The 142169-nt window shown below is 40.4% G+C and overlaps 37 non-coding genes across 37 annotated transcripts; all 37 read left to right on the top strand.

Moving 5' to 3' along the window:
• The first annotated feature begins 36881 nt into the window (after positions 1–36881).
• On the top strand, positions 36882–36967 carry TRNAR-UCU (transfer RNA arginine (anticodon UCU)). The gene is given in 2 exon segments: positions 36882–36918; positions 36932–36967. It is a non-coding gene; the product is annotated as a tRNA-Arg (tRNA).
• A 3424-nt stretch (positions 36968–40391) lies between these two features.
• On the top strand, positions 40392–40477 carry TRNAR-UCU (transfer RNA arginine (anticodon UCU)). The gene is given in 2 exon segments: positions 40392–40428; positions 40442–40477. It is a non-coding gene; the product is annotated as a tRNA-Arg (tRNA).
• Positions 40478–42342: 1865 nt separating this feature from the next.
• TRNAR-UCU (transfer RNA arginine (anticodon UCU)) lies at positions 42343–42428 on the top strand. The gene is given in 2 exon segments: positions 42343–42379; positions 42393–42428. It is a non-coding gene; the product is annotated as a tRNA-Arg (tRNA).
• Positions 42429–44097: 1669 nt separating this feature from the next.
• TRNAR-UCU (transfer RNA arginine (anticodon UCU)) lies at positions 44098–44183 on the top strand. Its single transcript is given in 2 exon segments — positions 44098–44134; positions 44148–44183. It is a non-coding gene; the product is annotated as a tRNA-Arg (tRNA).
• A 1668-nt stretch (positions 44184–45851) lies between these two features.
• TRNAR-UCU (transfer RNA arginine (anticodon UCU)) lies at positions 45852–45937 on the top strand. Its single transcript is given in 2 exon segments — positions 45852–45888; positions 45902–45937. It is a non-coding gene; the product is annotated as a tRNA-Arg (tRNA).
• Positions 45938–47802: 1865 nt separating this feature from the next.
• TRNAR-UCU (transfer RNA arginine (anticodon UCU)) lies at positions 47803–47888 on the top strand. Its single transcript is given in 2 exon segments — positions 47803–47839; positions 47853–47888. It is a non-coding gene; the product is annotated as a tRNA-Arg (tRNA).
• A 1669-nt stretch (positions 47889–49557) lies between these two features.
• TRNAR-UCU (transfer RNA arginine (anticodon UCU)) lies at positions 49558–49643 on the top strand. The gene is given in 2 exon segments: positions 49558–49594; positions 49608–49643. It is a non-coding gene; the product is annotated as a tRNA-Arg (tRNA).
• Positions 49644–51314: 1671 nt separating this feature from the next.
• On the top strand, positions 51315–51400 carry TRNAR-UCU (transfer RNA arginine (anticodon UCU)). Its single transcript is given in 2 exon segments — positions 51315–51351; positions 51365–51400. It is a non-coding gene; the product is annotated as a tRNA-Arg (tRNA).
• A 3425-nt stretch (positions 51401–54825) lies between these two features.
• Positions 54826–54911, top strand: TRNAR-UCU (transfer RNA arginine (anticodon UCU)). The gene is given in 2 exon segments: positions 54826–54862; positions 54876–54911. It is a non-coding gene; the product is annotated as a tRNA-Arg (tRNA).
• A 1670-nt stretch (positions 54912–56581) lies between these two features.
• TRNAR-UCU (transfer RNA arginine (anticodon UCU)) lies at positions 56582–56667 on the top strand. The gene is given in 2 exon segments: positions 56582–56618; positions 56632–56667. It is a non-coding gene; the product is annotated as a tRNA-Arg (tRNA).
• A 1671-nt stretch (positions 56668–58338) lies between these two features.
• On the top strand, positions 58339–58424 carry TRNAR-UCU (transfer RNA arginine (anticodon UCU)). The gene is given in 2 exon segments: positions 58339–58375; positions 58389–58424. It is a non-coding gene; the product is annotated as a tRNA-Arg (tRNA).
• Positions 58425–60092: 1668 nt separating this feature from the next.
• Positions 60093–60178, top strand: TRNAR-UCU (transfer RNA arginine (anticodon UCU)). Its single transcript is given in 2 exon segments — positions 60093–60129; positions 60143–60178. It is a non-coding gene; the product is annotated as a tRNA-Arg (tRNA).
• A 1670-nt stretch (positions 60179–61848) lies between these two features.
• On the top strand, positions 61849–61934 carry TRNAR-UCU (transfer RNA arginine (anticodon UCU)). Its single transcript is given in 2 exon segments — positions 61849–61885; positions 61899–61934. It is a non-coding gene; the product is annotated as a tRNA-Arg (tRNA).
• A 3419-nt stretch (positions 61935–65353) lies between these two features.
• Positions 65354–65440, top strand: TRNAR-UCU (transfer RNA arginine (anticodon UCU)). Its single transcript is given in 2 exon segments — positions 65354–65390; positions 65405–65440. It is a non-coding gene; the product is annotated as a tRNA-Arg (tRNA).
• A 3813-nt stretch (positions 65441–69253) lies between these two features.
• Positions 69254–69339, top strand: TRNAR-UCU (transfer RNA arginine (anticodon UCU)). The gene is given in 2 exon segments: positions 69254–69290; positions 69304–69339. It is a non-coding gene; the product is annotated as a tRNA-Arg (tRNA).
• Positions 69340–71010: 1671 nt separating this feature from the next.
• Positions 71011–71096, top strand: TRNAR-UCU (transfer RNA arginine (anticodon UCU)). Its single transcript is given in 2 exon segments — positions 71011–71047; positions 71061–71096. It is a non-coding gene; the product is annotated as a tRNA-Arg (tRNA).
• Positions 71097–78372: 7276 nt separating this feature from the next.
• TRNAR-UCU (transfer RNA arginine (anticodon UCU)) lies at positions 78373–78458 on the top strand. Its single transcript is given in 2 exon segments — positions 78373–78409; positions 78423–78458. It is a non-coding gene; the product is annotated as a tRNA-Arg (tRNA).
• Positions 78459–80126: 1668 nt separating this feature from the next.
• TRNAR-UCU (transfer RNA arginine (anticodon UCU)) lies at positions 80127–80212 on the top strand. The gene is given in 2 exon segments: positions 80127–80163; positions 80177–80212. It is a non-coding gene; the product is annotated as a tRNA-Arg (tRNA).
• A 1669-nt stretch (positions 80213–81881) lies between these two features.
• Positions 81882–81967, top strand: TRNAR-UCU (transfer RNA arginine (anticodon UCU)). Its single transcript is given in 2 exon segments — positions 81882–81918; positions 81932–81967. It is a non-coding gene; the product is annotated as a tRNA-Arg (tRNA).
• Positions 81968–83638: 1671 nt separating this feature from the next.
• Positions 83639–83724, top strand: TRNAR-UCU (transfer RNA arginine (anticodon UCU)). Its single transcript is given in 2 exon segments — positions 83639–83675; positions 83689–83724. It is a non-coding gene; the product is annotated as a tRNA-Arg (tRNA).
• Positions 83725–85394: 1670 nt separating this feature from the next.
• Positions 85395–85480, top strand: TRNAR-UCU (transfer RNA arginine (anticodon UCU)). Its single transcript is given in 2 exon segments — positions 85395–85431; positions 85445–85480. It is a non-coding gene; the product is annotated as a tRNA-Arg (tRNA).
• Positions 85481–87144: 1664 nt separating this feature from the next.
• On the top strand, positions 87145–87230 carry TRNAR-UCU (transfer RNA arginine (anticodon UCU)). The gene is given in 2 exon segments: positions 87145–87181; positions 87195–87230. It is a non-coding gene; the product is annotated as a tRNA-Arg (tRNA).
• Positions 87231–88901: 1671 nt separating this feature from the next.
• Positions 88902–88987, top strand: TRNAR-UCU (transfer RNA arginine (anticodon UCU)). The gene is given in 2 exon segments: positions 88902–88938; positions 88952–88987. It is a non-coding gene; the product is annotated as a tRNA-Arg (tRNA).
• A 1668-nt stretch (positions 88988–90655) lies between these two features.
• TRNAR-UCU (transfer RNA arginine (anticodon UCU)) lies at positions 90656–90741 on the top strand. Its single transcript is given in 2 exon segments — positions 90656–90692; positions 90706–90741. It is a non-coding gene; the product is annotated as a tRNA-Arg (tRNA).
• Positions 90742–92411: 1670 nt separating this feature from the next.
• On the top strand, positions 92412–92497 carry TRNAR-UCU (transfer RNA arginine (anticodon UCU)). The gene is given in 2 exon segments: positions 92412–92448; positions 92462–92497. It is a non-coding gene; the product is annotated as a tRNA-Arg (tRNA).
• Positions 92498–95916: 3419 nt separating this feature from the next.
• TRNAR-UCU (transfer RNA arginine (anticodon UCU)) lies at positions 95917–96002 on the top strand. Its single transcript is given in 2 exon segments — positions 95917–95953; positions 95967–96002. It is a non-coding gene; the product is annotated as a tRNA-Arg (tRNA).
• A 3816-nt stretch (positions 96003–99818) lies between these two features.
• TRNAR-UCU (transfer RNA arginine (anticodon UCU)) lies at positions 99819–99904 on the top strand. The gene is given in 2 exon segments: positions 99819–99855; positions 99869–99904. It is a non-coding gene; the product is annotated as a tRNA-Arg (tRNA).
• A 1671-nt stretch (positions 99905–101575) lies between these two features.
• TRNAR-UCU (transfer RNA arginine (anticodon UCU)) lies at positions 101576–101661 on the top strand. Its single transcript is given in 2 exon segments — positions 101576–101612; positions 101626–101661. It is a non-coding gene; the product is annotated as a tRNA-Arg (tRNA).
• A 7017-nt stretch (positions 101662–108678) lies between these two features.
• Positions 108679–108764, top strand: TRNAR-UCU (transfer RNA arginine (anticodon UCU)). Its single transcript is given in 2 exon segments — positions 108679–108715; positions 108729–108764. It is a non-coding gene; the product is annotated as a tRNA-Arg (tRNA).
• Positions 108765–110433: 1669 nt separating this feature from the next.
• TRNAR-UCU (transfer RNA arginine (anticodon UCU)) lies at positions 110434–110519 on the top strand. Its single transcript is given in 2 exon segments — positions 110434–110470; positions 110484–110519. It is a non-coding gene; the product is annotated as a tRNA-Arg (tRNA).
• Positions 110520–112188: 1669 nt separating this feature from the next.
• TRNAR-UCU (transfer RNA arginine (anticodon UCU)) lies at positions 112189–112274 on the top strand. Its single transcript is given in 2 exon segments — positions 112189–112225; positions 112239–112274. It is a non-coding gene; the product is annotated as a tRNA-Arg (tRNA).
• Positions 112275–115704: 3430 nt separating this feature from the next.
• TRNAR-UCU (transfer RNA arginine (anticodon UCU)) lies at positions 115705–115790 on the top strand. The gene is given in 2 exon segments: positions 115705–115741; positions 115755–115790. It is a non-coding gene; the product is annotated as a tRNA-Arg (tRNA).
• Positions 115791–117850: 2060 nt separating this feature from the next.
• On the top strand, positions 117851–117936 carry TRNAR-UCU (transfer RNA arginine (anticodon UCU)). Its single transcript is given in 2 exon segments — positions 117851–117887; positions 117901–117936. It is a non-coding gene; the product is annotated as a tRNA-Arg (tRNA).
• A 1672-nt stretch (positions 117937–119608) lies between these two features.
• Positions 119609–119694, top strand: TRNAR-UCU (transfer RNA arginine (anticodon UCU)). The gene is given in 2 exon segments: positions 119609–119645; positions 119659–119694. It is a non-coding gene; the product is annotated as a tRNA-Arg (tRNA).
• Positions 119695–121366: 1672 nt separating this feature from the next.
• Positions 121367–121452, top strand: TRNAR-UCU (transfer RNA arginine (anticodon UCU)). Its single transcript is given in 2 exon segments — positions 121367–121403; positions 121417–121452. It is a non-coding gene; the product is annotated as a tRNA-Arg (tRNA).
• A 1668-nt stretch (positions 121453–123120) lies between these two features.
• On the top strand, positions 123121–123206 carry TRNAG-UCC (transfer RNA glycine (anticodon UCC)). Its single transcript is given in 2 exon segments — positions 123121–123157; positions 123171–123206. It is a non-coding gene; the product is annotated as a tRNA-Gly (tRNA).
• A 15282-nt stretch (positions 123207–138488) lies between these two features.
• TRNAR-UCU (transfer RNA arginine (anticodon UCU)) lies at positions 138489–138574 on the top strand. The gene is given in 2 exon segments: positions 138489–138525; positions 138539–138574. It is a non-coding gene; the product is annotated as a tRNA-Arg (tRNA).
• The last annotated feature ends 3595 nt before the right edge of the window (positions 138575–142169 follow it).

The following is a 142169-nucleotide window of genomic DNA, read 5'->3' on the forward strand; positions in this document are numbered from 1 at the left end:
TTATCTGCATCTAGCTCTGAAAAAATATTTGGCCTTCTAGCAGTGTGTGGGACTTTCTCTATTAGTCCATCTATACTGACCTCCATCAGGTTGCAAATTGAATATAATTTTTATCTGCATCTAGCTCTGAAAAGATATTTGGCCTTCTAGCAGTGTGTGAGACTTTCTCTATTAGTCCATCTATACTGACCTCCATCAGGTTGCAAATTAAAAATAATTTTTATCTGCTTCTACCTCTGAAAAAATATTTGGGCTTCTAGCTGTGTGTGGGACTTGTTCTATTACTCCATCTATACTGACCTCCATCAGGTTGCAAACTGAATATATTTTTTTCTGCATCTACCTCTGAAAAAAATATGTGGCCTTCGAGCTGTGTGTGGGACTTGTTGTATTAGTCCATCTATACTGACCTCCATCAGGTTGCAAATTAAAAATAATTTTTATCTGCATCTACAGTACCTCTGAAAAAATATTTGGGCTTCTAGCTGTGTGTGGGACTTGTTCTATTAGTCCATCTATACTGACCTCCATCAGGTTGCAAATTGAATATAATTTTTATCTGCATCTAGCTCTGAAAAAATATTTGGCCTTCTAGCAGTGTGTGGGACTTTCTCTATTAGTCCATCTATACTGACCTCCATCAGGTTGCAAATTGAATATAATTTTTATCTGCATCTAGCTCTGAAAAGATATTTGGCCTTCTAGCAGTGTGTGGGACTTTCTCTATTAGTCCATCTATACTGACCTCCATCAGGTTGCAAATTAAAAATAATTTTTATCTGCATCTACAGTACCTCTGAAAAAATATTTGGGCTTCTAGCTGTGTGTGGGACTTGTTCTATTAGTCCATCTATACTGACCTCCATCAGGTTGCAAATTGAATATAATTGTTATCTGCATCTAGCTCTGAAAAAATATTTGGCCTTCTAGAAGTGTGTGGGACTTTCTCTATTAGTCCATCTATACTGACCTCCATCAGGTTGCAAATTAAAAATAATTTTTATCTGCATCTAGCTCTGAAAAAATATTTGGCCTTCTAGCAGTGTGTGAGACTTTCTCTATTAGTCCATCTATACTGACCTCCATCAGGTTGCAAATTAAAAATAATTTTTATCTGCATCTACAGTACCTTTGAAAAAATATTTGGGCTTCTAGCTGTGTGTGGGACTTGTTCTATTAGTCCATCTATACTGACCTCCATCAGGTTGCAAATTGAATATAATTTTTATCTGCATCTAGCTCTGAAAAATATTTGGCCGTCTAACAGTGTGTGGGACTTTATCTATTAGTCCATCTATACTGACCTCCATCAGGTTGCAAATTGAATATAATTTTTATCTGCATCTAGTTCTGAAAAAATATTTGGCCTTCTAGCACTGTGTGGGAATTTATCTATTAGTCCATCTATACTGACCTCCATCAGGTTGCAAATTAAAAATAATTTTTATCTGCATCTACCTCGGAAAAAATATTTGGGCTTCTAGCTGTGTGTGGGACTTGTTCTATTACTCCATCTATACTGACCTCCATCAGGTTGCAATCTGAATATATTTTTTTCTGCATCTACCTCTGAAAAAATATTGGGCTTGTAGCTGGCTGTGTGTGGGACTTGTTCTATTAATCCATCTATACAGACCTCCATCAGGTTGCAAACTGAATAAAATTTTTTTCTGCATCTACCTCTGAAAAAATATTTGGGCTTCTAGCTGTGTGTGGGACTTGTTCTATTATTCCATCTATACTGACCTCCATCAGGTTGCAAATTGAATATAATTTTTTTCTGCATCTAACCCAGCCAATAGTTTTGGCCTATTACCACAGTTTGGCAACTCAGCTCTGCTCGGTTCCCATCCATTGTTTTTTTGTGCAAACAACTCCAGAGTTGTGAATTATTTAACCACCAAAATGAGTGGAAAAAGGCCTGCTGCTGGTGGAAAGGGGAATAGGCGTGTTGGGAAGGGGAAAAAAGGTTGTGTCCGTGGGGTAGGTGTTAAAGCAACAGTAACATCTGCAGAAGAAAGACCATCTTCCAGCCAAACTAAAATGTCTACTTCTTTTAGCGGACAATGTGATAAGATCCCTTTCTTACGGCCACGCCAATCGCTACAAATTCCAGATGAGGCACAAAAACAGCAGGTGCTTCAACGGATATCAAGTGCTCCTTTAAGTGGGCTCTCCTCCACATCAACTTCAACATCACAAATACTCCAGTCCTCAAAGGTGTCACCCCAATCGCACTTGCTTCCTCACAGCTCCCAAATCTCCAGCTGCCCGTCTGAGTATGAGGTAGAACAGATGGTTGAGTCTGCAGAGCTGTTTACTCATACTATAGCCTGGGAATCAGAGGTCGACTCCAGCGCTTCTGTGAATCCAGACGAGGAAATGATCTGCACTGATGCCCAGAATCTTTATGAGTCGGATCCAGGACCAGACGCAGAAGGTTCTGACCATAATGTAGACCCTCATTCCCAATCTGTAACTCCTGTTGGTGGAGACAATGAGGAAGACGATGATAAGACTCAAATACCTGATTGGAGCGACAACTTTAGTTTTTTGTCAGGGCAGGAACAGGTTGGCTCTGAGGACGACGGGTGTGATAACGCACAGGGTGATGATGATGAGGTTGGAGATCCCACTTACTGTCAACCCACAGTCAGCCAAGAGATGAGGTCAGCAGAGGAGGTGGAGGAAGATGCTAGTGACGACGAGGTCAGGTTGCGCCTTCCTGGACAGAGACGTAGTACTGGAAGCACGTCAACAACTGCATCCTCAAACACAACTCTGCCTCTCACCACAAGTCGTGGTGTCTCTTCAGGTCGCATGGGTACTAAGCCTTGCATAGCCTGGGCATTTTTTCAGATCGATAAAGATGACCCAACTCGTGTTATCTGTAACATTTGTCAGCAAAAGCTAAGTAGAGGCCAAAAAATACATAGTTTGAGTACTTCATGCATGAACCGGCACATGGACATGAAGCATAAGTTGCAGTGGGAAGCTCAGTGTGTTACAATGCGGCCTAGCCGGCCGGGCCAACCACCTTCTGCCATATCTTGTGCATCCGCGGCCTCTTCATCCTCTGTGACTGGGGGGACAGCAGTCACACCTGTTTTGGGGCGCAGACCTGCCACCTCTTTACCCGCAACAGCCAGCATGATTGGCAGGTCATCATTTTCTTTGGAGGTGGTAACACCAGCTGGTGTTGAGCGCTGTCCGACATCGATAGCACCACCTTTGGATCAAGGCAACCTAACATGTCCGCCTGCATCTTCCTCACAGACCGGCAGTTTGCCGGGGACACCCTTATCAACCCCGTCTAAGCACAATAGCCAGCCCTCGGTCCCTCAGATGTGGACAAGTAAAAGACTATTTCCTCCTAGCCATGAGAAAGCTAAGAGGTTGAATTTCACCATCTGCAAGCTCTTGGCTACAGAAATGCTGCCTTTCTGCCTGGTGGACACAGAGGATTTTCGAGACCTTATGTCCGTCGCAGTGCCCCAGTACCAGATGCCCAGTCGGCACTATTTCTCAAAGAAAGGTGTGCCTGTGCTCCACCAGCATGTCGCACACAACATCACCGCTTCTTTGAGAAACTCTGTGTGTGACAGGGTGCATTTCACCACAGACACTTGGACGAGTAGGCATGGACAGGGGCGTTACATGTCGCTGACTGGGCACTGGGTAACTATGGTGACAGCAGGACAAGGGGCTGCTGTCCAAGTCTTGCCGTCCCCACGAGTTGTGCGTCAATCCTCTTTATGTCAAAGTTCCTCCACTGCTTCTGCCTGCTCAACCTCCTCTCGGTCTTCCACCTGCACCCAAAGCCTGTCTGGTCATGCCACAAGCTTTCTAACTGCGCAGAAGGGATCCTGCACACCTCCTTACTATGCTGGCTGTAGAGCTCAACGTCATCAGGCGGTTTTTACATTGAAATGTCTGGGAAATGTGAGTCACACAGCTGAGGAGTTGTGGTCAGCTCTGGAGAACCAATTTCATGAATGGTTGTCTCCACTGGACCTGAAACCAGGGAAGGCCGTGTGCGACAATGCTGCAAACCTGGGTGCGGCCCTTCGCCGGGGCAATGTCACACACGTGCCTTGTATGGCTCACGTGTTGAACCTGGTTGTCCAGCAATTTTTAGCCCACTATGCCAGACTAGATGGCCTTCTGCAGAGGGCACGGTCGCTGTGTGCTCACTTCCGCCGTTCGCATCCTGCAGCTCAGCGACTTACATCTCTACAGACGTCGTTGGGCCTGCCACTTCACCGGCTAAAATGCGATGTGCCTACCCGGTGGAATTCAACTCTGCACATGTTGCAGCGACTGTGGCAGCACCGACAAGCCCTGGTGCAATACGTTCTGACGTATAGCCTGGGCCAACGAGATCCAGAGGTGGGGCAAATCACGCTGCAGGAGTGGTCTCAGATCAGGGACCTATGAAGTTGATGCGCCCCTTGGGCTGTGGGGTACCCGGAGCCGGGCCGGTAGACGCTGTGGGTTGTAGTCACTGTGGCGGCGACCCGGTCCGCGACCCAGGGCGGTCAATCCAAGGGTAATTTGTATATATGGGTTTTATAATGTCCGACTACGCCACCTGTGGAGTGCGGCCAAAGGGGCCGCCACTGCGGAACAGTCCTCTGAAGCTGGTGGTTTTGCAGCAATGATATTATTACTCCCCACAGGAAGAGTGTAGCTTCAGGGCAGTGTGGGTGGATGATGGTGTTTGTAGTGCAGGGAGTCAGTAATGAACACAGAGTCACAGAGTGTGATGCAGTCCCAAGATCTTTACTCACAGCTGCTGCAGTCCAGATTACAGGTACCAGAGCAATCTCCCCCGTTGTGCTGTGCATACTCAGTGAGGGGCTCAGTCCACCCCCAGATAGCTCCGGAGTACTTAGCAGGACCCCCTTCTGTGTGTCCTTTCTCTGGCCTTCTCCCTGCACCTCACACCCAGTGACACTTCTATCCGGTATCCTCGGGCCTTGGCGGGCGACGTGCGTTCCGTCCCCTGGGTCCTATGTGGCTACTTTCTTAGTGAGACTGGTGTGGACTTTGGCCTGCAGTACATGAAATGCTGCAGCCTCCGGTTTCTAGTTGAGCCTTGCTGTTTCTCCGCTAGTTGAAGGACCGGTTCCCCTTATCTGGCCTAACCCCTCTACCTCCTGGTAGCAGCTGGCATACGGGTGGCCTTCTGCACGGCCCATACCCCTAGGGTCCCTTTGGTTCCTGGAGCCTTCCTGCTCCCACTCCTCTCTTCTCTCCTTCAGTCCTGGGCCTCCCAGGCTAGGCCCGCCTCCGGAGCAGAGCTCATGCAGAGCCTCTGCTCCTGTCACTTCTCCTCCTCTGACTGGCTTGCTCTTTCTAAGATGGCTTCCTATTTATACTCTCCCTGTCATGTGCTCCCCTAAGCTGCTTTCTCCACCCACACTCACTACATAGGACCCTCCCACCAGCTAGGGACCTGGGACTGTGCTCTCCCTTAGGAGCAATCTCGCCCTACTCCCACTGCGGGTATGTGTTGGATGCAGGTGTTAGGGTCCCGAGCCATACTCCTTCCTTACCTGAGGGTGAGATACCACACCTCTGGGTGAGTTGCAGTACCTCTGTGGCGACTGAACCCTCAGGGGCGCTACACACCCTTCTGCATAGTTTTGAAATGGCGACGAAGATGTTTAGTGCTGACAACAATGCCATTATCAGCATGACTATTCTGGTTATTTACATGCTGGAGCAAACGTTCAACAGAATTCAGAGTCAGGTGGTGGGACAAGAGGAGGTGGAGGAAGTAGAGGAGGAGTCGTATGGGGAAGGGATAACAACTCCAAGGTCCAGACGGTTGGCAGCACCAAGGTGGCAGCCATTGGGAGGGAGGCGGAGAGGGATTAACCTGGGCACTTGGTAGCAGCCAAACTGTTGAGGAAGGTGCAGGAGCCGAGGAAGAAGTGGAGGACGAACTGGCGATGTTCATGTAAGACTCATCAGATGAGGGAGACCTTGATCACATTTCTGTTGTGCGAGGTTGGGGGGTGAGGGCAGAGGAAGGAAGCATGATTCTTACCTCGCTACCAACACAACAAGGACTTGGTCCTCCTGGATGCGCAAGACACATGAGTGCCTTTTTGCTGCACTACCTGCAACATGACCCTTGGATTGTCAGAATTCGAAGTAATCCCGACTACTGGGTTGCCACACTCTTAGATCCCGATACAAAAGTAAATTTGCCGAAATAATTCCTGCCATAGAAAGGGATTTACGCATGCAGGAGTATCAGCAGAGGCTGTTGCAGAATCTTACATGTGCTTTTCCACAAAACACCAGTGGTGCACATAGTGAATCTCACAGTTCTAACTTGCAAACGGTGGGACTATCGAGTCTTCATCATTCAAACCGTAACAGTAACACAGTATCTGCTGGTAACAGCAATTTTGTGGAATCTTTTCACCACTTTTTAGACCACCCTTTGCAAGGCCACAGGAGACAAGAAGTCTGAGACATAGTCAACGCCTAGAGAGGATGGTACAGGAGTATCTCCAAGTGAACATCGAAGCCATGACTGTGTCACTGGACCCTTGCTCATTTTGGGCTTCCAATCTGGAAAAATGGCCGGAGCTTGCCACTCATGCCTTGGAGGTCTTGTCATGCCCTGCAGCCAGCATTCTCTCTGAACGTGTGTTCAGCGCTGCTGGTGGTGTGCTGACAGATAAGCGCACGCGGCTGTCCACTGAGAATGTAGACAGACTCACGATCATAAAGATGAACAAATCATGGATCCGCAAGGACTTTTCTACCCCTGTGTCATCCTGGGGAGACTAAAAGCTTGAGGATTTGGAAAAATCACCTCACCAACCGTTTTAAGCAACTCTGGGGCAATTGATGCCACTTAAGTGGTGTCTGTGCCACAATTTTTGGAAAAAATGGAGACTCTGTTTGGAGTCCCCTTGCTGTGTTTTACGTGATGTTGGCATCGTCAATTCCAGGTGGGTTGAGTCGCTCCCCCCCCTTTTAACTGTAAGAAACTACATACACAATGGCTTGGGGTAACACAGATGGTTGAGTCTGAAGAGCTGTTTACTCAGAAGTCTGCTCCAAAGCTTCAGTGTCTGCTAGTCAGCGTAGAAATTTTAAATGCATCTAGCCTAGTTAATACTTTGGGCGTAGTAGCCCAGCTGCGAAGCAAGCAGCACTGCCTGTGTATCTAATAAGAATTTTTAAATTCATCTAGCCTAGGCAGACTGTGGGGACCCCCAACCAAACCCAGACGCTCAGTGCACTTACCGCCCCCTTTTCCTTGACAATACAATAATGTAACTCTTACAACTGGATGGGTGAGGATCGGTCACAGCTTTATTAACTCTTTATACTCATTCAATTAGAAAGGCATTTCATTTCTAAAATAATTCAGCTTGTTGCAGCATGCCCTGGGTCTCCACACCGGCAAGTTGGCCAACAAGTGTAACTCTCCAACATGTCCTTTCTATTTCCAGGCCACGGAGGATCCTGCGTACTCGTATGCAGGACTCTGACCCCCATCCATCACTCTTAACGCTTCTTCCACTCCATCCTGGAGTACTGACAGGAATATGTCCAGTCCAATTTCCATTAAGTGAACACCGTCGGGCCATATGAGGCCTGCTTTATCTCCTTCCAGTTGTCGGTGTTGTATCACTACACCGCCTCTGTCTCTTCTAAATTTTGCCATCCGAATATTTATTACCCGCCTTGTCCGTTCGATGGCGGTGATGTCTCGCGCACCTTGCCATACCGCTATCGGCACAATCTCTGACCATACTATAGTTAGTTTAGTGAAAAATTCTCTGAAGCGCTCAGTGTCTAGTTTCATTATTGTCATTAGTTATGCGCTCTTGTGATGAACTAAGTCGTTTCCCCCGGCCTGTATAACTAAGATGACCGGACCTCTTGCCGCTCTCCCTACCTTGATTACCTCCATTAGTACCTGTGGCCATAGCAGGCCTCTAATACCTCTCCAGTTGAAATATGTGTTATGAAACTCTAATTTCCTCACACCTGGGCGGACTTTCGCCCTTTTTTTCTGCCCAATATATATATATGAGCGGCCTATCTCCCACACTGTTGGCTTAGCGTCACCTGTAAAAGAAACAAACCACGTTAGAATAACAAGTCCGGTCTTACGTATCTTTCCAAACACGTGGATCGCCATCTCCCTATCCTCTGAACTTCCGTTTCTGACAGTCCTGCTCTTGCTGCTTCCGTGGCCGCGCCTATGCGGAATGAGTGTGTCCCGTAATCTTTGGGGTGGTTCCCTGCCGATGTTATGCATTTATTAAATATAGCTTGGAACTGGTATCTTGATAATGGCGTTCCATCAATGTGTGATAGGAAGAAATTACTTTGTGATCTGATGGTTATATATGTTTTTACTATTGTTACCCGACTCAGTCTACCGTTTGTGGGTTGTAGAAGTACCCAAGTGCCCCTGCCCGCTGGAACCATTTTAAATTGGCGTATGCATAGACGGATTGCATTATTGGCTATGACTACATCCTGGTGTAATAAGCCTCCACTGGTGGTAATTTTGGATTGAGGGACTAATTCGCTTATGCATAGCGCCCCGAAGAAGTCAAATTTTGTTTGAATGCAGATTGCACATTTTCTGTTAGTACAATAAACCTCATTTCAAGGCAGAAACATTACTGTGTCCAACAGTCATTACATATATCAAACTAAAATAGCTGTTGCAAAAACACCAATTTTTATAAAACATTAAGCTTAAGAAATAGGGGTGCCCAAACTTTATCATATAACTGTAAGAACAGAGTGATATTAGCTGGATTGTCCTCATGAAAACTTTCTCCTGAGCTAACAAGATCACTGAAATCATGTAATTAGGTCATTTTTTTGAGAGCTTAAATTCAGTGGAAATGAGGTTTTTGTGAATAAGTTAATTTTCATGGCAAGAAATGAGTTTGCAAATGTTGGCAGTTCGTTTGATCTCTATTTATAATAAACTAGAGTTAACACAAATTACCACTGTTAATACTGAAGCAGTAAACTTTGTGGAAACCAAATTTTATATCAGGCTGAACACTTTTGGCCATTATTGTTGAGTCCTAGTTATTCTTTGTAAAACTTCAATAGGAAAAAATGAGGAAAGGAAAAACGTCTAATTAATGGTAGAGGAGCCTGCTGAAATCAGGATATATAGCAGGAGCACTACAGAAAATTTCCCAGCAATTATTTGGACTAAAACACATGTTCTCTGATAGTCTTCTCACATGGCTAAAATATTTTCTTTTGCATTGACTCCTATCCTTCCCAATCCAGTGGTCCATTAGCGTACAACGACACTTATGTTCTAAACAATTTTTCTTGCCATTAGTTCCAGAGGGCCAGTGGCTGCTGCATTGAAGCAATAGAAATTAATAAAGCTGATCGCTTGAGAGATAGAAACCAAAAAAAGCTACCCCTTTCTTGGTCTTGCATACATTTCAATGCCACTCTTTAGCAACACGAAACTAGCATTAATATGAAGAGATCTTTTTTTTTTAAAAATTGCATTTTCTTGTTGACAAGTTTAACTTTTACATATAAGAAGACTAAAGCAAAGTTTCAAAGAGAACAGGAATTTTACTGTTGTCAAGTCATCATCAGGAAAATGGATTATCTAGACTAGAAAGAACACCCACCTCAATAAGGAGACTTGTGGCTGTGTGGCGCAATGGATAGCATGTTGTACTTCTAGGAACTTGATGTGTTGCAAAGGTTGTGGGTTTGAGTCCCACCAGAGTCATGTTTGTAGCTTGCATGACATTAATACTTTGTCTCTGTTGATGTTAGAAGGATGAAAAAGAAAAAATTATCAAATCTGGGCTACATACTAACATTTAGAGCATTGTTCCAGGACTAAAACTTCACTGGGGTCTACTTGCTACAGAAGACTAATAGGACATCTCAATATCATTGATTTTAAAAATGACTTACTTTGCATCCAGTTTAGAAATTCTTGACTTATGTATGTTATCAGTACCTAAAAGAGAAATGACAAAAACTCTTTAATGCTGAGTTTTTTTTCTGATGTCTCTATCAGAGTGAACTAACTGAGGCTATGGTTTAGTATTCCTGAATAGAGATGAGCGTTGTTCTACTCAAACTGTTCGCCAATCTCAAATTCGAGCTGTTTTGGGCGGTGTTCGAGCCGTTCGGCGAACACGAACAATTTGAGAAAAATTCGGCTGTTCGAGGTTATGTTCGATAACTGTTCGTGCACCAAAATCATAACTGGACTTTTTCTCAGTAATGATGAAAATTAATGTTAATACGCAGTTTGAGTGTACAGCGGGGTGGGGGGAGGGGCAGGGGATGGATCTCTGCAGGAACAATGAAGATCTCCATTTTTTTTTTCTCTTTCCCGCATTTACAGTGGGGAGGTGCAATCTGTCAGCCTATCAGCAGCGCACACACGGAGCGAAGTGCTTTTTTTCACACAAGCAAGGGCATGTGTCATTGGCAGTGTATGTCACATGTCCTTGCCCTATAAGACCAAGTCATTTTCCCCGTCGCCACCATTTTCTCACTGCTGCAGCTGCGTGTTAGACGGCACCGCTGTTGCTCTGTGCGCTATACCTTGTTAATTTCAAGCCAATTTTCGCACAAATCTACAGATAGCTTGGGAGTAGGGAATAGTTGTCATTGCAGTCCTTTTAAGGACTAGGTTACAGCATTTCCTACGACTTTTATCAGGCAGGTCTGTGCTCTTAAATAGATAGATTGTGGGAGTAAAGACTAATTGTAATTGGAGTCCTTTTCAGGACTAGGTTACATCAGTTCCTATCAGTTTTTGCCAGGCAGGTCTGTGCCAGTGCTGTGCAAGTTTTTTTCACAGCATTTGGCTGAATCTAGCAAAGCTAATCCTTTTTGGCCTATTGCAGAGTGTGTTAGTCAGTGGAGTAGCCTATCTGTGTTGCAAGATATACCACCTGTGTATAGAATACCAATTTTTTTACTGCACCCAGTGAAGTAAACTCTTTTGGGCATAGCATCATTCTATTAGTCCATCTATACTGACCTCCATCAGGTTGCAAATTGAATATAATTTTTTTCTGCATCTAGCTCTGAAAAAATATTGGGCTTCTAGCTGTGTGTGGGACTTGTTGTATTAGTCCATCTATACTGACCTCCATCAGGTTGCAAACTGAATATATTTTTTTCTGCATCTACCTCTGAAAAATTATTGGGCTTCTAGCTGTGTGTGGGACTTGTTCTATTAATCCATCTATGCAGACCTCCATCAGGTTGCAAACTGAATATATTTTTTTCTGCATCTACCTCTGAAAAAATATTGGGCTTCTAGCTGTGTGTGGGACTTGTTGTATTAGTCCATCTATACTGACCTCCATCAGGTTGCAAACTGAATATATTTTTTTCTGCATCTACCTCTGAAAAAATATTGGGCTTCTAGCTGTGTGTGGGACTTGTTCTATTAATCCATCTATACAGACCTCCATCAGGTTGCAAACTGAATATATTTTTTTCTGCATCTACCTCTGAAAAAAATATGTGGCCTTCTAGCAGTGTGTGGGACTTTCTCTATTAGTCCATATATACTGACCTCCATCAGGTTGCAAATTAAAAATAATTTTTATCTGCATCTACAGTACCTCTGAAAAAATATTTGGGCTTCTAGCTGTGTGTGGGATTTGTTCTATTAGTCCATCTATACTGACCTCCATCAGGTTGCAAATTGAATATAATTTTTATCTGCATCTAGCTCTGAAAAAATATTTGGCCTTCTAGCAGTGTGTGGGACTTTCTCTATTAGTCCATCTATACTGACCTCCATCAGGTTGCAAATTGAATATAATTTTTATCTGCATCTAGCTCTGAAAAGATATTTGGCCTTCTAGCAGTGTTTGGGACTTTCTCTATTAGTCCATCTATACTGACCTCCATCAGGTTGCAAATTAAAAATAATTTTTATCTGCTTCTACCTCTGAAAAAATATTTGGGCTTCTATCTGTGTGTGGGACTTGTTCTATTACTCCATCTATACTGACCTCCATCAGGTTGCAAACTGAATATATTTTTTTCTGCATCTACCTCTGAAAAAATATTGGGCTTCTAGCTGTGTGTGGGACTTGTTGTATTAGTCCATCTATACTGACCTCCATCAGGTTGCAAATTAAAAATAATTTTTATCTGCATCTACAGTACCTCTGAAAAAATATTTGGGCTTCTAGCTGTGTGTGGGACTTGTTCTATTAGTCCATCTATACTGACCTCCATCAGGTTGCAAATTGAATATAATTGTTATCTGCATCTAGCTCTGAAAAAATATTTGGCCTTCTAGAAGTGTGTGGGACTTTCTCTATTAGTCCATCTATACTGACCTCCATCAGGTTGCAAATTAAAAATAATTTTTATCTGCATCTAGCTCTGAAAAAATATTTGGCCTTCTAGCAGTGTGTGGGACTTTCTCTATTAGTCCATCTATACTGACCTCCATCAGGTTGCAAATTAAAAATAATTTTTATCTGCATCTACAGTACCTTTGAAAAAATATTTGGGCTTCTAGCTGTGTGTGGGACTTGTTCTATTAGTCCATCTATACTGACCTCCATCAGGTTGCAAATTGAATATAATTTTTATCTGCATCTAGCTCTGAAAAAATATTTGGCCGTCTAGCAGTGTGTGGGACTTTATCTATTAGTCCATCTATACTGACCTCCATCAGGTTGCAAATTGAATATAATTTTAATCTGCATCTAGTTCTGAAAAAATATTTGGCCTTCTAGCAGTGTGTGGGACTTTATCTATTAGTCCATCTATACTGACCTCCATCAGGTTGCAAATTAAAAATAATTTTTATCTGCATCTACCTCTGAAAAAATATTTGGGCTTCTAGCTGTGTGTGGGACTTGTTCTATTACTCCATCTATACTGACCTCCATCAGGTTGCAATCTGAATATATTTTTTTCTGCATCTACCTCTGAAAAAATATTGGGCTTGTAGCTGGCTGTGTGTGGGACTTGTTCTATTAATCCATCTATACAGACCTCCATCAGGTTGCAAACTGAATATATTTTTTTCTGCATCTACCTCTGAAAAAATATTTGGGCTTCTAGCTGTGTGTGGGACTTGTTCTATTAGTCCATCTATACTGACCTCCATCAGGTTGCAAATTGAATATAATTTTTTTCTGCATCTATCCCAGCCAATAGTTTTGGCCTATTACCACAGTTTGGCAACTCAGCTCTGCTCGGTTCCCATCCATTGTTTTTTTGTGCAAACAACTCCAGAGTTGTGAATTATTTAACCACCAAAATGAGTGGAAAAAGGCCTGCTGCTGGTGGAAAGGGGAATAGGCGTGTTGGGAAGGGGAAAAAAGGTTGTGTCCGTGGGGTAGGTGTTAAAGCAACAGTAACATCTGCAGAAGAAAGACCATCTTCCAGCCAAACTAAAATGTCTACTTCTTTTAGCGGACAATGTGATAAGATCCCTTTCTTACGGCCACGCCAATCGCTACAAATTCCAGATGAGGCACAAAAACAGCAGGTGCTTCAACGGATATCAAGTGCTCCTTTAAGTGGGCTCTCCTCCACATCAACTTCAACATCACAAATACTCCAGTCCTCAAAGGTGTCACCCCAATCGCACTTGCTTCCTCACAGCTCCCAAATCTCCAGCTGCCCGTCTGAGTATGAGGTAGAACAGATGGTTGAGTCTGCAGAGCTGTTTACTCATACTATAGCCTGGGAATCAGAGGTCGACTCCAGCGCTTCTGTGAATCCAGACGAGGAAATGATCTGCACTGATGCCCAGAATCTTTATGAGTCGGATCCAGGACCAGACGCAGAAGGTTCTGACCATAATGTAGACCCTCATTCCCAAACTGTAACTCCTGTTGGTGGAGACAATGAGGAAGACGATGATAAGACTCAAATACCTGATTGGAGCGACAACTTTAGTTTTTTGTCAGGGCAGGAACAGGTTGGCTCTGAGGACGACGGGTGTGATAACGCACAGGGTGATGATGATGAGGTTGGAGATCCCACTTACTGTCAACCCACAGTCAGCCAAGAGATGAGGTCAGCAGAGGAGGTGGAGGAAGATGCTAGTGACGACGAGGTCAGGTTGCGCCTTCCTGGACAGAGACGTAGTACTGGAAGCACGTCAACAACTGCATCCTCAAACACAACTCTGCCTCTCACCACAAGTCGTGGTGGCTCTTCAGGTCGCATGGGTGCTAAGCCTTGCATAGCCTGGGCATTTTTTCAGATCGATAAAGATGACCAAACTCGTGTTATCTGTAACATTTGTCAGCAAAAGCTAAGTAGAGGCCAAAAAATACATAGTTTGAGTACTTCATGCATGAACCGGCACATGGACATGAAGCATAAGTTGCAGTGGGAAGCTCAGTGTGTTACAATGCGGCCTAGCCGGCCGGGCCAACCACCTTCTGCCATATCTTGTGCATCCGCGGCCTCTTCATCCTCTGTGACTGGGGGGACAGCAGTCACACCTGTTTTGGGGCGCAGACCTGCCACCTCTTTACCCGCAACAGCCAGCGTGATTGGCAGGTCATCATTTTCTTTGGAGGTGGTAACACCAGCTGGTGTTGAGCGCTGTCCGACATCGATAGCACCACCTTTGGATCAAGGCAACCTAACATGTCCGCCTGCATCTTCCTCACAGACCGGCAGTTTGCCGGGGACACCCTTATCAACCCCGTCTAAGCACAATAGCCAGCCCTCGGTCCCTCAGATGTGGACAAGTAAAAGACTATTTCCTCCTAGCCATGAGAAAGCTAAGAGGTTGAATTTCACCATCTGCAAGCTCTTGGCTACAGAAATGCTGCCTTTCTGCCTGGTGGACACAGAGGATTTTCGAGACCTTATGTCCGTCGCAGTGCCCCAGTACCAGATGCCCAGTCGGCACTATTTCTCAAAGAAAGGTGTGCCTGTGCTCCACCAGCATGTCGCACACAACATCACCGCTTCTTTGAGAAACTCTGTGTGTGACAGGGTGCATTTCACCACAGACACTTGGACGAGTAGGCATGGACAGGGGCGTTACATGTCGCTGACTGGGCACTGGGTAACTATGGTGACAGCAGGACAAGGGGCTGCTGTCCAAGTCTTGCCGTCCCCACGAGTTGTGCGTCAATCCTCTTTATGTCAAAGTTCCTCCACTGCTTCTGCCTGCTCAACCTCCTCTCGGTCTTCCACCTGCACCCAAAGCCTGTCTGGTCATGCCACAAGCTTTCTAACTGCGCAGAAGGGATCCTGCACACCTCCTTACTATGCTGGCTGTAGAGCTCAACGTCATCAGGCGGTTTTTACATTGAAATGTCTGGGAAATGTGAGTCACACAGCTGAGGAGTTGTGGTCAGCTCTGGAGAACCAATTTCTTGAATGGTTGTCTCCACTGGACCTGAAACCAGGGAAGGCCGTGTGCGACAATGCTGCAAACCTGGGTGCGGCCCTTCGCCGGGGCAATGTCACACACGTGCCTTGTATGGCTCACGTGTTGAACCTGGTTGTCCAGCAATTTTTAGCCCACTATCCCAGACTAGATGGCCTTCTGCAGAGGGCACGGTCGCTGTGTGCTCACTTCCGCCGTTCGCATCCCGCAGCTCAGCGACTTACATCTCTACAGACGTCTTTGGGCCTGCCACTTCACCGGCTAAAATGCGATGTGCCTACCCGGTGGAATTCAACTCTGCACATGTTGCAGCGACTGTGGCAGCACCGACAAGCCCTGGTGCAATACGTTCTGACGTATAGCCTGGGCCAACGAGATCCAGAGGTGGGGCAAATCACGCTGGAGGAGTGGTCTCAGATCAGGGACCTATGCACCCTTCTGCACAGTTTTGAAATGGCGACGAAGATGTTTAGTGCTGACGATGCCATTATCAGCATGACTATTCCGGTGATTTACATGCTGGAGCATATGTTAAACAGAATTCGGAGTCAGGTGGTGGCACAAGAGGAGGTGGAGGAAGTAGAGGAGGAGGATTTGTATGCGGAAGGGCTAACATCTGCAAGGTCCAGACGGTCGGCAGCACCAAGGCGGCAGGCATGTGAGGGTGGGGGAGATGGTTTTACCAGGGCGCATGGTAGCAGCCAAACTAGTGAGGAAGGTGCAGGAGCCCAGGAAGAAGTGGAGGACGAACTGATGGAAGACTCATCAGATGAGGGAGACCTTGATCACATTTCTGTTGTGCGAGGTTGGGGGGAGAGGACAGAGGAAGGAAGCATGATTGTTACCTCGCCACCAACACAACAGGGACTTGGTGCTCCTGGATGCGCAACACACATGAGTGCCTTCTTGCTGCACTACCTGCAACATGACCCTCGAATTGTGAGAATTAGAAATAATCCTGACTACTGGGTTGCCACACTGTTAGATCCCCGGTACAAAAGTAAATTTGCAGAAATTATTCCTGCCATAGAAAGGGATGCACGCATGCAGGAGTATCAGCAGAGACTGTTGCAGAATCTTACATGTGCTTTTCCACAAAATACCAGTGGTGCACGTAGTGAATCTCACAGTTCCAACTTGCCAACCGTGGGACCGTCAAGTGTTCAGCACTCAAACCGTAACAGAACCACAGTATCTGCTGGTAACATCAATTTTGCGGAATCATTTCACCACTTTTTTAGCCCATCCTTTGCAAGGCCACAGGAGACAAGAAGTCTGACACATAGTCAACGCCTAGAGACGATGGTACAGGAGTATCTCCAAGTAAACATTGAAGCCATGACTGTGTCACTGGACCCTTGCTCTTTTTGGGCTTCCAATCTGGATAAATGGCCGGAGCTAGCCACTTACGCCTTGGAGATCTTGTCATGCCCCGCAGCCAGCGTTCTGTCTGAACGTGTGTTCAGCGCTGCTGGTGGTGTGCTGACAGATAAGCGCACGCGGCTCTCCACTGATAATGTAGACAGACTCACGTTCATAAAGATGAACAAATCATGGATCCGAAACGACTTTTCTACCCCTGTGTCATCCTGGGGAGAATAAAAGCTTGATGATTGGTTAAAATCACCCTACCAACCGTTTTAAGCTTTCAAATTACTAATCATGTTTATCTGTATCTTGGCTGGAAAATAATTTGGGCTTTGTAGCAGTGTGCAGCACTGATTCTATTAGGCCATCTATAATAAGCTCCACCAGATTTAAAATTACTAATCATGTTTATCTGTATCTTGACTGGAAAATAATTTGGGCTTTGTAGCAGTGTGCAGCACTGATCCTATTAGGCCATCTATACTAAAGCTTCACCAGATTTAAAATTAATAATAATTTTTAGCTGCATCTAGCCCGGAAAATAATTTTGGGGCTCCGAGATGCGCAAGACACATAAGTGCCTTCTTGCTGCACTACCTGCAGCATGACCCTCATATGGTCAGAATTCGAAGTAATCATGACTACTGGGTTGCCACACTCTTAGATCCCCCAAACTTTTCGATCAACCTTTTCATTTTAATAAAGACCAAAAAAATGGTCATTTTTGAAATTATAAGCATTAGCAGGTTGTTAGAAACTGAAATCAAACAGTTTTCAACTCAAAACTTTATTCTAGGTGATGTTACATTTTCACATAGGACCCCTTGTTCGAAAGGAGCTTCTGAACTCTCTCGTCCATTGAATTTGTCAGGTTTTGGATGGTTTCTGCTTCAATTGTTTTGCATGAGGACAGAATACCCTCCCACAGCTGTTGCTTAGATGTGAACTGCCTCCCGCCATCATAGACACTCCTTTTAATGATGCTCCAAAGGTTCTGAATGGGGTAGTGGTCAGGGGAGCATGGGGGTCACACCATAAGTTTGTCCCCTTTTATGCCCATATCAGCCAGAGATGCAGATGTTTTATGTGCAGCATGAGATGGTGCATTATCATGCAAAAAAATGATCTTGCTGTGAAATACACGGTTCTTCTTCTTGAACCAGGGCAGGAAGTGCTGTTTGAGAAAATCCACATACATTATGGAGTTCATCTTTAGCGCCTTCAGGGATCCTAAAGGGGCCGACAATCTCTCTCCCCATTATTCCAGCCCAAAACATTACTCCACCTCCTCCTTGTTGGCGCTGTAGCCGTGTTTGCGTGGGGTGTCCATCAACCAGCCATCCTCCACTCCATCCATCTGGACCATCGAGCGCTGCACGGCACTCATCCGTGAAGAAAACAGTTTTGAAATCAGTCTTCATGTAATGTTTGGCCCACTGGAGCCGTTTCTGCTTGTGTGAAGTGGATAGAGGAGATCGACAGGATGGCGTATGCACAGCTGCAAACCTCTGAAGGACCCTGCATCTTGTTGTTCGGGGGACGTTGGAGGCACCAGCAGCTTCAAAAACTTGTCTGCTGCTATGACAAGGCTTTTTTGCCGCTGCTCTTTCAACCTGACGTAATTGCCTGTAGGAAAGAGTCCTCAATTTGCCCTTATCAGCACGCACACGTGTGTACTGTGAATCAGCTACATACTTCTTGATTGCCAAGACACTTCATCCTGATCATCGCACAATGTTGATTGTAGTCATGCCTTGACCTAAACACTCCACAATTTGTTGCTTCTCAGCAGCCGACACATCCTTTTTCTTTCCCATTTTGGCAGAAAATGTAGGCTGCTTAATAATGTGAGACAGCCTTCTTAAGTAGTCTTGCCTTTCATTGGACACACCTGCCAAACTAATTAGCACAGGTGTCTGCAATTGCTTACAGTGATATAAAGAGCCCTGACACACATCACCATCAATGAGTTTAACTGACAAACAAACAAATTCTTCCCTTATCACTCCTAAACACTTTTTGCATAATAATTTGGAACACAGTGTACATGTGCTTTTCCACAAAACACCAGTGGTTCACGTATTGAATCTTACAGTTCTAACTTGCCAACCGTGGTCTGTATGGAGTTGTTCAATAAAGGGCCCAAAATTAAGATAACATAGATGGGAGAGGTCTCTATGAATAGGAATTCCTAAGTATTTGATACCCTGTGAGGGCCAGGCAAAGGGAAAGTTGGACTGGATGGAATCCTATATGGATTTGGGGAGGGAGACATCGAGGGCCTCAGACTTCGCTGCATTGATTTTAAAATTTGACCATGTAACAAAGTGATCTATTTCAGCCATAACAGCATGGATGGATATATTTGATTGAGTGATATATACTAGGACATCATCAGCAAATAGAGAGCACTTGTACTCGGTGCCTCCCACCTCAATCCACCTAATATTGGGGTTATGGCGAATTGATGAGAGCAGGTGCTCCGTCACTAGGATGTATAAGAGAGGGGACAGAGAACATCCCTGCCTTGTCCCATTGGTGATTGTGAAAGGTGATGAAAATGTTCTGACGCACCCCCTGGGCCTTGGGACACCCGGAGCCGGACCCTTTTTGGTGGATGCTGGTGGTTGTAGTCTCCGTGGCGGCGACCCGGTTCCGTGGCTCAGGGCGGTCAAACCAGTGGCGGAACTATTTATGTGGTTTTGATGTTTAAATGTCCGACTACGCCACCCGTGGATTGCGGTCAGAGTGAACCGCCGCTCCAGGGCAGACCGCTGAGGCTGGTGTTGTGGGTGCAGCTGAGCGTAGCATAACTCCCCACGGGAGGAGTATAGCCTCAGGGCAGTGTATGCGGAGGATGGGGGTGATGGTGCAGGGCAGCAGCAGTAACGACACGGAGTCAGTGATACAGTCCAGGGCCTTTACTCACAGTTCTTATTATCCAGACCACGTCTGCAGGTAACGGCTGCCCACGTCGTACTGTGCTCACCAGGTGAGGGGCTCAGACAACTCCCAGATAACTTTGGAGCGCTTCACAGGACCCCCTTTGTGTGTCCTTTGTCTGGCCTTTCTTACCAACCCTTCTGTCCGGCTGCCTCGGGCCTCCTCTTGGTAAACTTGGCGCCAGTTTCCCTGACCCTATGTGGTGCCTTCCTAGCGGGTGTAGCGAGGGGCTGCGCCACATAAAATGTCACAGCCTCCTGTTTCTAGCTGAGGGTCGTTTCCTGCCTCCACTAGATTCGGGGACCGGTCTCCCCCTTTGGCCTGACCCCTCCACGCAGGTGGATTCGGGCGTGCGGTGGCGACTCGCCCGTCCGCACCCCTGGGATCCCTTCGTTCCTCGTTCCTGGAGCCTTCTCCGCTCCTCTTCCTTCCTTCTCCCTCTTCCAGGCCTGGGCCTCTGTTACTAGGCCCGCCTCCGGAGCAGAGGTCATGCAGAGCCCCTGCTCCCTGTCACTTCTGCTCAGACTTCTCTGCACTGAACTAAGATGGTGCCCACCTTTTATACTCCCTTCTCAATGCACCCAGGAACTGCTTCCTCCCTGCTCCTGCACTACAGGGTTCCCCTTCCTCAGTGTTCCCTCCCCCCACTCCAGCCAGGGACAGGGACTGTCGTGCCCATCTCAGGGGCATATTGGTCACCCTGCCCCACGGCAATGTGGTGTAATGCATGCAGGTGTCGGGTCCTGATCCACACTACATCCTTACCTGAGAGTGAGATATCACACCTCTGGGTGAGGTGCAATACCTCTGTAGCAACCGAGCCCTCAGGGTGCTACAGTTCCATTTATCTTCAGCCTAGGTGACGTATTGCGATACAGGGCCGTGATTTTGGCTATAAAAGGGTCCCCTAGACCCCTACCCCAAGCTTTTTAAGAGAATCATATATGGAGTGCCAGGAGACTCTATGTAATGCTTTCTCAGCATCCAACGAGAGTATCTAATTACAAATTTTTAACTGCATCTAGCCCAGGAAATACTTTGTGCCTAGTAGCAGTGTCTGCTAGTCAGCAGATTATCCCGGCTGTTAAGCAAGCTACACCACCTGTAGTTTGGACACTTAATTTTTTCAAAGGAAATGCTTCGGGACCATGGGATACTCAGTGAAGAGCATCAGGAGGCACCCCAAGGCATAGGGGCTGGGACTGGCAGTAGGATGCCTTGCGGTGGACAGCCGAGCTCGATCCTTATAAAAGCTTTTTAACTGCAGCAGCCTTAGTGGACGCTACTGGAGCTGGAATTACGCGGCTGCTGGCATGAGACTTGCCCTCCAATAGATCCTTGTAAATGGATTTAAAGTGTATTCATTCAAATTAGAGAGACAATTTAAATTAAAAAGCTTAGAGCTGCCTCCACCACAGGGGGGCTCGCTCGACCCACCAGCGGACAGGCACCAGCATTGGGAGAGGGGGGCTGGCCGTCAGGGTTCACCGCGGCTCTGGCACAAACCCGGCGACGCGGAGGTGGCACGGGCAGGAGCGGACTGAACGTGTCGGCTTCTCACTTTTTGGATTTTAGAAGGGCATGACATGCCTATATCTGTGTCTCCCCCTCCTTTTACTCCTCCACCTCTTTTCTTTTCGCATGACTATATGTACTTGTCACTTTTCCATGTGTTAGTTGTGTCTTCTGAGCAGTTTGTCAGCTTTTGGACACCTTTGAAGGTGTTTTCTATGTGTTTCTATGTGTTTTTGTTTGCCTGCCATTGGTTTTAACGGTGTTCGAAGGTGTTCGACGAACAGTTCGACGAACAGTTCGGCGAACACACGGGTGTTCGACAAACAGAACCGAACTCGAACACTACGGGGGTGGCTCAACACTATTCCTGAACTTGCAAATTGGAAGTCACATTTAGATTTGAGCTCAGCAAAGAACGTAGAGGGAGCAGCTACTAACGGCTCCATGTCCCAAAGGATAGCAGATAGGGCACAATTTGTTATTGCCTATTTTTGGTCTAGTGTTTGATGTTCTGTTACCTGTTTTCACTAGTCCCAGATTCTTTTTTTAATTTGAGCCTTTTTAAAAGTCTTTTTTGTATGTATTTGCCTGATATTTCTTTATGATCTCTATTGTGTGTTGGATTTGGGGTTTCTACATATTTTTGGCTGATTTATCAACTATAGCTTAAAAAAATGCATAATTTGGTGCAAGCATACTCCAGTCCATCCATGAGTGATTATATGTATGCATGACTTCTGGTATAAATTTTGCACCATTATGCGAAACGTGGACATTTTTTTGCTAAAAAGTCAACAAAAAGGTCAAAGATAAGAACAGAGTGATGTCAGCTTGCTTGTCCTCATGAACACTTTCTCCTGAGCTAACGAGATCAATGAAATCATGTAATCAGGTCATTTTTTGGAGAGCTTAAATTCAGTGGAAATGAGGTTTTTGTGAATAAGTTATTTTCCATGGCAAGAAATGAGTTTGCAAATGTTGGCAGTTCGTTTGATCTCTATTCATAATAAACTAGAGTTAACACAAAATTACCACTGTTAATACTGAAGCAGTAAACTTTGTGGAAACCAAATTTTATATCAGTCTGAACACTTTTGGCCATTATTGTTGAGTCCTAGTTATTCTTTGAAAAACTGCAAAAGGAAAAAATGAGGAAAGGAAAAACGTCTAATTAATGGTATAGGTGCCTGCTGAAATCAGAATATTTAGCAGGAGCACTACAGAAAATTTCCCAGCAATTATTTGGACTAAAACACATGTTCTCTGATAGTCTTCTCACATGTCTAAAATAATTTCTTTTGTATGGACTCTTATCTAGAGATGAGCGGTGTTCGAATCGAACTGTTCGCCAATCTCAAATTCGAGCTGTTTTGGGCGGTGTTCGAGCCGTTCAACGAACCCGAACGATTTGAAAAAAGTCCGGCTGTTCGAGGTTATGTTCGATAACTGTTCATGCACCCAAATCGTAACTCGATTTTTTCACAGTAATGCTGATAATCAATGTTAATACACAGTTTGAGTGTACAGTGGGGCGGGGGGAGGGGCATTGGATGGATCTCTGCAGAAATAATGAAGATCTTCATTTTTTTTTTCTCTTTCCCGCATTTACAGTGGGGAGTTGCAGTGTGTCAGCCTACCAGCAGCGCACACACGGAGCGAAGTGCTTTTTTTCACACAAGCAAGGGCATGTGTCATTGGCTGTGTATGTCACATGTCCTTGCCCAATAAGACCGAGCCATTTTCCCTGTCGACACCATTTTCTCACTGCTGCAGCTGAGTGTTAGACAGCACTGCTGCTGCTGTTTGCGCTATATTGTGTAACTGAATTGCAAGCGAATTTTCTCTTAAATAGACAGAAAGGTTTAGGAAGTAGGGACTAGTTTGTAATTGCAGCCATTTTGAGGGCTAGGTTACAGCAGTTCCTAGCACTTTTAGCAGGCAGGTCTGTGCTCTTAAATCGACATATATGTTGGGAGTAGTGACTAGTTGTAATTCCAGCCCTTTTGAGGGCTAGGTTACATCAGTTCCTATCACTTTTTGCCAGGCAGGTCTGTTTTAGTGCTGTGCAAGTGTTTTTCACAGCGTTTCGCTAAATCTAGCTAAGCAAATCCTTTTGGGCCTCATGCAGTGTGAGTTAGTCAGTGGAGTAGCCTATCTGTGTTGCAAGCTACACCACCTGTGTATGTAATAAAAAATTTTTACTGCACCTAGCCAAGTAAAACCTTTTGGGCCTGTAGCAGTGTGTGGTACTCAATCTATTAGGCCATCTATACCAAGCTCCACCAGCTATGAAATTAATAATAATTTTTAGCAGCATCTTGCCTGTAAAATAATTTTGGGCATATTAGCAGTGTGTGGTACTCATTCTATTAGGCCATCTATACTAAGCTCCACCAGCTTTCAAATTACTCATAATTTTAGCTGCATCTTGCCTGGAAAATAATTTTGGGCATAGTAGCAGTGTGTGGTACTCATTGTATTAGGCCATCTATACCAAGCTCCACCAGTTTTGAAATTAATAATAATTTTTAGCTGCATCTTGCCTGTAAAATAATTTTGGGCATAGTAGCAGTGTGTGGTACTCATTGTATTAGGCCATCTATACCAAGCTCCACCAGTTTTGAAATTAATAATAATTTTTAGCTGCATCTTGCCTGGAAAATAATTTTGGGCACAGTAGTAGTGTGTGGTACTCATTGTATTAGGCCATTTATACCAAGCTCCACCAGCTTTGAAATTAATAATAATTTTTAGCTGCATCTTGCCTGGAAATTAATTTTAGGCATAGTAGTAGTGTGTGGTACTCATTGTATTAGGCCATCTATACCAAGCTCCATCAGCTTTGAAATTAATAATAATTTTAGCTGCATCTTGCCTGTAAAATAATTTTGGGCATATTAGCAGTGTGTGGTACTCATTCTATTAGGCCATCTATACTAGGCTCCACCAGCTTTCAAATTACTAATAATTTTTAGCTGCATCTTGCCTGGAAAATAATTTTGGTCATAGTAGCAGTGTGTGGTACTCATTGTATTAGGCCATCTATACCAAACTCCACCAGTTTTGAAATTAAAAATAATTTTTAGCTGCATCTTGCCTGTAAAATAATTTGGGCATATTAGCAGTGTGTGGTACTAATTCTATTAGGCCATCTATACTAAGCTCCACCATCTTTCAAATTACTAATAGTTTTTAGCTGCATCTTGCCTGGAAAATAATTTTGGGCATAGTAGCAATGTGTGGTACTCATTGTATTAGGCCATCTATACCAAGCTCCACGAGTTTTGAAATAATAATAATTTTTAGCTGCATCTTGCCTGGAAAATAATTTTGGGCATAGTAGTAGTGTGTGGTACTCATTGTATTAGGCCATCTATACTAAGCTCCACCAGCTATGAAATGAATAATAATTTTTAGCTGCATTTTGCCTGTAAAATAATTTTGGGCATAGTAGCAGTTTGTGGTACTCAATGTATTAGGCCATCTATACCAAGCTCCACGAGTTTTGAAATTAATAATAATTTTTAGCTGCATCTTGCCTGGAAAATAATTTTGGGCATAGTAGCAGTGTGCGGTACTCATTGTACTAGGCCATCTATACCAAGCACCACCAACTTTGAAATTAATAATTTTTAGCTGCATCTTGCCTGTAAAATAATTTTGGGCATATTAGCAGTGTGTGGTACTCATTCTATTAGGCCATCTATACTAAGCTCCGCCAGCTTTCAAATTACTAATAATTTTTAGCTGCATCTTGCCTGGAAAATAATTTTGGGCATATTAGCTGTGTGTGGTACTCATTCTATTAGGCCATCTATACTAAGCTCCACCAGCTTTCAAATTACTAATAATTTTTAGCTGCATCTTGCCTGGAAAATTATTTTGGGCGTAATAGCAGTGTGTGGGACTCATTGTATTAGGCCATCTATGCCAAGCTCCACCAGCTTTGAAATTAATAATAATTTTTAGCTGCATCTTGCCTGTAAAATAATTTTGGGCATATTAGCAGTGTGTGGTACTCATTCTATTAGGTCATCTATACTAAGCTCCACGAGCTTTCAAATTAATAATAATTTTTAGCTGCATCTTGCCTGGAAAATAATTTTGGGCATAGTAGCAGTGTTTGGTACTCATTGTATTAGGCCATCTATACCAAGCTCCACCAGCTTTGAAATTAATAATTTTTAGCTGCATTTTGCCTGTAAAATAATTTTGGGCATATTAGCAATGTGTGGTACTCATTCTATTACGCTATCTATACTAAGCTCCACCAGCTTTCAAATTACTAATAATTTTTAGCTGCATCTTGCCTGGAAAATAATTTTGGGCATAGTAGCAGTGTGTGGTACTCATTGTATTAGGCCATCTATACCAAGCTCCACCAGCTTTAAAATTAATAATAATTTTTAGCTGCATCTAGCCCGGAAAATAATTTTTCTTCCCAATAGTGGTAGCAATAGAAATATGGGGTGCGCGCCTGGCTAACAAAAATATACGCTTCATAACAAAAAACACCAGCCTAGCGCACTTCATTAATAAGATGGCATCATCGTCTCTCCCAATGCTAAGCCTACTACCCCGGGTAGCATTCGTGTATCTAAAACATAATGTATGGGTCCACGCTAGCCACGATGCTGAGGGGTCTAAAGCTGCTGCTAACGCTTTATCACAATTCAATTGGCAGATTTTCACAGAGCTCCTCCCCAACGCCCACCCATCGGGCAACAGTTGCCCACCCTCCCTATGGGATCTAGTGGCGAATAGTTGATGCCATTAATCAGAGCGTCAGTTGCCCCGTCGACGTGGTAAGCATATGTTAAGTCATGGGAAGAGTGGACACGTATAGTAGCAGACAGACGGGTTGACCAATGTGAACAGGCCAGATTACAAGTCACCATAGAATTTCTCCACCAGCTAATGATGAGGGGCATTTCAGAGGCGTCAGCGCAGCGGTGTCTGACCGGAGTAGCATTTAACTTCCAACTACTGAATTGGGGAGATGTGACAAAGAGATTCATCATCAGACAATCCATAAAAGGGTGGAAAAGGGGTCAGCCAAGTCAGGAGTGTAGACTTCCCGTCCCGTGTCACTAAAACTGATTTCTCACATCATATCCCTAACACCATTAACATGACACTCACAATTTGAAGCAATAGTACTGTCTAGTGCATTTGCGATCGCCTTCTTCGGGGCGCTATGCATAAGCGAATTAGTCCCTCAATCCAAAATTACCACCAGTGGAGGCTTATTACACCAGGACGTAGTCATAGCCAACAATGCAATACGTCTACGCATACGCCAATCGAAAACGGTTCCAGCGGGCAGGGGCACTTGGGTACTTCTACAACCCACAAACAGTACACTAAGTCGGGTAACAATAGTAAAAACATAAATAACCATCAGAATACAAAGTAATTTCTTCCTATCACACAATGATGGAATTCCATTATCAAGATACCAGTTCCAAGCTATATTTAATAAATGCATAACATCGGCAGGGAACCACCCCAAAGATTATGGGACACACTCATTCCGCATAGGCGTGGCCATGGAAGCAGCAAGAGCAGGACTGTCAGAAACGGAAGTTCAGAGGATAGGGAGATGGAGATCCACGTGTTTGGTGAGATACATAAGACCGGACTTGTTATCCTAACGTGGTTTATTTCTTTTACAGGTGACGCTAAGCCAACAGTGTGGGTGATAGGCCACTCGTATATATATTGGGCAGAAAAAAGGGTGAAAGTCCACCCAGGTGTGAGGAAATTAGAGATTCATAACACATATTTCAACTGGAGAGGTATTAGAGGCCTGCTATGGCAACAGGTACTAATGTAGGTAATCAAGGTAGGGAGAGAGGCAAGAGGTCCGGTCATCTTAGTTGTACAGGCCAGGGGAAACGACCTAGGTCATCAGAAGAGCGCATAACCAATGGCAATAATGAAACTAGACACTGAGCACTTCAGAGAATTTTTTACAAAACTAACTATAGTATGGTCAGAGATTGTGCCGATAGCGGTATGGCAAGGTGCGCGAGACATCACGGCCATCGAGCGGACAAGGTAATAAATATTCGGATGGCAAAATTTAGAAGAGACAGGGGCGGTGTAGTGATACAACACCGACAACTTCAAGGAGATAACGTAGGCCTCATACGGCCCGACGGTGTTCACTTAATGGATATTGGACTGGACATATTCCTGTCAGGACTCCAGGACGGAGTGGAACAAGTGTTAAGAATGATGGATGGGGGTCAGAGTCCTGCATACGAGTATGCAGGATCCTCCGTGGCCTGGAAATAGAAAGGACATGTTGTAGAGTTACCCTTGTTGGCCAACTTGCCGGTGTGGAGACCCAGGGCATGCTGCCTAGGCTAGATGCATTTAAAAATTCTTATTAGATACACAGGCGGTGCAGCTTGCTTCGCAGCTGGGCTATGACACTCAAAGTATAGCCTAGGCTAGATGCAGTTTAAAATTCTACGCTGACTAGCAGACACTGAAGCTTTGGAGCAGATCTCTGAGTAAACAGCTCTTCAGACTCAACGATCTGTGTTACCCCAAGCCATAGTGTATGTAGTTTCTTACAGTTAAAAGGGGGGGAGCGACCCAACCCACCTGGAATTGACGATACCAACGTCACGTAAAACACAGCAAGGGGACTCCAAAAAGAGTCTCCATTTTTTCCAAAAATTGTGACACAGACACCACTTAAGTGGCATCAATTGCCCCAGAGTTGCTTAAATCGGTTGGTGAGGTGATTTTACCAAATCCTCAAGCTTTTAGTCTCCCCAGGATGACACAGGGGTAGAAAAGTCTTTGCGGATCCATGATTTGTTCATCTTTATGATCTTGAGTCTGTCTACATTCTCAGTGGACAGCCGCGTGCGCTTATCTGTCAGCACACCACGAGCAGCGCTGAACACACATTCAGAGAAAACGCTGGCTGCAGGGCATGACAAGATCTCCAAGGCGTGAGTGGCGAGCTCCGGACATTTTTCCAGATTGGAATCCCAAAATGAGCAAGGGTCCAGTGACACAGTCATGGCTTCGATGTTCACTTGGAGATACTCCTGTACCATCCTCTCTAGGCATTGACTATGTGTAAGACTTCTTGTCTCCTGTGGCCTTGCAAAGGATGGTCTAAAAAAGTGGTGAAACGATTCCACAAAACTACTGTTACCAGCAGATACTGTGTTTATGTTACGGTTTGAGTGATGAAGACTCGACAGTCCCACGGTTTGCAAGTTAGAACTGTGAGATTCACTGCGTACACCACTGGTGTTTTGTGGAAAAGCACATGTAAGATTCTGCAACAGCCTCTGCTGATATTCGTGCATGCATGTATCCCTTTCTATGGCAGGAATTATTTCGGCAAATTTACTTTTGTACCGGGGATCTAAGAGTGTGGCAACCCAGTAGTCGGGATTACTTCGAATTCTGACAATCCAAGGGTCATGTTGCAGGTAGTGCAGCAAGAAGGCACTCATGTGTCTTGCGCATCCAGGAGGACCAAGTCCTTGTTGTGTTGGTAGTGAGGTAAGAATCATGCTTCCTTCCTCTGCCCTCTCCCCCCAACCTCACACAACAAAAATGTGATCAAGGTCTCCCTCATCTGATAAGTCTTACATGCCCATCGCCAGTTCGTCCTCTACTTCTTCCTCGGCTCCTGCACCTTCCTCAACAGTTTGGCTGCTACCATGCGCCCTGGTTAATCCCTCTCCCCCACCCTCCCATGTCTGCCGCCTTGGTGCTGCCAACCGTCTGGACCTTGGAGATGTTATCCCTTCCGCATACGACTCCTCCTCTACTTCCTCCACCTCCTCTTGTCCCACCACCTGACTCTGAATTCTGTTTAACGTGTGCTCCAGCATGTAAATCACCAGAATAGTCATGCTGATAATGGCATCATCAGCACTAAACATCTTCGTCGCCGTTTCAAAACTGTGCAGAAGGGTGTGTGGCACCCCTGAGGGTTCAGTCGCCACAGAGGTACTGCATCTCACCCAGAGGTGTGGTATATCACCCTCAGGTAAGGAAGGAGTATGGCTTGGGACCCTAACACCTGCATCCAACACATACCCACAGTGGGGGTAGGGCGAGATTGCTCCTAAGGTAGAGCACAGTCCCAGGTCCCTAGCTGGCGGAAGTGTCCTATGTAGTGGGTGTGGGTGGAGAAAGCAGCTTAGGGGAGCACTTGACAGGGAGAGTATAAATAGGAAGCCATCTTAGAAAGAGCAAGCCAGTCAGAGGAGGAGAAGTGACAGGAGCAGAGGCTCTGCATGAGCTCTGCTCCGGAGGCGGGCCTAGCCTGGGAGGCCCAGGACTGAAGGAGAGAAGAGAGGAGTGGGAGCAGGAAGGCTCCAGGAACCGAAGGGACCCTAGGGGTACTGGCCGTGCAGAAGGCCACCCGTACACCTGATGCTAACAGGAGGTAGAGGGGTCAGCCAAGATAAGTGAAACCGGTCCCTCAACTAACGGAGAAACAGCAAGGCTCAACTAGAAACCGGAGGCTGCAGCATTTCATGTACTGCAGTCCAAAGTCCACACCAGTCTCACTAAGAAGGTAGCCACATATGACCCAGGGGACGGAACACACGTCGCCCGCCAAGGCCGAGGATACCGGATAGAAGTGTCACTGGGTGTGAGGTGCAGGGAGAAGGCCAGAGAAAGGACACACAGAAAGGGGTCCTGTTAAGTACTCCGGAGCTATCTGGGGGTGGACTGAGCTCCTCACTGAGTACGCACAGCACGACAGGAGAGATTGCTCTGGTACCTGTAATCTGGACTGCAACAACTGTGAGTAAAGATCTTGGGACTGCATCACATGGACCCTGTGTTCATTACTGACTCCTTGCACTACAACCACCATCATTCACCCACACTGCCCTGAAGCTACACTCTTCCTCTGGGGAGTAATAATACCATTGCTACAAAGCCACCAGCTTCAGAGGACTGTTCCGCAGCGGCGGCCCCTTTGGCCGCACTCCACAGGTGGTGTAGTCGGACATTATAAAACCCATATATACAAATTACTCTTGAATTGACCGCCCTGGGTCAGGGACCGGGTCACCGCCACAGTGACTACAACCCCCAGCGTCTACCGGCCCGGCTCCGGGTACCCCACGGCCCAGGGGGCGCGTCAACTTCATAGGTCCCTGATCTGAGACCACTCCTGCAGCATGATTTGCCTTACCTCTGGATCTCGTTGGCCCAGGCTATACGTCAGAACGTATTGCACCAGGGCTTGTCGGTGCTGCCACAGTCGCTGCAACATATGCAGAGTTGAATTCCACCATGTCGGCACATCGCATTTCAGCCAGTGAACTGGCAGGCCCAACGACTTCTGTAGTGATGTAAGTCTTTGAGCTGCGGGATGCGAACGGCGAAAGTGAGCAAACAGCGAACGTGCCCTATGCAGAAGGCCATCTAGTCTGGGATAGTGGGCTAAAAATTGGATTGATGTACAACTTGTGGGGACGGCAAGACTTGGAGAGCAGCCCCTTGTCCTGCTGTCACCATAGTTAGCCAGTGCCCAGTCAGCGACATGTAACGCCCCTGTCCATGCCTCCTCGTCCAAGTGTCTGTGGTGAAATGCACCCTGTCACACACAGAGTTTCTCAAAGAAGCGGTGATGTTGTGTGCGACATGCTGGTGTAGCGCAGGCACACCTTTCTTTGAGAAGTAGTGCCGACAGGGCATCTGGTACTGGGGCACTGCGATGGACATAAGGTCTCGAAAATTCTCTGTGTCCACCAGGCGGAAAAGCAGCATTTCTGTAGCCAACAGCTTGCAGATGGTGAAATTCAACCTCTTTGCTTTCTCATGGCTAGGAAGAAATGGTCTTTTACTTGTCCACATCTGAGGAACAGAGGGCTGGCTTTTGTGCTTAGACGGGGTTGAGTAGGGTGTCCCCAGCAAACTGCCGGTCTGTGAGGAAGATGCAGGTGGAAAAGTTAGGTTGTCTTGATCCAAAGGCGGTGCTCTCGATGTCGGAGAATGCTCAACACCAGCTGGTGTTTCCACTTCCAAATGAAATGATGACCTGCCAATCACACTGGCTGTTGCGGGTAAAGAGGTGGCAGGTCTGCGTCCAAAAACATGTGTGACTGCTGTCCCCCCAGTCACAGAGGATGAAGAGGCCGCGGATGCACAAGATGGGGCAGACGGTGGTTGGCCCGGCTGGCTAGGCCGCATTGTATCACAGGGAGCTTCCCACTGCAACTTATGCTTCATATCCATGTGACGGTTCATGCATGAAGTACTCAAACTATGGATTTTTTGGCCTCTACTTAGCTTTTGGTGACAAATATTACAGATAACATGAGTTGGGTCATCCTTATCGATCTGAAAAAATGCCCAGGCTATGCAAAGCTTAGAGCCCATGCGACCTGAAGAGCCACTACGATTTGTGGTCAGAGGCAGAGTTGTGTTTGAGGATCCAGTTGTTGACATGCTTCCAGTACTCCATCTCTGTCCAGGAAGGCGCAACCTAACCTCGTCGTCAATAGCATCTGTGACACACCAGCTGCGCTTGGTATCACAGATCCTAGAAGAGTGCATTGATGGAATTCTCCACAAGAGGCCCCCATAAACATTCACACATCTCCACCTTCCACCTCAGACCAGCAGAGGGAGCCCGTTAGGAATATAAATAGGGAAGGTGGAGCTAGGCAGTTCAGTTCCTCTGAAGAGTTCCTGCAGTATAGAAGCCTAAGAGAGGTCAGTCTACAGTGGAGCTCAGTCTAGTCTAGAAAACTCAGTTAATAGTTCAACAGTGGAGCACGAGGCTCCTGCTAGCTAGATTCAGGGAGCCCAGTTAGAGCTTAAGGTGTGCCCGCACCATAAGATCGGTGAAGCGCGGCAAGCTGCCGTTAGTGTGTATAGCCTAGTGAGGGCTCGAGTAGGTCGAAGGCGAGTGGAGAGTTAGTACATAGGGGGCAGAGGAGCTTAACCAGCTCACCCCGAAGCATTTACTGGACACAGGATCCGAGATTACCGGGATCTCTATGACCCAGTAAGGCATGACCGGAATCCCTGGAGAACTACAAGTCCCATGATCTCTAATGTGCTGATACATAACAGAGCCAGGAAATGCTTAGGCCCCACATACTGGGAGCGTGAACTCCAAGACAAGGCCCTACCACAAGGTTAGCCAGCGCAGGACTGAGACAAAGTTAGGCCTAGCTCCAGGCAGGTCAGAAACATACTACGCAGAGGCAAGAAACAGGAGGCCATACACCTGCTCATTGGGGAGGATCCTGATATGCACCCTTCACCGTACAGGGCTCCAGGATGTGCCTGAATTTCCACCAGTAAAAGGTACTGAATTGACTACTGTGTCCATTCCCGTTCTTGCTCTGACCCAGGTGGGTCTCGCCTGTCCTGCATTCCCCCTGCATACTCTTTTCTGAGGCGTAGCTCCACCTGTCGGGAGCTATACCATCGAGCTGCCTTATCACCGGCCTCAGTGGACTGCTGCAGCGCTGGTGCTTATCACAAGATACCACAGGTGGCATCACTAACTCTTATAAAATTAACAATTATCCACCCTTTTAAAGAGTGACCCCAGGGTACAGGCCCGGGAGCCGACCACCGCAACATCCCCAAGGCCAGGCAAAGGCCCGGGTACTGAGTCATCCCCATCCCCTGGGCTGCTGACCTCATCGACTGGCTGACTATGGGTTGACAGTAAGTGGGATCTCCAACCTCATCATCATCACCCTGTGTGTTCTCACACCCATCGTCCTCAGAGCCAACCTCTTCCTGCCCTGACCGAAAAGTCAAGTTGTCGCTCCAATCAGGTATTTGAGTCTCATCATCGTCTTCATCATTGTCTCCACCAACAGGATTTACAGTTTGGGATCAAGGGTCAACATTATGCTCAGAACCTTCTTCATCTGGTCTTGGATCTGACTCATAAAGATTCTGGGCATCAGTGCCGATCATTTCCTCATCTGGATTAACAGAAGCTCTGGAGCAGACCTCCGTTTCCCAGGCTATAGTATGAGTAAACAGTTGTGCAGACTCAACCATCTGTGTTACCCCATACACAGACGGGCAGCTGGAGACTTGGGAGCTGTGAGGAAGCAAGTGCGATTGGGGTGACACCTCTGAGGACTGGAGTATTTGTGATGTTGAAGTTGAGGTGGAGGAGAGCCCACTTGAAGGAGCACTTGATATCCGTTGAAGCACCTGCTGTTTTTGTGCCTCATCTGGAATTTATAGCGATGGGCGTGTCCGTAGGAAAGGGATCGTATCACATTGTCCACGAAAAGAAGTAGACATCTTAGTTTGGCTGGAAGATGGTCTTTCTTCTGCAGATGTTACTCCCCCCCCCCCCGTGGCTGGGCTCGACCCACCAGCGGACAGGCACCAGTATTGGGAGAGGGGGGCTGGCCGTCAGGGTCCACCGCAGCTCTGGCACAAACCCGATGACACGGAGGTCGCACAAGCAGGAACGAACTGGCCGTGTCAGCTTCGCACTCCAGCGTAGTCCCTCTGCCCGCTCGCGCCCGTAAACTCAAAGGGATGCGCAAGCAGCTTTTCTTCCCAAGGCTGTTCCCCGCCCAGCAGGAACGTGGAGGAGCTCAGGTCGGCCTTCCACTGTACTCCCTTACCTCCCTCGCCCTCTTTCCTTCTTCCGTTCTCCATCTAACCCCTTAGCTCTGTGGTGTCCGCTCTCCCTCCAGCTCTCTCTTTCTCACAGGTGGACTACCGCGTGTATTCACACTGTGGCAAATCTTTTGGGCCCAGGCAGAAGAAGTTCTCGAGGTAATGGATAATATGTGCCCCCTTAGAAACGTCCATTACAACCCATTTGAGGAAGCAACTAAACGCCTCAAATAGTGAGCAGGATCTGGAGCACCCTATGGGCAAACAACGGTCTATATAGTATGCTCCTTCCCAGAAGCAGCCCAATAGGTGGACATTATTCAGAGGCACAGGTAGTAAGTAACCGGAACACCACATCAAGGTCTGTTTTGGCAATTAAGGTGACCCTTCCCAACTTCTTGATCCGCCTGATTGCCTTGTCAAAGGATGTACAGTATATACTACTGTACTTGGTTCCACGTCGATGTTGTCGTTTACGGACCTGCCCCTTTGATATGACAAATGGTGAATTAGTCCAAATGTATTCGGTTCCGTTTTTGGCACAACTCACAAAGGGGATACCACTACGTCTTGTTAGTGTTCTGAATGGAACCGCCATTCTACCTAAAGATATTTCTTTTTTTAATTTTCTTGTCACAACGTCTGGGTGTTGGTAGGCTGATTTTAGATTTTTACTCCAGCCTTTCTTGATTTTAGAAGGGCATGACATGCAAAAATATGTGTCTCCCCCTCCTTTTACTCCTCCACCTCTTTTCTTTTCACATGACTATATGTACTTGTCACTTTTCCATGTGTTAGTTGTGTCTTCTGAGCAGTTTGTCAGCTTTTGGACACCATTGGTTTCAACGGTGTTTGAAGGTGTTCGACAAACATATGGGTGTTTGATGAACCAAACAGTACTTGAACACTATGGGGATGGCTCAACACTACTCCTATCCTACCCAATCCAGTGGTCCATTAGCATAAGTTCCAGAGTGCCAGGGTCTACTGCATTGAAGCAATAGAAATTAATAAAGCTGATCGCTTGAGAGATAGAAACCAAAAAAAGCTACCCCTTTCTTGGTCTTGCATACATTTCAATGCCACACTTTAGCCACACAGAACTAGCATTAATATGAATAGATCTTTTTTTTAAAACATTTGCATTTTCTTGTTGACAAGTTTAACATTTACATATAAGAAGACTAAAGCAAAGTTTCAAAGAGAACAGGAATCTTACTGTTGTCAAGTCATCATCAGGAAAATGGTTTGTCTAGACTAGAAGGAACACCCACCTCATTAGGGATACTTGTGGCGCTGTGGCGCAATGGATGGTGCTTTGGACAACTAGGGTACTGATGTGATTTAGAGATTGTGGGTTCAAGTCCCACCAGAGTCATAGTTTGTAGCTTGTGTGACATTAAAAATTTGTCTCAGTTGATGTAAGTAAGATGAAAAAGAAAAAATTATTTAACCTGGGCTTCATACTAACATTTAGAGCATTGTTACAGGACTAAAACTTCACTGGGGTCTACTTGCTACAGAAGACTATTAGGATGACTCAATTTTGTTGACTTTTAAAATAACTTATTTTGCATCCAGTTTAGAAATTCTTGATTTATGTATGTTATCAGTACATAAAAGAGAAATGACACAAACTCTTTAATGCTGAGTTTTTTTCTGATGTCTCTATCAGAGTGAACTAATTGAGGCTATGGTTTAGGATTCCTGAACATACAAATTGGAAGTCACATTTAGATTTGAGCTCAGCAAAGAATGTAGAGGGAGCAGCTACTAAAGGCTCCATGTCCCAAAGGATAGCAGATAGAGCACAATTTGTTATTGCCTATTTTTGGTCTAGTGTTTGATGTTCTGTTACTTGTTTTCACTAGTCCCAGATTCTTTTTTTAATTTGAGCATTTTTAAAAGTCTTTTTTGTATGTATTTGCCTGATATTTCTTTATGATCTCTATTGTGGGTTGGATTTGGGGTTTCTAGATATTTTTGGCTGATTTATCAACTATAGCTTTAAAAAATGCAGAATTTGGGGCAAGCATACTCCAGTCCATCCGTAGAGTGATTATATGTATGCATGACTTCTGGTACAAATTTTGCACCATTATGAGAAAAGTGGACATTTTTTGCTAAAAAGTCACCAAAAAGGTCAAAGATAAGATCAGAGTGATATCAGCTGACTTTTCCTCATGAACACTTTCACCTGAGCTAACGAGATCACTGCAATCATGTAATCAGGTCATTTTTTGGAGAGCTTAAATTCAGTGGAAATGAGGTTTTGTGAATAAGTTAATTTTCATGGCAAGAAATGAGTTTGCAAATGTTGGCAGTTCGTTTGATCTCTATTCATAATAAACTAGAGTTAACACAAATTACCACTGTTAATACTGAAGCAGTAAACTTTGTGGAAACCAAATTTTATATCAGTCTGAACACTTTTGGCCATTCTTGTTGAGTCCTAGTTATTCTTTGAAAAACTGCAAAAGGAAAAAATGAGGAAAGGAAAAACGTCTAATTAATGGTATAGGTGCCTGCTGAAATCAGGATATATAGCTGGAGCACAACAGAAAATTTCCCAGCAATTATTTGGACTAAAACACATGTTCTCTGATAGTCTTCTCACATGGCTGTAATAATTTCTTTTGTATTGAATCCTATCCTTCCCAATCCAGTGGTCCATTAGCGTACAACCACACTTATGTTCTAAACAATTTTTCTTGCCATAAGTTCCAGAGGGCCAGTGGCTACTGTATTGAAGCAATAGAAATTAATAAAGCTGATCGCTTGAGAGATAGAAATCAAGAAAAGCTACCCCTTTCTTGGTCTTGCATACATTTCAATGCCACACTTTAGCAACACGGAACTAACATTAATATGAATAGATCTTTTTTTTAAAACATTTGCATTTTCTTGTTGACAAGTTTTACTTTTATATATAAGAAGACTAAAGCAAAGTTTCAAAGAGAACAGGAATCTTACTGTTGTCAAGTCATCATCAGGAAAATGGTTTGTCTAGGCTAGACAGAACACCCACCTCATTCACAAGACTTGAGGCTCTGTGGCGCAATGGATAGCGTGTTGGACTTCTAGGGAGCTAATGTGATTCAAAGGTTGTGGGTTTGAGTCCCACAAGAGTCATGTTTTGTAGCTTGCGTGACATTAATACTTTGTCTCAGTTGATGTTAGAAAGATGAAAAAGAAAAAATTAGCAAATCTGGGCTTCATACTAACGTTTAGAGCATTGTTCCAGGACTAAAACTTCACTGGGGTCTACTTCCTACAGAAGACTAATAGGATGACTCAATTTTGTTGACTTTTAAAATAACTTATTTTGCATCCAGTTTAGAAATTCTTGATTTATGTATGTTATAAGTACAGAAAAGAGAAATGACACAAACTCTTTAATGCTGAGTTTTTTTTCTGATGTCTCTATCAGAGTGAACTAACTGAGGCTATGATTTAGGATTCCTGAACTTACAAATTGGAAGTCACATTTAGATTTGAGCTCAGCAAAGAACATAGTGGGAGCAGCTACTAACAGCTCCATGTCCCAAAGGATAGCACATAGGGCACAATTTGTTATTGCCTATTTTTGGTCTAGTGTTTGATGTTCTGTTACTTGTTTTCACTAGTCCAAGATTCTTTTTTTAATTTGAGCAATTTTAAAAGTCTTTTTTGTATGTATTTGCCTGATATTTCTTTATGATCTCTATTGTGGGTTGGATTTGGGGTTTCTAGATATTTTTGGCTGATTTATCAACTATCGCTTAAAAAAATGCAGAATTTGGTGCAAGCATACTCCAGTCCATCCATAGAGTGATTATATGTATGCATGACTTCTGGTATAAATTTTGAACCATTATGCGAAACGTGGACATTTTTTTTGCTAAAAAGTCACCAAAAAGGTCAAAGATAAGAACAGAGTGATACCAGCTGGCTTGTCCTCATGAACACTTTCTCCTGAGCTAACGAGATCAATGAAATCATGTAATCAGGTCATTTTTTGGAGAGCTTAAATTCAGTGAAAATGAGGTTTTTCTGAATAAGTTAATTTTCATGGCAAGAAATGAGTTTGCAAATGTTGGCAGTTCGTTTGATCTCTATTCATAATAAACTAGAGTTAACACAAATTACCACTGTTAATACTGAAGCAGTAAACTTTGTGGAAACCAAATTTTATATCAGTCTGAACATTTTGGGCCATTATTGTTGAGTCCTAGTTATTCTTTGAAAAACTGCAAAAGGAAAAAATGAGCAAAGGAAAAACATCTAATTAATGGTATAGGTGCCTGCTGAAATCAGGATATATAGCAGGAGCACTACAGAAAATTTCCCAGCAATTATTTGGACTAAAACACATGTTCTCTGATTGTCTTTTCACATGGCTAAAATAATTTCTTTTGTATTGACTCCTATCCTTCCCAATCCATTGGTCCATTAGCGTACAACGACACTTATGTTCTAAACAATTTTTCTTCGCATAAGTTCCAGACGGCCAGTGGCTACTGCATTGAAGCAATAGAAATTAATAAAGCTGATCGCTTGAGAGATAGAAACCAAAAAAAGCTTCCCCTTTCCTGGTCTTGCATACATTTCAATGCCACACTTTAGCAACACGGAACTAACATTAATAAGAATAGATCTTTTTTTTAAAACATTGGCATTTTCTTGTTGACAAGTTTTACTTTTACATATAAGAAGACTAAAGCAAAGTTTCAAAGAGAACAGGAATCTTACTGTGTCAAGTCATCATCAGGAAAATGGTTTGTCTATACTAGACAGAACACCCACCTCATTCAGTAGACTTGTGGCTCTGTGGCGCAATGGGTAGCTCATTGGACTTGTAGGGAACTGATGTGATTCAAAAGTTGTGGGTTCGAGTCCCACCAGAGTCGTATTTTGTAGCTTGCGTGACATTAATACTTTGTCTCAGTTGATGTTAGAAAGATGAAAAAGAAAAAATTATAAAAATCTGGGCTTCATACTAACGTTTAGAGCATTGTTCCAGGACTAAAACTTCACTGGAGTCTACTTCCTACAGAAGACTAATAGGATGACTCAATTTTGTTGACTTTTAAAATAACTTATTTTGCATCCAGTTTAGAAATTCTTGATTTATGTATGTTATCAGTACATAAAAGAGAAATGACAAAAACTCTTTAATGCTGAGTTTTTTTTCTGATGTCTCTATCAGAGTGAACTAACTGAGGCTATGGTTTAGGATTCCTGAACTTACAAATTGGAAGTCACATTTAGATTTGAGCTCAGCAAAAAACATAGAGGGAGCAGCTACTAACAGCTCTATGTCCCAAAGGATAGCAGACAGGGCATAATTTGTTATTGCCTATTTTTGGTCTAGTGTTTGATGTTCTGTTACTTGTTTTCACTAGTCCAAGATTCTTTTTTTAATTTGAGCAATTTTAAAAATCTTTTTGTATGTATTTGCCTGATATTTCTTTATGATCTCTATTGTGGGTTGGATTTGGGGTTTCTAGATATTTTTGGCTGATTTATCAACTATTGCTTAAAAAAAATGCAGAATTTGGTGCAAGCATACTCCAGTCCATCCGTAGAGTGATTATATGTATGCATGACTTCTGGTATAAATTTTGCACCATTATGTGAAACGTGGACATTTTCTTTGCTAAAAAGTCACCAAAAAGGTCAAAGATAAGAACAGAGTGATATTAGCTGGCTTGTCCTCATGAACACTTTCTCCTGAGCTAACGAGATCACTGAAATCATGTAATCAGGTCAATTTTGGAGAGCTTAAATTCAGTGGAAATGAGGTTTTTGTGAATAAGTTAATTTTCATGGCAAGAAATGAGTTTGCAAATGTTGGCAGTTCGTTTGATCTCTATTCATAATAAACTAGAGTTACACAAATCACCACTGTTAATACTGAAGCAGTAAACTTTGTGGAAACTAAATTTTATATCAGTCTGAACACTTTGGGCCATTATTGTTGAGTCCTAGTTATTCTTTGAAAAACTGCAAAAGGAAAAAATGAGCAAAGGAAAAACATCTAATTAATGGTATAGGTGCCTGCTGAAATCAGGATATATAGCAGGAGCACTACAGAAAATTTCCCAGCAATTATTTGGACTAAAACACATGTTCTCTGATTGTCTTTTCACATGGCTAAAATAATTTCTTTTGTATTGACTCCTATCCTTCCCAATCCATTGGTCCATTAGCGTACGACACTTATGTTCTAAACAATTTTTCTTCCCATAAGTTCCAGATGGCCAGTGGCTACTGCATTGAAGCAATAGAAATTAATAAAGCTGATCGCTTGAGAGATAGAAACCAAAAAAAGCTTCCCCTTTCCTGGTCTTGCATACATTTCAATGCCACACTTTAGCAACACGGAACTAACATTAATAAGAATAGATCTTTTTTTTAAAACATTGGCATTTTCTTGTTGACAAGTTTTACTTTTACATATAAGAAGACTAAAGCAAAGTTTCAAAGAGAACAGGAATCTTACTGTGTCAAGTCATCATCAGGAAAATGGTTTGTCTAGACTAGACAGAACACCCACCTCATTCAGGAGACTTGTGGCTCTGTGGCGCAATGGATAGCGCATTGGACTTCTAGGGAACTGATGTGATTCAAAGGTTGTGGGTTCGAGTCCCACCAGAGTTGTATTTTGTAGCTTGCGTGACATAAATACTTTGTCTCAGTTGATGTTAGAAAGACGAAAAAGAAAAAATTATAAAAATCTGGGCTTCATACTAACGTTTAGAGCAGGGTTCCCCAACTCCAGTCCTCAAGGCCCACCAACAGGTCATGTTTTCAGGATTTCCTTAGTATTACACAGGTGATAATTCCATCACCTGCACAGGCAATAATTCCATCACCTGTGCAATACTAAGGAAATCCTGAAAACATGACCTGTTGGTGGGCCTTGAGGACTGGAGTTGGGGAACCCTGGTTTAGAGCATTGTTCCAGGACTAAAACTTCACTGGGGTCTACTTGCTACAGAAGACTAATAGGACGACTCAATTTTGTTGACTTTTAAAATAACTTATTTTGCATCCAGTTTAGAAATTCTTGATTTATGTATGTTATCAGTACATAAAAGATAAATGACAAAAACTCTTTAATGCTGAGTTTTTTTTCTGATGTCTCTATCAGAGTGAACTAACTGAAGCTATGGTTTAGGATTCCTGAACTTACAAATTGGAAGTCACATTTAGATTTGAGCTCAGCAAAGAACATAGAGGGAGCAGCTACTAATGGCTCGATGTACCAAAAGATAGCAGATAGGGCACAATTTGTTATTGCCTATTTTTGGTCTAGTGTTTGATGTTCTGTTACTTGTTTTCACTAGTCCAAGATTCTTTTTTAAATTTGAGCATTTTTAAAAGTCTTTTTTGTATGTATTTGCCTGATATTTCTTTATGATCTCTATTGTGGGTTGGATTTGGGGTTTCTAGATATTTTTGGCTGATTTATCAACTATTGCTTAAAAAAATGCCGAATTTGGTGCAGGCATACTCCAGTCCATCCGTAGAGTGATTATATGTATGCATGACTTCTGGTATAAATTTTGCACCATTATGCGAAACGTGGACATTTTTTTTGCTATAAAGTCACCAAAAAGGTCAAAGATAAGAACAGAGTGATATCAGCTAGCTTGTCCTCATGAACACTTTCTCCTGAGCTAACGAGATCAATGAAATCATGTAATCAGGTCATTTTTTGGAGAGCTTAAATTCAGTGGAAATAAGGATTTTCTGAATAAGTTAATTTTCATGGCAAGAAATGAGTTTGCAAATGTTGGCAGTTCATTTGATCTCTATTCATAATAAACTAGAGTTAAACTAATTACCACTGTTAAAACTGAGGCAGTAAACTTTGTGGAAACCAAATTTTATATCAGTTTGAACACTTTTGGCCATTATTGTTGAGTCCTAGCTATTCTTTGAAAAACTGCAAAAGGAAAAAATGATGAAAGGAAAAACGTCTAATTAATGGTATAGGTTCCTGCTGAAATCAGGATATATAGCAGGAGCACAACAGAAAATTTCCCAGCAATTATTTGGACTAAAACACATGTTCTCTGATAGTCTTTTCACATGGCTAAAATAATTTCTTTTGTATTGACTCCTATCCTTCCCAATCCAGTGGTCCATTAGCGTACAACCACACTTATGTTCTAAACAATTTTTCTTGCCATAAGTTCCAGAGGGCCAGTGGCTACTGCATTGAAGCAATAGAAATTAATAAAGCTGATCGCTTGAGAGATAGAAACCAAAAAAAGCTACCCCTTTCTTGGTCTTGCATACATTTCAATGCCACACTTTAGCAACACGGAACTAGCATTAATATGAATAGATCTTTTTTTTAAAACATTTGCATTTTCTTGTTGACAAGTTTTACTTTTACATATAAGAAGACTAAAGTAAAGTTTCAAAGAGAACAGGAATCTTACTGTGTCAAGTCATCATCAGGAAAATGGTTTGTCTAGACAAGACAGAACACCCACCTTATTCAGGAGATTTGTGGCTCTGTGGCACAATGGATAGTGCATTGGACTTCTAGGGAACTGATGTGATTCAAAGGTTGTGGGTTTGAGTCCCACCAGAGTTGTATTTTGTAGCTTGCGTGACATTAATACTTTGTCTCAGTTGATGTTAGAAAGATGAAAAAGAAAGAATTATAAAAATCTGGGCTTCATACTAACGTTTAGAGCATTGTTCCAGGACTAAAACTTCACTGGGGTCTACTTGCTACAGAAGACTAATAGGACGACTCAATTTTGTTGACTTTTAAAATAACTTATTTTGCATCCAGTTTAGAAATTCTTGATTTATGTATGTTATCAGTACATAAAAGAGAAATGACAAAAACTCTTTAATGCTGAGTTTTTTTTCTGATGACTCTATCAGAGTGAACTAACTGAGGCTATGGTTTAGGATTCCTGAACTTACAAATTGAAAGTCACATTTAGATTTGAGCTCAGCAAAGAATATAGAGGGAGCAGCTACTAATGGCTCGATGTACCAAAAGATAGCAGATAGGGCACAATTTGTTATTGCCTATTTTTGGTCTAGTGTTTGATGTTCTGTTACTTGTTTTCACTAGTCCAAGATTCTTTTTTTAATTTGAGCATTTTTAAAAGTCTTTTTTGTATGTATTTGCCTGATATTTCTTTATGATCTCTATTGTGGGTTGGATTTGGGGTTTCTAGATATTTTTGGCTGATTTATCAACTATTGCTTAAAAAAATGCAGAATTTGGTGGAGGCATACTCCAGTCCATCCGTAGAGTGATTATATGTATGCATGACTTCTGGTATAAATTTTGCACCATTATGCGAAACGTGGACATTTTTTTGCTATAAAGTCACCAAAAAGGTCAAAGATAAGAACAGAGTGATATCAGCTGGCTTGTCCTCATGAACACTTTCTCCTGAGCTAACGAGATCACTGAAATCATGTAATCAGGTCAATTTTGGAGAGCTTAAATTCAGTGGAAATGAGGTTTTTGTGAATAAGTTAATTTTCATGGCAAGAAATGAGTTTGCAAATGTTGGCAGTTCGTTTGATCTCTATTCATAATAAACTAGAGTTACACAAATCACCACTGTTAATACTGAAGCAGTAAACTTTGTGGAAACTAAATTTTATATCAGTCTGAACACTTTGGGCCATTATTGTTGAGTCCTAGTTATTCTTTGAAAAACTGCAAAAGGAAAAAATGAGCAAAGGAAAAACATCTAATTAATGGTATAGGTGCCTGCTGAAATCAGGATATATAGCAGGAGCACTACAGAAAATTTCCCAGCAATTATTTGGACTAAAACACATGTTCTCTGATTGTCTTTTCACATGGCTAAAATAATTTCTTTTGTATTGACTCCTATCCTTCCCAATCCATTGGTCCATTAGCGTACAACGACACTTATGTTCTAAACAATTTTTCTTCCCATAAGTTCCAGATGGCCAGTGGCTACTGCATTGAAGCAATAGAAATTAATAAAGCTGATCGCTTGAGAGATAGAAACCAAAAAAAGCTTCCCCTTTCCTGGTCTTGCATACATTTCAATGCCACACTTTAGCAACACGGAACTAACATTAATAAGAAAAGATCTTTTTTTTAAAACATTGGCATTTTCTTGTTGACAAGTTTTACTTTTACATATAAGAAGACTAAAGCAAAGTTTCACAGAGAACAGGAATCTTACTGTGTCAAGTCATCATCAGGAAAATGGTTTGTCTAGACTAGACAGAACACCCACCTCATTCAGGAGACTTGTGGCTCTGTGGCGCAATGGATAGCGCATTGGACTTCTAGGGAACTGATGTGATTCAAAGGTTGTGGGTTCAAGTCCCACCAGAGTTGTGTTTTGTAGCTTGCGTGACATTAATACTTTGTCTCAGTTGATGTTAGAAAGATGAAAAAGAAAAAATTATAAAAATCTGGGCTTCATACTAACGTTTAGAGCATTGTTCCAGGACTAAAACTTCACTGGGGTCTACTTGCTACAGAAGACTAATAGGACGACTCAATTTTGTTGACTTTTAAAATAACTTATTTTGCATCCAGTTTAGAAATTCTTGATTTATGTATGTTATCAGTACATAAAAGATAAATGACAAAAACTCTTTAATGCTGAGTTTTTTTTCTGATGTCTCTATCAGAGTGAACTAACTGAAGCTATGGTTTAGGATTCCTGAACTTACAAATTGGAAGTCACATTTAGATTTGAGCTCAGCAAAGAACATAGAGGGAGCAGCTACTAATGGCTCGATGTACCAAAAGATAGCAGATAGGGCACAATTTGTTATTGCCTATTTTTGGTCTAGTGTTTGATGTTCTGTTACTTGTTTTCACTAGTTCAAGATTCTTTTTTTAATTTGAGCATTTTTAAAAGTCTTTTTTGTATGTATTTGCCTGATATTTCTTTATGATCTCTATTGTGGGTTGGATTTGGGGTTTCTAGATATTTTTGGCTGATTTATCAACTATTGCTTAAAAAAATGCCGAATTTGGTGCAGGCATACTCCAGTCCATCCGTAGAGTGATTATATGTATGCATGACTTCTGGTATAACTTTTGCACCATTATGTGAAACGTGGACATTTTTTTTGCTATGAAGTCACCAAAAAGGTCAAAGATAAGAACAGAGTGATATCAGCTAGCTTGTCCTCATGAACACTTTCTCCTGAGCTAACGAGATCAATGAAATCATGTAATCAGGTCATTTTTTGGAGAGCTTAAATTCAGTGGAAATAAGGATTTTCTGAATAAGTTAATTTTCATGGCAAGAAATGAGTTTGCAAATGTTGGCAGTTCGTTTGATCTCTATTCATAATAAACTAGAGTTACACAAATCACCACTGTTAATACTGAAGCAGTAAACTTTGTGGAAACTAAATTTTATATCAGTCTGAACACTTTGGGCCATTATTGTTGAGTCCTAGTTATTCTTTGAAAAACTGCAAAAGGAAAAAATGAGCAAAGGAAAAACATCTAATTAATGGTATAGGTGCCTGCTGAAATCAGGATATATAGCAGGAGCACTACAGAAAATTTCCCAGCAATTATTTGGACTAAAACACATGTTCTCTGATTGTCTTTTCACATGGCTAAAATAATTTCTTTTGTATTGACTCCTATCCTTCCCAATCCATTGGTCCATTAGCGTACGACACTTATGTTCTAAACAATTTTTCTTCCCATAAGTTCCAGATGGCCAGTGGCTACTGCATTGAAGCAATAGAAATTAATAAAGCTGATCGCTTGAGAGATAGAAACCAAAAAAAGCTTCCCCTTTCCTGGTCTTGCATACATTTCAATGCCACACTTTAGCAACACGGAACTAACATTAATAAGAATAGATCTTTTTTTTAAAACATTGGCATTTTCTTGTTGACAAGTTTTACTTTTACATATAAGAAGACTAAAGCAAAGTTTCAAAGAGAACAGGAATCTTACTGTGTCAAGTCATCATCAGGAAAATGGTTTGTCTAGACTAGACAGAACACCCACCTCATTCAGGAGACTTGTGGCTCTGTGGCGCAATGGATAGCGCATTGGACTTCTAGGGAACTGATGTGATTCAAAGGTTGTGGGTTCGAGTCCCACCAGAGTTGTATTTTGTAGCTTGCGTGACATAAATACTTTGTCTCAGTTGATGTTAGAAAGATGAAAAAGAAAAAATTATAAAAATCTGGGCTTCATACTAACGTTTAGAGCAGGGTTCCACAACTCCAGTCCTCAAGGCCCACCAACAGGTCATGTTTTCAGGATTTCCTTAGTATTACACAGGTGATAATTCCATCACCTGCACAGGCAATAATTCCATCACCTGTGCAATACTAAGGAAATCCTGAAAACATGACCTGTTGGTGGGCCTTGAGGACTGGAGTTGGGGAACCCTGGTTTAGAGCATTGTTCCAGGACTAAAACTTCACTGGGGTCTACTTGCTACAGAAGACTAATAGGACGACTCAATTTTGTTGACTTTTAAAATAACTTATTTTGCATCCAGTTTAGAAATTCTTGATTTATGTATGTTATCAGTACATAAAAGATAAATGACAAAAACTCTTTAATGCTGAGTTTTTTTTCTGATGTCTCTATCAGAGTGAACTAACTGAAGCTATGGTTTAGGATTCCTGAACTTACAAATTGGAAGTCACATTTAGATTTGAGCTCAGCAAAGAACATAGAGGGAGCAGCTACTAATGGCTCGATGTACCAAAAGATAGCAGATAGGGCACAATTTGTTATTGCCTATTTTTGGTCTAGTGTTTGATGTTCTGTTACTTGTTTTCACTAGTCCAAGATTCTTTTTTAAATTTGAGCATTTTTAAAAGTCTTTTTTGTATGTATTTGCCTGATATTTCTTTATGATCTCTATTGTGGGTTGGATTTGGGGTTTCTAGATATTTTTGGCTGATTTATCAACTATTGCTTAAAAAAATGCCGAATTTGGTGCAGGCATACTCCAGTCCATCCGTAGAGTGATTATATGTATGCATGACTTCTGGTATAAATTTTGCACCATTATGCGAAACGTGGACATTTTTTTTGCTATAAAGTCACCAAAAAGGTCAAAGATAAGAACAGAGTGATATCAGCTAGCTTGTCCTCATGAACACTTTCTCCTGAGCTAACGAGATCAATGAAATCATGTAATCAGGTCATTTTTTGGAGAGCTTAAATTCAGTGGAAATAAGGATTTTCTGAATAAGTTAATTTTCATGGCAAGAAATGAGTTTGCAAATGTTGGCAGTTCATTTGATCTCTATTCATAATAAACTAGAGTTAAACTAATTACCACTGTTAAAACTGAGGCAGTAAACTTTGTGGAAACCAAATTTTATATCAGTTTGAACACTTTTGGCCATTATTGTTGAGTCCTAGCTATTCTTTGAAAAACTGCAAAAGGAAAAAATGATGAAAGGAAAAACGTCTAATTAATGGTATAGGTTCCTGCTGAAATCAGGATATATAGCAGGAGCACAACAGAAAATTTCCCAGCAATTATTTGGACTAAAACACATGTTCTCTGATAGTCTTTTCACATGGCTAAAATAATTTCTTTTGTATTGACTCCTATCCTTCCCAATCCAGTGGTCCATTAGCGTACAACCACACTTATGTTCTAAACAATTTTTCTTGCCATAAGTTCCAGAGGGCCAGTGGCTACTGCATTGAAGCAATAGAAATTAATAAAGCTGATCGCTTGAGAGATAGAAACCAAAAAAAGCTACCCCTTTCTTGGTCTTGCATACATTTCAATGCCACACTTTAGCAACACGGAACTAGCATTAATATGAATAGATCTTTTTTTTAAAACATTTGCATTTTCTTGTTGACAAGTTTTACTTTTACATATAAGAAGACTAAAGTAAAGTTTCAAAGAGAACAGGAATCTTACTGTGTCAAGTCATCATCAGGAAAATGGTTTGTCTAGACAAGACAGAACACCCACCTTATTCAGGAGATTTGTGGCTCTGTGGCACAATGGATAGTGCATTGGACTTCTAGGGAACTGATGTGATTCAAAGGTTGTGGGTTTGAGTCCCACCAGAGTTGTATTTTGTAGCTTGCGTGACATTAATACTTTGTCTCAGTTGATGTTAGAAAGATGAGAAAGAAAAAATTATAAAAATATGGGCTTCATACTAACGTTTAGAGCATTGTTCCAGGACTAAAACTTCACTGGGGTCTACTTGCTACAGAAGACTAATAGGACGACTCAATTTTGTTGACTTTTAAAATAACTTATTTTGCATCCAGTTTAGAAATTCTTGATTTATGTATGTTATCAGTACATAAAAGAGAAATGACAAAAACTCTTTAATGCTGAGTTTTTTTTCTGATGTCTCTATCAGAGTGAACTAACTGAGGCTATGGTTTAGGATTCCTGAACTTACAAATTGGAAGTCACATTTAGATTTGAGCTCAGCAAAGAATATAGAGGGAGCAGCTACTAATGGCTCGATGTACCAAAAGATAGCAGATAGGGCACAATTTGTTATTGCCTATTTTTGGTCTAGTGTTTGATGTTCTGTTACTTGTTTTCACTAGTCCAAGATTCTTTTTTTAATTTGAGCATTTTTAAAAGTCTTTTTTGTATGTATTTGCCTGATATTTCTTTATGATCTCTATTGTGGGTTGGATTTGGGGTTTCTAGATATTTTTGGCTGATTTATCAACTATTGCTTAAAAAAATGCAGAATTTGGTGCAGGCATACTCCAGTCCATCCGTAGAGTGATTATATGTATGCATGACTTCTGGTATAAATTTTGCACCATTATGCGAAACGTGGACATTTTTTTGCTATAAAGTCACCAAAAAGGTCAAAGATAAGAACAGAGTGATATCAGCTGGCTTGTCCTCATGAACACTTTCTCCTGAGCTAACGAGATCACTGAAATCATGTAATCAGGTCAATTTTGGAGAGCTTAAATTCAGTGGAAATGAGGTTTTTGTGAATAAGTTAATTTTCATGGCAAGAAATGAGTTTGCAAATGTTGGCAGTTCGTTTGATCTCTATTCATAATAAACTAGAGTTACACAAATCACCACTGTTAATACTGAAGCAGTAAACTTTGTGGAAACTAAATTTTATATCAGTCTGAACACTTTGGGCCATTATTGTTGAGTCCTAGTTATTCTTTGAAAAACTGCAAAAGGAAAAAATGAGCAAAGGAAAAACATCTAATTAATGGTATAGGTGCCTGCTGAAATCAGGATATATAGCAGGAGCACTACAGAAAATTTCCCAGCAATTATTTGGACTAAAACACATGTTCTCTGATTGTCTTTTCACATGGCTAAAATAATTTCTTTTGTATTGACTCCTATCCTTCCCAATCCATTGGTCCATTAGCGTACAACGACACTTATGTTCTAAACAATTTTTCTTCCCATAAGTTCCAGATGGCCAGTGGCTACTGCATTGAAGCAATAGAAATTAATAAAGCTGATCGCTTGAGAGATAGAAACCAAAAACAGCTTCCCCTTTCCTGGTCTTGCATACATTTCAATGCCACACTTTAGCAACACGGAACTAACATTAATAAGAAAAGATCTTTTTTTTAAAACATTGGCATTTTCTTGTTGAGAAGTTTTACTTTTACATATAAGAAGACTAAAGCAAAGTTTCAAAGAGAACAGGAATCTTACTGTGTCAAGTCATCATCAGGAAAATGGTTTGTCTAGACTAGACAGAACACCCACCTCATTCAGGAGACTTGTGGCTCTGTGGCGCAATGGATAGCGCATTGGACTTCTAGGGAACTGATGTGATTCAAAGGTTGTGGGTTCAAGTCCCACCAGAGTTGTATTTTGTAGCTTGCGTGACATTAATACTTTGTCTCAGTTGATGTTAGAAAGATGAAAAAGAAAAAATTATAAAAATCTGGGCTTCATACTAACGTTTAGAGCATTGTTCCAGGACTAAAACTTCACTGGGGTCTACTTGCTACAGAAGACTAATAGGACGACTCAATTTTGTTGACTTTTAAAATAACTTATTTTGCATCCAGTTTAGAAATTCTTGATTTATGTATGTTATCAGTACATAAAAGATAAATGACAAAAACTCTTTAATGCTGAGTTTTTTTTCTGATGTCTCTATCAGAGTGAACTAACTGAAGCTATGGTTTAGGATTCCTGAACTTACAAATTGGAAGTCACATTTAGATTTGAGCTCAGCAAAGAACATAGAGGGAGCAGCTACTAATGGCTCGATGTACCAAAAGATAGCAGATAGGGCACAATTTGTTATTGCCTATTTTTGGTCTAGTGTTTGATGTTCTGTTACTTGTTTTCACTAGTCCAAGATTCTTTTTTTAATTTGAGCATTTTTAAAAGTCTTTTTTGTATGTATTTGCCTGATATTTCTTTATGATCTCTATTGTGGGTTGGATTTGGGGTTTCTAGATATTTTTGGCTGATTTATCAACTATTGCTTAAAAAAATGCCGAATTTGGTGCAGGCATACTCCAGTCCATCCGTAGAGTGATTATATGTATGCATGACTTCTGGTATAAATTTTGCACCATTATGCGAAACGTGGACATTTTTTTTGCTATAAAGTCACCAAAAAGGTCAAAGATAAGAACAGAGTGATATCAGCTAGCTTGTCCTCATGAACACTTTCTCCTGAGCTAACGAGATCAATGAAATCATGTAATCAGGTCATTTTTTGGAGAGCTTAAATTCAGTGGAAATAAGGATTTTCTGAATAAGTTAATTTTCATGGCAAGAAATGAGTTTGCAAATGTTGGCAGTTCATTTGATCTCTATTCATAATAAACTAGAGTTACACAAATCACCACTGTTAATACTGAAGCAGTAAGCTTTGTGGAAACTAAATTTTATATCAGTCTGAACACTTTGGGCCATTATTGTTGAGTCCTAGTTATTCTTTGAAAAACTGCAAAAGGAAAAAATGAGCAAAGGAAAACCATCTAATTAATGGTATAGGTGCCTGCTGAAATCAGGATATATAGCAGGAGCACTACAGAAAATTTCCCAGCAATTATTTGGACTAAAACACATGTTCTCTGATAGTATTTTCACATTGATAAAATAATTTCTTTTGTATTGACTCCTATCCTTCCCAATCCAGTGGTCCATTAGCATACAACCACACTTATGTTCTAAACAATTTTTCTTGCCATAAGTTCCAGAGGGCCAGTGGCTACTGCATTGAAGCAATAGAAATTAATACAGCTGATCGCTTGAGAGATAGAAACCAAAAAAAGCTACCCCTTTCTTGGTCTTGCATACATTTCAATGCCACACTTTAGCAACACGGAACTAACATTAATATGAATAGATCTTTTTTTTAAAACATTGGCATTTTCTTGTTGACAAGTTTTACTTTTACATATAAGAAGACTAAAGTAAAGTTTCAAAGAGAACAGGAATCTTACTGTGTCAAGTCATGATCAGGAAAATGGTTTGTCTAGACTAGACAGAACACCCACCTCATTCAGGAGACTTGTGCCTCTGTGGCGCAATGGATAGCTCATTGGACTTCTAGGGTACTGATGTGATTCAAAGGTTGTGGGTTCGAGTCCCACCAGAGTCATATTTTGTAGCTTGCGTGACATTAATACTTTGTCTCAGTTGATGTTAGAAAGATGAAAAAGAAAAAATTATAAAAATCTGGGCTTCATACTAACGTTTAGAGCATTGTTCCAGGACTAAAACTTCACTTGGGTCTACTTGCTACAGAAGACTAATAGGACGACTCAATTTTGTTGACTTTTAAAATAACTTATTTTGCATCCAGTTTAGAAATTCTTGATTTATGTATGTTATCAGTACATAAAAGAGAAATGACAAAAACTCTTTAATGCTGAGTTTTTTTTCTGATGTCTCTATCAGAGTGAACTAACTGAGGCTATGGTTTAGGATTCCTGAACTTACAAATTGGAAGTCACATTTAGATTTGAGCTCAGCAAAGAATATAGAGGGAGCAGCTACTAATGGCTCGATGTACCAAAAGATAGCAGATAGGGCACAATTTGTTATTGCCTATTTTTGGTCTAGTGTTTGATGTTCTGTTACTTGTTTTCACTAGTCCAAGATTCTTTTTTTAATTTGAGCATTTTTAAAAGTCTTTTTTGTATGTATTTGCCTGATATTTCTTTATGATCTCTATTGTGGGTTGGATTTGGGGTTTCTAGATATTTTTGGCTGATTTATCAACTATTGCTTAAAAAAATGCAGAATTTGGTGCAGGCATACTCCAGTCCATCCGTAGAGTGATTATATGTATGCATGACTTCTGGTATAAATTTTGCACCATTATGCGAAACGTGGACATTTTTTTGCTATAAAGTCACCAAAAAGGTCAAAGATAAGAACAGAGTGATATCAGCTGGCTTGTCCTCATGAACACTTTCTCCTGAGCTAACGAGATCACTGAAATCATGTAATCAGGTCAATTTTGGAGAGCTTAAATTCAGTGGAAATGAGGTTTTTGTGAATAAGTTAATTTTCATGGCAAGAAATGAGTTTGCAAATGTTGGCAGTTCGTTTGATCTCTATTCATAATAAACTAGAGTTACACAAATCACCACTGTTAATACTGAAGCAGTAAACTTTGTGGAAACTAAATTTTATATCAGTCTGAACACTTTGGGCCATTATTGTTGAGTCCTAGTTATTCTTTGAAAAACTGCAAAAGGAAAAAATGAGCAAAGGAAAAACATCTAATTAATGGTATAGGTGCCTGCTGAAATCAGGATATATAGCAGGAGCACTACAGAAAATTTCCCAGCAATTATTTGGACTAAAACACATGTTCTCTGATTGTCTTTTCACATGGCTAAAATAATTTCTTTTGTATTGACTCCTATCCTTCCCAATCCATTGGTCCATTAGCGTACAACGACACTTATGTTCTAAACAATTTTTCTTCCCATAAGTTCCAGATGGCCAGTGGCTACTGCATTGAAGCAATAGAAATTAATAAAGCTGATCGCTTGAGAGATAGAAACCAAAAAAAGCTTCCCCTTTCCTGGTCTTGCATACATTTCAATGCCACACTTTAGCAACACGGAACTAACATTAATAAGAAAAGATCTTTTTTTTAAAACATTGGCATTTTCTTGTTGACAAGTTTTACTTTTACATATAAGAAGACTAAAGCAAAGTTTCAAAGAGAACAGGAATCTTACTGTGTCAAGTCATCATCAGGAAAATGGTTTGTCTAGACTAGACAGAACACCCACCTCATTCAGGAGACTTGTGCCTCTGTGGCGCAATGGATAGCTCATTGGACTTCTAGGGTACTGATGTGATTCAAAGGTTGTGGGTTCAAGTCCCACCAGAGTCATATTTTGTAGCTTTCGTGACATTAATACTTTGTCTCAGTTGATGTTAGAAAGATGAAAAAGAAAAAATTATAAAAATCTGGGCTTCATACTAACGTTTAGAGCATTGTTCCAGGACTAAAACTTCACTTGGGTCTACTTGCTACAGAAGACTAATAGGACGACTCAATTTTGTTGACTTTTAAAATAACTTATTTTGCATCCAGTTTAGAAATTCTTGATTTATGTATGTTATCAGTACATAAAAGAGAAATGACAAAAACTCTTTAATGCTGAGTTTTTTTTCTGATGTCTCTATCAGAGTGAACTAACTGAGGCTATGGTTTAGGATTCCTGAACTTACAAATTGGAAGTCACATTTAGATTTGAGCTCAGCAAAGAACATAGAGGGAGCAGCTACTAATGGCTCGATGTACCAAAAGATATCAGATAGGGACAATTTGTTATTGCCTATTTTTGGTCTAGTGTTTGATGTTCTGTTACTTGTTTTCACTAGTCCAAGATTCTTTTTTCAATTTGAGCATTTTTAAAAGTCTTTTTTGTATGTATTTGCCTGATATTTCTTTATGATCTCTATTGTGGGTTGGATTTGGGGTTTCTAGATATTTTTGGCTGATTTATCAACTATTGCTTAAAAAAATGCAGAATTTGGTGCAAGCATACTCCAGTCCATCCGTAGAGTGATTATATGTATGCATGACTTCTGGTATAACTTTTGCACCATTATGCGAAACGTGGACATTTTTTTTGCTAAAAAGTCACCAAAAAGGTCAAAGATAAGAACAGAGTGATATCAGCTGGCTTGTCCTCATGAACACTTTCTCCTGAGCTAACGAGATCAATGAAATCATGTAATCAGGTCATTTTTTGGAGAGCTTAAATTCAGTGGAAATGAGGTTTTTCTGAAAAAGTTAATTTTCATGGCAAGAAATGGGTTTGCAAATGTTGGCAGTTCATTTGATCTCTATTCATAATAAACTAGAGTTACTCTAATTTCCACTGTTAAAACTGAAGCAGTAAACTTTGTGGAAACCAAATTTTATATCAGTTTGAACACTTTGGGCCATTATTGTTGAGTCCTAGTTATTCTTTGAAAAACTGCAAAAGGAAAAAATAAGCAAAGGAAAAACATCTAATTAATGGTATAGGTGCCTGCTGAAATCAGGATATATAGCAGGAGCACTACAGAAAATTTCCCAGCAATTATTTGGAGTAAAACACATGTTCTCTGATAGTATTTTCACATGGATAAAATAAATTCTTTTGTATTGACTCCTATCCTTCCCAATCCAGTGGTCCATTAGCATACAACCACACTTATGTTCTAAACAATTTTTCTTGCCATAAGTTCCAGAGGGCCAGTGGCTACTGCATTGAAGCAATAGAAATTAATACAGCTGATCGCTTGAGAGATAGAAACCAAAAAAAGCTACCCCTTTCTTGGTCTTGCATACATTTCAATGCCACACTTTAGCAACACGGAACTAACATTAATATGAATAGATCTTTTTTTTAAAACATTGGCATTTTCTTGTTGACAAGTTTTACTTTTACATATAAGAAGACTAAAGTAAAGTTTCAAAGAGAACAGGAATCTTACTGTGTCAAGTCATGATCAGGAAAATGGTTTGTCTAGACTAGACAGAACACCCACCTCATTCAGGACACTTGTGGCTCTGTGGTGCAATGGATAGCTCATTGGACTTCTAGGGAACTGATGTGATTCAAAGGTTGTGGGTTCGAGTCCCACCAGAGTCATATTTTGTAGCTTGCGTGACATTAATACTTTGTCTCAGTTGATGTTAGAAAGATGAAAAAGAAAAAATTATAAAAATCTGGGCTTCATACTAACGTTTAGAGCATTGTTCCAGGACTAAAACTTCACTTGGGTCTACTTGCTACAGAAGACTAATAGGACGACTCAATTTTGTTGACTTTTAAAATAACTTATTTTGCATCCAGTTTAGAAATTCTTGATTTATGTATGTTATCAGTACATAAAAGAGAAATGACAAAAACTCTTTAATGCTGAGTTTTTTTTCTGATGTCTCTATCAGAGTGAACTAACTGAGGCTATGGTTTAGGATTCCTGAACTTACAAATTGGAAGTCACATTTAGATTTGAGCTCAGCAAAGAACATAGAGGGAGCAGCTACTAATGGCTCGATGTACCAAAAGATATCAGATAGGGACAATTTGTTTTTGCCTATTTTTGGTCTAGTGTTTGATGTTCTGTTACTTGTTTTCACTAGTCCAAGATTCTTTTTTCAATTTGAGCATTTTTAAAAGTCTTTTTTGTATGTATTTGCCTGATATTTCTTTATGATCTCTATTGTGGGTTGGATTTGGGGTTTCTAGATATTTTTGGCTGATTTATCAACTATTGCTTAAAAAAATGCAGAATTTGGTGCAAGCATACTCCAGTCCATCCGTAGAGTGATTATATGTATGCATGACTTCTGGTATAACTTTTGCACCATTATGCGAAACGTGGACATTTTTTTTGCTAAAAAGTCACCAAAAAGGTCAAAGATAAGAACAGAGTGATATCAGCTGGCTTGTCCTCATGAACACTTTCTCCTGAGCTAACGAGATCAATGAAATCATGTAATCAGGTCATTTTTTGGAGAGCTTAAATTCAGTGGAAATGAGGTTTTTCTGAAAAAGTTAATTTTCATGGCAAGAAATGAGTTTGCAAATGTTGGCAGTTCATTTGATCTCTATTCATAATAAACTAGAGTTACTCTTATTACCACTGTTAAAACTGAAGCAGTAAACTTTGTGGAAACCAAATTTTATATCAGTTTGAACACTTTGGGCCATTATTGTTGAGTCCTAGTTATTCTTTGAAAAACTGCAAAAGGAAAAAATAAGCAAAGGAAAAACATCTAATTAATGGTATAGGTGCCTGCTGAAATCAGGATATATAGCAGGAGCACTACAGAAAATTTCCCAGCAATTATTTGGACTAAAACACATGTTCTCTGATAGTATTTTCACATGGATAAAATAAATTCTTTTGTATTGACTCCTATCCTTCCCAATCCAGTCGTCCATTAGCATACAACCACACTTATGTTCTAAACAATTTTTCTTGCCATAAGTTCCAGAGGGCCAGTGGCTACTGCATTGAAGCAATAGAAATTAATACAGCTGATCGCTTGAGAGATAGAAACCAAAAAAAGCTACCCCTTTCTTGGTCTTGCATACATTTCAATGCCACACTTTAGCAACATGGAACTAACATTAATATGAATAGATCTTTTTTTTAAAACATTGGCATTTTCTTGTTGACAAGTTTTACATTTACATATAAGAAGACTAAAGTAAAGTTTCAAAGAGAACAGGAATCTTACTGTGTCAAGTCATCATCAAATAAATGGTTTGTCTAGACTAGACAGAACACCCACCTTATTCAGGAGACTTGTGGCTCTGTGGCGCAATGGATAGCGCATTGGACTTCTAGGGAACTGATGTGATTCAAAGGTTGTGGGTTTGAGTCCCACCAGAGTCATATTTTGTAGCTTGCGTGACATTAATACTTTGTCTCAGTTGATGTTAGAAAGATGAAAAAGAAAAAATTATAAAAATCTGGGCTTCATACTAACATTTAGAGCATTGTTCCAGGACTAAAACTTCACTGGGGTCTACTTGCTACAGAAGACTAATAGGACGACTCAATTTTGTTGACTTTTAAAATAACTTATTTTGCATCCAGTTTAGAAATTCTTGATTTATGTATGTTATCAGTACATAAAAGAGAAATGACAAAAACTCTTTAATGCTGAGTTTTTTTTCTGATGTCTCTATCAGAGTGAACTAACTGAGGCTATGGTTTAGGATTCCTGAACTTACAAATTGGAAGTCACATTTAGATTTGAGCTCAGCAAAGAACATAGAGGGAGCAGCTACTAATGGCTCGATGTACCAAAAGATAGCAGATAGGGCACAATTTGTTATTGCCTATTTTTGGTCTAGTGTTTGATGTTCTGTTACTTGTTTTCACTAGTCCAAGATTCTTTTTTTAATTTCAGCATTTTTAAAAGTCTTTTTTGTATGTATTTGCCTGATATTTCTTTATGATCTCTATTGTGGGTTGGATTTGGGGTTTCTAGATATTTTTGGCTGATTTATCAACTATTGCTTAAAAAAATGCAGAATTTGGTGCAAGCATACTCCAGTCCATCCGTAGAGTGATTATATGTATGCATGACTTCTGGTATAAATTTTGCACCATTATGCGAAACATGGACATTTTTTTTGCTAAAAAGTCACCAAAAAGGTCAAAGATAAGAACAGAGTGATATCAGCTGGCTTGTCCTCATGAACACTTTCTCCTGAGCTAACGAGATCAATGAAATCATGTAATCAGGTCATTTTTTGGAGAGCTTAAATTCAGTGGAAATGAGGTTTTTCTAAAAAAGTTAATTTTCATGGCAAGAAATGAGTTTGCAAATGTTGGCAGTTCATTTGATCTCTATTCATAATAAAATAGAGTTACTATAATTACCACTGTTAAAACTGAAGCAGTAAACTTTGTGGAAACCAAATTTTATATCAGTTTGAACACTTTTGGCCATTATTGTTGAGTCCTAGCTATTCTTTGAAAAACTGCAAAAGGAAAAAATGATGAAAGGAAAAACGTCTAATTAATGGTATAGGTTCCTGCTGAAATCAGGATATATAGCAGGAGCACAACAGAAAATTTCCCAGCAATTATTTGGACTAAAACACATGTTCTCTGATAGTCTTTTCACATGGCTTAAATAATTTCTTTTGTTTTGGCTCCTATCCTTCCCAATCCAGTGGTCCATTAGCATACAACCACACTTATGTTCTAAACAATTTTTCTTGCCATAAGTTCCAGAGGGTCAGTGGCTACTGCATTGAAGCAATAGAAATTAATAAAGCTGATCGCTTGAGAGATAGAAACCAAAAAAAGCTACCCCTTTCTTGGTTTTGCATACATTTCAATGCCACACTTTAGCAACACAGAACTAACATTAATATGAATAGATCTTTTTTTTAAAACATTGGCATTTTCTTGTTGACAAGTTTTACTTTTACATATAAGAAGACTAAAGTAAAGTCTCAAAGAGAACAGGAATCTTACTGTGTCAAGTCATCATCAGGAAAATGGTTTCTCTAGACTAGACAGAACACCGACCTCATTCAGGAGACTTGTGGCTCTGTGGCGCAATGGATAGCGTATTGGACTTCTAGGGAACTGATGTGATTCAAAGGTTGTGGGTTCGAGTCCCACCAGAGTCGCATTTTGTATCTTGCGTTACATTAATACTTTGTCTCAGTTGATGTTAGAAAGATGAAAAAGAAAAAATTATAAAAATCTGGGCTTCATACTAACGTTTAGAACATTGTTCCAGGACTAAAACTTAACTGGGGTCTGCTTGCTACAGAAGACTAATAGGAAAACTCAATTTTGTTGACTTTTAAAATAACTTATTTTGCATCCAGTTTAGAAATTCTTGATTTATGTATGTTATCAGTACATAAAAGAGAAATGACAGAAGCTCTTTAATGCTGAGTTTTTTTTCTGATGTCTCTATCAGAGTGAACTAACTGAGGCTATGGTTTAGGATTCCTGAACTTACAAATTGGAAGTCACATTTAGATTTGAGCTCAGCAAAGAACATAGAGGGAGCAGCTACTAACAGCTCCATGTCCCAAAGGATAACAGATAGGGCACAATTTGTTATTGCCTATTTTTGGTCTAGTGTTTGATGTTCTGTTACTTGTTTTCACTAGTCCAAGATTCTTTTTTTAATTTGAGCAATTTTAAAAATCTTTTTGTATGTATTTGCCTGATATTTCTTTACGATCTCTATTGTAGGTTGGATTTGGGGTTTCTAGATATTTTTGGCTGATTTATCAACTATTGCTTAAAAAAATGCAGAATTTGGTGCAAGCATACTCCAGTCCATCCGTAGAGTGATTATATGTATGCATGACTTCTGGTATAAATTTTGCACCATTATGTGAAACGTGGACATTTTTTTTGCTAAAAAGTCACCAAAAAGGTCAAAGATAAGAACAGAGTGATATCAGCTGGCTTGTCCTCATGAACACTTTCTCCTGAGCTAATGAGATCACTGAAATCATGTAATCAGGTCAATTTTTGGAGAGCTTAAATTCAGTGGAAATGAGGTTTTTGTGAACAAGTTAATTTTTATGGCAAGAAATGCGTTTGCAAATGTTGGCAGTTCGTTTGATCTCTATTCATAATAAACTAGAGTTACACAAATCACCACTGTTAATACTGAAGCAGTAAACTTTATGGAAACTAAATTTTATATCAGTCTGAACAATTTTGGGCCATTATTGTTGAGTCCTAGTTATTCTTTGAAAAACTACAAAAGGAAAAAATGAGCAAAGGAAAAACATCTAATTAATGGTATAGGTGCCTGCTGAAATCAGGATATATAGCAGGAGCACTACAGAAAATTTCCCAGCAATTATTTGGACTAAAACCCATGTTTTCTGATAGTCTTTTCACATGGCTAAAATAATTTCATTTGTATTGACTCCTATCCTTCCCAATCCAGTGGTCCATTAGCGTACAACGACACTTATGTTCTAAACAATTTTTCTTCCCATAAGATCCAGAGGGCCAGTGGCTACTGCATTGAAGCAATAGAAATTAATAAAGCTGATCGCTTGAGAGATAGAAACCAAAAAATGCTACCCCTTCCTTGGTCTTGCATACATTTCAATGCCACACTTTAGCAACACGGAACTAGCATTAATATGAATAGATCTTTTTTTAAAACATTTGCATTTTCTTGTTGACAAGTTTTACTTTTACATATAAGAAGACTAAAGCAAAGTTTCAAAGAGAACAGGAATCTTACTGTTGTCAAGTCATCAGGAAAATGGTTTGTCTAGACTAGACAGAATACACACCTCATTCAGGAGACTTGTGTCTCTGTGGCGCAATGGATAGCGCATTGGACTTCTAAGGAACTGATGTGATTCAAAGGTTGTGGGTTCGAGTCCCACCAGAGTCATATTTTGTAGCTTGCGTGACATTAATACTTTGCCTCAGTTGATGTTAGAAAAATGAAAAAGAAAAAATTATAAAAATCTGGGCTTCATACTAACGTTTAGAGCATTGTTCCAGGACTAAAACTTAACTGGGGTCTACCTGCTACAGAAGACTAATAGGACGACTCAATTTTGTTGACTTTTAAAATAACTTATTTTGCATCCAGTTTAGAAATTCTTGATTTATGTATGTTATCAGTACATAAAAGAGAAATGACAAAAACTCTTTAATGCTGAGTTTTTTTTCTGATGTCTCTATCAGAGTGAACTAACTGAGGCTATGGTTTAGGATTCCTAAACTTACAAATTGGAAGTCACATTTAGATTTGAGCTCAGCAAAGAACATAGAGGGAGCAGATACTAATGGCTCGATGTACCAAAAGATAGCAGATAGGGCACAATTTGTTATTGCCTATTTTTGGTCTAGTGTTTGATGTTCTGTTACTTGTTTTCACTAGTCCAAGATTCTTTTTTTAATTTGAGCATTTTTAAAAGTCTTTTTTGTATGTATTTGCCTGATATTTCTTTATGATCTCTATTGTGGGTTGGATTTGGGGTTTCTAGATATTTTTGGCTGATTTATCAACTATTGCTTAAAAAAATGCAGAATTTGGTGCAAGCATACTCCAGTCCATCCGTAGCGTGATTATATGTATGCATGACTTCTGGTATAAATTTTGCACCATTATGCGAAACGTGGACATTTTTTTTGCTAAAAAGTCACCAAAAGGTCAAAGATAAGAACAGATTGATATCAGCTGGCTTGTCCTCATGAACACTTTCTCCTGAGCTAACGAGATCAATGAAATCATGTAATCAGGTCATTTTTTGGAGAGCTAAAATTCAGTGGAAATGAGGTTTTTCTGAATAAGTTAATTTTCATGGCAAGAAATGAGTTTGCAAATGTTGGCAGTTCATTTGATCTCTATTCATAATAAACTAGAGTTACACTAATTACCACTGTTAAACTGAAGCAGTAAATTTTGTGGAAACCAAATTTTATATCAGTTTGAACACTTTTGGCCATTATTGTTGAGTCCTAGTTATTTTTTGAAAAACTGCAAAAGGAAAAAATGAGGAAAGGAAAAACGTCTAATTAATGGTATAGGTTCCTGCTGAAATCAGGATATATAGCAGGAGCACAACAGAAAATTTCCCAGCAATTATTTGGACTAAAACACATGTTCTCTAATAGTCTTCTCACATGGCTAAAATAATTTCTTTTGTATTGACTCCTATCCTTCCCAATCCTGTGGTCCATTAGCGTACAACGACACTTATGTTCTAAACAATTTTTCTTCCCATAAGATCCAGAGGGCCAGTGGCTACTGCATTGAAGCAATAGAAATTAATAAAGCTGATCGCTTGAGAGATAGAAACCAAAAAAAGCTACCCCTTCCTTGGTCTTGCATACATTTCAATGCCACACTTTCGCAACACGGAACTAGCATTAATATGAATAGATCTTTTTTTTAAAACATTTGCATTTTCTTGTTGACAAGTTTTACTTTTACATATAAGAAGACTAAAGCAAAGTTTCAAAGAGAACAGGAATCTTACTGTTGTCAAGTCATCATCAGGAAAATGGTTTGTCTAGACTAGACAGAACACCCACCTCATTCAGGAGACTTGTGGCTCTGTGGCGCAATGGATAGCGCATTGGAATTCTAGGGAACTGATGTGATTCAAAGGTTGTGGGTTCAAGTCCCGCCAGAGTCATGTTTTGTAGCTTGTGGGACATTAATACTTTGCCTCAGTTGATGTTAGAAAGATGAAAAAGTAAAAATTATAAAAATCTGGGCTTCATACTAACGTTTAGAGCATTGTTCCAGGACTAAAACTTCACTGGGGTCTACTTGCTACAGAAGACTAATAGGACGACTCAATTTTGTTGACTTTTAAAATAACTTATTTTGCATCCAGTTTAGAAATTCTTGATTTATGTATGTTATCAGTACATAAAAGAGAAATGACAAAAACTCTTTAATGCTGAGTTTTTTTTCTGATGTCTCTATCAGAGTGAACTAACTGAGGCTATGGTTTAGGATTCCTGAACTTACAAATTGGAAGTCACATTTAGATTTGAGCTCAGCAAAGAACATAGAGGGAGCAGATACTAATGGCTCGATGTACCAAAAGATAGCAGATAGGGCACAATTTGTTATTGCCTATTTTTGGTCTAGTGTTTGATGTTCTGTTACTTGTTTCACTAGTCCAAGATTCTTTTTTTAATTTGAGCATTTTTAAAAGTCTTTTTTGTATGTATTTGCCTGATATTTCTTTATGATCTCTATTGTGGGTTGGATTTGGGGTTTCTAGATATTTTTGGCTGATTTATCAACTATTGCTTAAAAAAATGCAGAATTTGGTGCAAGCATACTCCAGTCCATCCGTAGCGTGATTATATGTATGCATGACTTCTGGTATAAATTTTGCACCATTATGTGAAACGTGGACATTTTTTTTGCTAAAAAGTCACCAAAAAGGTCAAAGATAAGAACAGAGTGATATCAGCTGGCTTGTCCTCATGAACACTTTCTCCTGAGCTAATGAGATCACTGAAATCATGTAATCAGGTCAATTTTTGGAGAGCTTAAATTCAGTGGAAATGAGGTTTTTGTGAATAAGTTAATTTTTATGGCAAGAAATGAGTTTGCAAATGTTGGCAGTTTGTTTGATCTCTATTCATAATAAACTAGAGTTACACTAACTACCACTGTTAAACTGAAGCAGTAAACTTTGTGGAAACCAAATTTTATATCAGTTTGAACACTTTTGGCCATTATTGTTTAGTCCTAGTTATTCTTTGAAAAACTACAGAAGGAAAAAATAAGCAAAGGAAAAACATCTAATTAACGGTATAGGTGCCTGCTGAAATCAGGATATATAGAAGGAGCACTACAGAAAATTTCCCAGCAATTATTTGGACTAAATCACATGTTTTCTGATAGTCTTTTCACATGGCTAAAATAATTTCTTTTGAATTGACTTCTATCCTTCCCAATCCAGTGGTCCATTAGCGTACAACGACACTTATGTTCTAAACAATTTTTCTTCCCATAAGTTCCAGAGGGCCAGTGGTTACTGCATTGAAGCAATAGAAATTAATAAAGCTGATCGCTTGAGAGATAGAAACCAAAAAAAGCTACCCCTTTCTTGGTCTTCCATACATTTCAATGCCACACTTTAGCAACACGGAACTAACATTAATATGAATAGATCTTTTTTTTAAAACATTGGCATTTTCTTGTTGACAAGTTTTACTTTTACATATAAGAAGACAAAAGCAAAGTTTCAAAGAGAACAGGAATCTTACTGTGTCAAGTCATCAGGAAAATGGTTTGTCTAGACTAGACAGAACACCCACCTCATTCAGGAGACTTCTGGTCTGTGGCGCAATGGATAGCACATTGGACTTCTAGTGGAACTTATGTGATTCAAAGGTTGTGGGTTTGAGTCCCACCAGAGTCATATTTTGTAGCTTGCGTGACATTAATACTTTGTCTCAGTTGATGTTATAAAGATGGAAAAGAAAAAATTAGCAAATCTGGGCTTCATACTAACGTTTAGAGCATTGTTCAAGGACAAAAACTTCACTGGGGTCTACTTCCTACAGAAGACTAATAGGATGACTCAATTTTGTTGACTTTTAAAATAACTTATTTTGCATCCAGTTTAGAAATTCTTGATTTATGTATGTTATCAGTACATAAAAGAGAAATGACAAAAACTCTTTAATGCTGAGTTTTTTTTCTGATGTCTCTATCAGAGTGAACTAACTGAGGCTATGGTTTAGGATTCCTGAACTTACAAATTGGTAGTCACATTTAGATTTGAGCTCAGCAAAGAACGTAGAGGGAGCAGCTACTAACAGCTCCATGTCCCAAAGGATAGCAGATAGGGCACAATTTGTTATTGCCTATTTTTGGTCTAGTGTTTGATGTTCTGTTACTTGTTTTCACTAGTCCAAGATTCTTTTTTTAATTTGAGCAATTTTAAAAATCTATTTGTATGTATTTGCCTGATATTTCTTTATGATCTCTATTGTGGGTTGAATTTGGGGTTTCTAGATATTTTTGGCTGATTTATCAACTATTGCTTAAAAAAATGCAGAATTTGGTGCAAGCATACTCCAGTCCATCCGTAGAGTGATTATATGTATGCATGACTTCTGGTATAAATTTTGCACCATTATGTGAAACGTGGACATTTTTTTTGCTAAAAAGTCACCAAAAAGGTCAAAGATAAAAACAGAATGATATCAGCTGGCTTGTCCTCATGAACACTTTCTCCTGAGCTAACAAGATCACTGAAATCATGTAATCAGGTCAATTTTGGAGAGCTTAAATTCAGTGGAAATGAGGTTATTGTGAATAAGTTAATTTTTATGGCAAGAAATGCGTTTGCAAATGTCGGCAGTTCGTTTGATCTCTATTCATAATAAACTAGAGTTACACAAATCACCACTGTTAATACTGAAGCAGTAAACTTTGTGGAAACTAAATTTTATATCAGTCTGAACAATTTTGGGCCATTATTGTTGAATCCTAGTTATTCTTTGAAAAACTGCAAAAGGAAAAAATGAGCAAAGGAAAAACATCTAATTAATGGTATAGGTGCCTGCTGAAATCAGGATATATAGCAGGAGCACTACAGAAAATTTCCCAGCAATTATTTGGACTAAAACACATGTTTTCTGATAGTCTTTTCACATGGCTAAAATAATTTCATTTGTATTGACTCCTATCCTTCCCAATCCAGTGGTCCATTAGCGTACAACGACACTTATGTTCTAAACAATTTTTCTTCCCATAAGATCCAGAGGGCCAGTGGCTACTGCATTGAAGCAATAGAAATTAATAAAGCTGATCGCTTGAGAGATAGAAACCAAAAAAAGCTACCCCTTCCTTGGTCTTGCATACATTTCAATGCCACACTTTAGCAACACGGAACTAGCATTAATATGAATAGATCTTTTTTTTAAAACATTTGCATTTTCTTGTTGACAAGTTTTACTTTTACATATAAGAAGACTAAAGCAAAGTTTCAAAGAGAACAGGAATCTTACTGTTGTCAAGTCATCAGGAAAATGGTTTGTCTAGAATAGACAGAATACACACCTCATTCAGAAGACTTGTGGCTCTGTGGCGCAATGGATAGCGCATTGGACTTCTAGGGAACTGCATGTGATTCAAAGGTTGTGGGTTCGAGTCCCACCAGAGTCATATTTTGTAGCTTGCGTGACATTAATACTTTGCCTCAGTTGATGTTAGAAAGATGAAAAAGAAAAAATTATAAAAATCTGGGCTTCATACTAACGTTTAGAGCATTGTTCCAGGACTAAAACTTAACTGGGGTCTACCTGCTACAGAAGACTAATAGGACGACTCAATTTTGTTGACTTTTAAAATAACTTATTTTGCATCCAGTTTAGAAATTCTTGATTTATGTATGTTATCAGTACATAAAAGAGAAATGACAAAAACTCTTTAATGCTGAGTTTTTTTTCTGATGTCTCTATCAGAGTGAACTAACTGAGGCTATGGTTTAGGATTCCTGAACTTACAAATTGGAAGTCACATTTAGATTTGAGCTCAGCAAAGAACATAGAGGGAGCAGATACTAATGGCTCGATGTACCAAAAGATAGCAGATAGGGCACAATTTGTTACTGCCTATTTTTGGTCTAGTGTTTGATGTTCTGTTACTTGTTTTCACTTGTCCAAGATTCTTTTTTTAATTTGAGCATTTTTAAAAGTCTTTTTTGTATGTATTTGCCTGATATTTCTTTATGATCTCTATTGTGGGTTGGATTTGGGGTTTCTAGATATTTTTGGCTGATTTATCAACTATTGCTTAAAAAAATGCAGAATTTGGTGCAAGCATACTCCAGTCCATCCGTAGCTTGATTATATGTATGCATGACTTCTGGTATAAATTTTGCACCATTATGCGAAACGTGGACATTTTTTTTGCTAAAAAGTCACCAAAAGGTCAAAGATAAGAACAGATTGATATCAGCTGGCTTGTCCTCATGAACACTTTCTCCTGAGCTAACGAGATCAATGAAATCATGTAATCAGGTCATTTTTTGGAGAGCTAAAATTCAGTGGAAATGAGGTTTTTCTGAATAAGTTAATTTTCATGGCAAGAAATGAGTTTGCAAATGTTGGCAGTTCATTTGATCTCTATTCATAATAAACTAGAGTTACACTAATTACCACTGTTAAACTGAAGCAGTAAATTTTGTGGAAACCAAATTTTATATCAGTTTGAACACTTTTGGCCATTATTGTTGAGTCCTAGTTATTTTTTGAAAAACTGCAAAAGGAAAAAATGAGGAAAGGAAAAACGTCTAATTAATGGTATAGGTTCCTGCTGAAATCAGGATATATAGCAGGAGCACAACAGAAAATTTCCCAGCAATTATTTGGACTAAAACACATGTTCTCTAATAGTCTTCTCACATGGCTAAAATAATTTCTTTTGTATTGACTCCTATCCTTCCCAATCCTGTGGTCCATTAGCGTACAACGACACTTATGTTCTAAACAATTTTTCTTCCCATAAGATCCAGAGGGCCAGTGGCTACTGCATTGAAGCAATAGAAATTAATAAAGCTGATCGCTTGAGAGATAGAAACCAAAAAAAGCTACCCATTTCTTGGTCTTGCATACAATTCAATGCCACACTTTAGCAACACAGAACTAACATTAAAATGAATAGATCTTTTTATTAAAACAATGGCATTTTCTTGTTGACAAGTTTTACTTTTACATATAAGAAGACTAAAGCAAAGTTTCAAAGAGAACAGGACTCTTACTGTGTCAAGTCATCAGGAAAATGGTTTGTCTAGACTAGACAGAACACCCACCTCATTCAGGAGACTTCTGGTCTGTGGCGCAATGGATAGCACATTGGACTTCTAGTGGAACTTATGTGATTCAAAGGTTGTGGGTTTGAGTCCCACCAGAGTCATATTTTGTAGCTTGCGTGACATTAATACTTTGTCTCAGTTGATGTTATAAAGATGGAAAAGAAAAAATTAGCAAATCTGGGCTTCATACTAACGTTTAGAGCATTGTTCAAGGACAAAAACTTCACTGGGGTCTACTTCCTACAGAAGACTAATAGGATGACTCAATTTTGTTGACTTTTAAAATAACTTATTTTGCATCCAGTTTAGAAATTCTTGATTTATGTATGTTATCAGTACATAAAAGAGAAATGACAAAAACTCTTTAATGCTGAGTTTTTTTTCTGATGTCTCTATCAGAGTGAACTAACTGAGGCTATGGTTTAGGATTCCTGAACTTACAAATTGGAAGTCACATTTAGATTTGAGCTCAGCAAAGAACGTAGAGGGAGCAGCTACTAACAGCTCCATGTCCCAAAGGATAGCAGATAGGGCACAATTTTTTATTGCCTATTTTTGGTCTAGTGTTTGATGTTCTGTTACTTGTTTTCACTAGTCCAAGATTCTTTTTTTAATTTGAGCAATTTTAAAAATCTATTTGTATGTATTTGCCTGATATTTCTTTATGATCTCTATTGTGGGTTGAATTTGGGGTTTCTAGATATTTTTGGCTGATTTATCAACTATTGCTTAAAAAAATGCAGAATTTGGTGCAAGCATACTCCAGTCCATCCGTAGAGTGATTATATGTATGCATGACTTCTGGTATAAATTTTGCACCATTATGTGAAACGTGGACATTTTTTTTGCTAAAAAGTCACCAAAAAGGTCAAAGATAAAAACAGAATGATATCAGCTGGCTTGTCCTCATGAACACTTTCTCCTGAGCTAACAAGATCACTGAAATCATGTAATCAGGTCAATTTTGGAGAGCTTAAATTCAGTGGAAATGAGGTCTTTGTGAATAAGTTAATTTTTATGGCAAGAAATGCGTTTGCAAATGTCGGCAGTTCGTTTGATCTCTATTCATAATAAACTAGAGTTACACAAATCACCACTGTTAATACTGAAGCAGTAAACTTTATGGAAACTAAATTTTATATCAGTCTGAACAATTTTGGGCCATTATTGTTGAATCCTAGTTATTCTTTGAAAAACTGCAAAAGGAAAAAATGAGCAAAGGAAAAACATCTAATTAATGGTATAGGTGCCTGCTGAAATCAGGATATATAGCAGGAGCACTACAGAAAATTTCCCAGCAATTATTTGGACTAAAACACATGTTCTCTGATAGACTGTGTGCCCACGTAGCATTTTTCAAGCGTATATGCTGCGGAATTTCCGCAGCGTAAACGCTTGAAAAACGCATGTATATCCGCACCCCATGGTCCCCAATGGGATTCCGCAAGTTCTATGCACATGTTGCGGATTTTTCCGCAGCGTTTATGCCGCGTTCAAAAATCCGCAGCATGTCATTTAATTTTGCGTTTCCGCAAGCGGAATTGCCTTTGTCCAATGCATAAAAAACACAAGGCAATTCCGCATGTGGAAAACGCGTGATGAACACGCGAAAAATGCGCGATAAACGCGTGCGGAATTCCGCATGCGTTTTTCCGGGAGAGGACTTGCATTTATGCAGCAGAAATTTTCTGCTTCATAAATGCAACGTGGGCACATAGCCATAGTCTTTTCACATGGCTAAAATAATTTCTTTTGTATTGACTCCTATCCTTCCCAATCCAGTGGTCCATTAGCGTACAACGACACTTATGTTCTAAACAATTTTTCTTCCCATAAGTTCCAGAGGGCCAGTGGCTACTGCATTGAAGCAATAGAAATTAATAAAGCCGATCGCTTGAGAGATAGAAACCAAAAAAAGCTACCCCTTTCTTGGTCTTGCATACATTTCAATGCCACACTTTAGCAACATGGAACTAACATTAATATGAATAGATCTTTTTTTTAAAACATTTGCATTTTCTTGTTGACAAGTTTTACTTTTACACATAAGAAGACTAAAGCAAAGTTTCAAAGAGAACAGGAATCTTACTGTTGTCAAGTCATCATCAGGAAAATGGTTTGTCTAGACTAGACAGAACACCCACCTCATTCAGGAGACTTGTGGCTCTGTGGCGCAATGGATAGCGTATTGGACTTCTAGGGAACTGATGTGATTCAAAGGTTGTGGGTTTGAGTCCCACCAGAGTCATATTTTGTAGCTTGTGTGACATTAATACTTTGTCTCAGTTGATGTTAGAAAGATGAAACAGAAAAAATTATAAAAATCTGGGCTTCATACTAACGTTTAGAGCATTGTTCCAGGACTAAAACTTCACTGGGGTCTACTTGCTACAGAAGACTAATAGGACGACTCAATTTTGTTGACTTTTAAAATAACTTATTTTGCATCCACTTTAGAAATTCTTGATTTATGTATGTTATCAGTACATAAAAGATAAATGACAAAAACTCTTTAATGCTGAGTTTTTTTTCTGATGTCTCTATCAGAGTGAACTAACTGAGGCTATGGTTTAGGATTCCTGAACTTACAAATTGGAAGTCACATTTAGATTTGAGCTCAGCAAAGAACATAGAGGGAGCAGCTACTAATGGCTCGATGTACCATAAGATAGCAGATAGGGCACAATTTGTTATTGCCTATTTTTGGTCTAGTGTTTGATGTTCTGTTACTTGTTTTCACTAGTCCAAGATTCTTTTTTTAATTTGAGCAATTTTAAAAGTATTTTTTATATGTATTTGCCTGATAATTCTTTATGATCTCTATTGTAGGTTGGATTTGGGGTTTCTAGATATTTTTGGCTGATTTATCAACTATTGCTTAAAAAAATGCAGAATTTGGTGTTAGCATACTCCAGTCCATCCGTAGAGTGATTATATGTATGCATGACTTCTGGTATAAATTTTGCACCATTATGCGAAACGTGGACATTTTTTTTGCTATAAAGTCACCAAAAAGGTCAAAGATAAGAACAGAGTGATATCAGCTGGCTTGTCCTCATGAACACTTTCTCCTGAGCTAACGAGATCAATGAAATCATGTAATCAAGTCATTTTTTGGAGAGCTTAAATTCAGTGGAAATGAGGTTTTTCTGAATAAGTTAATTTTCATGGCAAGAAATGAGTTTGCAAATGTTGGCAGTTCATTTGATCTCTATTCATAATAAACTAGAGCTACACAAATCACCACTGTTAATACTGAAGCAGTAAACTTTGTGGAAACTAAATTTTATATCAGTCTGAACACTTTGGGCCATTATTGTTGAGTCCTAGTTATTCTTTGAAAAACTGCAAAAGGAAAAAATGAGCAAAGGAAAAACATCTAATTAATGGTATAGGTGCCTACTGAAATCAGGATATATAACAGGAGCACTACAGAAAATTTCCCAGCAATTATTTGGACTAAAACACATGTTCTCTGATAGTCTTTTCACATGGTTAAAATAATTTCTTTTGTATTGACTCCTATCCTTCCCAATCCAGTGGTCCATTAGCATACAACCACACTTATGTTCTAAACAATTTTTCTTGCCATAAGTTCCAGAGGGCCAGTGGCTACTGCATTGAAGCAATAGAAATTAATAAAACTGATCGCTTGAGAGATAGAAACCAAAAAAAGCTACCCCTTTCTTGGTCTTGCATACATTTCAATGCCACACTTTAGCAACACGGAACTAACATTACTATGAATAGATGTTTTTTTTAAAACATTGGCATTTTCTTGTTGACAAGTTTTTCTTTTACATATAAGAAGACTAAAGTAAAGTTTCAGAGAGAACAGGAATCTTACTGTGTCAAGTCATCATCAGGAAAATGGTTTGTCTAGACTAGACAGAACACCCACCTCATTCAGGAGACTTGTGGCTCTGTGGCGCAATGGATAGCGCATTGGACTTCTAGGGAACTGATGTGATTCAAAGGTTGTGGGTTCGAGTCCCACCCGAGTCATATTTTGTAGCTTGCGTGACATTAATACTTTGTCTCAGTTGATGTTAGAAAGATGAAAAAGAAAAAATTATAAAAATCTGGGCTTCATACAAACGTTTAGAGCATTGTTCCAGGACTAAAACTTCACTGGGGTCTACTTGCTACAGAAGACTAATAGGACAACTCAATTTTGTTGACTTTTAAAATAACTTATTTTGCATCCAGTTTAGAAATTCTTGATTTATGTATGTTATCAGTACATAAAAGAGAAATGACGCAAACTCTTTAATGCTGAGTTTTTTTTCTGATGTCTCTATCAGAGTGAACTAACTGAGGTTTAGGATTCCTGAACTTACAAATTCGAAGTCACATTTAGATTTGAGCTCAGCAAAGAACATAGAGGGAGCAGCTACTAATGGCTCGATGTACCAAAAGATAGCAGATAGGGCACAATTTGTTATTGCCTATTTTTGGTCTAGTGTTTGATGTTCTGTTACTTGTTTTCACTAGTCCAAGATTCTTTTTTTAATTTGAGCATTTTTAAAAGTCTTTTTTGTATGTATTTGCCTGATATTTCTTTATGATCTCTATTGTGGGTTGGATTTGGGGTTTCTATATATTTTTGGCTGATTTATCAACTATTGCTTAAAAAAATGCAGAATTTGGTGCAAGCATACTCCAGTCCATCCGTAGAGTGATTATATGTATGCATGACTTCTGGTATAAATTTTGCACCATTATGCGAAACGTGGACATTTTTTTTTCTAAAAAGTCACCAAAAAGGTCAAAGATAAGAACAGAGTGATATCAGCTGGCTTGTCCTCATGAACACTTTCTCCTGAGCTAACGAGATCAATGAAATCATGTAATCAGGTCATTTTTTGGAGAGCTTAAATTCAGTGGAAATGAGGTTTTTCGGAAAAAGTAAATTTTCATGGCAAGAAATGAGTTTGCAAATGTTGGCAGTTCATTTGATCTCTATTCATAATAAACTAGAGTTACACTAATTACCACTGTTAAAACTGAAGCAGTAAACTTTGTGGAAACCAAATTTTATATCAGTCTGAACACTTTTGGCCATTATTGTTGAGTCCTAGTGTAACATACCTGGCGGCGTCCTTGCATAGTGGTCCATCTCCCACTGTGCAAGAGCGCGCACTTGATCTCCAGTCCAGGGTGTCTCTCTGGCTTCCCTCCATGCTGTCTGTTTGCTTCTGTGTCTGCTGCTTATGGGCGGCGCCCGATCACTTCCTGCTTTTTGTACCTGCTGCAGGCACACCCTTTGTGCGTCCTCAGCCTATTGCTGTCTGTCACCTGGTATTTAAACCAGCTGCCCCATTAACCCATGCCTGAGCATCTTGCCCTGTCAGTTGGCTTTTGTCTCTGACATGCCAGGTCCTGTCTATGTTACCTGTCTTGCAGTATCTGTTCCCATGTCTGTACTGTGTCCTATCTGTGTACCTTAACCTGCAGTCTTTACTCGTTCCTTGCCTGTTCGTTCCGCCTTCCTGGAGGCTGTATTTCCAGGCCAGTCTGAACACGCTCCTTGCCTGTTCGTCCCGCCTCTCTGGGGGCCGTATTCCCAGACCCGCTCCTGTATCCCGCTGCAGTGTCGGTCTCCTCCGTACACTCAGTTCCAGTCTGAACTCTCTCCTATCTTTTACCTGTTTTTTCTCTATGTCCGTTCCTTTCCTTTTTCTGCAGAGTCTGAACTCGTACCTACTCCTGCTCGTTGTCACTGTACTTCCGTTTGTGAGTTTGTGGTCCACTCGCTACTTCTCTGCAAGTACCCTGTGGGTATCTGGTTCTGCCTTTCCCTTCTAGTCTGTTCCATGTGAACAGAGCCCTATTCCTTCCGCGTCTGCGGTTTTCGCTTTGCTCTGCTCTGTCCACCGCGTCTGCGGTTTTCGCTTTGCTCAGCTCTGTCCGCCGCGTCTGCGGTTTTCGCTTTGCTCAGCTCTGTCCGCCGCGTCTGTGGTTTTCGCTTTGCTCAGCTCTGTCCACCGCGTCTGCGGTTTTCGCTTTGCTCAGCTCTGTCCACCGCGTCTGCGGTTTTCGCTTTGCTCAGCTCTGTCCACCGCGTCTGCGGTTTTCGCTTTGCTCAGCTCTGTCCACCGCGTCTGCGGTTTTCGCTTTGCTCAGCTCTGTCCACCGCGTCTGCGGTTTTCGTTTTGCTCAGCTCTGTCCACCGCGTCTGCGGTTTTCGCTTTGCTCAGCTCTGTCCACCGTGTCTGCGGTTTTCGCTTTGCTCAGCTCTGTCCACCGCGTCTGCGGTTTTCGCTTTGCTCAGCTCTGTCCACCGCGTCTGCGGTTTTCGCTTTGCTCAGCTCTGTCCACCGCGTCTGCGGTTTTCGCTTTGCTCAGCTCTGTCCACCGCGTCTGCGGTTTTCGCTTTGCTCAGCTCTGTCCACCGCGTCTGCTGTTTTCGCTTTGCTCAGCTCTGTCTACCGCGTCTGCGGTTTCGAATTTGTCTCCCAGTCTGTACTGGACCCTACCCAGCTTGTGCTCTAGTCTGCCTGTTCCTGTATTCCCCGGTGTGGGTCAACAGCCGTGTCCGGAGTCTGACCTGGAGTAGACCCTGGTTCCTCTGCTCGGTTCCTCCCTGGTGCACTGGCGTCGTATGCCGTCGTGCGACCTTGGTCGGATCCGGCAGATACTTAGTTACGCCCCTCCAGGCACTCTCCGGTTCATGGCACAGTAGAATCACTACATAAACACGCACACGCCAGTCAGTCCGGGCGTGTGCATTACAGCATGCTCAGGCCATGGTTCCCGTTGAGCCCCACGGCCTTTGCTCTCTGAGAAGTTTTCCAGCGAATACATGCATTAAAATAAATAAATAAAAAAATTTTTTTTCCCTTTAGCTGAGTTCCAGGCGAATTACGCACCCGTCCAGATGGATCTATCTGCTCTCGTTCCTGCGGATCCGCTACGTTATTATGGGGATCCAAGACAAAGTCGTGCATTTGTGGAGCAATGCATGCTACCCTTCAAGTTCTACCCTCTATGTTTTCCCACCGATCGGGTTAAGGTGGCATTCATTATGTCTTACCTGGCGGGTGATGCCTTGGAATGGATCAACCCCCTATATGAAACACAGGATCCGATCCTCCTGGACCTAATGGCCTTCCTGGTGGCCTTTCTAATGGTCTTTGATGATCCTAACCCGGAGGCTCCTGCTGAAGCTTCACTTCCCAATATCCCGGAGCAGCCCCAATGGGTAATGTGTGTGGGTAGCGCAATAGTCCTCCAGCCCAATGAGACTACTGCCCACCCAGAATCCTCACAGGGTGACTACGCTTTCCGGAATACTTCTCCCAACCTCAAGAGGCAGTCCAGACGTGCTAGGCGTAGAGGCAAGCCGTCACGCCAGGGTCTGTCCTCCCTGAGACCTCCTGACCCCAACCTTGAAGTCCCTACTGAAGCTTCATCTCCCTGTATCCCGGAGAAGCCCCAACGGGTAATGTGCGTGGGTAGTGCACCAGTTCTCCTGCCCGAAGAGACTTCTGCCCATCCAGACTCCACACAGGAGAACTTCCTGCACCCGGCATCAGATGCTTCACCCACTTTAACCGGTGTGCATGTCCAAGGATGCTCCAAAGCTGTGGTTACCTCAGAGTCTGTGCACCTCTACTACCTGGTGGAGGACCCCCAGTTGCCTCCTGAATCCTCCGGGATACCACTCGATGACAAATGGAGAGAGACTTCTCTACACCCAGTACTCGATACTTTGTCCGCTTCGTCCTGTGAGCCTGATAATGGGTACCCCAAAGTGGTAGTTACCTCCGAGTCTCTACACCCCTCCGACCAGGCGGAGGACCTCCAGTTGTCTCCATAACCCTTCGGGGTGCTACCTGGTAGCGAAAGGACAGAGACTCTCCTATACTCTGTACCTGATACCTCGCTCGCTTCGTCCAGTGAGTCCAACCTAGTGTACTCCGAAGCAGAGGTTACTCCCGAGTCTCTACACCCCTCCGACCAGGCGGAGGACCTCCAGTTGTCTCCAGAACCCTTCGGGGTGCCACCTGGTGGTGAATGGATAGAGACTTTCCTATATCCTGGATCTGATACCTCGCTTGCTTCGTCCAGGGAGTCCGACCTAGGGTACTCTGAAGCAGATGTTTTCCCCGAGCCTCTGCACTCTTCTGACCCGGCAGAGGACCTCCAGTTGTTTCCTGACTCCTCCGGGGTACCACCAGATAACAAAGAGACAGTGACTTTTTTTCACCCTGTACTTGATAACCTGTCTATTTTTTCCTGTGAATTTGACAAGATGTACCTCGAAGCAGAGGTTATCCCCGAGTCTCTACACCCCTCCGACCAGGCGGAGGACCTCCAGTTGTCTCCTGAACCCTTCGGGGTGCTACCTGATAACGAATGGACAGGTACTCTTCTATATTCGGTACCTGATACCTCGCCCGCTTCATCCAGCGAGTCCGACCTAGTGTACTCTGAAGCAGAGGTTACCCCCGAGTCTCTGCACTATTCCGACCCGGTGGAGGACTCCCAGTTGTTTTCTGAATCCTCCTGGGTACCACCAGATAACAAGGTAACAGGGACTTTTCTACACCTTGTACCTGATACCTCGCCCATTTCATCCTGTGAGTTTGACAAGATGTACCCCGAAGCAGAGGTTACCCCCGAGTCTCTGCACTCCTTCAACCCGGTGGAGGACTTCCAGTTGTCTCCTGAACCCTCTGGGGTGCTACCTGATAATAAGTGGAGAGAGACTTCCCTGTGTGCTGTTCCTGGTACTCCACCTGTTTCGTCTGTTGCTGAGGATGGCTGGATAGGAGGTAGCATCCTAGCTACCCAGATGAGACCAGTTTCTCCAGTGGACAGTGGAAGTGATCTACTTGAAGTAAAGGATTGGCCCTCGAATTCCCTGCGGAACATTCTGGCAGGCCTGAAGAAGAGGGGGCGTAAGGGGGGGGTACTGTAACATACCTGGCGGCGTCCTTGCATAGTGGTCCATCTCCCACTGTGCAAGAGCGCGCACTTGATCTCCAGTCCAGGGTGTCTCTCTGGCTTCCCTCCATGCTGTCTGTTTGCTTCTGTGTCTGCTGCTTATGGGCGGCGCCCGATCACTTCCTGCTTTTTGTACCTGCTGCAGGCACACCCTTTGTGCGTCCTCAGCCTATTGCTGTCTGTCACCTGGTATTTAAACCAGCTGCCCCATTAACCCATGCCTGAGCATCTTGCCCTGTCAGTTGGCTTTTGTCTCTGACATGCCAGGTCCTGTCTATGTTACCTGTCTTGCAGTATCTGTTCCCATGTCTGTACTGTGTTCTATCTGTGTACCTTAACCTGCAGTCTGTACTCGTTCCTTGCCTGTTCGTTCCACCTTCCTGGAGGCTGTATTTCCAGGCCAGTCTGAACACGCTCCTTGCCTGTTCGTCCCGCCTCTCTGGGGGCCGTATTCCCAGACCCGCTCCTGTATCCCGCTGCAGTGTCGGTCTCCTCCGTACACTCAGTTCCAGTCTGAACTCTCTCCTATCTTTTACCTGTTTTTTCTCTATGTCCGTTCCTTTCCTTTTTCTGCAGAGTCTGAACTCGTACCTACTCCTGCTCGTTGTCACTGTACTTCCGTTTGTGAGTTTGTGGTCCACTCGCTACTTCTCTGCAAGTACCCTGTGGGTATCTGGTTCTGCCTTTCCCTTCTAGTCTGTTCCGTGTGAACAGAGCCCTGTTCCTTCCGCGTCTGCGGTTTTCGCTTTGCTCTGCTCTGTCCACCGCGTCTGCGGTTTTCGCTTTGCTCAGCTCTGTCCGCCGCGTCTGCGGTTTTCGCTTTGCTCAGCTCTGTCCGCCGCGTCTGTGGTTTTCGCTTTGCTCAGCTCTGTCCACCGCGTCTGCGGTTTTCGCTTTGCTCAGCTCTGTCCACCGCGTCTGCGGTTTTCGCTTTCCTCAGCTCTGTCCACCGCGTCTGCGGTTTTCGCTTTGCTCAGCTCTGTCCACCGAGTCTGCGGTTTTCGCTTTGCTCAGCTCTGTCCACCGCGTCTGCGGTTTTCGCTTTGCTCAGCTCTGTCCACCGCGTCTGCGGTTTTCGCTTTGCTCAGCTCTGTCCACCGCGTCTGCGGTTTTCGCTTTGCTCAGCTCTGTCCACCGCGTCTGCGGTTTTTGCTTTGCTCAGCTCTGTCCACCGCGTCTGCGGTTTTCGCTTTGCTCAGCTCTGTCCACCGCGTCTGCGGTTTTCGCTTTGCTCAGCTCTGTCCACCGCGTCTGCGGTTTTCGCTTTGCTCAGCTCTGTCCACCGCGTCTGCGGTTTTCGCTTTGCTCAGCTCTGTCCACCGCGTCTGCGGTTTTCGCTTTGCTCAGCTCTGTCCACCGCGTCTGCGGTTTTCGCTTTGCTCAGCTCTGTCCACCGCGTCTGCTGTTTTCGCTTTGCTCAGCTCTGTCTACCGCGTCTGCGGTTTCGAATTTGTCTCCCAGTCTGTACTGGACCCTACCCAGCTTGTGCTCTAGTCTGCCTGTTCCTGTATTCCCCGGTGTGGGTCAACAGCCGTGTCCGGAGTCTGACCTGGAGTAGACCCTGGTTCCTCTGCTCGGTTCCTCCCTGGTGCACTGGCGTCGTATGCCGTCGTGCGACCTTGGTCGGATTGGGCAGATACTTAGTTACGCCCCTCCAGGCACTCTCCGGTTCATGGCACAGTGGAATCACTACATAAACACGCACACGCCAGTCAGTCCGGGCGTGTGCATTACACCTAGCTATTCTTTGAAAAACTGCAAAAGGAAAAAATGATGAAAGGAAAAACGTCTAATTAATGGTATAGGTTCCTGCTGAAATCAGGATATATAGCAGGAGCACAACAGAAAATTTCCCAGCAATTATTTGGACTAAAACACATGTTCTCTGATAGTCTTTTCACATGGCTAAAATAATTTCTTTTGTATTGACTCCTATCCTTCCCAATTCAGTGGTCCATTAGCATACAACCACACTTATGTTCTAAACAATTTTTCTTGCCATAAGTTCCAGAGGGCCAGTGGCTACTGCATTGAAGCAATAGAAATTAATAAAGCTGATCGCTTGAGAGATAGAAACCAAAAAAAGCTACCCCTTTCTTGGTCTTGCATACATTTCAATGCCACACTTTAGCAACACGGAACTAACATTAATATGAATAGATCTTTTTTTTAAAACATTGGCATTTTCTTGTTGACAAGTTTTTCTTTTACATATAAGAAGACTAAAGTAAAGTTTCAAAGAGAACAGGAATCTTACTGTGTCAAGTCATCATCAGGAAAATGGTTTGTCTAGACTAGACAGAACACCCACCTCATTCAGGAGACTTGTGGCTCTGTGGCGCAATGGATAGCGCATTGGATTTCTAGGGAACTGATGTGATTCAAAGGTTGTGGGATCGAGTCCCACCAGAGTCATATTTTGTAGCTTGCGTGACATTAATACTTTGTCTCAGTTGATGTTAGAAATATGAAAAAGAAAAAATTATAAAAATCTGGGCTTCATACTAACGTTTAGAGCATTGTTCCAGGACTAAAACTTCACTGGAGTCTACTTGCTACAGAAGACTAATAGGACAACTCAATTTTGTTGACTTTTAAAATAACTTATTTTGCATCCAGTTTAGAAATTCTTGATTTATGTATGTTATCAGTACATAAAAGAGAAATGACGCAAACTCTTTAATGCTGAGTTTTTTTTCTGATGTCTCTATCAGAGTGAACTAACTGAGGCTATGGTTTAAGATTCCTGAACTTACAAATTCGAAGTCACATTTAGATTTGAGCTCAGCAAAGAACATAGAGGGAGCAGCTACTAATGGCTCGATGTACCAAAAGATAGCAGATAGGGCACAATTTGTTATTGCCTATTTTTGGTCTAGTGTTTGATGTTCTGTTACTTGTTTTCACTAGTCCAAGATTCTTTTTTTAATTTGAGCATTTTTAAAAGTCTTTTTTGTATGTATTTGCCTGATATTTCTTTATGATCTCTATTGTGGGTTGGATTTGGGGTTTCTAGATATTTTTGGCTGATTTATCAACTATTGCTTAAAAAAATGCAGAATTTGGTGCAAGCATACTCCAGTCCATCCGTAGAGTGATTATATGTATGCATGACATCTGGTATAAATTTTGCACCATTATGCGAAACGTGGACATTTTTTTTGCTAAAAAGTCACCAAAAAGGTCAAAGATAAGAACAGAGTGATATCAGCTGGCTTGTCCTCATGAACACTTTCTCCTGAGCTAACGAGATCAATGAAATCATGTAATCAGGTCATTTTTTGGAGAGCTTAAATTCAGTGGAAATGAGGTTTTTCTGAAAAAGTAAATTTTCATGGCAAGAAATGAGTTTGCAAATGTTGGCAGTTCATTTGATCTCTATTCATAATAAACTAGAGTTACACTAATTACCACTGTTAAAACTGAAGCAGTAAACTTTGTGGAAACCAAATTTTATATCAGTCTGAACACTTTTGGCCATTATTGTTGAGTCCTAGCTATTCTTTGAAAAACTGCAAAAGGAAAAAATGATGAAAGGAAAAACGTCTAATTAATGGTATAGGTTCCTGCTGAAATCAGGATATATAGCAGGAGCACAACAGAAAATTTCCCAGCAATTATTTGGACTAAAACACATGTTCTCTGATAGTCTTCTCACATGGCTAAAATAATTTCTTTTGTATTGACTCCTATCCTTCCCAATCCTGTGGTCCATTAGCGTACAACGACACTTATGTTCTAAACAATTTTTCTTCCCATAAGATCCAGAGGGCCAGTGGTTACTGCATTGAAGCAATAGAAATTAATAAAGCTGATCGCTTGAGAGATAGAAACCAAAAAAAGCTACCCCTTCCTTGGTCTTGCATACATTTCAATGCCACACTTTCGCAACACGGAACTAGCATTAATATGAATAGATCTTTTTTTTAAAACATTTGCATTTTCTTGTTGACAAGTTTTACTTTTACATATAAGAAGACTAAAGCAAAGTTTCAAAGAGAACAGGAATCTTACTGTTGTCAAGTCATCAGGAAAATGGTTGTCTAGACTAGACAGAATACACACCTCATTCAGGAGACTTGTGGCTCTGTGGCGCAATGGATAGCGCATTGGACTTCTAGGAAATTGATGTGATTCAAAGGTTGTGGGTTCGAGTCCCACCAGAGTTGTATTTTGTAGCTTGCGTGACATTAATACTTTGCCTCAGTTGATGTTAGAAAGATGAAAAAGAAAAAATTATAAAAATCTGGGCTTCATACTAACGTTTAGAGCATTGTTCCAAGACTAAAACTTAATTGGGGTCTACCTGCTACAGAAGACTAATAGGACGACTCAATTTTGTTGACTTTTAAAATAACTTATTTTGCATCCAGTTTAGAAATTCTTGATTTATGTATGTTATCAGTACATAAAAGAGAAATGACACAAACTCTTTAATGCTGAGTTTTTTTTCTGATGTCTCTATCAGAGTGAACTAACTGAGGCTATGGTTTAGGATTCCTGAACTTACAAATTGGAAGTCACATTTAGATTTGAGCTCAGCAAAGAACATAGAGGGAGCAGATACTAATGGCTCGATGTACCAAAAGATAGCAGATAGGGCACAATTTGTTATTGCCTATTTTTGGTCTAGTGTTTGATGATCTGTTACTTGTTTTCACTAGTCCAAGATTCTTTTTTTAATTTGAGCATTTTTAAAAGTCTTTTTTGTATGTATTTGCCTGATATTTCTTTATGATCTCTATTGTGGGTTGGATTTGGGGTTTCTAGATATTTTTGGCTGATTTATCAACTATTGCTTAAAAAAATGCAGAATTTGGTGCAAGCATACTCCAGGCCATCCGTAGCGTGATTATATGTATGCATGACTTCTTGTATAAATTTTGCACCATTATGCGAAACGTGGACATTTTTTTGCTATAAAGTCACCAAAAAGGTCAAAGATAAGAACAGAGTGATATCAGCTGGCTTGTCCTCATGAACACTTTCTCCTGAGCTAACGAGATCACTGAAATCATGTAATCAGGTCAATTTTGGAGAGCTTAAATTCAGTGGAAATGAGGTTTTTGTGAATAAGTTAATTTTCATGGCAAGAAATGAGTTTGCAAATGTTGGCAGTTCGTTTGATCTCTATTCATAATAAACTAGAGTTACACAAATCACCACTGTTAATACTGAAGCAGTAAACTTTGTGGAAACTAAATTTTATATCAGTCTGAACACTTTGGGCCATTATTGTTGAGTCCTAGTTATTCTTTGAAAAACTGCAAAAGGAAAAAATGAGCAAAGGAAAAACATCTAATTAATGGTATAGATGCCTGCTGAAATCAGGATATATAGCAGGAGCACTACAGAAAATTTCCCAGCAATTATTTGGACTAAAACACATGTTCTCTGATTGTCTTTTCACATGGCTAAAATAATTTCTTTTGTATTGACTCCTATCCTTCCCAATCCATTGGTCCATTAGCGTACAACGACACTTATGTTCTAAACAATTTTTCTTCCCATAAGTTCCAGATGGCCAGTGGCTACTGCATTGAAGCAATAGAAATTAATAAAGCTGATCGCTTGAGAGATAGAAACCAAAAAAAGCTTCCCCTTTCCTGGTCTTGCATACATTTCAATGCCACACTTTAGCAACACGGAACTAACATTAATAAGAAAAGATCTTTTTTTTAAAACATTGGCATTTTCTTGTTGACAAGTTTTACTTTTACATATAAGAAGACTAAAGCAAAGTTTCAAAGAGAACAGGAATCTTACTGTGTCAAGTCATCATCAGGAAAATGGTTTGTCTAGACTAGACAGAACACCCACCTCATTCAGGAGACTTGTGGCTCTGTGGCGCAATGGATAGCGCATTGGACTTCTAGGGAACTGATGTGATTCAAAGGTTGTGGGTTCGAGTCCCACCAGAGTTGTATTTTGTAGCTTGCGTGACATTAATACTTTGTCTCAGTTGATGTTAGAAAGATGAAAAAGAAAAAATTATAAAAATCTGGGCTTCATACTAACGTTTAGAGCATTGTTCCAGGACTAAAACTTCACTGGGGTCTACTTGCTACAGAAGACTAATAGGACGACTCAATTTTGTTGACTTTTAAAATAACTTATTTTGCATCCAGTTTAGAAATTCTTGATTTATGTATGTTATCAGTACATAAAAGATAAATGACAAAAACTCTTTAATGCTGAGTTTTTTTTCTGATGTCTCTATCAGAGTGAACTAACTGAAGCTATGGTTTAGGATTCCTGAACTTACAAATTGGAAGTCACATTTAGATTTGAGCTCAGCAAAGAACATAGAGGGAGCAGCTACTAATGGCTCGATGTACCAAAAGATAGCAGATAGGGCACAATTTGTTATTGCCTATTTTTGGTCTAGTGTTTGATGTTCTGTTACTTGTTTTCACTAGTCCAAGATTCTTTTTTTAATTTGAGCATTTTTAAAAGTCTTTTTTGTATGTATTTGCCTGATATTTCTTTATGATCTCTATTGTGGGTTGGATTTGGGGTTTCTAGATATTTTTGGCTGATTTATCAACTATTGCTTAAAAAAATGCCGAATTTGGTGCAGGCATACTCCAGTCCATCCGTAGAGTGATTATATGTATGCATGACTTCTGGTATAAATTTTGCACCATTATGCGAAACGTGGACATTTTTTTTGCTATAAAGTCACCAAAAAGGTCAAAGATAAGAACAGAGTGATATCAGCTGGCTTGTCCTCATGAACACTTTCTCCTGAGCTAACGAGATCAATGAAATCATGTAATCAGGTCATTTTTTGGAGAGCTTAAATTCAGTGGAAATAAGGATTTTCTGAATAAGTTAATTTTCATGGCAAGAAATGAGTTTGCAAATGTTGGCAGTTCATTTGATCTCTATTCATAATAAACTAGAGTTACACAAATCACCACTGTTAATACTGAAGCAGTAAGCTTTGTGGAAACTAAATTTTATATCAGTCTGAACACTTTGGGCCATTATTGTTGAGTCCTAGTTATTCTTTGAAAAACTGCAAAAGGAAAAAATGAGCAAAGGAAAACCATCTAATTAATGGTATAGGTGCCTGCTGAAATCAGGATATATAGCAGGAGCACTACAGAAAATTTCCCAGCAATTATTTGGACTAAAACACATGTTCTCTGATAGTATTTTCACATGGATAAAATAATTTCTTTTGTATTGACTCCTATCCTTCCCAATCCAGTGGTCCATTAGCATACAACCACACTTATGTTCTAAACAATTTTTCTTGCCATAAGTTCCAGAGGGCCAGTGGCTACTGCATTGAAGCAATAGAAATTAATACAGCTGATCGCTTGAGAGATAGAAACCAAAAAAAGCTACCCCTTTCTTGGTCTTGCATACATTTCAATGCCACACTTTAGCAACACGGAACTAACATTAATATGAATAGATCTTTTTTTAAAAACATTGGCATTTTCTTGTTGACAAGTTTTACTTTTACATATAAGAAGACTAAAGTAAAGTTTCAAAGAGAACAGGAATCTTACTGTGTCAAGTCATGATCAGGAAAATGGTTTGTCTAGACTAGACAGAACACCCACCTCATTCAGGAGACTTGTGCCTCTGTGGCGCAATGGATAGCTCATTGGACTTCTAGGGTACTGATGTGATTCAAAGGTTGTGGGTTCGAGTCCCACCAGAGTCATATTTTGTAGCTTTCGTGACATTAATACTTTGTCTCAGTTGATGTTAGAAAGATGAAAAAGAAAAAATTATAAAAATCTGGGCTTCATACTAACGTTTAGAGCATTGTTCCAGGACTAAAACTTCACTTGGGTCTACTTGCTACAGAAGACTAATAGGACGACTCAATTTTGTTGACTTTTAAAATAACTTATTTTGCATCCAGTTTAGAAATTCTTGATTTATGTATGTTATCAGTACATAAAAGAGAAATGACAAAAACTCTTTAATGCTGAGTTTTTTTTCTGATGTCTCTATCAGAGTGAACTAACTGAGGCTATGGTTTAGGATTCCTGAACTTACAAATTGGAAGTCACATTTAGATTTCAGCTCAGCAAAGAACATAGAGGGAGCAGCTACTAATGGCTCGATGTACCAAAAGATATCAGATAGGGACAATTTGTTATTGCCTATTTTTGGTCTAGTGTTTGATGTTCTGTTACTTGTTTTCACTAGTCCAAGATTCTTTTTTCAATTTGAGCATTTTTAAAAGTCTTTTTTGTATGTATTTGCCTGATATTTCTTTATGATCTCTATTGTGGGTTGGATTTGGGGTTTCTAGATATTTTTGGCTGATTTATCAACTATTGCTTAAAAAAATGCAGAATTTGGTGCAAGCATACTCCAGTCCATCCGTAGAGTGATTATATGTATGCATGACTTCTGGTATAACTTTTGCACCATTATGCGAAACGTGGACATTTTTTTTGCTAAAAAGTCACCAAAAAGGTCAAAGATAAGAACAGAGTGATATCAGCTGGCTTGTCCTCATGAACACTTTCTCCTGAGCTAACGAGATCAATGAAATCATGTAATCAGGTCATTTTTTGGAGAGCTTAAATTCAGTGGAAATGAGGTTTTTCTGAAAAAGTTAATTTTCATGGCAAGAAATGAGTTTGCAAATGTTGGCAGTTCATTTGATCTCTATTCATAATAAACTAGAGTTACTCTAATATCCACTGTTAAAACTGAAGCAGTAAACTTTGTGGAAACCAAATTTTATATCAGTTTGAACACTTTGGGCCATTATTGTTGAGTCCTAGTTATTCTTTGAAAAACTGCAAAAGGAAAAAATAAGCAAAGGAAAAACATCTAATTAATGGTATAGGTGCCTGCTGAAATCAGGATATATAGCAGGAGCACTACAGAAAATTTCCCAGCAATTATTTGGAGTAAAACACATGTTCTCTGATAGTATTTTCACATGGATAAAATAAATTCTTTTGTATTGACTCCTATCCTTCCCAATCCAGTGGTCCATTAGCATACAACCACACTTATGTTCTAAACAATTTTTCTTGCCATAAGTTCCAGAGGGCCAGTGGCTACTGCATTGAAGCAATAGAAATTAATACAGCTGATCGCTTGAGAGATAGAAACCAAAAAAAGCTACCCCTTTCTTGGTCTTGCATACATTTCAATGCCACACTTTAGCAACACGGAACTAACATTAATATGAATAGATCTTTTTTTTAAAACATTGGCATTTTCTTGTTGACAAGTTTTACTTTTACATATAAGAAGACTAAAGTAAAGTTTCAAAGAGAACAGGAATCTTACTGTGTCAAGTCATGATCAGGAAAATGGTTTGTCTGGACTAGACAGAACACCCACCTCATTCAGGAGACTTGTGGCTCTGTGGTGCAATGGATAGCTCATTGGACTTCTAGGGAACTGATGTGATTCAAAGGTTGTGGGTTCGAGTCCCACTAGAGTCATATTTTGTAGCTTGCGTGACATTAATACTTTGTCTCAGTTGATGTTAGAAAGATGAAAAAGAAAAAATTATAAAAATCTGGGCTTCATACTAACGTTTAGAGCATTGTTCCAGGACTAAAACTTCACTTGGGTCTACTTGCTACAGAAGACTAATAGGACGACTCAATTTTGTTGACTTTTAAAATAACTTATTTTGCATCCAGTTTAGAAATTCTTGATTTATGTATGTTATCAGTACATAAAAGAGAAATGACAAAAACTCTTTAATGCTGAGTTTTTTTTCTGATGTCTCTATCAGAGTGAACTAACTGAGGCTATGGTTTAGGATTCCTGAACTTACAAATTGGAAGTCACATTTAGATTTGAGCTCAGCAAAGAACATAGAGGGAGCAGATACTAATGGCTCGATGTACCAAAAGATATCAGATAGGGACAATTTGTTATTGCCTATTTTTGGTCTAGTGTTTGATGTTCTGTTACTTGTTTTCACTAGTCCAAGATTCTTTTTTCAATTTGAGCATTTTTAAAAGTCTTTTTTGTATGTATTTGCCTGATATTTCTTTATGATCTCTATTGTGGGTTGGATTTGGGGTTTCTAGATATTTTTGGCTGATTTATCAACTATTGCTTAAAAAAATGCAGAATTTGGTGCAAGCATACTCCAGTCCATCCGTAGAGTGATTATATGTATGCATGACTTCTGGTATAACTTTTACACCATTATGCGAAACGTGGACATTTTTTTTGCTAAAAAGTCACCAAAAAGGTCAAAGATAAGAACAGAGTGATATCAGCTGGCTTGTCCTCATGAACACTTTCTCCTGAGCTAATGAGATCAATGAAATCATGTAATCAGGTCATTTTTTGGAGAGCTTAAATTCAGTGGAAATGAATTTTTTCTGAAAAAGTTAATTTTCATGGCAAGAAATGAGTTTGCAAATGTTGGCAGTTCATTTGATCTCTATTCATAATAAACTAGAGTTACTCTAATTACCACTGTTAAAACTGAAGCAGTAAACTTTGTGGAAACCAAATTTTATATCAGTTTGAACACTTTGGGCCATTATTGTTGAGTCCTAGTTATTCTTTGAAAAACTGCAAAAGGAAAAAATAAGCAAAGGAAAAACATCTAATTAATGGTATAGGTGCCTGCTGAAATCAGGATATATAGCAGGAGCACTACAGAAAATTTCCCAGCAATTATTTGGACTAAAACACATGTTCTCTGATAGTATTTTCACATGGATAAAATAAATTCTTTTGTATTGACTCCTATCCTTCCCAATCCAGTCGTCCATTAGCATACAACCACACTTATGTTCTAAACAATTTTTCTTGCCATAAGTTCCAGAGGGCCAGTGGCTACTGCATTGAAGCAATAGAAATTAATACAGCTGATCGCTTGAGAGATAGAAACCAAAAAAAGCTACCCCTTTCTTGGTCTTGCATACATTTCAATGCCACACTTTAGCAACACGGAATTAATATGAATAGATCTTTTTTTTAAAACATTGGCATTTTCTTGTTGACAAGTTTTACTTTTACATATAAGAAGACTAAAGTAAAGTTTCAAAGAGAACAGGAATCTTACTGTGTCAAGTCATCATCAGATAAATGGTTTGTCTAGACTAGACAGAACACCCACCTTATTCAGGAGACTTGTGGCTCTGTGGCGCAATGGATAGCGCATTGGACTTCTAGGGAACTGTTGTGATTCAAAGGTTGTGGGTTTGAGTCCCACCAGAGTCATATTTTGTAGCTTGCGTGACATTAATACTTTGTCTCAGTTGATGTTAGAAAGATGAAAAAGAAAAAATTATAAAAATCTGGGCTTCATACTAACATTTAGAGCATTGTTCCAGGACTAAAACTTCACTGGGGTCTACTTGCTACAGAAGACTAATAGGACGACTCAATTTTGTTGACTTTTAAAATAACTTAATTTGCATCCAGTTTAGAAATTCTTGATTTATGTATGTTATCAGTACATAAAAGAGAAATGACAAAAACTCTTTAATGCTGAGTTTTTTTTCTGATGTCTCTATCAGAGTGAACTAACTGAGGCTATGGTTTAGGATTCCTGAACTTACAAATTGGAAGTCACATTTAGATTTGAGCTCAGCAAAGAACATAGAGGGAGCAGCTACTAATGGCTCGATGTACCAAAAGATAGCAGATAGGGCACAATTTGTTATTGCCTATTTTTGGTCTAGTGTTTGATGTTCTGTTACTTGTTTTCACTAGTCCAAGATTCTTTTTTTAATTTCAGCATTTTTAAAAGTCTTTTTTGTATGTATTTGCCTGATATTTCTTTATGATCTCTATTGTGGGTTGGATTTGGGGTTTCTAGATATTTTTGGCTGATTTATCAACTATTGCTTAAAAAAATGCAGAATTTGGTGCAAGCATACTCCAGTCCATCCGTAGAGTGATTATATGTATGCATGACTTCTGGTATAAATTTTGCACCATTATGCGAAACATGGACATTTTTTTTGCTAAAAAGTCACCAAAAAGGTCAAAGATAAGAACAGAGTGATATCAGCTGGCTTGTCCTCATGAACACTTTCTCCTGAGCTAACGAGATCAATGAAATCATGTAATCAGGTCATTTTTTGGAGAGCTTAAATTCAGTGGAAATGAGGTTTTTCTAAAAAAGTTAATTTTCATGGCAAGAAATGAGTTTGCAAATGTTGGCAGTTCATTTGATCTCTATTCATAATAAAATAGAGTTACTATAATTACCACTGTTAAAACTGAAGCAGTAAACTTTGTGGAAACCAAATTTTATATCAGTTTGAACACTTTTGGCCATTATTGTTGAGTCCTAGCTATTCTTTGAAAAACTGCAAAAGGAAAAAATGATGAAAGGAAAAACGTCTAATTAATGGTATAGGTTCCTGCTGAAATCAGGATATATAGCAGGAGCACAACAGAAAATTTCCCAGCAATTATTTGGACTAAAACACATGTTCTCTGATAGTCTTTTCACATGGCTAAAATAATTTCTTTTGTATTGACTCCTATCCTTCCCAATCCAGTGGTCCATTAGCATACAACCACACTTATGTTCTAAACAATTTTTCTTGCCATAAGTTCCAGAGGGTCAGTGGCTACTGCATTGAAGCAATAGAAATTAATAAAGCTGATCGCTTGAGAGATAGAAAACAAAAAAAGCTACCCCTTTCTTGGTCTTGCATACATTTCAATGCCACACTTTAGCAACACAGAACTAACATTAATATGAATAGATCTTTTTTTTAAAACATTGGCATTTTCTTGTTGACAAGTTTTACTTTTACATATAAGAAGACTAAAGTAAAGTCTCAAAGAGAACAGGAATCTTACTGTGTCAAGTCATCATCAGGAAAATGGTTTCTCTAGACTAGACAGAACACCGACCTCATTCAGGAGACTTGTGGCTCTGTGGCGCAATGGATAGCGTATTGGACTTCTAGGGAACTGATGTGATTCAAAGGTTGTGGGTTCGAGTCCCACCAGAGTCGCATTTTGTATCTTGCGTTACATTAATACTTTGTCTCAGTTGATGTTAGAAAGATGAAAAAGAAAAAATTATAAAAATCTGGGCTTCATACTAACGTTTAGAACATTGTTCCAGGACTAAAACTTCACTGGGGTCTGCTTGCTACAGAAGACTAATAGGAAAACTCAATTTTGTTGACTTTTAAAATAACTTATTTTGCATCCAGTTTAGAAATTCTTGATTTATGTATGTTATCAGTACATAAAAGAGAAATGACAGAAGCTCTTTAATGCTGAGTTTTTTTTCTGATGTCTCTATCAGAGTGAACTAACTGAGGCTATGGTTTAGGATTCCTGAACTTACAAATTGGAAGTCACATTTAGATTTGAGCTCAGCAAAGAACATAGAGGGAGCAGCTACTAACAGCTCCATGTCCCAAAGGATAACAGATAGGGCACAATTTGTTATTGCCTATTTTTGGTCTAGTGTTTGATGTTCTGTTACTTGTTTTCACTAGTCCAAGATTCTTTTTTTAATTTGAGCAATTTTAAAAATCTTTTTGTATGTATTTGCCTGATATTTCTTTACGATCTCTATTGTAGGTTGGATTTGGGGTTTCTAGATATTTTTGGCTGATTTATCAACTATTGCTTAAAAAAATGCAGAATTTGGTGCAAGCATACTCCAGTCCATCCGTAGAGTGATTATATGTATGCATGACTTCTGGTATAAATTTTGCACCATTATGTGAAACGTGGACATTTTTTTTGCTAAAAAGTCACCAAAAAGGTCAAAGATAAGAACAGAGTGATATCAGCTGGCTTGTCCTCATGAACACTTTCTCCTGAGCTAATGAGATCACTGAAATCATGTAATCAGGTCAATTTTTGGAGAGCTTAAATTCAGTGGAAATGAGGTTTTTGTGAACAAGTTAATTTTTATGGCAAGAAATGCGTTTGCAAATGTTGGCAGTTCGTTTGATCTCTATTCATAATAAACTAGAGTTACACAAATCACCACTGTTAATACTGAAGCAGTAAACTTTATGGAAACTAAATTTTATATCAGTCTGAACAATTTTGGGCCATTATTGTTGAGTCCTAGTTATTCTTTGAAAAACTACAAAAGGAAAAAATGAGCAAAGGAAAAACATCTAATTAATGGTATAGGTGCCTGCTGAAATCAGGATATATAGCAGGAGCACTACAGAAAATTTCCCAGCAATTATTTGGACTAAAACCCATGTTTTCTGATAGTCGTTTCACATGGCTAAAATAATTTCATTTGTATTGACTCCTATCCTTCCCAATCCAGTGGTCCATTAGCGTACAACGACACTTATGTTCTAAACAATTTTTCTTCCCATAAGATCCAGAGGGCCAGTGGCTACTGCATTGAAGCAATAGAAATTAATAAAGCTGATCGCTTGAGAGATAGAAACCAAAAAATGCTACCCCTTCCTTGGTCTTGCATACATTTCAATGCCACACTTTAGCAACACGGAACTAGCATTAATATGAATAGATCTTTTTTTAAAACATTTGCATTTTCTTGTTGACAAGTTTTACTTTTACATATAAGAAGACTAAAGCAAAGTTTCAAAGAGAACAGGAATCTTACTGTTGTCAAGTCATCAGGAAAATGGTTTGTCTAGACTAGACAGAATACACACCTCATTCAGGAGACTTGTGTCTCTGTGGCGCAATGGATAGCGCATTGGACTTCTAAGGAACTGATGTGATTCAAAGGTTGTGGGTTCGAGTCCCACCAGAGTCATATTTTGTAGCTTGCGTGACATTAATACTTTGCCTCAGTTGATGTTAGAAAAATGAAAAAGAAAAAATTATAAAAATCTGGGCTTCATACTAACGTTTAGAGCATTGTTCCAGGACTAAAACTTAACTGGGGTCTACCTGCTACAGAAGACTAATAGGACGACTCAATTTTGTTGACTTTTAAAATAACTTATTTTGCATCCAGTTTAGAAATTCTTGATTTATGTATGTTATCAGTACATAAAAGAGAAATGACAAAAACTCTTTAATGCTGAGTTTTTTTTCTGATGTCTCTATCAGAGTGAACTAACTGAGGCTATGGTTTAGGATTCCTAAACTTACAAATTGGAAGTCACATTTAGATTTGAGCTCAGCAAAGAACATAGAGGGAGCAGATACTAATGGCTCGATGTACCAAAAGATAGCAGATAGGGCACAATTTGTTATTGCCTATTTTTGGTCTAGTGTTTGATGTTCTGTTACTTGTTTTCACTAGTCCAAGATTCTTTTTTTAATTTGAGCATTTTTAAAAGTCTTTTTTGTATGTATTTGCCTGATATTTCTTTATGATCTCTATTGTGGGTTGGATTTGGGGTTTCTAGATATTTTTGGCTGATTTATCAACTATTGCTTAAAAAAATGCAGAATTTGGTGCAAGCATACTCCAGTCCATCCGTAGCGTGATTATATGTATGCATGACTTCTGGTATAAATTTTGCACCATTATGCGAAACGTGGACATTTTTTTTGCTAAAAAGTCACCAAAAGGTCAAAGATAAGAACAGATTGATATCAGCTGGCTTGTCCTCATGAACACTTTCTCCTGAGCTAACGAGATCAATGAAATCATGTAATCAGGTCATTTTTTGGAGAGCTAAAATTCAGTGGAAATGAGGTTTTTCTGAATAAGTTAATTTTCATGGCAAGAAATGAGTTTGCAAATGTTGGCAGTTCATTTGATCTCTATTCATAATAAACTAGAGTTACACTAATTACCACTGTTAAACTGAAGCAGTAAATTTTGTGGAAACCAAATTTTATATCAGTTTGAACACTTTTGGCCATTATTGTTGAGTCCTAGTTATTTTTTGAAAAACTGCAAAAGGAAAAAATGAGGAAAGGAAAAACGTCTAATTAATGGTATAGGTTCCTGCTGAAATCAGGATATATAGCAGGAGCACAACAGAAAATTTCCCAGCAATTATTTGGACTAAAACACATGTTCTCTAATAGTCTTCTCACATGGCTAAAATAATTTCTTTTGTATTGACTCCTATCCTTCCCAATCCTGTGGTCCATTAGCGTACAACGACACTTATGTTCTAAACAATTTTTCTTCCCATAAGATCCAGAGGGCCAGTGGCTACTGCATTGAAGCAATAGAAATTAATAAAGCTGATCGCTTGAGAGATAGAAACCAAAAAAAGCTACCCCTTCCTTGGTCTTGCATACATTTCAATGCCACACTTTCGCAACATGGAACTAGCATTAATATGAATAGATCTTTTTTTTAAAACATTTGCATTTTCTTGTTGACAAGTTTTACTTTTACATATAAGAAGACTAAAGCAAAGTTTCAAAGAGAACAGGAATCTTACTGTTGTCAAGTCATCATCAGGAAAATGGTTTGTCTAGACTAGACAGAACACCCACCTCATTCAGGAGACTTGTGGCTCTGTGGCGCAATGGATAGCGCATTGGAATTCTAGGGAACTGATGTGATTCAAAGGTTGTGGGTTCAAGTCCCACCAGAGTCATGTTTTGTAGCTTGTGGGACATTAATACTTTGCCTCAGTTGATGTTAGAAAGATGAAAAAGTAAAAATTATAAAAATCTGGGCTTCATACTAACGTTTAGAGCATTGTTCCAGGACTAAAACTTCACTGGGGTCTACTTGCTACAGAATACTAATAGGACGACTCAATTTTGTTGACTTTTAAAATAACTTATTTTGCATCCAGTTTAGAAATTCTTGATTTATGTATGTTATCAGTACATAAAAGAGAAATGACAAAAACTCTTTAATGCTGAGTTTTTTTTCTGATGTCTCTATCAGAGTGAACTAACTGAGGCTATGGTTTAGGATTCCTGAACTTACAAATTGGAAGTCACATTTAGATTTGAGCTCAGCAAAGAACATAGAGGGAGCAGATACTAATGGCTCGATGTACCAAAAGATAGCAGATAGGGCACAATTTGTTATTGCCTATTTTTGGTCTAGTGTTTGATGTTCTGTTACTTGTTTCACTAGTCCAAGATTCTTTTTTTAATTTGAGCATTTTTAAAAGTCTTTTTTGTATGTATTTGCCTGATATTTCTTTATGATCTCTATTGTGGGTTGGATTTGGGGTTTCTAGATATTTTTGGCTGATTTATCAACTATTGCTTAAAAAAATGCAGAATTTGGTGCAAGCATACTCCAGTCCATCCGTAGCGTGATTATATGTATGCATGACTTCTGGTATAAATTTTGCACCATTATGTGAAACGTGGACATTTTTTTTGCTAAAAAGTCACCAAAAAGGTCAAAGATAAGAACAGAGTGATATCAGCTGGCTTGTCCTCATGAACACTTTCTCCTGAGCTAATGAGATCACTGAAATCATGTAATCAGGTCAATTTTTGGAGAGCTTAAATTCAGTGGAAATGAGGTTTTTGTGAATAAGTTAATTTTTATGGCAAGAAATGAGTTTGCAAATGTTGGCAGTTTGTTTGATCTCTATTCATAATAAACTAGAGTTACACTAACTACCACTGTTAAACTGAAGCAGTAAACTTTGTGGAAACCAAATTTTATATCAGTTTGAACACTTTTGGCCATTATTGTTTAGTCCTAGTTATTCTTTGAAAAACTACAGAAGGAAAAAATAAGCAAAGGAAAAACATCTAATTAACGGTATAGGTGCCTGCTGAAATCAGGATATATAGAAGGAGCACTACAGAAAATTTCCCAGCAATTATTTGGACTAAATCACATGTTTTCTGATAGTCTTTTCACATGGCTAAAATAATTTCTTTTGAATTGACTTCTATCCTTCCCAATCCAGTGGTCCATTAGCGTACAACGACACTTATGTTCTAAACAATTTTTCTTCCCATAAGTTCCAGAGGGCCAGTGGTTACTGCACTGAAGCAATAGAAATTAATAAAGCTGATTGCTTGAGAGATAGAAACCAAAAAAAGCTACCCCTTTCTTGGTCTTCCATACATTTCAATGCCACACTTTAGCAACACGGAACTAACATTAATATGAATAGATCTTTTTTTTAAAACATTGGCATTTTCTTGTTGACAAGTTTTACTTTTACATATAAGAAGACAAAAGCAAAGTTTCAAAGAGAACAGGAATCTTACTGTGTCAAGTCATCAGGAAAATGGTTTGTCTAGACTAGACAGAACACCCACCTCATTCAGGAGACTTCTGGTCTGTGGCGCAATGGATAGCACATTGGACTTCTAGTGGAACTTATGTGATTCAAAGGTTGTGGGTTTGAGTCCCACCAGAGTCATATTTTGTAGCTTGCGTGACATTAATACTTTGTCTCAGTTGATGTTATAAAGATGGAAAAGAAAAAATTAGCAAATCTGGGCTTCATACTAACGTTTAGAGCATTGTTCAAGGACAAAAACTTCACTGGGGTCTACTTCCTACAGAAGACTAATAGGATGACTCAATTTTGTTGACTTTTAAAATAAATTATTTTGCATCCAGTTTAGAAATTCTTGATTTATGTATGTTATCAGTACATAAAAGAGAAATGACAAAAACTCTTTAATGCTGAGTTTTTTTTCTGATGTCTCTATCAGAGTGAACTAACTGAGGCTATGGTTTAGGATTCCTGAACTTACAAATTGGAAGTCACATTTAGATTTGAGCTCAGCAAAGAACGTAGAGGGAGCAGCTACTAACAGCTCCATGTCCCAAAGGATAGCAGATAGGGCACAATTTGTTATTGCCTATTTTTGGTCTAGTGTTTGATGTTCTGTTACTTGTTTTCACTAGTCCAAGATTCTTTTTTTAATTTGAGCAATTTTAAAAATCTATTTGTATGTATTTGCCTGATATTTCTTTATGATCTCTATTGTGGGTTGAATTTGGGGTTTCTAGATATTTTTGGCTGATTTATCAACTATTGCTTAAAAAAATGCAGAATTTGGTGCAAGCATACTCCAGTCCATCCGTAGAGTGATTATATGTATGCATGACTTCTGGTATAAATTTTGCACCATTATGTGAAACGTGGACATTTTTTTTGCTAAAAAGTCACCAAAAAGGTCAAAGATAAAAACAGAATGATATCAGCTGGCTTGTCCTCATGAACACTTTCTCCTGAGCTAACAAGATCACTGAAATCATGTAATCAGGTCAATTTTGGAGAGCTTAAATTCAGTGGAAATGAGGTTATTGTGAATAAGTTAATTTTTATGGCAAGAAATGCGTTTGCAAATGTCGGCAGTTCGTTTGATCTCTATTCATAATAAACTAGAGTTACACAAATCACCACTGTTAATACTGAAGCAGTAAACTTTGTGGAAACTAAATTTTATATCAGTCTGAACAATTTTGGGCCATTATTGTTGAATCCTAGTTATTCTTTGAAAAACTGCAAAAGGAAAAAATGAGCAAAGGAAAAACATCTAATTAATGGTATAGGTGCCTGCTGAAATCAGGATATATAGCAGGAGCACTACAGAAAATTTCCCAGCAATTATTTGGACTAAAACACATGTTTTCTGATAGTCTTTTCACATGGCTAAAATAATTTCATTTGTATTGACTCCTATCCTTCCCAATCCAGTGGTCCATTAGCGTACAACGACACTTATGTTCTAAACAATTTTTCTTCCCATAAGATCCAGAGGGCCAGTGGCTACTGCATTGAAGCAATAGAAATTAATAAAGCTGATCGCTTGAGAGATAGAAACCAAAAAAAGCTACCCCTTCCTTGGTCTTGCATACATTTCAATGCCACACTTTAGCAACACGGAACTAGCATTAATATGAATAGATCTTTTTTTTAAAACATTTGCATTTTCTTGTTGACAAGTTTTACTTTTACATATAAGAAGACTAAAGCAAAGTTTCAAAGAGAACAGGAATCTTACTGTTGTCAAGTCATCAGGAAAATGGTTTGTCTAGAATAGACAGAATACACACCTCATTCAGAAGACTTGTGGCTCTGTGGCGCAATAGATAGCGCATTGGACTTCTAGGGAACTGATGTGATTCAAAGGTTGTGGGTTCGAGTCCCACCAGAGTCATATTTTGTAGCTTGCGTGACATTAATACTTTGCCTCAGTTGATGTTAGAAAGATGAAAAAGAAAAAATTATAAAAATCTGGGCTTCATACTAACGTTTAGAGCATTGTTCCAGGACTAAAACTTAACTGGGGTCTACCTGCTACAGAAGACTAATAGGACGACTCAATTTTGTTGACTTTTAAAATAACTTATTTTGCATCCAGTTTAGAAATTCTTGATTTATGTATGTTATCAGTACATAAAAGAGAAATGACAAAAACTCTTTAATGCTGAGTTTTTTTTCTGATGTCTCTATCAGAGTGAACTAACTGAGGCTATGGTTTAGGATTCCTGAACTTACAAATTGGAAGTCACATTTAGATTTGAGCTCAGCAAAGAACATAGAGGGAGCAGATACTAATGGCTCGATGTACCAAAAGATAGCAGATAGGGCACAATTTGTTACTGCCTATTTTTGGTCTAGTGTTTGATGTTCTGTTACTTGTTTTCACTTGTCCAAGATTCTTTTTTTAATTTGAGCATTTTTAAAAGTCTTTTTTGTATGTATTTGCCTGATATTTCTTTATGATCTCTATTGTGGGTTGGATTTGGGGTTTCTAGATATTTTTGGCTGATTTATCAACTATTGCTTAAAAAAATGCAGAATTTGGTGCAAGCATACTCCAGTCCATCCGTAGCGTGATTATATGTATGCATGACTTCTGGTATAAATTTTGCACCATTATGCGAAACGTGGACATTTTTTTTGCTAAAAAGTCACCAAAAAGGTCAAAGATAAGAACAGATTGATATCAGCTGGCTTGTCCTCATGAACACTTTCTCCTGAGCTAACGAGATCAATGAAATCATGTAATCAGGTCATTTTTTGGAGAGCTAAAATTCAGTGGAAATGAGGTTTTTCTGAATAAGTTAATTTTCATGGCAAGAAATGAGTTTGCAAATGTTGGCAGTTCATTTGATCTCTATTCATAATAAACTAGAGTTACACTAATTACCACTGTTAAACTGAAGCAGTAAATTTTGTGGAAACCAAATTTTATATCAGTTTGAACACTTTTGGCCATTATTGTTGAGTCCTAGTTATTTTTTGAAAAACTGCAAAAGGAAAAAATGAGGAAAGGAAAAATGTCTAATTAATGGTATAGGTTCCTGCTGAAATCAGGATATATAGCAGGAGCACAACAGAAAATTTCCCAGCAATTATTTGGACTAAAACACATGTTCTCTAATAGTCTTCTCACATGGCTAAAATAATTTCTTTTGTATTGACTCCTATCCTTCCCAATCCTGTGGTCCATTAGCGTACAACGACACTTATGTTCTAAACAATTTTTCTTCCCATAAGATCCAGAGGGCCAGTGGCTACTGCATTGAAGCAATAGAAATTAATAAAGCTGATCGCTTGAGAGATAGAAACCAAAAAAAGCTACCCATTTCTTGGTCTTGCATACAATTCAATGCCACACTTTAGCAACACAGAACTAACATTAAAATGAATAGATCTTTTTATTAAAACAATGGCATTTTCTTGTTGACAAGTTTTACTTTTACATATAAGAAGACTAAAGCAAAGTTTCAAAGAGAACAGGACTCTTACTGTGTCAAGTCATCATCAGGAAAATGGTTTGTCTAGACTAGACAGAACACCCACCTCATTCAGGAGACTTCTGGTCTGTGGCGCAATGGATAGCACATTGGACTTCTAGTGGAACTTATGTGATTCAAAGGTTGTGGGTTTGAGTCCCACCAGAGTCATATTTTGTAGCTTGCGTGACATTAATACTTTGTCTCAGTTGATGTTATAAAGATGGAAAAGAAAAAATTAGCAAATCTGGGCTTCATACTAACGTTTAGAGCATTGTTCAAGGACAAAAACTTCACTGGGGTCTACTTCCTACAGAAGACTAATAGGATGACTCAATTTTGTTGACTTTTAAAATAACTTATTTTGCATCCAGTTTAGAAATTCTTGATTTATGTATGTTATCAGTACATAAAAGAGAAATGACAAAAACTCTTTAATGCTGAGTTTTTTTCTGATGTCTCTATCAGAGTGAACTAACTGAGGCTATGGTTTAGGATTCCTGAACTTACAAATTGGAAGTCACATTTAGATTTGAGCTCAGCAAAGAACGTAGAGGGAGCAGCTACTAACAGCTCCATGTCCCAAAGGATAGCAGATAGGGCACAATTTGTTATTGCCTATTTTTGGTCTAGTGTTTGATGTTCTGTTACTTGTTTTCACTAGTCCAAGATTCTTTTTTTAATTTGAGCAATTTTAAAAATCTATTTGTATGTATTTGCCTGATATTTCTTTATGATCTCTATTGTGGGTTGAATTTGGGGTTTCTAGATATTTTTGGCTGATTTATCAACTATTGCTTAAAAAAATGCAGAATTTGGTGCAAGCATACTCCAGTCCATCCGTAGAGTGATTATATGTATGCATGACTTCTGGTATAAATTTTGCACCATTATGTGAAACGTGGACATTTTTTTTGCTAAAAAGTCACCAAAAAGGTCAAAGATAAAAACAGAATGATATCAGCTGGCTTGTCCTCATGAACACTTTCTCCTGAGCTAACAAGATCACTGAAATCATGTAATCAGGTCAATTTTGGAGAGCTTAAATTCAGTGGAAATGAGGTCTTTGTGAATAAGTTAATTTTTATGGCAAGAAATGCGTTTGCAAATGTCGGCAGTTCATTTGATCTCTATTCATAATAAACTAGAGTTACACAAATCACCACTGTTAATACTGAAGCAGTAAACTTTGTGGAAACTAAATTTTATATCAGTCTGAACAATTTTGGGCCATTATTGTTGAATCCTAGTTATTCTTTGAAAAACTGCAAAAGGAAAAAATGAGCAAAGGAAAAACATCTAATTAATGGTATAGGTGCCTGCTGAAATCAGGATATATAGCAGGAGCACTACAGAAAATTTCCCAGCAATTATTTGGACTAAAACACATGTTCTCTGATAGACTGTGTGCCCACGTAGCATTTTTCAAGCGTATATGCTGCGGAATTTCCGCAGCGTAAACGCTTGAAAAACGCATGTATATCCGCACCCCATGGTCCCCAATGGGATTCCGCAAGTTCTATGCACATGTTGCGGATTTTTCCGCAGCGTTTATGCCGCGTTCAAAAATCCGCAGCATGTCATTTAATTTTGCGTTTCCGCAAGCGGAATTGCCTTTGTCCAATGCATAAAAAACACAAGGCAATTCCGCATGTGGAAAACGCGTGATGAACACGCGAAAAATGCGCGATAAACGCGTGCGGAATTCCACATGCGTTTTTCCGGGAGAGGACTTGCATTTATGCAGCAGAAATTTTCTGCTTCATAAATGCAACGTGGGCACATAGCCATAGTCTTTTCACATGGCTAAAATAATTTCTTTTGTATTGACTCCTATCCTTCCCAATCCAGTGGTCCATTAGCGTACAACGACACTTATGTTCTAAACAATTTTTCTTCCCATAAGTTCCAGAGGGCCAGTGGCTACTGCATTGAAGCAATAGAAATTAATAAAGCCGATCGCTTGAGAGATAGAAACCAAAAAAAGCTACCCCTTTCTTGGTCTTGCATACATTTCAATGCCACACTTTAGCAACATGGAACTAACATTAATATGAATAGATCTTTTTTTTAAAACATTTGCATTTTCTTGTTGACAAGTTTTACTTTTACACATAAGAAGACTAAAGCAAAGTTTCAAAGAGAACAGGAATCTTACTGTTGTCAAGTCATCATCAGGAAAATGGTTTGTCTAGACTAGACAGAACACCCACCTCATTCAGGAGACTTGTGGCTCTGTGGCGCAATGGATAGCGTATTGGACTTCTAGGGAACTGATGTGATTCAAAGGTTGTGGGTTTGAGTCCCACCAGAGTCATATTTTGTAGCTTGTGTGACATTAATACTTTGTCTCAGTTGATGTTAGAAAGATGAAACAGAAAAAATTATAAAAATCTGGGCTTCATACTAACGTTTAGAGCATTGTTCCAGGACTAAAACTTCACTGGGGTCTACTTGCTACAGAAGACTAATAGGACGACTCAATTTTGTTGACTTTTAAAATAACTTATTTTGCATCCACTTTAGAAATTCTTGATTTATGTATGTTATCAGTACATAAAAGATAAATGACAAAAACTCTTTAATGCTGAGTTTTTTTTCTGATGTCTCTATCAGAGTGAACTAACTGAGGCTATGGTTTAGGATTCCTGAACTTACAAATTGGAAGTCACATTTAGATTTGAGCTCAGCAAAGAACATAGAGGGAGCAGCTACTAATGGCTCGATGTACCATAAGATAGCAGATAGGGCACAATTTGTTATTGCCTATTTTTGGTCTAGTGTTTGATGTTCTGTTACTTGTTTTCACTAGTCCAAGATTCTTTTTTTAATTTGAGCAATTTTAAAAGTATTTTTTATATGTATTTGCCTGATAATTCTTTATGATCTCTATTGTAGGTTGGATTTGGGGTTTCTAGATATTTTTGGCTGATTTATCAACTATTGCTTAAAAAAATGCAGAATTTGGTGTTAGCATACTCCAGTCCATCCGTAGAGTGATTATATGTATGCATGACTTCTGGTATAAATTTTGCACCATTATGCGAAACGTGGACATTTTTTTTGCTATAAAGTCACCAAAAAGGTCAAAGATAAGAACAGAGTGATATCAGCTGGCTTGTCCTCATGAACACTTTCTCCTGAGCTAACGAGATCAATGAAATCATGTAATCAAGTCATTTTTTGGAGAGCTTAAATTCAGTGGAAATGAGGTTTTTCTGAATAAGTTAATTTTCATGGCAAGAAATGAGTTTGCAAATGTTGGCAGTTCATTTGATCTCTATTCATAATAAACTAGAGCTACACAAATCACCACTGTTAATACTGAAGCAGTAAACTTTGTGGAAACTAAATTTTATATCAGTCTGAACACTTTGGGCCATTATTGTTGAGTCCTAGTTATTCTTTGAAAAACTGCAAAAGGAAAAAATGAGCAAAGGAAAAACATCTAATTAATGGTATAGGTGCCTACTGAAATCAGGATATATAGCAGGAGCACTACAGAAAATTTCCCAGCAATTATTTGGACTAAAACACATGTTCTCTGATAGTCTTTTCACATGGTTAAAATAATTTCTTTTGTATTGACTCCTATCCTTCCCAATCCAGTGGTCCATTAGCATACAACCACACTTATGTTCTAAACAATTTTTCTTGCCATAAGTTCCAGAGGGCCAGTGGCTACTGCATTGAAGCAATAGAAATTAATAAAACTGATCGCTTGAGAGATAGAAACCAAAAAAAGCTACCCCTTTCTTGGTCTTGCATACATTTCAATGCCACACTTTAGCAACACGGAACTAACATTACTATGAATAGATGTTTTTTTTAAAACATTGGCATTTTCTTGTTGACAAGTTTTTCTTTTACATATAAGAAGACTAAAGTAAAGTTTCAGAGAGAACAGGAATCTTACTGTGTCAAGTCATCATCAGGAAAATGGTTTGTCTAGACTAGACAGAACACCCACCTCATTCAGGAGACTTGTGGCTCTGTGGCGCAATGGATAGCGCATTGGACTTCTAGGGAACTGATGTGATTCAAAGGTTGTGGGTTCGAGTCCCACCCGAGTCATATTTTGTAGCTTGCGTGACATTAATACTTTGTCTCAGTTGATGTTAGAAAGATGAAAAAGAAAAAATTATAAAAATCTGGGCTTCATACAAACGTTTAGAGCATTGTTCCAGGACTAAAACTTCACTGGGGTCTACTTGCTACAGAAGACTAATAGGACAACTCAATTTTGTTGACTTTTAAAATAACTTATTTTGCATCCAGTTTAGAAATTCTTGATTTATGTATGTTATCAGTACATAAAAGAGAAATGACGCAAACTCTTTAATGCTGAGTTTTTTTTCTGATGTCTCTATCAGAGTGAACTAACTGAGGTTTAGGATTCCTGAACTTACAAATTCGAAGTCACATTTAGATTTGAGCTCAGCAAAGAACATAGAGGGAGCAGCTACTAATGGCTCGATGTACCAAAAGATAGCAGATAGGGCACAATTTGTTATTGCCTATTTTTGGTCTAGTGTTTGATGTTCTGTTACTTGTTTTCACTAGTCCAAGATTCTTTTTTTAATTTGAGCATTTTTAAAAGTCTTTTTTGTATGTATTTGCCTGATATTTCTTTATGATCTCTATTGTGGGTTGGATTTGGGGTTTCTATATATTTTTGGCTGATTTATCAACTATTGCTTAAAAAAATGCAGAATTTGGTGCAAGCATACTCCAGTCCATCCGTAGAGTGATTATATGTATGCATGACTTCTGGTATAAATTTTGCACCATTATGCGAAACGTGGACATTTTTTTTTCTAAAAAGTCACCAAAAAGGTCAAAGATAAGAACAGAGTGATATCAGCTGGCTTGTCCTCATGAACACTTTCTCCTGAGCTAACGAGATCAATGAAATCATGTAATCAGGTCATTTTTTGGAGAGCTTAAATTCAGTGGAAATGAGGTTTTTCGGAAAAAGTAAATTTTCATGGCAAGAAATGAGTTTGCAAATGTTGGCAGTTCATTTGATCTCTATTCATAATAAACTAGAGTTACACTAATTACCACTGTTAAAACTGAAGCAGTAAACTTTGTGGAAACCAAATTTTATATCAGTCTGAACACTTTTGGCCATTATTGTTGAGTCCTAGTGTAACATACCTGGCGGCGTCCTTGCATAGTGGTCCATCTCCCACTGTGCAAGAGCGCGCACTTGATCTCCAGTCCAGGGTGTCTCTCTGGCTTCCCTCCATGCTGTCTGTTTGCTTCTGTGTCTGCTGCTTATGGGCGGCGCCCGATCACTTCCTGCTTTTTGTACCTGCTGCAGGCACACCCTTTGTGCGTCCTCAGCCTATTGCTGTCTGTCACCTGGTATTTAAACCAGCTGCCCCATTAACCCATGCCTGAGCATCTTGCCCTGTCAGTTGGCTTTTGTCTCTGACATGCCAGGTCCTGTCTATGTTACCTGTCTTGCAGTATCTGTTCCCATGTCTGTACTGTGTCCTATCTGTGTACCTTAACCTGCAGTCTGTACTCGTTCCTTGCCTGTTCGTTCCGCCTTCCTGGAGGCTGTATTTCCAGGCCAGTCTGAACACGCTCCTTGCCTGTTCGTCCCGCCTCTCTGGGGGCCGTATTCCCAGACCCGCTCCTGTATCCCGCTGCAGTGTCGGTCTCCTCCGTACACTCAGTTCCAGTCTGAACTCTCTCCTATCTTTTACCTGTTTTTTCTCTATGTCCGTTCCTTTCCTTTTTCTGCAGAGTCTGAACTCGTACCTACTCCTGCTCGTTGTCACTGTACTTCCGTTTGTGAGTTTGTGGTCCACTCGCTACTTCTCTGCAAGTACCCTGTGGGTATCTGGTTCTGCCTTTCCCTTCTAGTCTGTTCCATGTGAACAGAGCCCTATTCCTTCCGCGTCTGCGGTTTTCGCTTTGCTCTGCTCTGTCCACCGCGTCTGCGGTTTTCGCTTTGCTCAGCTCTGTCCGCCGCGTCTGCGGTTTTCGCTTTGCTCAGCTCTGTCCGCCGCGTCTGCGGTTTTCGCTTTGCTCAGCTCTGTCCACCGCGTCTGCGGTTTTCGCTTTGCTCAGCTCTGTCCACCGTGTCTGCGGTTTTCGCTTTGCTCAGCTCTGTCCACCGCGTCTGCGGTTTTCGCTTTGCTCAGCTCTGTCCACCGCGTCTGCGGTTTTCGCTTTGCTCAGCTCTGTCCACCGCGTCTGCGGTTTTCGCTTTGCTCAGCTCTGTCCACCGCGTCTGCGGTTTTCGCTTTGCTCAGCTCTGTCCACCGCGTCTGCTGTTTTCGCTTTGCTCAGCTCTGTCTACCGCGTCTGCGGTTTCGAATTTGTCTCCCAGTCTGTACTGGACCCTACCCAGCTTGTGCTCTAGTCTGCCTGTTCCTGTATTCCCCGGTGTGGGTCAACAGCCGTGTCCGGAGTCTGACCTGGAGTAGACCCTGGTTCCTCTGCTCGGTTCCTCCCTGGTGCACTGGCGTCGTATGCCGTCGTGCGACCTTGATCGGATCCGGCAGATACTTAGTTACGCCCCTCCAGGCACTCTCCGGTTCATGGCACAGTAGAATCACTACATAAACACGCACACGCCAGTCAGTCCGGGCGTGTGCATTACAGCATGCTCAGGCCATGGTTCCCGTTGAGCCCCACGGCCTTTGCTCTCTGAGAAGTTTTCCAGCGAATACATGCATTAAAATAAATAAATAAAAAAAATTTTTTTCCCTTTAGCTGAGTTCCAGGCGAATTACGCACCCGTCCAGATGGATCTATCTGCTCTCGTTCCTGCGGATCCGCTACGTTATTATGGGGATCCAAGACAAAGTCGTGCATTTGTGGAGCAATGCATGCTACCCTTCAAGTTCTACCCTCTATGTTTTCCCACCGATCGGGTTAAGGTGGCATTCATTATGTCTTACCTGGCGGGTGATGCCTTGGAATGGATCAACCCCCTATATGAAACACAGGATCCGATCCTCCTGGACCTAATGGCCTTCCTGGTGGCCTTTCTAATGGTCTTTGATGATCCTAACCCGGAGGCTCCTGCTGAAGCTTCACTTCCCAATATCCCGGAGCAGCCCCAATGGGTAATGTGTGTGGGTAGCGCAATAGTCCTCCAGCCCAATGAGACTACTGCCCACCCAGAATCCTCACAGGGTGACTACGCTTTCCGGAATACTTCTCCCAACCTCAAGAGGCAGTCCAGACGTGCTAGGCGTAGAGGCAAGCCGTCACGCCAGGGTCTGTCCTCCCTGAGACCTCCTGACCCCAACCTTGAAGTCCCTACTGAAGCTTCATCTCCCTGTATCCCGGAGAAGCCCCAACGGGTAATGTGCGTGGGTAGTGCACCAGTTCTCCTGCCCGAAGAGACTTCTGCCCATCCAGACTCCACACAGGAGAACTTCCTGCACCCGGCATCAGATGCTTCACCCACTTTAACCGGTGTGCATGTCCAAGGATGCTCCAAAGCTGTGGTTACCTCAGAGTCTGTGCACCTCTACTACCTGGTGGAGGACCGCCTGTTGCCTCCTGAATCCTCCGGGATACCACTCGATGACAAATGGAGAGAGACTTCTCTACACCCAGTACTCGATACTTTGTCCGCTTCGTCCTGTGAGCCTGATAATGGGTACCCCAAAGTGGTAGTTACCTCCGAGTCTCTACACCCCTCCGACCAGGCGGAGGACCTCCAGTTGTCTCCATAACCCTTCGGGGTGCTACCTGGTAGCGAAAGGACAGAGACTCTCCTATACTCTGTACCTGATACCTCGCTCGCTTCGTCCAGTGAGTCCAACCTAGTGTACTCCGAAGCAGAGGTTACTCCCGAGTCTCTACACCCCTCCGACCAGGCGGAGGACCTCCAGTTGTCTCCAGAACCCTTCGGGGTGCCACCTGGTGGTGAATGGATAGAGACTTTCCTATATCCTGGATCTGATACCTCGCTTGCTTCGTCCAGGGAGTCCGACCTAGGGTACTCTGAAGCAGATGTTTTCCCCGAGCCTCTGCACTCTTCTGACCCGGCAGAGGACCTCCAGTTGTTTCCTGACTCCTCCGGGGTACCACCAGATAACAAAGAGACAGTGACTTTTTTTCACCCTGTACTTGATAACCTGTCTATTTCTTCCTGTGAATTTGACAAGATGTACCTCGAAGCAGAGGTTATCCCCGAGTCTCTACACCCCTCCGACCAGGCGGAGGACCTCCAGTTGTCTCCTGAACCCTTCGGGGTGCTACCTGATAACGAATGGACAGGTACTCTTCTATATTCGGTACCTGATACCTCGCCCGCTTCATCCAGCGAGTCCGACCTAGTGTACTCTGAAGCAGAGGTTACCCCCGAGTCTCTGCACTATTCCGACCCGGTGGAGGACTCCCAGTTGTTTTCTGAATCCTCCTGGGTACCACCAGATAACAAGGTAACAGGGACTTTTCTACACCTTGTACCTGATACCTCGCCCATTTCATCCTGTGAGTTTGACAAGATGTACCCCGAAGCAGAGGTTACCCCCGAGTCTCTGCACTCCTTCAACCCGGTGGAGGACTTCCAGTTGTCTCCTGAACCCTCTGGGGTGCTACCTGATAATAAGTGGAGAGAGACTTCCCTGTGTGCTGTTCCTGGTACTCCACCTGTTTCGTCTGTTGCTGAGGATGGCTGGATAGGAGGTAGCATCCTAGCTACCCAGATGAGACCAGTTTCTCCAGTGGACAGTGGAAGTGATCTACTTGAAGTAAAGGATTGGCCCTCGAATTCCCTGCGGAACATTCTGGCAGGCCTGAAGAAGAGGGGGCGTAAGGGGGGGGTACTGTAACATACCTGGCGGCGTCCTTGCATAGTGGTCCATCTCCCACTGTGCAAGAGCGCGCACTTGATCTCCAGTCCAGGGTGTCTCTCTGGCTTCCCTCCATGCTGTCTGTTTGCTTCTGTGTCTGCTGCTTATGGGCGGCGCCCGATCACTTCCTGCTTTTTGTACCTGCTGCAGGCACACCCTTTGTGCGTCCTCAGCCTATTGCTGTCTGTCACCTGGTATTTAAACCAGCTGCCCCATTAACCCATGCCTGAGCATCTTGCCCTGTCAGTTGGCTTTTGTCTCTGACATGCCAGGTCCTGTCTATGTTACCTGTCTTGCAGTATCTGTTCCCATGTCTGTACTGTGTTCTATCTGTGTACCTTAACCTGCAGTCTGTACTCGTTCCTTGCCTGTTCGTTCCACCTTCCTGGAGGCTGTATTTCCAGGCCAGTCTGAACACGCTCCTTGCCTGTTCGTCCCGCCTCTCTGGGGGCCGTATTCCCAGACCCGCTCCTGTATCCCGCTGCAGTGTCGGTCTCCTCCGTACACTCAGTTCCAGTCTGAACTCTCTCCTATCTTTTACCTGTTTTTTCTCTATGTCCGTTCCTTTCCTTTTTCTGCAGAGTCTGAACTCGTACCTACTCCTGCTCGTTGTCACTGTATTTCCGTTTGTGAGTTTGTGGTCCACTCGCTACTTCTCTGCAAGTACCCTGTGGGTATCTGGTTCTGCCTTTCCCTTCTAGTCTGTTCCGTGTGAACAGAGCCCTGTTCCTTCCGCGTCTGCGGTTTTCGCTTTGCTCTGCTCTGTCCACCGCGTCTGCGGTTTTCGCTTTGCTCAGCTCTGTCCGCCGCGTCTGCGGTTTTCGCTTTGCTCAGCTCTGTCCGCCGCGTCTGTGGTTTTCGCTTTGCTCAGCTCTGTCCACCGCGTCTGCGGTTTTCGCGTTGCTCAGCTCTGTCCACCGCGTCTGCGGTTTTCGCTTTGCTCAGCTCTGTCCACCGAGTCTGCGGTTTTCGCTTTGCTCAGCTCTGTCCACCGCGTCTGCGGTTTTCGCTTTGCTCAGCTCTGTCCACCGCGTCTGCGGTTTTCGCTTTGCTCAGCTCTGTCCACCGCGTCTGCGGTTTTTGCTTTGCTCAGCTCTGTCCACCGCGTCTGCGGTTTTTGCTTTGCTCAGCTCTGTCCACCGCGTCTGCGGTTTTCGCTTTGCTCAGCTCTGTCCACCGCGTCTGCGGTTTTCGCTTTGCTCAGCTCTGTCCACCGCGTCTGCGGTTTTCGCTTTGCTCAGCTCTGTCCACCGCGTCTGCGGTTTTCGCTTTGCTCAGCTCTGTCCACCGCGTCTGCGGTTTTCGCTTTGCTCAGCTCTGTCCACCGCGTCTGCTGTTTTCGCTTTGCTCAGCTCTGTCTACCGCGTCTGCGGTTTCGAATTTGTCTCCCAGTCTGTACTGGACCCTACCCAGCTTGTGCTCTAGTCTGCCTGTTCCTGTATTCCCCGGTGTGGGTCAACAGCCGTGTCCGGAGTCTGACCTGGAGTAGACCCTGGTTCCTCTGCTCGGTTCCTCCCTGGTGCACTGGCGTCGTATGCCGTCGTGCGACCTTGGTCGGATTGGGCAGATACTTAGTTACGCCCCTCCAGGCACTCTCCGGTTCATGGCACAGTGGAATCACTACATAAACACGCACACGCCAGTCAGTCCGGGCGTGTGCATTACACCTAGCTATTCTTTGAAAAACTGCAAAAGGAAAAAATGATGAAAGGAAAAACGTCTAATTAATGGTATAGGTTCCTGCTGAAATCAGGATATATAGCAGGAGCACAACAGAAAATTTCCCAGCAATTATTTGGACTAAAACACATGTTCTCTGATAGTCTTTTCACATGGCTAAAATAATTTCTTTTGTATTGACTCCTATCCTTCCCAATTCAGTGGTCCATTAGCATACAACCACACTTATGTTCTAAACAATTTTTCTTGCCATAAGTTCCAGAGGGCCAGTGGCTACTGCATTGAAGCAATAGAAATTAATAAAGCTGATCGCTTGAGAGATAGAAACCAAAAAAAGCTACCCCTTTCTTGGTCTTGCATACATTTCAATGCCACACTTTAGCAACACGGAACTAACATTAATATGAATAGATCTTTTTTTTAAAACATTGGCATTTTCTTGTTGACAAGTTTTTCTTTTACATATAAGAAGACTAAAGTAAAGTTTCAAAGAGAACAGGAATCTTACTGTGTCAAGTCATCATCAGGAAAATGGTTTGTCTAGACTAGACAGAACACCCACCTCATTCAGGAGACTTGTGGCTCTGTGGCGCAATGGATAGCGCATTGGATTTCTAGGGAACTGATGTGATTCAAAGGTTGTGGGATCGAGTCCCACCAGAGTCATATTTTGTAGCTTGCGTGACATTAATACTTTGTCTCAGTTGATGTTAGAAATATGAAAAAGAAAAAATTATAAAAATCTGGGCTTCATACTAACGTTTAGAGCATTGTTCCAGGACTAAAACTTCACTGGAGTCTACTTGCTACAGAAGACTAATAGGACAACTCAATTTTGTTGACTTTTAAAATAACTTATTTTGCATCCAGTTTAGAAATTCTTGATTTATGTATGTTATCAGTACATAAAAGAGAAATGACGCAAACTCTTTAATGCTGAGTTTTTTTTCTGATGTCTCTATCAGAGTGAACTAACTGAGGCTATGGTTTAAGATTCCTGAACTTACAAATTCGAAGTCACATTTAGATTTGAGCTCAGCAAAGAACATAGAGGGAGCAGCTACTAATGGCTCGATGTACCAAAAGATAGCAGATAGGGCACAATTTGTTATTGCCTATTTTTGGTCTAGTGTTTGATGTTCTGTTACTTGTTTTCACTAGTCCAAGATTCTTTTTTTAATTTGAGCATTTTTAAAAGTCTTTTTTGTATGTATTTGCCTGATATTTCTTTATGATCTCTATTGTGGGTTGGATTTGGGGTTTCTAGATATTTTTGGCTGATTTATCAACTATTGCTTAAAAAAATGCAGAATTTGGTGCAAGCATACTCCAGTCCATCCGTAGAGTGATTATATGTATGCATGACATCTGGTATAAATTTTGCACCATTATGCGAAACGTGGACATTTTTTTTGCTAAAAAGTCACCAAAAAGGTCAAAGATAAGAACAGAGTGATATCAGCTGGCTTGTCCTCATGAACACTTTCTCCTGAGCTAACGAGATCAATGAAATCATGTAATCAGGTCATTTTTTGGAGAGCTTAAATTCAGTGGAAATGAGGTTTTTCTGAAAAAGTAAATTTTCATGGCAAGAAATGAGTTTGCAAATGTTGGCAGTTCATTTGATCTCTATTCATAATAAACTAGAGTTACACTAATTACCACTGTTAAAACTGAAGCAGTAAACTTTGTGGAAACCAAATTTTATATCAGTCTGAACACTTTTGGCCATTATTGTTGAGTCCTAGCTATTCTTTGAAAAACTGCAAAAGGAAAAAATGATGAAAGGAAAAACGTCTAATTAATGGTATAGGTTCCTGCTGAAATCAGGATATATAGCAGGAGCACAACAGAAAATTTCCCAGCAATTATTTGGACTAAAACACATGTTCTCTGATAGTCTTCTCACATGGCTAAAATAATTTCTTTTGTATTGACTCCTATCCTTCCCAATCCTGTGGTCCATTAGCGTACAACGACACTTATGTTCTAAACAATTTTTCTTCCCATAAGATCCAGAGGGCCAGTGGTTACTGCATTGAAGCAATAGAAATTAATAAAGCTGATCGCTTGAGAGATAGAAACCAAAAAAAGCTACCCCTTCCTTGGTCTTGCATACATTTCAATGCCACACTTTCGCAACACGGAACTAGCATTAATATGAATAGATCTTTTTTTTAAAACATTTGCATTTTCTTGTTGACAAGTTTTACTTTTACATATAAGAAGACTAAAGCAAAGTTTCAAAGAGAACAGGAATCTTACTGTTGTCAAGTCATCAGGAAAATGGTTTGTCTAGACTAGACAGAATACACACCTCATTCAGGAGACTTGTGGCTCTGTGGCGCAATGGATAGCGCATTGGACTTCTAGGAAACTGATGTGATTCAAAGGTTGTGGGTTCGAGTCCCACCAGAGTTGTATTTTGTAGCTTGCGTGACATTAATACTTTGCCTCAGTTGATGTTAGAAAGATGAAAAAGAAAAAATTATAAAAATCTGGGCTTCATACTAACGTTTAGAGCATTGTTCCAGGACTAAAACTTAATTGGGGTCTACCTGCTACAGAAGACTAATAGGACGACTCAATTTTGTTGACTTTTAAAATAACTTATTTTGCATCCAGTTTAGAAATTCTTGATTTATGTATGTTATCAGTACATAAAAGAGAAATGACACAAACTCTTTAATGCTGAGTTTTTTTTCTGATGTCTCTATCAGAGTGAACTAACTGAGGCTATGGTTTAGGATTCCTGAACTTACAAATTGGAAGTCACATTTAGATTTGAGCTCAGCAAAGAACATAGAGGGAGCAGATACTAATGGCTCGATGTACCAAAAGATAGCAGATAGGGCACAATTTGTTATTGCCTATTTTTGGTCTAGTGTTTGATGATCTGTTACTTGTTTTCACTAGTCCAAGATTCTTTTTTTAATTTGAGCATTTTTAAAAGTCTTTTTTGTATGTATTTGCCTGATATTTCTTTATGATCTCTATTGTGGGTTGGATTTGGGGTTTCTAGATATTTTTGGCTGATTTATCAACTATTGCTTAAAAAAATGCAGAATTTGGTGCAAGCATACTCCAGGCCATCCGTAGCGTGATTATATGTATGCATGACTTCTTGTATAAATTTTGCACCATTATGCGAAACGTGGACATTTTTTTGCTATAAAGTCACCAAAAAGGTCAAAGATAAGAACAGAGTGATATCAGCTGGCTTGTCCTCATGAACACTTTCTCCTGAGCTAACGAGATCACTGAAATCATGTAATCAGGTCAATTTTGGAGAGCTTAAATTCAGTGGAAATGAGGTTTTTGTGAATAAGTTAATTTTCATGGCAAGAAATGAGTTTGCAAATGTTGGCAGTTCGTTTGATCTCTATTCATAATAAACTAGAGTTACACAAATCACCACTGTTAATACTGAAGCAGTAAACTTTGTGGAAACTAAATTTTATATCAGTCTGAACACTTTGGGCCATTATTGTTGAGTCCTAGTTATTCTTTGAAAAACTGCAAAAGGAAAAAATGAGCAAAGGAAAAACATCTAATTAATGGTATAGGTGCCTGCTGAAATCAGGATATATAGCAGGAGCACTACAGAAAATTTCCCAGCAATTATTTGGACTAAAACACATGTTCTCTGATTGTCTTTTCACATGGCTAAAATAATTTCTTTTGTATTGACTCCTATCCTTCCCAATCCATTGGTCCATTAGCGTACAACGACACTTATGTTCTAAACAATTTTTCTTCCCATAAGTTCCAGATGGCCAGTGGCTACTGCATTGAAGCAATAGAAATTAATAAAGCTGATCGCTTGAGAGATAGAAACCAAAAAAAGCTTCCCCTTTCCTGGTCTTGCATACATTTCAATGCCACACTTTAGCAACACGGAACTAACATTAATAAGAAAAGATCTTTTTTTTAAAACATTGGCATTTTCTTGTTGACAAGTTTTACTTTTACATATAAGAAGACTAAAGCAAAGTTTCAAAGAGAACAGGAATCTTACTGTGTGAAGTCATCATCAGGAAAATGGTTTGTCTAGACTAGACAGAACACCCACCTCATTCAGGAGACTTGTGGCTCTGTGGCGCAATGGATAGCGCATTGGACTTCTAGGGAACTGATGTGATTCAAAGGTTGTGGGTTCGAGTCCCACCAGAGTTGTATTTTGTAGCTTGCGTGACATTAATACTTTGTCTCAGTTGATGTTAGAAAGATGAAAAAGAAAAAATTATAAAAATCTGGGCTTCATACTAACGTTTAGAGCATTGTTCCAGGACTAAAACTTCACTGGGGTCTACTTGCTACAGAAGACTAATAGGACGACTCAATTTTGTTGACTTTTAAAATAACTTATTTTGCATCCAGTTTAGAAATTCTTGATTTATGTATGTTATCAGTACATAAAAGATAAATGACAAAAACTCTTTAATGCGGAGTTTTTTTTCTGATGTCTCTATCAGAGTGAACTAACTGAAGCTATGGTTTAGGATTCCTGAACTTACAAATTGGAAGTCACATTTAGATTTGAGCTCAGCAAAGAACATAGAGGGAGCAGCTACTAACAGCTACTTGTCCCAAAGGATAGCAGATAGGGCACAATTTGTTATTGCCTATTTTTGGTCTAGTGTTTGATGTTCTGTTACTTGTTTTCACTAGTCCAAGATTCTTTTTTTAATTTGAGCAATTTTAAAAATCTTTTTGTGTGTATTTGCCTGATATTTCTTTATGATCTCTATTGTGGGTTGAATTTGGGGTTTCTAGATATTTTTGGCTGATTTATCAACTATTGCTTAAAAAAATGCAGAATGTGGTGCAAGCATACTCCAGTCCATCCGTAGAGTGATTATATGTATGCATGACTTCTGGTATAAATTTTGCACCATTATGTGAAACGTGGACATTTTTTTTGCTAAAAAGTCACCAAAAAGGTCAAAGATAAAAACAGAGTGATATCAGCTGGCTTGTCCTCATGAACACTTTCTCCTGAGCTAACGAGATCACTGAAATCATGTAATCAGGTCAATTTTTGGAGAGCTTAAATTCAGTGGAAATGAGGTTTTTGTGAATAAGTTAATTTTTATGGCAAGAAATGAGTTTGCAAATGTTGGCAGTTCGTTTGATCTCTATTCATAATAAACTAGAGTTACACAAATCACCACTGTTAATACTGAAGCAGTAAACTTTGTGGAAACTAAATTTTATATCAGTCTGAACAATTTTGGGCCATTATTGTTGAGTCCTAGTTATTCTTTGAAAAACTGCAAAAGGAAAAAATGAGCAAAGGAAAAACATCTAATTAATGGTATAGGTGCCTGCTGAAATCAGGATATATAGCAGGAGCACTACAGAAAATTTCCCAGCAATTATTTGGACTAAAACACATGTTTTCTGATAGTCTTTTCACATGGCTAAAATAATTTCATTTGTATTGACTCCTATCCTTCCCAATCCAGTGGTCCATTAGCGTACAACGACACTTATGTTCTAAACAATTTTTCTTCCCATAAGATCCAGAGGGCCAGTGGCTACTGCATTGAAGCAATAGAAATTAATAAAGCTGATCGCTTGAGAGATAGAAACCAAAAAAAGCTACCCCTTCCTTGGTCTTGCATACATTTCAATGCCACACTTTAGCAACACAGAACTAGCATTAATATGAATAGATCTTTTTTTTTAAAACATTTTCATTTTCTTGTTGACAAGTTTTACTTTTACATATAAGAAGACTAAAGCAAAGTTTCAAAGAGAACAGGAATCTTACTGTTGTCAAGTCATCATCAGGAAAATGGTTTGTCTAGACTAGACAGAACACCCACCTCATTCAGGAGACTTGTGGCTCTGTGGCGCAATGGATAGTGCATTCGTCTTCTATGGAGCTAATGTGATTCAAAGGTTGTGGGTTCAAGTCCCACAAGAGTCATATTTTGTAGCTTGCGTGACATTAATACTTTGTCTCAGTTGATGTTAGAAAGATGAAAAAGAAAAAATTATAAAAATCTGGGCTTCATACTAACGTTTAGAGCATTGTACCAGGACTAAAACTTCACTGGGGACTACTTGCTACAGAAGACTAATAGGATGACTCAATTTTGTTGACTTTTAAAATAACTTATTTTGCATCCAGTTTAGAAATTCTTGATTTATGTATGTTATCAGTACATAAAAGATAAATGACACAAACTCTTTAATGCGGAGTTTTTTTTCTGATGTCTCTATCAGAGTGAACTAACTGAGGCTATGGTTTAGGATTCCTGAACTTACAAATTGGAAGTCACATTTAAATTTGAGCTCAGCAAAGAACATAGAGGGAGCAGCTACTAACAGCTCCATGTCCCAAAGGATAGCAGATAGGGCACAATTTGTTATTGCCTATTTTTGGTCTAGTGTTTGATGTTCTGTTACTTGTTTTCACTAGTCCAAGATTCTTTTTTTAATTTGAGCAATTTTAAAAGTCTTTTTTGTATGTATTTGCCTGATATTTCTTCATGATCTCTATTGTGGGTTGGATTTGGGGTTTCTAGATATTTTTGGCTGATTTATCAACTATTGCTTAAAAAAATGCAGAATTTGGTGCAAGCATACTCCAGTTCATCCGTAGAGTGATTATATGTATGCATGACTTCTGGTATAAATTTTGCACCATTATGCGAAACGTGAACATTTTTTTTGCTAAAAAGTCACCAAAAAGGTCAAAGATAAGAACAGAGTGATATCAGCTGGCTTGTCCTCATGAACACTTTCTCCTGAGCTAACGAGATCACTGAAATCATGTAATCAGGTCAATTTTTGGAGAGCTTAAATTCAGTGAAAATGAGGTTTTTGTGAATAAGTTAATTTTTATGGCAAGAAATGCGTTTGCAAATGTTGGCAGTTCGTTTGATCTCTATTCATAATAAACTAGAGTTACACAAATTACCACTGTTAATACTGAAGCAGTAAACTTTGTGGAAACTAAATTTTATATCAGTCTGAACACTTTTGGCCATTATTGTTGAGTCCTAGCTATTCTTTGAAAAACTGCAAAAGGAAAAAATGAAGAAAGGAAAAACGTCTAATTAATGGTATAAGTGCCTGCTGAAATCAGGATATATAGCAGGAGCACTACAGAAAATTTCCCAGCAATTATTTGGACTAAAACACATGTTCTCTGATAGTCTTTTCACATGGCTAAAATAATTTCTTTTGTATTGACTCCTATCCTTCCCAATCCAGTGGTCCATTAGCGTACAACGACACTTATGTTCTAAACAATTTTTCTTGCCATAGGTTCCAGAGGGCCAGTGGCTACTGCATTGAAGCAATAGAAATTAATAAAGCTGATCTCTTGAGAGATAGAAGCCAAAAAAAGCTACCCCTTTCTTGGTCTTGCATACATTTCAATGCCACACTTTAGCAACACGGAACTAACATTAATATGAATAGATCTTTTTTTTAAAACATTTGCATTTTCTTGTTGACAAGTTTTACTTTTACATATAAGAAGACTAAAGCAAAGTTTCAAAGAGAACAGGAATCTTACTGTTGTCAAGTCATCATCAGGAAAATGGTTGTGTAGACTAGACAGAACACCCACCTCATTCAGGAGACTTGTGGCTCTGTGGCGCAATGGATAGCGCATTGGACTTCTAGGGAACTGATGTGATTCAAAGGTTGTGGGTTCAAGTCCCACCAGAGTCAGATTTTGTAGCTTGAGTGACATTAATACTTTGTCTCAGTTGATGCTAGAAAGATGAAAAAGAAAAAATTAGCAAATCTGGGCTTAATACTAACGTTTAGAGCATTGTTACAGGACTAAAACTTCACTGGAGTCTACTTCCTACAGAAGACTAATAGGATGACTCAATGTTGTTGACTTTTAAAATAACTTATTTTGCATCCAGTTAGAAATTCTTGATTTATGTATGTTATCAGTACATAAAAGAGAAATGACACAAACTCTTTAATGCTGAGTTTTTTTTCTGATGTCTCTATCAGAGTGAACTAACTGAGGATATGGTTTAGGATTCCTGAACTTACAAATTGGAAGTCACATTTAGATTTGAGCTCAGCAAAGAACGTAGAGGGAGCAGCTACTAACAGCTCCATGTCCCAAAGGATAGCAGATAGGGCACAATTTGTTATTGCCTATTTTTGGTCTAGTGTTTGATGTTCTGTTACTTGTTTTCACTAGTCCAAGATTCTTTTTTTAATTTGAGCAATTTTAAAAATCTTTTTGTATGTATTTGCCTGATATTTCTTTATGATCTCTATTGTGGGTTGGATTTGGGGTTTCTAGATATTTTTGGCTGATTTATCAACTATTGCTTAAAAAAATGCAGAATTTGGTGCAAGCATACTCCAGTCCATCCGTAGAGTGATTATATGTATGCATGACTTCTGGTATAAATTTTGCACCATTATGTGAAACGTGGACATTTTTTTTGCTAAAAAGTCACCAAAAAGGTCAAAGATAAGAACAGAGTGATATCAGCTGGCTTGTCCTCTTGAACACTTTCTCCTGAGCTAACGAGATCACTGAAATCATGTAATCAGGTCATTTTGTGGAGAGCTTAAATTCAGTGGAAATGAGGTTTTTGTGAATAAGTTAATTTTCATGGCAAAAAATGAGTTTGCAAATGTTGGCAGTTCGTTTGATCTCTATTCATAATAAACTAGAGTTACACAAATCACCACTGTTAATACTGAAGCAGTAAACTTTGTGGAAACTAAATTTTATATCAGTCTGAACACTTTGGGCCATTATTGTTGAGTCCTAATTATTCTTTGAAAAACTGCAAAAGGAAAAAATGAGCAAAGGAAAAACATCTAATTAATGGTATAGGTGCCTGCTGAAATCAGGATATATAGCAGGAGCACTACAGAAAATTTCCCAGCAATTATTTGGACTAAAACACATGTTCTCTGATAGGCTGTGTGCCCACGTAGCATTTTTCAAGCGTATATGCTGCGGAATTTCCGCAGCGTAAACGCTTGAAAAACGCATGTATGTCCGCACCCCATTGTCCCCAATGGGATCCCGCAAGTTCTATGCACATGCTGCGGATTTTTCCGCAGCGTTTATGCCGCGTTCAAAAATCCGCAGCATGTCATTTAATTTTGCGTTTCCGCAAGCGGAATTGCCTTTGTCCAATGCATAAAAAACGCAAGGCAATTCCGCATGTGGAAAACGCGTGATAAACGCGCGAAAAATGCGCGATAAACGCGTGCGGAATTCCGCATGCGTTTTTCCGGGAGAGGACTTGCATTTATGCAGCAGAAATTTTCTGCTTCATAAATGCAACGTGGGCACATAGCCATAGTCTTTTCACATGGCTAAAATAATTTCTTTTGTATTGACTCCTATCCTTCCCAATCCAGTGGTCCATTAGCGTACAACGACACTAATGTTCTAAACAATTTTTCTTTCCATAAGTTCCAGAGGGCCAGTGGCTACTGCATTGAAGCAATAGAAATTAATAAAGCCGATCGCTTGAGAGATAGAAACCAAAAAAAGCTACCCCTTTCTTGGTCTTGCATACATTTCAATGCCACACTTTAGCAACACGGAACTAACATTAATATGAATAGATCTTTTTTTTAAAACATTTGCATTTTCTTGTTGACAAGTTTTACTTTTACATATAAGAAGACTAAAGCAAAGTTTCAAAGAGAACAGGAATCTTACTGTTGTCAAGTCATCATCAGGAAAATGGTTTGTCTAGACTAGACAGAACACCCACCTCATTCAGGAGACTTGTGGCTCTGTGGCGCAATGGATAGCGTATTGGACTTCTAGGGAACTGATGTAATTCATAGGTTGTGGGTTTGAGTCCCACCAGAGTCATATTTTGTAGCTTGCGTGACATTAATACTTTGTCTCAGTTGATGTTAGAAAGATGAAACAGAAAAAATTATAAAAATCTGGGCTTCATACTAACGTTTAGAGCATTGTTCCAGGACTAAAACTTCACTGGGGTCTACTTGCTACAGAAGACTAATAGGACGACTCAAGTTTGTTGACTTTTAAAATAACTTATTTTGCATCCAGTTTAGAAATTCTTGATTTATGTATGTTATCAGTACATAAAAGAGAAATGACAAAAACTCTTTAATGCTGAGTTTTTTTTCTGATGTCTCTATCAGAGTGAACTAACTGAGGCTATGGTTTAGGATTCCTGAACTTACAAATTGGAAGTCACATTTAGATTTGAGCTAAGCAAAGAACATAGAGGGAGCAGCTACTAATGGCTCGATGTACCATAAGATAGCAGATAGGGCACAATTTGTTATTGCCTATTTTTGGTCTAGTGTTTGATGTTCTGTTACTTGTTTTCACTAGTCCAAGATTCTTTTTTTAATTTGAGCAATTTTAAAAGTCTTTTTTGTATGTATTTGCCTGATAATTCTTTATGATCTCTATTGTGGGTTGGATTTGGGGTTTCTAGATATTTTTGGCTGATTTATCAACTATTGCTTAAAAAAATGCAGAATTTGGTGTTAGCATACTCCAGTCCATCCGTAGAGTGATTATATGTATGCATGACTTCTGGTATAAATTTTGCACCATTATGCGAAACGTGGACATTTTTTTTGCTATAAAGTCACCAAAAAGGTCAAAGATAAGAACAGAGTGATATCAGCTGGCTTGTCCTCATGAACACTTTCTCCTGAGCTAACGAGATCAATGAAATCATGTAATCAGGTCATTTTTTGGAGAGCTTAAATTCAGTGGAAATGAGGTTTTTCTGAATAAGTTAATTTTCATGGCAAGAAATGAGTTTGCAAATGTTGGCAGTTCGTTTGATCTCTATTCATAATAAACTAGAGCTACACAAATCACCACTGTTAATACTGAAGCAGTAAACTTTGTGGAAACTAAATTTTATATCAGTCTGAACACTTTGGGCCATTATTGTTGAGTCCTAGTTATTCTTTGAAAAACTGCAAAAGGAAAAAATGAGCAAAGGAAAAACATCTAATTAATGGTATAGGTGCCTACTGAAATCAGGATATATAGCAGGAGCACTACAGAAAATTTCCCAGCAATTATTTGTAATAAAACACATGTTCTCTCATAGTCTTTTCACATGGTTAAAATAATTTCTTTTGTATTGACTCCTATCCTTCCCAATCCAGTGGTCCATTAGCATACAACCACACTTATGTTCTAAACAATTTTTCTTGCCATAAGTTCCAGAGGGCCAGTGGCTACTGCATTGAAGCAATAGAAATTAATAAAGCTGATCGCTTGAGAGATAGAAACCAAAAAAAGCTACCCCTTTCTTGGTCTTGCATACATTTCAATGCCACACTTTAGCAACACGGAACTAACATTAATATGAATAGATCTTTTTTTTAAAACATTGGCATTTTCTTGTTGACAAGTTTTTCTTTTACATATAAGAAGACTAAAGTAAAGTTTCAAAGAGAACAGGAATCTTACTGTTGTCAAGTCATCATCAGGAAAATGGTTTGTCTAGACTAGACAGAACACCCACCTTATTCAGGAGACTTGTGGTTCTGTGGCGCAATGGATAGCGTATTGGACTTCTAGGGAACTGATGTGATTCAAAGGTTGTGGGTTCGAGTCCCACCAGAGTCATATTTTGTAGCTTGCGTGACATTAATACTTTGTCTCAGTTGATGTTAGAAAGATGAAACAGAAAAAATTATAAAAATCTGGGCTTCATACTAACGTTTAGAGCATTGTTCCAGCACTAAAACTTCACTGGGGTCTACTTGCTACAGAAGACTAATAGGACGACTCAATTTTGTTGACTTTTAAAATAACTTATTTTGCATCCAGTTTAGAAATTCTTGATTTATGTATGTTATCAGTACATAAAAGAGAAATGACAAAAACTCTTTAATGCTGAGTTTTTTTTCTGATGTCTCTATCAGAGTGAACTAACTGAGGCTATGGTTTAGGATTCCTGAACTTACAAATTGGAAGTCACATTTAGATTTGAGCTAAGCAAAGAACATAGAGGGAGCAGCTACTAATGGCTCGATGTACCATAAGATAGCAGATAGGGCACAATTTGTTATTGCCTATTTTTGGTCTAGTGTTTGATGTTCTGTTACTTGTTTTCACTAGTCCAAGATTCTTTTTTTAATTTGAGCAATTTTAAAAGTCTTTTTTGTATGTATTTGCCTGATAATTCTTTATGATCTCTATTGTGGGTTGGATTTGGGGTTTCTAGATATTTTTGGCTGATTTATCAACTATTGCTTAAAAAAATGCAGAATTTGGTGTTAGCATACTCCAGTCCATCCGTAGAGTGATTATATGTATGCATGACTTCTGGTATAAATTTTGCACCATTATGCGAAACGTGGACATTTTTTTTGCTATAAAGTCACCAAAAAGGTCAAAGATAAGAACAGAGTGATATCAGCTGGCTTGTCCTCATGAACACTTTCTCCTGAGCTAACGAGATCAATGAAATCATGTAATCAGGTCATTTTTTGGAGAGCTTAAATTCAGTGGAAATGAGGTTTTTCTGAATAAGTTAATTTTCATGGCAAGAAATGAGTTTGCAAATGTTGGCAGTTCATTTGATCTCTATTCATAATAAACTAGAGCTACACAAATCACCACTGTTAATACTGAAGCAGTAAACTTTGTGGAAACTAAATTTTATATCAGTCTGAACACTTTGGGCCATTATTGTTGAGTCCTAGTTATTCTTTGAAAAACTGCAAAAGGAAAAAATGAGCAAAGGAAAAACATCTAATTAATGGTATAGGTGCCTGCTGAAATCAGGATATATAGCAGGAGCACTACAGAATATTTCCCAGCAATTATTTGGACTAAAACACATGTTCTCTGATAGTCTTTTCACATGGCTAAAATAATTTCTTTTGTATTGACTCCTATCCTTCCCAATCCAGTGGTCCATTAGCGTACAACGACACTTATGTTCTAAACAATTTTTCTTCCCATAAGTTCCAGAGGGCCAGTGGCTACTGCATTGAAGCAATCGAAATTAATAAAGCTGATCGCTTGAGAGATAGAAACCAAAAAAAGCTACCCCTTTCTTGGTCTTGCATACATTTCAATGCCACACTTTAGCAACACGGTACTAACATTGATATGAATAGATCTTTTTTTTAAAACATTTGCATTATCTTGTTGACAAGTTTTTCTTTTACATATAAGAAGACTAAAGCAAAGTTTCAAAGAGAACAGGAATCTTACTGTTGTCAAGTCATCATCAGGAAAATGGTTTGTCTAGACTAGACAGAACACCCACCTCATTCTGAAGACTTGTGGCTCTGTGGCGCAATGGATAGCGCATTGGACTTCTAGGGAACTGATGTGATTCAAAGGTTGTGGGTTCAAGTCCCACCAGAGTCATATTTTGTAGCTTGCGTGACATTAATACTTTGTCTCAGTTGATGTTAGAAAGATGAAAAAGAAAAATTAGCAAATCTGGGCTTCATACTAACGTTTAGAGCATTGTTCCAGGACTAAAACTTCACTGGAGTCTACTTCCTACAGAAGACTAATAGGATGACTCAATTTTGTTGACTTTTAAAATAACTTATTTTGCATCCAGTTTAGAAATTCTTGATTTATGTATGTTATCAGTACATAAAAGAGAAATGACAAAAACTCTTTAATGCTGAGGTTTTTTTCTGATGTCTCTATCAGAGTGAACTAACTGAGGCTATGGTTTAGGATTCCTGAACTTACAAATTGGAAGTCACATTTAGATTTGAGCTCAGCAAAGAACATAGAGGGAGCAGCTACTAATGGCTCGATGTACCAAAAGATAGCAGATAGGGCACAATTTGTTATTGCTTATTTTTGGTCTAGTGTTTGATGTTCTGTTACTTGTTTTCACTAGTCCAAGATTCTTTTTTTAATTTGAGCATTTTTAAAAGTCTTTTTTGTATGTTTTTGCCTGATATTTCTTTATGATCTCTATTGTGGGTTGGATTTGGGGTTTCTAGATATTTTTGGCTGATTTATCAACTATTGCTTAAAAAAATGCAGAATTTGGTGCAAGCATACTCCAGTCCATCCATAGAGTGATTATATGTATGCATGACTTCTGGTATAAATTTTGCACCATTATGCGAAAAGTGGACATTTTTTTTGCTAAAAAGTCACCAAAAGGTCAAAGATAAGAACAGAGTAATATCAGCTGGCTTGTCCTCATGAACACTTTCTCCTGAGCTAACGAGATCAAAGAAATCATGTAATCAGGTTATTTTTTGGAGAGCTTAAATTCAGTGGAAATGAGGCTTTTCTGAATAAGTTAATTTTCATGGCAAGAAATGAGTTTGCAAATGTTGGCAGTTCATTTGATCTCTATTCATAATAAACTAGAGTTACACTAATTACCACTGTTAAAACTGAAGCAGTAAACTTTGTGGAAACCAAATTTTATATCAGTTTGAACACTTTTGGCCATTATTCTTGAGTCCTAGTTATTCTTTGAAAAACTACAAAAGGAAAAAATGAGCAAAGGAAAAACATCTAATTAATGGTATAGGTGCCTGCTGAAATCAGGATATATAGCAGGAGCACTACAGAAAATTTCCCAGCAATTATTTGGACTAAAACACATGTTCTCTGATAGTCTTTTCACATGGCTAAAATAATTTCTTTTGTATTGACTCCTATCCTTCCCAATCCAGTGGTCCATTAGCGTAGAACAACACTTATGTTCTAAACAATTTTTCTTCCCATAAGTTCCAGATGGCCAGTGGCTACTGCATTGAAGCAATAGAAATTAATAAAGCTGATCGCTTGAGAGATAGAAACCAAAAAAAGCTACCCCTTTCTTGGTCTTGCATACATTTCAATGCCACACTTTAGCAACACGGAACTAACATTAATATGAATAGATCTTTTTTTTAAAACATTTGCATTTTCTTGTTGACAAGTTTTACTTTTACATATAAGAAGACTAAAACCAAGTTTCAAAGAGAACAGGAATCTTACTGTGTCAAGTCATCATCAGGAAAATGGTTTGTCTAGACTAGACAGAACACCCACCACATTCAGGAGACTTGTGGCTCTGTGGCGCAATGGATAGCGCATTGGACTTCCAGGGAACTGATGTGATTCAAAGGTTGTGGGTTCAAGTCCCACCAGAGTCATATTTTGTAGCTTGCGTGACATTAATACTTTGTCTCAGTTGATGTTAGAAAGATGAAAAAGAAAAAATTATAAAAATCTGGGCTTCATACTAACGTTTAGAGCATTGTTCCAGGACTAAAACTTCACTGGGGTCTACTTGCTACAGAAGACTAATAGAATGACTCAATTTTGTTGACTTTTAAAATAACTTATTTTGCATCCAGTTTAGAAATTCTTGATTTATGTATGTTATCAGTACATAAAAGAGAAATGACAAAAACTCTTTAATGCTGAGTTTTTTTCTGATGTCTCTATCAGAGTGAACTAACTGAGGCTATGGTTTAGGATTCCTGAATAGTGTTGAGCCACCCCCGTAGTGTTCGAGTTCGGTTCGGTTCGTCGAACACCCGTGTGTTCGCCGAACTGTTCGTCGAACTGTTCGTCGAACACCTTCGAACACCGTTAAAACCAATGGCAGGCAAACAAAAACACATAGAAACACATAGAAAACACCTTCAAAGGTGTCCAAAAGCTGACAAACTGCTCAGAAGACACAACTAACACATGGAAAAGTGACAAGTACATATAGTCATGCGAAAAGAAAAGAGGTGGAGGAGTAAAAGGAGGGGGAGACACAGATATAGGCATGTCATGCCCTTCTAAAATCCAAAAAGTGAGAAGCCGACACGTTCAGTCCGCTCCTGCCCGTGCCACCTCCGTGTCGCTGGGTTTGTGCCAGAGCCGCGGTGAACCCTGACGGCCAGCCCCCCTCTCCCAATACTGGTGCCTGTCCGCTGGTGGGTCGAGCGAGCCCCCCTGTGGTGGAGGCAGCTCTAAGCTTTTTAATTTAAATTGTCTCTCTAATTTGAATAAATACACTTTAAATCCATTTACAAGGATCTATTGGAGGGCAAGTCTCATACCAGCAGCCGCGTAATTCCAGCTCCAGTAGCGTCCACTAAAGCTGCTGCAGTTAAAAAGCTTTTATAAGGATCGAGCTCGGCTGTCCACCGCAAGGCATCCTACTGCCAGTCCGAGCCCCTATGCCTTGGGGTGCCTCCTGATGCTCTTCACTGAGTATCCCGTGGTCCCGAAGCATTTCCTTAGAAAAAATGAAGTGTCCAAACTACAGGTGGTGTAGCTTGCTTAACAGCCGGGATAATCCGCTGACTAGCAGACCCTGCTACTAGGCACAAAGTATTTCCTGGGCTAGATGCAGTTAAAAATTTGTAATTAGATACTCTCGTTGGATGCTGAGAAAGCATTCCATAGAGTCTCCTGGCACGCCATATATGATTCTCTTAAAAAGCTTGGGGTAGGGGTCTAGGGGACCCTTTTATAGCCAAAATCACGGCCCTGTATCGCAATACGTCACCTAGGCTGAAGATAAATGGAACTGTAGCACCCTGAGGGCTCCGTTTCTACAGAGGTATTGCACCTCACCCAGAGGTGTGATATCTCACTCTCAGGTAAGGATGTAGTGTGGATCAGGACCCGACACCTGCATGCATTACACCACATTACCGTGGGGCAGGGCGATCAATATGCCCCTGAGATGGGCACGACAGTCCCTGTCCCTGGCTGGAGTGGGGGGAGGGAACAGTGAGGAAGGGGAACCCTGTAGTGCAGGAGCAGGGAGGAAGCAGTTCCTGGGTGCATTGAGAAGGGAGTATAAAAGGTGGGCACCATCTTAGTTCAGTGCAGAGAAGTCTGAGCAGAAGTGGCAGGGAGCAGCGGCTCTGCATGAGCTCTGCTCCGGAGGCGGGCCTAGTAACAGAGGCCCAGGCCTGGAAGAGGGAGAAGGAAGGAAGAGGAGCGGAGAAGGCTCCAGGAACGAGGAACGAAGGGATCTCAGGGGTGCGGATGGGCGAGTCGCCACCGCACGCCCGAATCCACCTGCGTGGAGGGGTCAGGCCAAAGGGGGAGACCGGTCCCCGAAACTAGTGGAGGCAGGAAACGACCCTCAGCTAGAAACAGGAGGCTGTGACATTTTATGTGGCGCAGCCCCTCGCTACACCCGCTAGGAAGGCACCACATAGGGTCAGGGAAACTGGCGCCAAGTTTACCAAGAGGAGGCCCGAGGCAGCCGGACAGAAGGGTTGGTAAGAAAGGCCAGACAAAGGACACACAAAGGGGGTCCTGTGAAGCACTCCAAAGTTATCTGGGAGTTGTCTGAGCCCCTCACCTGGTGAGCACAGTACGACGTGGGCAGCCGTTACCTGCAGACGTGGTCTGGATAATAAGAACTGTGAGTAAAGGCCCTGGACTGCATCACTGACTCCATGTCATTACTGCTGCTGCCCTGCACCATCACCCCCATCCTCCGCATACACTGCCCTGAGGCTATACTCCTCCCGTGGGGAGTTATGCTACGCTCTGCTGCACCCACAACACCAGCCTCAGCGGTCTGCCCTGGAGCGGCGGTTCACTCTGACCGCAATCCACGGGTGGCGTAGTGGGACATTTAAACATCAAAACCACATAAATAGTTCCGCCACTGGTTTGACCACCCTGAGCCACGGAACCGGGTTGCCGCCACGGAGACTACAACCACCAGCATCCACCAAAAAGGGTCCGGCTCCGGGTGTCCCAAGGCCCAGGGGGCGCGTCAGAACATTTTCATCACCTTTCACAATCACCAATGGGACAAGGCAGGGATGTTCTCTGTCCCCTCTCTTATACATCCTAGTGACGGAGCACCTGCTCTCATCAATTCGCCATAACCCCAATATTAGGTGGATTGAGGTGGGAGGCACCGAGTACAAGTGCTCTCTATTTGCTGATGATGTCCTAGTATATATCACTCAATCACATATATCCATCCATGCTGTTATGGCTGAAATAGATCACTTTGTTACATGGTCAAATTTTAAAATCAATGCAGCGAAGTCTGAGGCCCTCGATGTCTCCCTCCCCAATTCCATATAGGATTCCATCCAGTCCAACTTTCCCTTTGCCTGGCCCTCACAGGGTATCAAATACTTAGGAATTCCTATTCATAGTACACTGTGTTCCAAATTATTATGCAAAAAGTGTTTAGGAGTGATAAGGGAAGAATTTGTTTGTTTGTCAGTTAAACTCATTGATGGTGATGTGTGTCAGGGCTCTTTATATCACTGTAAGCAATTGCAGACACCTGTGCTAATTAGTTTGGCAGGTGTGTCCAATGAAAGGCAAGACTACTTAAGAAGGCTGTCTCACATTATTAAGCTGCCTACATTTTCTGCCAAAATGGGAAAGAAAAAGGATGTGTCGGCTGCTGAGAAGCAACAAATTGTGGAGTGTTTAGGTCAAGGCATGACTAGAATCAACATTGTGCGATGATCAGGATGAAGTGTCTTGGCAATCAAGAAGTATGTAGCTGATTCACAGTACACACGTGTGCGTGCTGATAAGGGCAAATTGAGGACTCTTTCCTACAGGCAATTACGTCAGGTTGAAAGAGCAGCGGCAAAAAAGCCTTGTCATAGCAGCAGACAAGTTTTTGAAGCTGCTTGTGCCTCCAACGTCCCCCGAACAACAAGATGCAGGGTCCTTCAGAGGTTTGCAGCTGTGCATACGCCATCCTGTCGACCTCCTCTATTCACTTCACACAAGCAGAAACGGCTCCAGTGGGCCAAACATTACATGAAGACTGATTTCAAAACTGTTTTGTTCACGGATGAGTGCCGTGCAGCGCTCGATGGTCCAGATGGATGGAGTGGAGGATGGCTGGTTGATGGACACCCCACGCAAACACGGCTACAGCGCCAACAAGGAGGAGGTGGAGTAATGTTTTGGGCTGGAATCATGGGGAGAGAGATTGTCGGCCCCTTTAGGATCCCTGAAGGCGCTAAAGATGAACTCCATAATGTATGTGGATTTTCTCAAACAGCACTTCCTGCCATGGTTCAAGAAGAAGAACCGTGTATTTCACAGCAAGATCATTTTTCTGCATGATAATGCACCATCTCATGCTGCACATAAAACATCTGCATCTCTGGCTGATATGGGCATAAAAGGGGACAAACTTATGGTGTGACCCCCATGCTCCCCTGACCTCTACCCCATTCAGAACCTTTGGAGCATCATTAAAAGGAGTGTCTATGATGGCGGGAGGCAGTTCACATCTAAGCAACAGCTCTGGGAGGGTATTCTGTCCTCATGCAAAGCAATTGAAGCAGAAACCATCCAAAACCTGACAAATTCAATGGACGAGAGAGTTCAGAAGCTCCTTTCGAACAAGGGGTCCTATGTGAAAATATAACATCACCTAGAATAAAGTTTTGAGTTGAAAACTGTTTGATTTCAGTTTCTAACAACCTGCTAATGCTTATAATTTCAAAAATGACCATTTTTTTGGTCTTTATTAAAATGAAAAGGTTGATCGAAAAGTTTGGGGGATCTAAGAGTGTGGCAACCCAGTCGTCATGATTACTTCGAATTCTGACAATATGAGGGTCATGCTGCAGGTAGTGCAGCAAGAAGGCACTTAAGTGTCTTGCGCATCTCGGAGCCCCAAAATTATTTTCCGGGCTAGATGCAGCTAAAAATTATTATTAATTTTAAATCTGGTGAAGCTTTAGTATAGATGGCCTAATAGGATCAGTGCTGCACACTGCTACAAAGCCCAAATTATTTTCCAGTCAAGATACAGATAAACATGATTAGTAATTTTAAATCTGGTGGAGCTTATTATAGATGGCCTAATAGAATCAGTGCTGCACACTGCTACAAATTATTTTCCAGCCAAGATACAGATAAACATGATTAGTAATTTGAAAGCTTAAAACGGTTGGTAGGGTGATTTTAACCAATCATCAAGCTTTTACTCTCCCCAGGATGACACAGGGGTAGAAAAGTGGTTTCGGATCCATGATTTGTTCATCTTTATGAACGTGAGTCTGTCTACATTATCAGTGGAGAGCCGCGTGCGCTTATCTGTCAGCACACCACCAGCAGCGCTGAACACACGTTCAGACAGAACGTTGGCTGCGGGGCATGACAAGATCTCCAAGGCGTAAGTGGCTAGCTCCGGCCATTTATCCAGATTGGAAGCCCAAAAAGAGCAAGGGTCCAGTGACACAGTCGTGGCTTCAATGTTTACTTGGAGATACTCCTGTACCATCGTCTCTAGGCGTTGACTATGTGTCAGACTTCTTGTCTCCTGTGGCCTTGCAAAGGATGGGCTAAAAAAGTGGTGAAATGATTCCGCAAAATTGATGTTACCAGCAGATACTGTGGTTCTGTTACGGTTTGAGTGCTGAACACTTGACGGTCCCACGTTTGGCAAGTTGGAACTGTGAGATTCACTACGTGCACCACTGGTATTTTGTGGAAAAGCACATGTAAGATTCTGCAACAGTCTCTGCTGATACTCCTGCATGCGTGCATCCCTTTCTATGGCAGGAATAATTTCTGCAAATTTACTTTTGTACCGGGGATCTAACAGTGTGGCAACCCAGTAGTCAGGATTATTTCTAATTCTCACAATTCGAGGGTCATGTTGCAGGTAGTGCAGCAAGAAGGCACTCATGTGTGTTGCGCATCCATGAGCACCAAGTCCCTGTTGTGTTGGTGGCGAGGTAACAATCATGCTTCCTTCCTCTGTCCTCTCCCCCCAACCTCGCACAACAGAAATGTGATCAAGGTCTCCCTCATCTGATGAGTCTTCCATCAGTTCGTCCTCCACTTCTTCCTGGGCTCCTGCACCTTCCTCACTAGTTTGGCTGCTACCATGCGCCCTGGTAAAACCATCTCCCCCACCCTCACATGCCTGCCGCCTTGGTGCTGCCGACCGTCTGGACCTTGCAGATGTTAGCCCTTCCGCATACAACTCCTCCTCCTCTACTTCCTCCACCTCCTCTTGTGCCACCACCTGACTCCGAATTCTGTTTAACATGTGCTCCAGCATGTAAATCACCGGAATAGTCATGCTGATAATGGCATCGTCAGCACTAAACATCTTCGTCGCCATTTCAAAACTGTGCAGAAGGGTGCATAGGTCCCTGATCTGAGACCACTCCTCCAGCGTGATTTGCCCCACCTCTGGATCTCGTTGGCCCAGGCTATACGTCAGAACGTATTGCACCAGGGCTTGTCGGTGCTGCCACAGTCGCTGCAACATGTGCAGAGTTGAATTCCACCGGGTAGGCACATCGCATTTTAGCCAGTGAAGTGGCAGGCCCAACGACTTCTGTAGAGATGTAAGTCGCTGAGCTGCGGGATGCGAACGGCGAAAGTGAGCACACAGCGACCGTGCCCTCTGCAGAAGGCCATCTAGTCTGGGATAGTGGGCTAAAAATTGCTGGACAACCAGGTTCAACACGTGAGCCATACAAGGCACGTGTGTGACATTGCCCCGGCGAAGGGCCGCACCCAGGTTTGCAGCATTGTCGCACACGGCCTTCCCTGGTTTCAGGTCCAGTGGAGACAACCATTCATGAAATTGGTTCTCCAGAGCTGACCACAACTCCTCAGCTATGTGACTCACATTTCCCAGACATTTCAATGTAAAAACCGCCTGATGACGTTGAGCCCTACTGCCAGCATAGTAAGGAGGTGTGCAGGATCCCTTCTGCGCAGTTAGAAAGCTTGTGGCATGACCAGACAGGCTTTGGGTGCAGGTGGAAGACCGAGAGGAGGTTGAGGAGGCAGAAGCAGTGGAGGAACTTTGACATAAAGAGGATTGACGCACAACTCGTGGGGACGGCAAGACTTGGACAGCAGCCCCTTGTCCTGCTGTCACCATAGTTACCCAGTGCCCAGTCAGCGACATGTAACGCCCCTGTCCATGCCTACTCGTCCAAGTGTCTGTGGTGAAATGCACCCTGTCACACACAGAGTTTCTCAAAGAAGCGGTGATGTTGTGTGCGACATGCTGGTGGAGCGCAGGCACACCTTTCTTTGAGAAGTAGTTCTGACTGGGCATCTGGTACTGGGGCACTGCGACGGACATAAGGTCTCGAAAATCCTCTGTGTCCACCAGGCGGAAAGGCAGCATTTCTGTAGCCAAGAACTTGCAGATGGTGAAATTCAACCTCTTAGCTTTCTCATGGCTAGGAGGAAATGGTCTTTTACTTGTCCACATCTGAGGGACCGAGGGCTGGCTATTGTGCTTAGACGGGGTTGATAAGGGTGTCCCCGGCAAACTGCCGGTCTGTGAGGAAGATGCAGGCAGACATGTTAGGTTGCCTTGATCCAAAGGTGGTGCTATCGATGTCGGACAGCGCTCAACACCAGCTGGTGTTACCACCTCCAAAGAAAATGATGACCTGCCAATCACGCTGGCTGTTGCGGGTAAAGAGGTGGCAGGTCTGCACCCCAAAACAGGTGTGACTGCTGTCCCCCCAGTCACAGAGGATGAAGAGGCCGCGGATGCACAAGATATGGCAGACGGTGGTTGGCCTGGCCGGCTAGGCCGCATTGTAGCACACTGAGCTTCCCACTGCAACTTATGCTTCATGTCCATGTGCCGGTTCATGCATGAAGTACTCAAACTATGTATTTTTTGGCCTCTACTTAGCTTTTGCTGACAAATGTTACAGATAACACGAGTTGGGTCATCTTTATCGATCTGAAAAAATGCCCAGGCTATGCAAGGCTTAGCACCCATGCGACCTGAAGAGCCACCACGACTTGTGGTGAGAGGCAGAGTTGTGTTTGAGGATGCAGTTGTTGACGTGCTTCCAGTACTACGTCTCTGTCCAGGAAGGCGCAACCTGACCTCGTCGTCACTAGCATCTTCCGCCACCTCCTCTGCTGACCTCATCTCTTGGCTGACTGTGGGTTGACAGTAAGTGGGATCTCCAACCTCATCATCATCACCCTGTGCGTTATCACACCCGTCGTCCTCAGAGCCAACCTGTTCCTGCCCTGACAAAAAACTAAAGTTGTCGCTCCAATCAGGTATTTGAGTCTTATCATCGTCTTCCTCATTGTCTCCACCAACAGGAGTTACAGTTTGGGAATGAGGGTCTACATTATGGTCAGAACCTTCTGTGTCTGGTCCTGGATCCGTCTCATAAAGATTCTGGGCATCAGTGCAGATTATTTCCTCGTCTGGATTCACAGAAGCGGTGGAGTCGACCTCTGATTCCCAGGCTATAGTATGAGTAAACAGCTCTGCAGACTCAACCATCTGTTCTACCTCATACTCAGACGGGCAGCTGGAGATTTGGGAGCTGTGAGGAAGCAAGTGCGATTAGGATGACACCTTTGAGGACTGGAGTATTTGTGATGTTGAAGTTGATGTGGAGGAGAGCCCACTTAAAGGAGCACTTGATATCCGTTGAAGCACCTGCTGTTTTTGTGCCTCATCTGGAATTTGTAGCGATTGGCGTGGCCGTAAGAAAGGGATCTTATCACATTGTCCGCTAAAAGAAGTAGACATTTTAGTTTGGCTGGAAGATGGTCTTTCTTCTGCAGATGTTACTGTTGCTTTAACACCTACCCCACGGACACAACCTTTTTTCCCCTTCCCAACACGCCTATTCCCCTTTCCACCAGCAGCAGGCCTTTTTCCACTCATTTTGGTGGTTAACTGATTAACAACTCTGGAGTTGTTTGCACAAAAAAACAATGGATGGGAACCGAGCAGAGCTGAGTGGCCAAACTGTGGTATTAGGCCAAAACTATTGGCTGGGTTAGATGCAGAAAAAAATTATATTCAATTTGCAACCTGATGGAGGTCAGTATAGATGGACTAATAGAGAAAGTCCCACACACTGCTAGAAGGCCAAATATTTTTTCAGAGCTAGATGCAGAAAAAATATATTCAGTTTGCAACCTGATGGAGGTCTGTATAGATGGATTAATAGAACAAGTCCCACACACAGCTAGAAGCCCAATATTTTTTCAGAGGTAGATGCAGAAAAAAATATATTCAGTTTGCAACCTGATGGAGGTCAGTATAGATGGACTAATACAACAAGTCCCACACACAGCTAGAAGCCCAATATTTTTTCAGAGGTAGATGCAGAAAAAAATATATTCAGTTTGCAACCTGATGGAGGTCTGTATAGATGGATTAATAGAACAAGTCCCACACACAGCTAGAAGCCCAATATTTTTTCAGAGGTAGATGCAGAAAAAAATATATTCAGTTTGCAACCTGATGGAGGTCAGTATAGATGGACTAATACAACAAGTCCCACACACAGCTAGAAGCCCAATATTTTTTCAGAGGTAGATGCAGAAAAAAATATATTCAGTTTGCAACCTGATGGAGGTCTGTATAGATGGATTAATAGAACAAGTCCCACACACAGCTAGAAGCCCAATATTTTTTCAGAGGTAGATGCAGAAAAATATATATTCAGTTTGCAACCTGATGGAGGTCTGTATAGATGGATTAATAGAACAAGTCCCACACACAGCTAGAAGCCCAATATTTTTTCAGAGGTAGATGCAGAAAAAAATATATTCAGTTTGCAACCTGATGGAGGTCAGTATAGATGGACTAATACAACAAGTCCCACACACAGCTAGAAGCCCAATATTTTTTCAGAGGTAGATGCAGAAAAAAATATATTCAGTTTGCAACCTGATGGAGGTCTGTATAGATGGACTAATACAACAAGTCCCACACACAGCTAGAAGCCCAATATTTTTTCAGAGGTAGATGCAGAAAAAAATATATTCAGTTTGCAACCTGATGGAGGTCAGTATAGATGGCCTAATACAACAAGTCCCACACACAGCTAGAAGCCCAATATTTTTTCAGAGGTAGATGCAGAAAAAAATATATTCAGTTTGCAACCTGATGGAGGTCTGTATAGATGGATTAATAGAACAAGTCCCACACACAGCTAGAAGCCCAATATTTTTTCAGAGGTAGATGCAGAAAAAAATATATTCAGTTTGCAACCTGATGGAGGTCAGTATAGATGGACTAATACAACAAGTCCCACACACAGCTAGAAGCCCAATATTTTTTCAGAGGTAGATGCAGAAAAAAATATATTCAGTTTGCAACCTGATGGAGGTCTGTATAGATGGATTAATAGAACAAGTCCCACACACAGCTAGAAGCCCAATATTTTTTCAGAGGTAGATGCAGAAAAAAATATATTCAGTTTGCAACCTGATGGAGGTCAGTATAGATGGACTAATACAACAAGTCCCACACACAGCTAGAAGCCCAATATTTTTTCAGAGGTAGATGCAGAAAAAAATATATTCAGTTTGCAACCTGATGGAGGTCTGTATAGATGGATTAATAGAACAAGTCCCACACACAGCTAGAAGCCCAATATTTTTTCAGAGGTAGATGCAGAAAAATATATATTCAGTTTGCAACCTGATGGAGGTCTGTATAGATGGATTAATAGAACAAGTCCCACACACAGCTAGAAGCCCAATATTTTTTCAGAGGTAGATGCAGAAAAAAATATATTCAGTTTGCAACCTGATGGAGGTCAGTATAGATGGACTAATACAACAAGTCCCACACACAGCTAGAAGCCCAATATTTTTTCAGAGGTAGATGCAGAAAAAAATATATTCAGTTTGCAACCTGATGGAGGTCTGTATAGATGGACTAATACAACAAGTCCCACACACAGCTAGAAGCCCAATATTTTTTCAGAGGTAGATGCAGAAAAAAATATATTCAGTTTGCAACCTGATGGAGGTCAGTATAGATGGACTAATACAACAAGTCCCACACACAGCTAGAAGCCCAATATTTTTTCAGAGGTAGATGCAGAAAAAAATATATTCAGTTTGCAACCTGATGGAGGTCTGTATAGATGGATTAATAGAACAAGTCCCACACACAGCTAGAAGCCCAATATTTTTTCAGAGGTAGATGCAGAAAAAAATATATTCAGTTTGCAACCTGATGGAGGTCAGTATAGATGGACTAATACAACAAGTCCCACACACAGCTAGAAGCCCAATATTTTTTCAGAGGTAGATGCAGAAAGAAATATATTCGGTTTGCAACCTGATGGAGGTCTGTATAGATGGATTAATAGAACAAGTCCCACACACAGCTAGAAGCCCAATATTTTTTCAGAGGTAGATGTAGAAAAAAATATATTCAGTTTGCAACCTGATGGAGGTCTGTATAGATGGATTAATAGAGCAAGTCCCACACACAGCTAGAAGCCCAATATTTTTTCAGAGGTAGATGAAGAAAAAAATATATGCAGTTTGCAACCTGATGGAGGTCAGTATAGATGTACTAATACAACAAGTCCCACACACAGCTAGAAGCCCAATATTTTTTCAGAGCTAGATGCAGAAAAAAATTATATTCAATTTGCAACCTGATGGAGGTCAGTATAGATGGACTAATAGAATGATGCTATGCCCAAAAGATTTTACTTCACTAGGTGCAGTAAAAAAATTGGTATTCTATACACAGGTGGTATATCTTGCAACACAGATAGGCTACTCCACTGACTAACACACTCTGCAATAGGCCAAAAAGGATTAGCTTTGCTAGATTCAGCCAAATGCTGTGAAAAAAACTTGCACAGCACTGGCACAGACCTGCCTGGCAAAAACTGATAGGAACTGATGTAACCTAGTCCTGAAAAGGACTCCAATTACAATTAGTCTTTACTCCCACAATCTATCTATTTAAGAGCACAGACCTGCCTGATAAAAGTCGTAGGAAATGCTGTAACCTAGTCCTTAAAAGTACTGCAATCACAACTATTCCCTACTCCCAAGCTATCTGTAGATTTGTGCGAAAATTGGCTTGAAATTAACAAGGTATAGCGCACACAGCAACAGCGGTGCCGTCTAACACGCAGCTGTAGCAGTGAGAAAATGGTGGCGACGGGGAAAATGGCTTGGTCTTATAGGGCAAGGACATGTGACATACACTGCCAATGACACATGCCCTTGTTTGTGTGAAAAAAAGCACTTCGCTCCGTGTGTGCGCTGCTGATAGGCTGACAGATTGCACCTCCCCACTGTAAATGCGGGAAAGAGAAAAAAAAAATGGAGATCTTCATTGTTCCTGCAGAGATCCATCCCCTGCCCCTACCCCCACCCCGCTGTACACTCAAACTGCGTATTAACATTAATTTTCATCATTACTGAGAAAAAATCCAGTTATGATTTTGGTACACGAACAGTTATCGAACATAACCTCGAACAGCCGAATTTTTCTCAAATTGTTCGTGTTCGCCGAACGGCTCGAACACCGCCCAAAACAGCTCGAATTTGAGATTGGCGAACAGTTCGAGTAGAACAACGCTCATTTCTATTCCTGAACTTACAAATTGGAAGTCACATTTAGATTTGAGATCAGCAAAGAACATAGAGGGAGCAGCTACTAATGGCTCGATGTACCATAAGATAGCAGATAGGGCACAATTTGATATTGCCTATTTTTGGTCTAGTGTTTGATGTTCTGTTACTTGTTTTCACTAGTCCAAGATTCTTTTTTTAATTTGAGCATTTTTAAAAGTCTTTTTTGTATGTATTTGCCTGATATTTCTTTATGATCTCTATTATGGGTTGGATTTGGGGTTTCTAGAAATTTTTGGCTGATTTATCAACTATTGCTTAAAAAAATGCAGAATTTGGTGCAAGCATACTCCTGTCCATCCGTAGAGTGATTATATGTATGCATGACTTCTGGTATAAATTTTGTACCATTATGCGGAACGTGGATATTTTTTTTGCTAAAAAGTCACCAAAAGGTCAAAGATAAGAACAGAGTGATATCAGCTGGCTTGTCCTCATGAACACTTTCTCCTGAGCTAACGAGATCAATGAAATCATGTAATCAGGTCATTTTTTGGAGAGCTTAAATTCAGTGGAAATGAGGTTTTTCTGAATAAGTTAATTTTCATGGCAAGAAATGAGTTTGCAAATGTTGGCAGTTCATTTGATCTCTATTCATAATAAACTAGAGTTACACTAATTACCACTGTTAAAACTGAAGCAGTAAACTTTGTGGAAACCAAATTTTATATCAGTTTGAACACTTTTGGCCATTATTGTTGAGTCCTAGTTATTCTTTGAAAAGCTGCAAAAGGAAAAAATGAGGAAAGGAAAAACTTCTAATTAATGGTATAGGTTCCTGCTGAAATCAGGATATATAGCAGGAGTACAACAGAAAATTTCCCAGCAATTATTTGGACTAAAACACATGTTCTCTTATAGTCTTCTCACATGGCTAAAATAATTTCTTTTGTATTGACTCCTATCCTTCCCAATCCAGTGGTCCATTAGCGTACAACGACACGTATGTTCTAAACAATTTTTCTTCCCATAAGATCCAGAGGGCCAGTGGCTACTGCATTGAAGCAATAGAAATTAATAAAGCTGATCGCTTCAGAGATAGAAACCAAAAAAAGCTACCCCTTTGTTGGTCTTGCATACATTTCAATGCCACACTTTCGCAACACGGAACTAGCATTAATATGAATAGATCTTTTTTTTAAAACATTTGCATTTTCTTGTTGACAAGTTTTACTTTTACATATAAGAAGACTAAAGCAAAGTTTCAAAGAGAACAGGAATCTTACTGTTGTCAAGTCATCATCAGGAAAATGGTTTGTCTAGACTAGACAGAACACCCACCTCAATCTGGAGACTTGTGGCTCTGTGGCGCAATGAATAGCACATTGGACTTCTAGCAAACTGATGTGATTCGAGGGTTGTGGGTTCGAGTCCCACCAGAGTCGTATTTTGTAGCTTGCGTGACATTAGTACTTTGTCTCAGTTGATGTTAGAAAGATGAAAAAGAAAAAATTAGCAAATCTGGGCTTCATACTAACGTTTAGAGCATTGTTCCAGGACTAAAACTTGACTGGGGTCTACTTGCTACAGAAGACTAATAGGATGACTCAATTTTGTTGACTTTTAAAATAACTTATTTTGCATCCAGTTTAGAAATTCTTGATTTATGTATGTTATCAGTACATAAAAGAGAAATGACAAAAACTCTTTAATGCTGAGTTTTTTTTCTGATGTCTCTATCAGAGTGAACTAACTGAGGCTATGGTTTAGGATTCCTAAACTTACAAATTGGAAGTCACATTTAGATTTGAGCTCAGCAAAGAACATAGAGGGAGCAGCTACTAATGGCTCGATGTACCAAAAGATAGCAGATAGGGCACAATTTGTTATTGCCTATTTTTGGTCTAGTGTTTGATGTTCTGTTACTTGTTTTCACTAGTCCAAGATTCTTTTTTTAATTTGAGCATTTTTAAAAGTCTTTTTTGTATGTATTTGCCTGATATTTCTTTATGATCTCTATTGTGGGTTGGATTTGGGGTTTCTAGATATTTTTGGCTGATTTATCAACTATTGCTTAAAAAAATGCAGAATTTGGTGCAAGCATACTCCAGTCCATCCGTAGAGTGATTATATGTATGCATGACTTCTGGTATAAATTTTGCACCATTATGTGAAACGTGGACATTTTTTTTGCTAAAAAGTCACCAAAAAGGTCAAAGATAAGAACAGAGTCATATCAGCTGGCTTGTCCTCATGAACACTTTCTCCTGAGCTAACGAGATCACTGAAATCATGTAATCAGGTCAATTTTTGGAGAGCTTAAATTCAGTGGAAATGAGGTTTTTGTGAATAAGTTAATTTTCATGGCAAGAAATGAGTTTGCAAATGTTGGCAGTTCATTTGATCTCTATTCATAATAAACTAGAGTTACACAAATCACCACTGTTAATACTGAAGCAGTAAACTTTGCGGAAACTAAATTTTATATCAGTCTGAACACTTTGGGCCATTATTGTTGAGTCCTAGTTATTCTTTGAAAAACTGCAAAAGGAAAAAATGAGCAAAGGAAAAACATCTAATTAATGGTATAGGTGCCTGCTGAAATCAGGATATATAGCAGGAGCACTACAGAAAATTTTCCAGCAATTATTTGGACTAAAACACATGTTTTCTGATAGTCTTTTCACATGGCTAAAATAATTTCTTTAGTATTGACTCCTATCCTTCCCAATCCAGGGGTCCATTAGCGTACAACGACACTTATGTTCTAAACAATTTTTCTTCCCATAAGTTCCAGAGGGCCAGTGGCTACTGCATTGAAGCAATAGAAATTAATAAAGCTGATCGCTTGAGAGATAGAAACCAAAAAAAGCTACCCCTTTCTTGGTCTTGCATACATTTCAATGCCACACTTTAGCAACACGGAACTAACATTAATATGAATAGATCTTTTTTTTAAAACATTGGCATTTTCTTGTTGACAAGTTTTACTTTTACATATAAGAAGACAAAAGCAAAGTTTCAAAGAGAACAGGAATCTTACTGTTGTCAAGTCATCATCAGGAAAATGGTTTGTCTAGACTAGACAGAACACCCACCTCATTCAGGAGACTTGTGTCTCTGTGGCGCAATGGATAGCGCATTGGACTTCTAGGGAACTGATGTGATTCAAAGGTTGTGGGTTCGAGTCCCACCAGAGTCGTATTTTGTAGCTTGCGTGACATTAATACTTTGTCTCAGTTGATGTTAGAAAGATGAAAAAGAAAAAATTATAAAAATCTGGGCTTCATACTAACGTTTAGAGCATTGTCAGTACATAAAAGAGAAATGACAAAAACTCTTTAACCCCTAAGCCCCGCGTGTGGTTTGCACGTTAATGACCAGGCCAATTTTTACAATTCTGACCACTGTCATTTTATGAGGTAATTACTCTGGAACGCTTCAACGGATCCCCCTGATTCTGAGATTGTTTTTTCGTGACATATTGTACTTCATGATTTTGGAAAAATTTCTTCGATATCACCTGCGTTTATTTGTGAAAAAAACGGAAATTTGGCGAAAATTTTGAAAATTTTGCAATTTTCAAAATTTGAATTTTTAAGCCCTGAAATCAGAGCGATATGTCACACAAAAGAGTTAATAAATAACATTTCCCACATGTCTACTTTACATCAGCACAATTTTGGAACCAAAATTTTTTTTTGTTAGGGAGCTATAAGGGTTAAAAGTTGACCAGCGATTTTTCATTTTTCCAACAAAATTTACAAAACCATTTTTTTAGGGACCACATCACATTTGAAGTCACTTTGAGAGGTCTTTATGACAGAAAATACCCAAAAGTGACACCATTCTAAAAACTGCACCCCTCAAGGTGCTCAAAACCACATTCAAGAACTTTATTAACCCTTCAGGTGCTTCACAGGAATTTTTTGAATGTGGAAGAAAAAAATGAACATTTAACTTTTTTCACAAAAATGTTACTTTAGACCCAATTTTTTTTATTTTCACAGGGGTAACAAGAAAAAATGAACCCCAAAATTTGTTGTGCAATTTCCCCTGGGCACGCAGATACCCAATATTTGGGGAAAAAACACTGTTTGGGTGCACGGCAGGGCTCGGAAGGGAAGGAGCGCCACTTGACTTTTTGATTGTAAAATTTGCTTGAATAATTAGCGGACGCCATGTTGTGTTTGGAGAGCCCATGTGTGCCCAAACTTTGGAGCTCCCCCACAAGTGACCCCATTTTGGAAACTAGACCCCCCAAGGCACCTTTCTAGATGCATAGTGAGCACTTGGAACCCCCAGGTGCTTCACAAATTGATTCGTAAAAATGAAAAAGTGAAAAAAAAAACACTTTTTCATTTTTATGAATCAATTTGTGAAGCACCTGGGGTTCCAAGTGCTCACTATGCATCTAGATAGGTGCCTTGGGGGTCTAGTTTCCAAAATGGCATCACTTGTGGGGAAGCTCCAATGTTTGGGCACACAGGGACTCTCCAAATGCAACATGATATCCGCTAGCAAATTGAATGGAAAATCGGCTCAAATTGTTAGCGGACACCACATTGCGTTTGGAGAGCCCCTCTGTGCCCCAACTTTGGAGCTCCCCCACAAGTGACCCCATTTTGGAAACTAGACCCCCCCAAGGCACCTTTCTAGATGCATAGTGAGCACTTGGAACCCCCAGGTGCTTCACAAATTGATTCGTAAAAATGAAAAAGTGAAAAAAAAAACAATTTTTCATTTTTATGAATCAATTTATGAAGCACCTGGGGGTTCCAAGTGCTCACTATGCATCTAGATAGGTGCTTGGGGGGTCTAGTTTCCAAAATGTGGTCACTTGTGGGGGAGATCCAATGTTTGAGCACACAGGGACTCTCCAAATGCAACATGATATCCGCTAACAAATTGAATGGAAAATCGGCTCAAATTGTTAGCGGACACCACATTGCGTTTGGAGAGCCCCTCTGTGCCCAAACTTTGGAGCTCCCCCACAAGTGACCCCATTTTGGAAACTAGACCCCCCAAGGCACCTTTCTAGATGCATAGTGAGCACTTGGAACCCCCAGGTGCTTCACAAATTGATTCGTAAAAATGAAAAAGTGAAAAAAAAAACACTTTTTCATTTTTATGAATCAATTTGTGAAGCACCTGGGGTTCCAAGTGCTCACTATGAATCTAGATAGGTGCCTTGGGGGGTCTAGTTTCCAAAATGGGGTCACTTGTGGGGGAGCTCCAATGTTTGGGCACACAGGGACTCTCCAAATGCAACATGTTATCCGCTAACAAATTGAATGGAAAATCGGCTCAAATTGTTAGCGGACACCACGTTGCGTATGGAGAGCCCCTCTGTGCCCAAACTTTGGAGCTCCCCCACAAGTGACCCCATTTTGGAAACTAGACCCCCAAGGCACCTTTCTAGATGCATAGTGAGCACTTGGAACCCCCAGGTGCTTCACAAATTGATTCGTAAAAATGAAAAAGTGAAAAAAAAACACTTTTTCATTTTTATGAATCAATTTGTGAAGCACCTGGGGGTTCCAAGTGCTCACTATGCATCTAGATAGGTGCCTTGGGGGGTCTAGTTTCCAAAATGGGGTCACTTGTGGGGGAGCTCCAAAGTTTGGGCACACAGGGGCTCGCCAAACGCAACATGGTGTCCGCTAACAATTTGAGCCGACAATTTGTTAGCGGATATCATGTTGCATTTGGAGAGTCCCTGTGTGCCCAAACATTGGAGCTCCCCCACAAGTGACCCCATTTTGGAAACTAGACCCCCCAAGGCACCTATCTAGATTCATAGTGAGCACTTGGAACCCCAGGTGCTTCAGAAATTGATTCATAAAAATGAAAAAGTGTTTTTTTTTTCACTTTTTCATTTTTACGAATCAATTTGTGAAGCACCTGGGGGTTCCAAGTGCTCACTATGCATCTACATAGGTGCCTTGGGGGGGTCTAGTTTCCAAAATGGGGTCACTTGTGGGGGAGCTCCAAAGTTTGGGCACACAGGGGCTCTCCAAACGCAACATGGTGTCCGCTAACAATTTGAGACGACAATTTGTTAGCGGATATCATGTTGCATTTGGAGAGTCCCTGTGTGCCCAAACATTGGAGCTCCCCCACAAGTGACCCCATTTTGGAAACTAGACCCCCCAAGGCACCTATCTAGATTCATAGTGAGCACTTGGAACCCCAGGTGCTTCACAAATTGATTCATAAAAATGAAAAAGTGTTTTTTTTTTCACTTTTTCATTTTTACGAATCAATTTGTGAAGCACCTGGGGGTTCCAAGTGCTCACTATGCATCTAGATAGGTGCCTTGGGGGGTCTAGTTTCCAAAATGGGGTCACTTGTGGGGGAGCTCCAATGTTTGGGCACACAGGGGCTCTCCAAACGCAACATGGCATCCGCTAACAATTTGAGCCGATTTTCCATTCAATTTGTTAGCGGACACCATGTCGCGTTTGGAGAGCCCGTGATGTGCCTAAACAGTGGAGCTCCCCCACAAGTGTCCCCATTTTGTAAACTATACCCCTCAAGGATTTTATTAAGGTGTATAGTGAACATTTTGAACCCAGAGGTACGGCACAGAATTTGTTTACATTAGGTCATCATATTGAATAAGTTGTCATTATTCTTGAGCGCAAGTGCTAGCTACTTGAGTTTGCATCGGGTACTCAAGTATGCACCATGTACAGCGTGTGCTCAAGTGACATGCTCGAGTCCCTGCTCCGCATGTTTCACAGTTATTAGACACCCAAAAAAAAACATGCAGGGATCGCTCGTGCATGGCAGGC

This window comes from Phyllobates terribilis, unplaced genomic scaffold (genome assembly GCF_046119375.1).
Source record: "Phyllobates terribilis strain yellow unplaced genomic scaffold, ASM4611937v1 Scaffold_1__5_contigs__length_1240528914, whole genome shotgun sequence".
In the NCBI taxonomy this organism is placed as follows: Eukaryota; Metazoa; Chordata; class Amphibia; order Anura; family Dendrobatidae; genus Phyllobates; species Phyllobates terribilis.